This window comes from Podarcis vaucheri, assembly GCF_965113315.1.
Source record: "Podarcis vaucheri genome assembly, chromosome: W".
In the NCBI taxonomy this organism is placed as follows: Eukaryota; Metazoa; Chordata; class Lepidosauria; order Squamata; family Lacertidae; genus Podarcis; species Podarcis vaucheri.
The window spans coordinates 12,770,208-12,914,386 of NC_138757.1; the positions used below are offsets into that span (position 1 = coordinate 12,770,208).

The following is a 144,179-nucleotide window of genomic DNA, read 5'->3' on the forward strand; positions in this document are numbered from 1 at the left end:
GCAGTGCACACATTACGTCTGCTCTAAAGTTGGGGTACTGTTGCAAATTCCCATCGAAGTGAGAGACCAGACCGCCTGTGCGTCTCCCCAACCCAATCCCCTCTGATTTGGGTGTCTGTTGCCCTTGCTTCGTAAGCACGTCCAACCTGACCTGGAGATCCCTGTAGGCGGCAGCTGCTTCCTCCTCTCTCTTCCTGGACGCCAGCGCCTCGGCATTCAGTCGTGAAACTGCTTCTCTGAGTTCCGTTATTTGCTGTTCGGCCGTCATATTGTCTGCCGTTCGTGAGCTCTCTTGTAGGCACCCGCTTTCCCTCCTCTCCGCGAGGCCGTGGATGCCCACAATTTGATGGGACGGAGCTTACTGTCAGGGTTACTTCCAGATCCTAGCTCACAGAGGATCACGCTAGCCAGCGATCGTTAAATAAAAGTCTTTATTGAGTTACAGTCTCCATTCTCGAGCTGCTGCGTGCAACCCTACGTCTTATGCTTAGATCGGCGAAGCTCCGTCTGAGTCTCCGCCCCTTGCGCACCAACTTAATATCCTAGCCCTGCTCCACCTTTTCCGCCTGACAGTTCTCCTCTGGGTCCCTCTGCCCCCCTGGGTCTCTTCCTTCCGGGATTCTTCTGACGCTGACCCCCCTGACTCTCCTGTCTCCTTGCGCCGGGCTTTAGGACCTGGCTCCCTTTCCGGGCTGCCTACTGCGCCACCTTCCTGTGCATTTGAACTTGGCGCGCGCGCCCAACCTTCCACTTTCCGTCTAACCGTCACTTCGCTCCCCGATGAAGGTGTGGCCACTCCTGACTCGTGCCCTCCCTCCTGTTGCGAGCTGCCAGCGCTTGATCCCTGGCGCTCTTCCTCTTTCCTCCTCTCTGGCGGTGACGTTGGTCCCGATCTCCAACTGCTCCCCTCTGAGTCCCCTTTGGCTCTTTCTTCCTGGGGTGTCCCCCTAGTCTCCCCCCTTGCCCTGGCCACTGGTGCTCCTTTTTGTGAATCTTCTGATTCACTGGAAAGACTCGGAGATCTCGGGTCGTCGTCATCACTCATCCTTTCTTCTGCCTCCTCCCCCTCGCTCTCTGTTTCCTCCCTTGCCCTCGCCTCTGCTCCTGAACCCCTGACACATATAAACGAAAAAGACAAAAACAAAAAAGAGATAGCAAACAAATACATTTAAAAGACAATAGTGCAACTTCACGATTCCCACGTTGACTTAGTGGATTAAAAAAGGTAAAGGCACTAAAAAGAAAAGAAAAGAAAAGAAAAAGACAAAAGGAAATCACAACAACATCGACTTCCTTCCCTACTGATTTCGGGTTTCCACTTTTAACGGTTTCATTTTTACAGCTGGTATTGGTTTTTTGTTTATACATCGAAAGTTTTATAACAAACCTGCTATAGTTGGTAGGTTTTTGAAATTACCTTCAAAATAAATCATAAATTTGCTCCAGTCTTTATTTAACTTTGTATTTTTTTGATCTCTAATTCTTTGTGTCATTCTTGCCATTTCTATAAAGTCATATAGTTTTAATTGCCAATCCCTCACCGTTGGTAGGTTCGTACTTTTCCAGTTTTGTGCGATTAGCATTCTGGCCGCTGCTGTTGAATACTGGAATAAGATTTTGTCTTTTTCTTGAATTTCTTTTCCAACCATCCCCAATAGAAAGGCCTCTGGTTTTTTTGGGAATGTGTATCTAAGCATTTTTTTTAACTCGTCATATATCTGATTCCAAAATTTTTTTATTTCCTCACACGTCCACCACATATGTATAAAGTTACCTTCTTTTGTTTTACATTTCCAGCAGACCTTGTTTTGGGTTTTATACATCCTACTTAGTTTTTCTGGCGTTAGGTACCATCTATAGATCATCTTTTCTAAGTTTTCTCTAATTGCAGCGCTTGCCGTAAATTTTATTCCTTCGTTCCACAATTTTGACCATTTTTCATATTCTATGTTATATCCCAGATCTATCGCCCACTTGACCATGACTTCCTTGATTTCTTCATCTTTTGTGTCCCATTCCAATAGTATGTTATACATTTTGGACAATAACTTAGAATTGCTTTCAATTATTTCGATCTGAAATTTGGATTTCTTTTCATTCATTCCTATTTTTTTATCTTCTGTCCATTTTGCATTGATCTGATGGTACTGTATCCAGCCCGTCAGCTTCTCCTTTAGCTCTTCATACGGTCTTAATCTCCAACTATCTTGGGATCTTACCAGTAGGTCTTCATAGGTCAGTCTCTGTTCTTCTAGGTTTATTTTTTTGATTGATAGGATATTTGTTGGGGAGAGCCACCAGGGTGTTTTCCATTCTAACAATTTTTTGTTTTTTTCCCAAACTTCGTACAGGGGGCCTCTAATAATATGGCTTGAAAACCCTTTATGTGCTTTTTCCTTGTTTGACCAGAGGTAGTCATGCCAGCCGAACCTGTTGTCTGCCCCTTCTAGGTCCAGTAGGTCAGTGTTCTCTAGAGTTATCCAGTCTTTGACCCAGCATAGGCAGGCCGCTTCATAATACAATTTTAAATTAGGTACTGCCAGTCCTCCTCTCTCCTTTCGGTCTGTGAGTAATTTAAATCTAATCCTTGGCCTTCTTCCCTGCCATATAAATCTTGATAGGGTTTTCTGCCAGTCTTTAAATATTTTCGACCCTCTAATTACAGGTATATTTTGGAATAAGAACAGCATCTTAGGGAGTATATTCATTTTTATTGCCTCCATCCTGCCCAGCCACGAGAGGTTGACTCTGTTCCAGATATCCAAATCTTTTTTCACCCTGTTCCATGTTGTCGTATAGTTGTCTTCAATTAAATTTATATTTTTAGGTGTGAGCCAGATTCCTAAATATTTTACTTTCTTAGCCACTTTAATTCCATGTTGTTCCTCTAATTTTTCCTTCACGTCATTTCTCAAATTCTTTGTTAACATTTTTGTTTTTAATTTATTCAGTTTAAAGCCAGATAGTTTGCCGTACTCCTCTAGTGTCTCCAGTGCTCTGCCGATACTTTCTTGTGGCTCTTTTAAAGACAACATCAGGTCGTCCGCGTATGCTTTTAATTTGTACTCCTTCACTCCTATTTTGATCCCTTGTATCTCTGGCGTTGATCTTATTTTGTTTGCCAAGACTTCTAAAACCATAATGAATAAAAGTGGGGAAAGAGGGCAACTCTGCCTTGTTCCCTTCTCGATTTTAAATATGTTCGTAAGGTTGTTATTTATTACCAATTTGGCATGTTGATTTGAGTATATTGCCTGTATTCCTTTCAAGAATTCGCCCTCTATCCCCACCTTTTCTATGGATTTTAATAGGAACAACCATGAGACGTTGTCGAACGCCTTTTCTGCGTCTATGAAAATCAGAGCCGCAGGTATATTATTGTTAATCTCCAAGTATTCGATTGTGTTTCTGATGTGCCTCACATTGTCTTTCAAGAATCTGTTTGGGAGGAAGCCCGCTTGGTCTTTATGGATTAGATTTATTAAGCATTTTTTCAGTCTGTTAGCCATAATGTCAGCATATACTTTGTAATCGTTATTTAATAAAGATATTGGCCTATAGTTCTTCTTATTCATTTTGTCTGTGTCTGGTTTGGGGATTAATGTTATAAAGGCTTCCTTCCAAGACTCGGGTATTTTCCCTCCTCTTAAGATGTTGTTCATGGTATCACAGAGCACTGGTGCCAGTTGACTTCCTAAGACTTTATAATATTTGGCCGATAAGCCATCTGGTCCTGGTGCTTTCCCCAATTTCATTTTTTTTATCGCATTCTGTATCTCTTCTATGCTTATGGGTCTATTTAATTGAGTTCTTTCTTCTTCTGTAACGGTCTTCCCTGTACAGCTCTCTAGGTATCTTTCTATTTGGGTTGAGTCCTCTTCTCCTTTCTTATATAGCTCCTCATAGAATTTAAGAAAATTCTTTTGTATTCTTTTTGGGTCTGTTATCAATTCTTCCTCTACTCTTATTTTGTTTATCACATTCTGTTTTTGTCTTTTCCTCAGTTGCCAAGCTAGGAATTTTCCAGTTTTATTCGCCGATTCAAAATATCTTTGCCTCATTGACTTAATTTTCCATTCTATTTCTTGGTTTGTTAACATTGAATATTGTGTTTGTAATATTTTTATTGATTGTAAACTTTGTTCATTTTTCGGATGTTCTGTTAGTTTTTTCTCATGTTCCTTTAATTGACTAAGAATTTCTTCCATCTTTTGCTGCCTTATTTTCTTCTTGTACTTGTTTTGTTGGATGAAGAAACCTCTTAGAACCGCCTTACTGGCGTCCCAGACTGTTTCTATGTTTGTTCCTGTATTGAGGTTCAAGTCGAAATACTCTTTTAACGTGGTTTTGGCTTTTTCAATGACCTCATCATTGTCTAATAAGTATTCATTTAATCTCCATCTAAAACCTCCTTGCATTGCCCCTTTTATTTCCAGAGTTATTGAGTTGTGGTCGGAGAGGGTTGGAGCTGGAGCTCTTCTTGGAAGCAACAGAGCACACCGTCCCCACCAAGGAGGAGACAGGGGACTCCCCTGAGAAGGAGGCTTGTTCACCAACACAGGAGCCAGATATATGGAGAAACGTGACTCAAAGAAGTAGGAGGCCCAGGGTCCACTCTGATTGTCTAGAAATACACAATCGCTTTGAGGTCCTCTCCCCTAGCATGGAAGACGAAGAGCAGACTCCATTTGAGGATCTCTCCCTCATTACAGTCGATCAGGTATATGAAGACGAGCAGCAAAGTCAGTCCTCAGGGAATGTGCAGGTGACCTTGGAACGGACAGCTCACGGAAGAACCCCGACCAAACCCAAGAGGAGGCGTGTAGTGGTGATAGGGGATTCCCTACTGAGGGGAACAGAAGCAGTGATCTGTGGGCCTGACAAGATGTCTCGGGAAGTGTGCTGTCTCCCCGGGGCTAAGATCCAAGATGTAACTGAACGACTGCAAGGAATCATAAAACCCACTGACGAATACCCCTTCCTCTTGGTTCATGTGGGAACCAATGACACTGCAAGCAATAGCCTCCAGAAGATCAAAAGAGACTACGAGGCTCTCGGCAGGAAATTGAAGCAACTAAATGCACAAATTGTCATCTCGTCTGTCCTCCCAGTTGAACGACGTGGCCCAGGGAGAGAGGGGAAAATAGTGGAAGTGAACAGCTGGCTTCGCAAATGGTGTAAACAGGAACGGTTTGGATTCTTAGATCACGGACTGCAGTTTCTTGAAGATGGACTTCTGGCAAGCGATGGGCTGCACCTCACAACGGTTGGGAGAAATGTTTTTGCCAAAAATCTCAGAAACCTCATCAGGAGGGCTTTAAACTGACTAATGTGGGGGAGGGAGACAATGCTCCTGAAGGTAGGAGTCTATCAATTAATGAAGATGATCATCCAAATGTCATAGACCAAATGGAGCAAACAGCACGCGGACCTAGTGGTGGGAGGAAAAAATCCTTAAATAAGAGACACGGGGGAATGATTAATGGACTTCAATGTCTGTACACTAATGCGCAAAGCATGGGAAATAAACAAGATGAGCTTGAGCTCTTGGTACAGCAAACTAAATATGACATAATAGGCATCACTGAAACCTGGTGGGATAAGTCCCACGATTGGAATGTAATAATGGGGGGATACAATCTATTTCAGAGAAACAGACCAGACAAGAAAGGAGGAGGAGTGGCGTTATATGTCAGGGATGTGTATACCTGTGAAGAGATCCAAGATTTAGATCCTCAAAGCCAAAGTGAGAGCATTTGGGTCAAAATTAAGGGAGAGAAGAATAACAGAGACCTCATTGTGGGAGTTTACTATAGATCCCCAAGCCAAACGGAGGACATAGATGATGCCTTCCTGGAACAGATGGCCAAGCATGCAAAAGGAAGGGAGATAGTAGTAATGGGGGACTTCAATTACCCGGATATTTGTTGGACGTCAAACTCAGCCAAGAGCATAAGGTCAAACAGATTCCTCACTGGCCTTGCAGACAACTTCATTGTCCAGAAAGTGGGAGAAGCAACAAGAGGAACAGCCATTTTAGATCTGGTCCTAACCAATGTTGATGACCTGGTTAGTGGGGTAGATGTGGAAGGATCATTAGGCGCGAGTGATCATGCTCTTCTGAAGTTTACTATACAGCGGAAAGGAGCAGCCAAGCATACTAGGACTCAATTTCTTGACTTTAAGAAAGCCGACTTCATAAAACTTAGGGAATTGCTGGGTGAGATCCCATGGACAGCAATACTTAAAGGAAAGGGAGTTCATGATGGCTGGGAGTTTGTTAAGAGGGAGATAGTAAAAGCACAACGACAGGCAATACCAATGAGACGGAAACATGGAAGGTGCCTAAAGAAGCCAGGGTGGCTATCTAAAGAACTTTTAACTGAATTAAGATTAAAAAAGGATGTGTACAAAAAATGGAAAAGGGGGGAAACCACCAAAGAGGAATTCAAACAAATAGCCAGCACGTGTAGACACAAAGTCAGAAAAGCTAAAGCACAGAATGAACTCAGGCTTGCTAGAGAGGTTAAAAGCAACAAAAAAGGCTTTTATGGGTATGTTCGTAGCAAAAGGAAGAACAAAGAAACTGTGGGGTCACTCAGAGGAGAAGATGGTGAAATGCAAACAGGGGACACAGAAAGGGCTGAACTACTCAATGCCTTCTTTGCCTCAGTCTTCTCCGATAAAGAAAACAATGCCCGACCTGAAGAATTTGGAGCAAATGATTCAGCAAAGGAAACACAGCCCAGAATAACTAAGGAGATAGTACAAGAATATTTGGCTAGTTTAGATGTATTCAAGTCTCCAGGGCCAGATGAACTGCATCCAAGAGTATTAAAAGAACTGGCAGATGTGATCTCAGAACCACTGGCAGTCATCTTTGAGAATTCCTGGAGAACAGGCGAAGTCCCGGCAGACTGGAGGAGGGCAAATGTTGTCCCTATTTTCAAAAAGGGGAAAAGAGAGGACCCAAATAATTACCGCCCAGTCAGTCTGACATCAATACCAGGGAAGATTCTGGAGCAGATCATTAAGCAAACAGTCTGTGAGCACCTAGAAAGGAATGCTGTGATCACCAATAGTCAGCATGGATTTCTGAAAAATAAGTCATGTCAGACTAACCTGATCTCGTTTTTTGACAGAATTACAAGCCTGGTAGATGAAGGGAACGCAGTGGATGTAGCCTACCTTGATTTCAGCAAGGCATTTGACAAGGTGCCCCATGATATTCTTGTAAAGAAGCTGGTAAAATGCGGTCTTGACTATGCTACCACTCAGTGGATTTGTAACTGGCTGACTGACCGAACCCAAAGGGTGCTCATCAATGGTTCCTCTTCATCCTGGAGAAGAGTGACTAGTGGGGTGCCACAGGGTTCTGTCTTGGGCCCGGTCTTATTCAACATCTTTATCAACGACTTGGATGATGGACTCAAGGGCATCCTGATCAAATTTGCAGATGACACCAAACTGGGAGGGGTGGCTAACACCCCAGAGGACAGGATCACACTTCAAAACGACCTTGACAGATTAGAGAACTGGGCAAAAACAAACAAGATGAATTTTAACAGGGAGAAATGTAAAGTATTGCACTTGGGCAAAAAAAATGAGAGGCACAAATACAAGATGGGTGACACCTGGCTTGAGAGCAGTACATGTGAAAAGGATCTAGGAGTCTTGGTTGACCACAAACTTGACATGAGCCAACAGTGTGACGCGGCAGCTAAAAAAGCCAATGCAATTCTGGGCTGCATCAATAGGAGTATAGCATCTAGATCAAGGGAAGTAATAGTGCCACTGTATTCTGCTCTGGTCAGACCTCACCTGGAGTACTGTGTCCAGTTCTGGGCACCACAATTCAAGAGGGACACTGACAAACTGGAACGTGTCCAGAGGAGGGCAACCAAAATGGTCAAAGGCCTGGAAATGATGCCTTATGAGGAACGGCTAAGGGAGCTGGGCATGTTTAGCCTGCAGAAGAGGAGGATAAGGGGTGATATGATAGCCATGTTCAAATATATAAAAGGATGTCACATAGAGGAGGGAGAAAGGTTGTTTTCTGCTGCTCCAGAGAAGCGGACACGGAACAATGGATCCAAACTACAAGAAAGAAGATTCCACCTAAACATTAGGAAGAACTTCCTGACAGTAAGAGCTGTTCGACAGTGGAATTTGCTGCCAAGGAGTGTGGTGGAGTCTCCTTCTTTAGAGGTCTTTAAGCAGAGGCTTGACAACCATATGTCAGGAGTGCTCTGATGGTGTTTCCTGCTTGGCAGGGGGTTGGACTCGATGGCCCTTGTGGTCTCTTCCAACTCTATGATTCTATGATTCTATGATTCTAGGGTTCTCGGTTGGATTTCACATTTTGTAACTCTTAAAGTAAGATCTCTCGAGGTCCAAATTTGATCTATTCTGCTCCAGCTTTTGTGTGCCTCTGAAAAGAAGGTAAACTGCTTTTCTATTGGGTGCTTATGTCTCCATATGTCTGTTAAATCCATGTTTTCTTCCAGATCTAGAAATGATTTCGGTAGTTTTCCTTCATTTCGTTTTCTCTTATCTGTTTGTCTATCAGTTTCTAATGTCGGCACAGCATTGAAGTCTCCTAATAAAATCATCTTGTTATTTCCTAAATCTAATAACACTTGTTCTAATTTCTTAAAAAACTCTGAGTTATTTGAATTCGGGGCATAGATATTCACCACGTTAATCTTTTCTCCCTGAAAATTGATTTGGACCCCCAGTATCCTTCCTTCTTCATCCTTGTATATCAATTTAGGTTCCCATCTTTCATTAACGTATATTGCCACTCCTTTTTTTTTTTCACCTGTAGAATTTATAAATTCTGTTCCTAAGTTCTTATTTATTAATACATGTTTGTGCTTTTTGGCTACATGAGTCTCTTGTATACAAATCACATCCATTTTTTTCTTTTCCAACACATTTACGATTTTATTCCTTTTAGTTTTTTCGTTCAAACCATTTACATTCCATGTTAAGATTTTAAGATTCATTGTCCTTATTATCTACTGATGCGTCAGTAAATTGCCGATTTGGATTTAAACCAATTTAGATTCGGGTGTCTTTGCCCTCTGTTTCCTCCTCTTCCTCACCGACCTCCTCCTCCTTTCCCTCTTCCCCCTCATCCTCCTCCCCCTCTTCCTCCTCCCCTCCTTCCACTTCCACCCTCTGCCCCAGTCCCATACCCCCTCCCTTCTCTCTCTCCTCCTCCCTCCCTCCATAACTCCTCCCTATCCCCCCAAGATCTTTTTCGTATCTACGTAGAAATTTACTGACTTCTTGATTCTCTGTTATCTTGAATCTTTTTCCTTTGTAGAGAAAGGAAATCCCTTCTGGGAATTCCCATCTGTGTTGTATACCGTTCTTTTTCAAAGTGTTAACTATCTGTTTGTAGCCCTCTCTCTTACGGAGGAGTCTGATTGGTATTTCTTTAAAAATGATAATTGGTTTCCCATCGATTACCAATTTCTTCTGGTAGCTTTCTCTCAGGATTATGTTTCTCATCTCTATCGATTTAAAAATCACCAAACAGTCTCCTGAGATCTTTTTCAGTCTGTTTTGTTTTGATCTTATTCTTATTCTGAAAGCATTTTCTATTGTTTGTGTGACTTCATCTTCTCTCATTGTTAACCACCTCGCCAATTCTTTTATCATTTTCCCCTTGATGTCTTCGTCCCTTTCTTCCCCTATTCCTCTAAATTTTAAATTTAGCTGTTTTTGTTTCATTTCCATCAGAGCTAAATTGTCTAGGACTTGGTCTTGGCTTTTGCTCAACTCTCCAAAGTTCTCCTTAGTTTTTTCCACCTCTTTTCTCTGATCTTTCATTTCTCTTTGAATTTTTTTATTTGAGTCCTCTAAGGACTTTGTTCGGACCGTTAGTTCCTTTATTTTATTTGACATTTCCCCTACCACGTTCTCTATTTTTTTATCAAAGGATTCCTGCATCTCTCCTAATTTCTTTTCCATATGAGTTTCATTCTGTCTGAATTCCTCTTTTATTTTCAGCCATAAGGCGTCTAAATCTCTTATTTCCTCTTGCCTTGAGGCTTTCCTCTCTATTGGTGTTCCTACTGACTTTTTCCCGTCCCTTCCCGCCATCTGTCCAATCCGTTCCAACCCACACTCCCTGTCTTTAGTAATAAGCAGACTTATCTTTCTTACAGCTCTCCCCTAAAGGGCTCACAATCTGTGTAAATTTAGTTATCCCAAAGAACCTTCCACTGGCCTGCTTCTAGGGCAGGTCCAGGAACTGTTATTGAGTACCACCGTCTGGTGTGTTCTCTTTTTTAATGTTGTGGCAATGACTAGATCTCAGCTTGTCGCAATTGGGAAAGGTAACAAAGCGCAGCCCTAGAGCATTTCCACCGATATGTGGATTGTTACATTTGAGTATTGGGGTGGCTAAACCTAAAAGGAAACGAAAAGAGAAAATAAAGGAAAAAATAAAAAAAAAAAGTAAAGAGAGAGAAAGGGGGAGTTAGAAAAAAGGGGAGAGGGGAAAAGAAAAGGAGATGAGAAAAAAAAAAGAGAAATGGGGAAAAGGAAAGGAGCACACAGGAATCCAGAAACGATATGTAAAGAAAAATGTGAAGTAAGAGTCTTTCTTTTGTTCTAACTTCGGCCACTTGCTTGGCCTAATCCAATTTTCCTTGTTGCAGACAAAGTTCAAACTCTTATCTAGTTGGTGTTCCTGTGTGATTAGCCAGGGCTGGAAACAAGGGGGGGGGGGTGAAAGAGGAAAAAAAAGGAAAAAAAAGAAGGAAAAGAGGGGGCAGACGTGGGGAGGTGGGGGGGGCAGGAAGTGATACAAGACAAAGGACCAAGGAAACTCCCGGGTCTCTCTGCGTGACTTGAATTGTCCAAGGGGGAGGGAAGGGAGTGGGTTGGATTCCAAATTTTTCAACGAAAATAGAATAGGAGGCAGGACTTCTGCTTTCCCTGGAAGGAAATGATCCGCAAATTGGTCAGGACCAGGTGGAACCGCGGCTTCCGCAACAAAAGTTAAATCCGAGATTGTAGATTAGTCCTTTAAAGTCCGAGAAATTGTCCAAATTCCGGCATAAATGCCGCCAAGTGGGAATAGAGACTGGCGTATCGTATAAATGTGGTTTTGCGCGAGGCTCCCCTCCCGCTGTTAGTAGATTGTAAAAGCAGGCAAGATCGGAAAAAAATGGGAGAGAGAGAGGGGGAGAGCGCAAAGGGGTAACGGAGGTCTGTTTTTTATCCACTATCGAGGCTGATACGGGGGGAGGGGGTTCATTTCGTCCGTGCCTTAAGCTAATCGTCTCTTCTCTCCTCCTCCCACCCTCTCTGTTTCTACTTATTTCCTCCTTTCGGTCTTCTTAATATTCCCTTTAGTTTTTTCTCAGCGCTCTCCCTTAAACAGTCTACGCGATACAAAGTCTCTAGAGTTTTCTTTCCAGTGGTTATTTTTCTACTTGGTTACTTCTACTTGGTTACTTTTGCCCCGCGAAGTTCCCGGCGGGGACTTTCCCTTCTTCGTTTCTATAGCGGGTGAGTAAGAGTTTCTTTGTTTCACTCTTCCGATTAACGTCCCAGCGCCATCTTAGATCCGAAATACAGGTCAGGCTCCTTAACTTAATCTGTTAGCATCCGACGCGCCTTGGGTTCTATTTTTCCAGTTTTCCAATTCTAGCATTTATCAGACATCACCAAGGGCAATTATTCTTAAATTTACGGAGATTTGTCGCGCTTTCAGCGGGGGCTCGAGGCATTGCTGCATGGGGTCGCAGAGCTTACCGGAATGCGTCTCTCGGTCCCATCGCTCCTGAGTTCTTCCCAAAAATAGCAAAAACTCAAAAGAACTTCGGACCCCTCCGACGCTGCTGGTAGCGCTTCCCTCAAGGGGGCCCCCCTTGAGGTTTCGGGGTCGCAGTGCCTTTGCATTACCCCTCTAAAGCCCCATGCAGTCCGGAGAAGTCAAACAGCAACTTCTCCGCGCTCCCGTACTGCTGGCGATCCAAACCGGAAGTCCAAGACCAAATAACATTTGCACTGGTTCTGAACCCAGTTCCCACCCGAGTTTGTGGATTAGCATTGCAAATCGTGACCAGTACTCTCTCACTGATTGGTTCCCTTGTTTGCACCCCATCAGCTCTTTGCGCGTCACGCTTTGCTCCACATCACTCGAGAACATATGGTCCATGGCGCTAAAAAATTTCCTCAAGTCCTTTAAGGCGGCATTCTCCGATGCCATTAAGGGCCTAATCCATTCTCTGGCCCCGCCTTCCAGATGCCCAATCACAAAAGCGACTCTCCCCCCATCGTCTACAAAGTCCCCATACTGCAGGTCCAGCGCATATTGCACTTCTGTCTTAAATGCATTATAATCTCTGGGGTTGCCTGAAAACTTCTGCACTAGTCCCGGTACCTTCCTTGCGATGGGGGTGGGCTTCCCCTGGGCATCCTGAGTCCGCCTTTCATCCAGCCGCGCCGCTAGTATAGCCAGTTGCTGCTCCAAATCTCTGTTTCTCTCTTCAAGAGTTGGTTCTCTCCTGGCTCCCTCTCCGGCGCCTGCTCCTTCGGCTTGACTCATGATGCTGCCTCTGCTGCTCCGCGCACAAGCAACTGGAGACTCACGAATTTGATCAGGATGCCCTTGAGTCCATCATCCAAGTCGTTGATAAAGATGTTGAATAAGACCAGGCCCAAGACAGAACCCTGTGGCACCCCACTAGTCACTCTTCTCCAGGATAAAGAGGAACCATTGATGAGCACCCTTTGGGTTCGGTCAGTCAGCCAGTTACAAATCCACTGAGTGGTAGCATAGTCAAGACCTCATTTTACCAGCTTCTTTACAAGAATATCATGGGGCACCTTGTCGAATGCCTTGCTGAAATCAAGGTAGGTTACATCCACTGCGTTCCCTTCATCTACCAGGCTTGTAATTCTGTCAAAAAATGAGATTTGCAGATGACACTAAACTGGGAGGGGTGGCTAACACCCCAGAGGACAGGATCACACTTCAAAACGACCTTGACAGATTAGAGAACTGGGCCAAAACAAACAAGATGAACTTTAACAGGGAGAAATGTAAAGTATTGCACTTGGGCAAAAAAAAATGAGAGGCACAAATACAAGATGGGGGACACCTGGCTTGAGAGCAGTCCATGTGAAAAGGATCTAGGAGTCTTGGTTGACCACAAACTTGACATGAGCCAACAGTGTGACGCGGCAGCTAAAAAAGCCAATGCAATTCTGGGCTGCATCAATAGGAGTATAGCATCTAGATCAAGGGAAGTAATAGTGTCACTGTATTCTGCTCTGGTCAGACCTCACCTGGAGTACTGTGTCCAGTTCTGGGCACCACAGTTCAAGGAGGACACTGACAAACTGGAACGTGTCCAGAGGAGGGCAACCAAAATGGTCAAGGCCTGGAAACGATGCCTTATGAGGAACGGCTAAGGGAGCTGGGCATGTTTAGCCTGGAGAAGAGGAGTGTGGTGGAGTCTCCTTCTTTGGAGGTCTTTAAGCAGAGGCTTGACAACCATATGTCAGGAGTGCTCTGATGGTGTTTCCTGCTTGGCAGGGGGTTGGACTCGATGGCCCTTGTGGTCTATTCCAACTCTATGATTCTATGATTCTATGATTCTATGATAACAAAGAGACTATCTGGACAGCAGCAGCAATCAATCAAAGCAGCAGCAGCAAGAGTGAAGTTTCGATCCCTTTTGGAGCTTGAAGTATGGGTTACCCCCAACAAAAATTTTAAAAATCTGGCTGTATAATTTGGAACTAATGTGATTTGGAATTAATGTGATGTGATTGGTCTGTTAATAAAAATTATATTTAAAAAAAATAAAATGAATATCCTCTTCTGGGTCACACCACACCAGCTTCTGATGTTGATGGAACTACTAAGAGGGCTCTCATATAATGAAAGAATCACAGAATTGTAGCATTGGGAGGCACCCTGGGGGTCATTTAGTCCAGCCGCTGCAATGCAGGAATCTCAACCAAAGCATCTGTGGCAGGTGGCTTAAGAACCTCCAACGAAGAAGAGTCCACCTCCTCCTGAGGGAGACTGTTTCACTGTTGAATAGTGGCAGAAAGTTGTTCCTGATGTTTAGTTGGAATCTCTTTCTTGTACCTTGAATCCATTGGTTCAGGTCCTAGCCTCTGGAGCAGGAGAAAACTAACTTTCTCCATCTTCCATGTGACAGCCCTTTAGATATTTAAAGATAGCTATCATATCTCCTCTCAGTCTCATCTTTACAAGGTTAAACATACCCAACTCTCTCAACCATTCCTCATAAGGCTTGGTTTCCAGGTCCTTTATCATGCTGGTCGCCTTTGTCTGCACACATTCTAGCTTGTCAATATCCTCCTTAAGTTGTGGCACCCAGAAGTGGACACAGGATTCCAGGTGTAGTCTGACCAAAGCAAAATGGAGTGGTACTATTACTTCCTTTGACCTGGACATTATATTACTGTTAATGCAGCTTAGAAGAGCATTGACTCTTTTTGCTGCTACGTGTTAAGCTTATGGTCCACTAAGACCTGTTTATTCTTTTCACAGGTACTACTGGTAATCCAGGTGCCTACCCCTCCCAGTTTGGTGTCATTGCTCAATTCCTTCATCTAAGTCATTTATAAAGACATTGAACAACAATGGGCCACGGAAAGAATCCTGCAGCATCCCACCTGTCACTTTCCCCCTGCCCCAGGATGATAAGGAACCATTAGTGAGCACTCTGTGCCCTTTTTACATCTCAGCTCAGCTGTAAGCTCCATATGCAGCCACACTGGTTTCTTTAGATGCCTCCTGCTTTTCTTTCTTGTTGGAATTGTCTGCATTTGTGCCTTCAGTATCTCACCTTTAAGAAACTCCCATTCATATTGAACTCAATTCTTTTTGAGTATTTCTGACAGTGGGACCTCTCCCAGTAGTTCCCAAAGCTTTTTGAAATCAGCAGAGTTAATATCCGACTACACTTAGTGTTCTCTTTCCTTTGTATAATGAAACCCAAGATGACACGATCACTTCCTCCCAAGGTTCCCAGTACTTTCACTTCATTTATCAGTTCCTCCCTGTTAGTGAGGACCAGGTCTAAGGCAAATGGCCCTCTTGTTGTTTCTTTCATCTTCTGGGAAAGGAAATTGTCAGTGAGGTAATTGAGGGATTTGTTGGCAGAGTTTGCATTCCAACAGATATTGGAGTAGTTAAAGTCTCCCATGACTACTATCTCTCTCCTTTTTGAATGTTTGACAATTTGCTCTAGAAAGGCATCATTCAAGTCTTCAGTCTGGCTTGGAGGTCTTTAGCAGACAGCCACAGTAAGGTCACTGTTATTTCCCTCCCCTACAATTTTTACCCATATACTATTTATTTGCTTTCCACGCTCCAGGTCATGGATTTCTTCACAAGTGTACACATCCTTTACATATAATGCTGCTCCTCCTCTCTTCCTGTTTGATCTATTCCTTTTGCATAGGTTATGCCCCTCAGTTTCTAAATACCAGTCATGAGTCTCATCCCACCAAGTTTCAGTCATGCCTATTAGGTCATATTTGTCAACCTGTATTAGGATATCAAATTATTCTTGCTAGTTTCCTGTGCATTAGTATACTCTGTGCACTAATGCATATTTGTATAGAGACAACTGGAACTATGAGTTTTTTCTCCGTACCACTGCCTCTGTCCCTTTTACTAGGGAGTCACCTGCCATCACCATACACCTCTTCCTTCTCTGGGGAGGAATTGTTTTGTACACTGTACCTTCCACAGCCACCTTGGTGTGTTCTGGGATTTGCAGCTGCTTTCCTTGCTCCTCTAGTCCAGAATCAGCGTCTAAGGAGAGGGCATGGAATCATTTTTGCAGCCCCAGAGACACAGATTGGCTCCTGACAGTCCTGCTTTTTTGTGACACGTTCCTCCAGGGGTTCACCTCCTGAACTGGGTGATATTCCTCCTCCCTAGAGGCTGATCTTAATATCTGAGAGGGTCTGTGGGGAAGGAGGCAGGCTTTATGCAGATGATGTAGCTCTCTGTGCTCTGGGGGTGTTCTGCCCTACACGTTTACATTAAGGTGCAGATGCAACTGAGGATGCTTCCAGAGTTGGCGAAGGAAAGTTTGGAACAAGTACAATAAAGTAACATCAAATAATGGGTGTGATTGAAGGTTTTGTCCAATTAGAATGCCAGGCTGAAAACTGACGAGGGCCCTTAAGAAGCAGAGTCCTTTTGGATTGGTTGCAAGCTTTAGATAAACTCCCTGAGCCTTATGGATGCCAGAACAAGCTCAGAAAAGATGCACTACAGTCTTATAAGGAGTATGTCATCTGATGCAGGAGGGAGAACGTAGGCAGGAGATTGTATGATTGAATGCTTCACAACACTCTGCCTTAGCCTAGTATTCTCCTCAAATAAGGCAGGTACATTCAAATATACAACATCCCCGCCCTGCAAGTCAAATCCTGACAGCTGCATTTTGAAGGAGCACAGTTGCAGGAAGCTGGAGAGGAGGGGGGCCAAGAGGCAGCACTGAGACAGGCTGCTGAAGAAGCCTGGGGTTCTCCACCCCCTGCTGTGACCAGCTCTTCCCCCCCCCCCCCGGTCTCCCAGAACCAGAAGAGGGATGAAGATGGTGGAGCATAGACAGACAAGACTCAGATTGCTTAAGAAGGACCATGGGGAGGAGGAAATTTAGGGAGCTGTCGGAAGACAGGGACCTTCAGTCCTCACAACTACTGGGAAAAGTTGCTGTGCTCACTAGGCCTGGCCTCCTGAACTGTTTTGTTTCTTTGAATAAAGAGAGTTAACTTTCCTGACATCAAGTGAGTGATTGCTTGCTCCTGACACCTGCCCTGACACTGCCTGATGTCAATAGGCTTTGAGCTTTTCTGGTCTGCAGGGGGGGGGGGTAAGTTTGCTGCCAGCAACCCTCTTTGAGGCTGGTGTTATAACAATGTAGGTGGCTGACAGGTAGGCAACCCTGCTCACCTGTCAAATCAGATATGGTTGGACTCTGTTATATACTGAGTTGAATAGGATCCAAACTGCAGCAGTCTGATTGGTCCTAGAACAATAGGATCCAAATTGCAGCAGTCTGATTGGTCCTAGAACAATAGGATTCAGAATGCAGCAGTCTAATTGGTCCAAGAACAATGCAGCAGTATGATTGGTGGGCAGGAACCACCCAATCATGCTCCAGATATAAGTGAATCCACAACCTGATTGGCTTACAGTAGAATTCCAGAATTAACCAATCATGTGCAGCCCATTGTGTAAATAATGTATATAAAGCAGATACTTTGAGGGGACATTCATTCATTCCTCCTCACCACTATGAGCTGAATAAAGAGCATGAAATCACTTTGCGACTCTGAGTATATTTCACTGGCGACGAAGGTGGGATCCCGCTGAGCTGACTGCCACACACAGCACCGCAGCACCGCCACCTGCCGCACCGCTGCCTCGCACCGTGTATCCAGGCTTCAGCTCTGGGACACAAAGAACTCAGAATGGCAACCGACAGCAGCTTCTTGCCGTTAAACCCAGCATCTGGAGACTGGGAAGCGTACGCATCCCGTTTCACCTTCCTCCTAGAAGCCAAAGGGGTCACCGATGAAGAAGACGCCAAGAAGAGGGCGATATTCTTCAGCATCTGCGGAGAGGAGACATTTGAAATCGCCCGGGCTCTCCTTGCACCTGAAGACGTCGCTACTGTTCCATACAAAACAATAATGAAACAGCTGAAGGGGCACTTTTCGCCGCAGCCCTCAGTGGTGGCTCGTCGAAATGCCTTCTACGCAAAGCGGCAAGCCCCTGGGGAAACCATAACTGGGTTTGTGACCTCTCTCCGCCAAGCTGCCCGGTTCTGCAACTTCTCAGAGCTGGAGAACATGCTTCGTGACCGCCTCGTCGGTGGCCTAAAGGATGAGAAGCTGCAACGACGCCTCTACGCCAAGAAGGACCTAACGTTCCAGGTCGCTCTGGAGGAGGCCCTGGCAACGGAAGCTGCCAAGAGGTTGACGCAGGAGGCACGGCCGAGCCTGCCACCCCAACCGAGGGTCCACCATGAAGACCTCACCGACGACTCAGGGTCTGACAGGGAGGAGGTGCACCGAGTACAGCAGCGCACTCAAGCAGCCCACATACCACAGCTGCCTCGATGAGAAGGAGGGAACTGCGCAAGCTGCGGAGAAAGTCATGAGAGGAGGACCTGCCGTTTCCGCAACGCAGAGAGCAGGCAGTGCAGAAAATTGGGACACATCGCCCGGGTGTGTCGGGCCCGGCCCACCCGACGCCAGGCATCAGATGACCAATCCAAGAGCCCCAGGTCCCGGGGCCCAATGCACCAAGGCAACTCGACGGAGCTCACGGACTTCCAGGTATACCAGTTGCCCCACCCCAACGTAGAGAAAATTTATGTAGAGGTACAGATAGAGGGGGCCCCATGCCGCATGGAGCTTGACACGGGTTCAACTCTATCCATAATCTCGGCAAGGACCTTAAGGAAACTGTGTCCTACTGGGGGTCCCAAACTCAGGTCGGCCCCATTCACCCTCCGGAACTTCCAGAAACGTAAGGTCCCCACAATGGGGGTGGGGACCTTCAGGGTGCAATACCGAGGGCGGACGTGGCAACTGGACTTGCTTGTGGTCAAGGGCCCCTACATTATCTTACTGGGATTGGCATGGTTTGGACCGCTGGGGCTAGCCATCACCGGGGTGAACCACACTACCTTACAAGTGGATGTGGACGCCATCTGCAAGGAATTTCCAGGGGTTTTCGATGGGAAATTGGGACAGTATACAGGCCCCCCCATTGCTCTACAGCTTGACCCCACAGTACGACCGGTCAGGCTCAAGGCCCGCCGGGTCCCGTTCGCCCTGAAACCCCGTATAGACGAGGAACCGCCTCGTGGAGCAAGGAGTGCTGGAGCCGGTGCCTAATGCCCCCTGGGAAACCCCAATCATCACACCCGTCAAGCCTAATGGTTCGGTCCGCATCTGCGCAGACTACAAATGTACCATAAACAAGGCCCTCACGGCCCATGCATACCCAGTGCCAGTGGTCAGCCATGTCCTTGCCACCCTGGCTGGGTCGAATTTTTTTGGCAAGCTGGACTTGGCCCAAGCATATCAACAGCTGCCAGTAGATGAGGCCACAGCAGAGGCACAGACGATTGTGACGCACAGAGGAGCATTCAGGGTAAAGCGGCTGCAATTCGGTGTCAATGTGGCACCAGGCTGTCAGGAAAAAGCACCAAGGCAAAAGCCAGCTCCAGATGGCTGGAATGCAAAACAGGATGTTGTTGTCTTCAGATGTACTGCTGGGGAAAAGGTGGAGCCTATTCTCTGTACTGAGCACCGGATGTTAGCTCAGAGTGTCATATGACCTGTGCTGGAAGTACAGGGGCGGAGTTGTGTCTCTTCTGATGGAGACTGAAGGGTGCAGTCACATTTCTATGTACTGCTGAATGACAGGAATAAAACATGTAAATAGGACTCCTGTCTGTCTCATTTCCCCTCCCTGGGGAGAATGCAGGGAGGGAGAGAGAAACAGAGTAGCAGAGGGTGTGTTCTTCACGTCTGACTGATGAGGAGAATCGCCGGGTTTATGACCTTGCCTGCCGGGAGACGCAGCGGAAAGGTCAACAAGTATCTCACTCAGTTTGCCCGGGGGAGGCCAGTTACCTCTGACTGTGAGCTGAGATACTAACATATGGTAGCAGAGGATGGTTGCGACTCATCGGACATCTGCATGAGAGGCTGGTGGATTGTCCTCCTCTGCTCCAAGGGAGAAAAGCGTCTAAGATAAGCCAGAGGCTGAACAGACGGCTGAACCCAGAGGAAGGTGTTTTCCAAGCAACAAAGCTCAAGGTATGCTGCATTTTCGGGCTAAAAGTGTGAACGCAGGTTGATTAATTCCCTGGTTCACGGGAGCTGCGTATTGGAAAAATACAGCTCCGGAAGGACAGGCTTGCAGCTTGGAAGCTGAAGCCTGCATTCCACAAATTCTTGTGGTTAAAGATAAGAAGTCCTCTATGCACTGTTGCAAAGTAACGAGCGTGGAAAGTTACTGGCATAGAAGCTGGATTGTGAGGCTGGGAAAGCGAAACAAAGCCAGAAAGTGTTTTGGCTACAAGTTTACGTGCTCTTGGAAGGGGACTTTCCATAGCAGCCAGCGTTTAGCTGCCAAGTGCCAAAGAGCGTAAACAACTTGCAGTTTGCCTGCTAGAGAAGGCAGGAAACAACTGTTGGATTTTACAGCTTGCTTGAGAGTGTGAGCTGGAGGCTTGGCTTCCAGATGGATGCCAAGAAAGGAGGTCTGCCTTTTCCTCCTCCCTTAACCAATGACAATTATTCATCTTGGTCTGTAAAGATGAAGGCCATGCTGCAGAATCAGAGGCTTTTTGATGTAATTGAAAACCCCATCCCTGCAGCACCAACTGGAGGTTGGGAATCACGGGACGTGAGGGCCAGGACTGCTATAATTCTGTGTGTCTCAGATGAGCAGTTGGTGCATATTCAGAGTTTAGAACACACGAAAGAGGTTTGGGACACGCTGCGTACAACGCATCAGAGAGATGCTGGTTCTTCAGCGTTGCTGTATTTTGAGAAGTTGACCAATCTGAGACTAGCACCTGATGGAGATGTCCAAGCGCACCTGACAGAGATGAAGTTTCTGCGTCAACAGATGGTGGAACGCAATTTCCGTCTACAGGAGGAAGTGTTTTGCTTCATGATGATAAACAGCCTGAATCGGACTTACAAGGTTGTTGCCAGTCAGCTTGGTTCCCTACCTGCGGCGGACCTGACTTCGGAAAGAGTGTGTGCCGTCATCCTGAATGAACACGACAGACTTGCTGCACTGGAAGTGAAGGACAGGGGGAGAGAAGAACAGAGTTCGAATCTCCCCACTGCTGAAGCTACTGCAGAGCATGCTACAGCATTGAGCGCTGTCCGATGCTACAATTGTGGACAGACTGGGCATCTACAGTGAAACTGTAGAAAGCCACGCCAGTCAAAAGGAGCAAAGAGCAGCTCTACGAAGCCTGAGGCGTCAGGCAAAAGCTGTACCAAGTACCAGGTGAAACCTGCAAAGGCTATGATGGCGAAAGGAACCACGCCAGATGTTGGGAACGCATTCATAATCGACACGGGATGTACAAAACATTTGTGCCCGCACCGAGGACTGTTTTCGACGTTGAAGAAGCAAAGCTTCACTGTGAAACAGGCCAACGGTCAAGAGTTGGAAGCGATCGGAACTGGAACTGTGTATCTTGAGAGTCTGAACTTGACTATAAGTGATGTTTACTTGGTTCCAGAACTGAGATTTAATCTGCTGAGTGTGTCGCAGATTGCAAAGAAAGGACTGAAACTGTCCTATGATGCTAAAAGATGCAAGATCTACAAAGATGGAGAACTGTTTCTTACTGCCAAAGAGAAAGATGGACTGTATTTGTTGACTTTTGATCAAAGTGATTACATGAAATGTAATTCTTCTGATTCTAACGAAATCTCTCTTGCAGGTGTGACCAGTGGGAGCACCAGGAAGGTGACGAAGAAGGTCGACAGAGCATTTCAGCGGGTGTATGCTGATGTGATTGGTCCTCTAGAACCATCTAGAGGCGGTGCACGTTTTTACCTTTTGTGTGTTGATTGTTTCACTAATTATTCTTGGGTTTTTGTGATGGAGAAACCGCAAGAAACTTTAGAAAAGTTTCAGGAGTTTTGTGACAAGGTTAAAAATATGCATGATGCTAACATTGATTGTCTTTTCACAGATGAGAAGCAAATTTTTCTGTTACAGAAGTTTCAGAAGTTCCTGGATGGAAAAGGAATAGACCACAAAGTGGCTGTTTCGGCCGAAGCGTGGAACAGGGGGGTCTGTGTGAGAGTGAACAAAGAATTGCAAAAGGGGATGCATGCGCAATTGCTGAGTTCACATTTGCCACATGAATATTGGGCGGAGTCTCTAGCGTCCTATCTTCACGTGTGGGTGAGAAAGGTCTCAACAGAGTTGGGATGTTCTCCTTTTGAGAAGCTGTTCAATAGAAAACCTTCTGTTGCCTATTTTAAGGTTTTCGGGTCTCATGTGAGAACAGAAGCTCCAGGTGGAGTAAAGAATGTCAAAGGCATTTTTGTGGGTTATGAAAAGGGTCTCTACAGAGTAATTTTGTCTGAATCTGGTCAGGTGATTCTCACAAAGTTTCTAGAGAGTGCTCCAGAACAAGAGCGGGTTATAGTACACACATTTCCCACAGATGACAATTCAGATTCTGATGATGATGATTACACAGATTACAGTGGTACGGATGATGACAGTGATAGCTCAGAGAGTTCAGTTGTAACAGTCGTTGAGAGGAAATCTCACACAATGGATAGACCTTCACAAATGAAGGAAGAACCACTGATTGCTACTGGTTCTCAACAAAGTCCGGAGGTTGAACCAGTGAGCACAGAGGATCAGAACCTCATACGCAGGTCTGAGAGAGTTACAAAGGGTGTACCACCAAAGAGGTACTCTAAAGAGCTTGCTAACTTAGCTGTTGCGTGTGTTGCTATTGTTAACAACTCAAAACAGGTTGAAGCAGTGTCTAAGTCAGAGACAAAGACACAACAGAGAGTAGCTAGCCAAGGTAATGCAGAAGCACTCATTCCTTGGAAGCCAAACAACCAGAGAGGTACACTGGTGAAACCAGTGGTGGGGAGTTCCAAGGGTGGAACTGAAACAACAGGGGACTGTTATATATATAACAACTGTTTGTTTTCTTCTCTGGATCATGTTTTGCCTATTGATGCTTTTTGGGGAGGATAGCTGTTGTTAAAATGAACATTCTGCCTAGAATGTTATTTTTATTCCAAACTATCCCCATACTTAAAGGCCTAAAACAATGTAAAGAGTGGCAGAGAGCCTTGGCAAAGTATATTTGGCAGGGGAAAAGGCCACGGATAAAAATGAAAATTTTGATAGACAAAAAAGAAAGAGGGGGTTTTTCTCTCCCGGACCTAAGCTTATACTATGAAGCGGCTTGTATATATTGGGTAAAAGATTGGATAAAACTGGAGAATAGAGAGCTACTGGACCTGGAAGGCTTTAATAATTGGTACGGATGGCATTCGTACCTTTGGTATGGGAAAGTGAAAGTTCACAAGAGTTTCTTAGACCATATTTTTAGGGGACCATTATATCAAGCATGGGAAAGGAACAAAAACCTCCTTGAAAGAAAGACCCCATGGTGGATTTCACCAATAGAGGCCTTAACGATTAAGAAAATAAATATGGAGGAGATAAACGCCACCTATGAAGAAATGTTAAGAAAAACTGACCAAGGGCCCAAACTCAGACCTTATGAAGAAATAAAAAATTTATTCACTGGTTGGCTGCAATACCACCAGGTGAATGATTTGTTAAAAGAGGATAAGAGGAAGGCGGGTTTTGATGATAAAAAATCAAAATTTAATATAGAAGTAATAGAAGGCAATAATAAAACCCTGTCCAGAATTTATGATATATTATTAGAGTGGTACACAAAAGATGAGGAGGTGAAGGAGGCAATGATTAAATGGGCAATTGACTTTGGTTATAATATTGATTTTGAAAGGTGGATAGAAGTTTGGAATTGTAACATAAAGTTCACAGCATGTATGGCATTGAGAGAAAATATCTGGAAGATGCTATATAGATGGTACCACACCCCTGTGAAATTGGCAAAAATGTATAGATTAAAGGATAAGAGATGCTGGAAATGTGGCGAGGTGGAGGGTGACCTATATCATTTATGGTGGACATGTAAAAAGGTGAAAGGCTTTTGGGAATTAATTTATAATGAACTTAAAAAATATTTAAGTATACCTTCCCCAAGAGGCCTGAAGCCTTCCTGTTGGGAATGATGGATAAAGAAATTAAAAAGGAAGATAGGACGATATTCCTCTACGCCACCACAGCAGCGAGAATTATGTTGGCACAATATTGGAAAGTGGAAACCATCCCCAACATAAAGGACTGGCAGATTAGAATGGTAAACTATGCTGAGCTTGACAAACTAACAGGTAAAATAAGAGATCAGGATGAACAGAAATTTCTGAAAAATTGGAGTAAATTTTGGAAATATATTGGAATAAATGCTTAAAGTGAATTGACGGGGTTAGAACAATACGACCAGCGAGTGAATTTAAGACTATAGATTGAAAATCAAATACGTAATGGAAGGAGATATTTGATACTTATCAAAAGGACGGAGGGAAGTTTAGATTGTGTGTTTTTCTTTTTTCGGATGTGTGGTTTTTCTTTTTCTTTTTTTTCTTTTTTCTTTGTAATTTTTTCTCTGTATTTTCATATATGTCTGTTTTTTGTGTATAACTTCAATAAAAATGCATTTTTTTTTTAAAAAAAGGAAAAAGCACCAAGGCAAAAGCCAGCGCCAGATGGCTGGAATGCAAAACAGGATGTTGTTGTCTTCAGATGTACTGCTGGGGAAAAGGTGGAGCCTATTCTCTGTACTGAGCACCGGATGTTAGCTCAGAGTGTCATATGACCTGTGCTGGAAGTACAGGGGCGGAGTTGTGTCTCTTCTGATGGAGACTGAAGGGTGCAGTCGCATTTCTATGTACTGCTGAATGACAGGAATAAAACATGTAAATAGGACTCCTGTCTGTCTCATTTCCCCTCCCTGGGGAGAATGCAGGGAGGGAGAGAGAAACAGAGTAGCAGAGGGTGTGTTATTCACGTCTGACTGATGAGGAGAATCGCCGGGTTTATGACCTTGCCTGCCGGGAGACGCAGCGGAGAGGTCATCAAGTATCCAGCTTAATTGCCTGGGGGAGGCCAGTTACCTCTGACTGTGAGCTGAGATACTAACGCAGGCATATTCCAGAATCTAATGGACTCGCTCCTTAAAGGGATTCCTGGCGTCACCCCCTTCTTCGATGATGTGTTGATTGCCGGGCCCACACCAGAGGAGTTTGAGGACCGCCTCCGCACCATTCTGCACCGTTTCCAGACGGCGGGTCTCAAGGTGAAGCGGGAAAAATGTCTACTAGGAGTGCCTCAGGTGGACTTTCTGGGATTTATGGTGGATGCAGAAGGGGTCCACCCGACTGGGGACAAGGTACGGGCCATCTGTGATGCCCCAGCACCCAAGAGCAAGACTGAACTTCAGGCCTTCTTGGGACTATTGAACTTTTACCATTCCTTCCTTCCCCACAAGGCGGCGGTAGCGGAGCCCCTACACAGACTCCTGGACAGGCGGGCCCCTTGGGTGTGGGGCCAGCACCAGGAGGCTGCATTCCAGGCAGTCAAGGACTTGCTTGTCTCAAACTCGGTCTTGGCACACTTCGACGAGAGGCTGCCGGTGGTGCTAGCATGCGACGCCTCGCCCTATGGCATTGGCGCTGTCCTGGGACACCAACGCCCGGATGGAAGAGAGGTACCGGTGGCATACTTTTCCCAGACACTCAACGCAACCGAGCAGAACTACTCGCAAATCGACAAGGAGGGGCTGGCAATCGTGAAGGGAGTAAAAAAATTCCATGATTTCTTGTACGGACGGCCCTTCACCGTGGTGACTGACCACAAGCCGTTGCTTGGCTTGTTTGCCCCTGAAAAGCAGACCCCCCAAGTGCTGTCTCCTCGCATCCTCAGGTGGTCAATTTTCCTTGCCAGCTACCAGTATGCACTGATTCACCGCCCGGGGAAGGCAATGGGCCATGCGGACGCCCTCAGCAGGCTACCACTACCGGAAACAGGCCCCGACCCAGCACCTGCACAAGAGGTTCTGAGCCTGGAGCTGCTTCCCGACCGCCCCATTCAGGCACAAGAAGTTGCACACCATTCCAAGAAAGATAGGGTCATCTCCCGGGTCCTGGACTGGGTGTGGAGGGGATGGCCCAGCAGCAGCCCTGGGCCAGAATTCGCTGGCTACACAACCCACAAACATGAACTGTCGGCCCACAAGGGGTGCCTGTTATGGGGAAGCAGGGTCGTTGTTCCCCAGCCCCTCCGCAAAAGGGTCCTCACAGCCCTACACGAGACACACCCAGGGGAAGTAAGAATGAAGGCCCTTGCCAGGAGTTATGTGTGGTGGCCAGGGATCAACGGAGAGATAGAGGCCTGGGTCAAACACTGCCAGGCCTGCCAAGAATCCTGCCCAGATCCCCCAAGGCCCCAGTCCAGTCCTGGGAGTCCGCCCGAGCACCATGGTCACGCCTGCATGTGGACTTCGCTGGCCCCTTTCAGGGGAAAACATTCTTCATAGTGGTGGACTCCTACACCAAATGGCTGGAAGCCGCACTGGTACCGTCCACTTCCACGTCCACAGCCATCCGGGTACTACGCAGGCTGTTTGCAACCCACGGGCTCCCTGACACTCTCGTCTCAGACAACGGGACTGCATTTACGTCAGGAGAATTCCAAACCTTCACATCGCACAACGCCATCTGCCACATCCGTTCGGCACCATTCCACCCTGCCACCAATGGCCAAGCAGAACGCATGGTGGGGACCACCAAGGACACCCTTCGCCGCATGATGCAAGGGGATTGGGAGTACCGCCTTGCCACATTCCTCCTAGCACAGCACAGCACCCCCAGCTCAACGACTGGCCGGAGCCCTGCTGAACTACTAATGGGTCGGCGCCTTGCAATCAGATTGGACCGCCTTCACCCCGATAGAGCTCAGGATGAGGTAGTGGTGGGGGAAGGCAGGAACCCCCGGACCTTCGAGGCCCAGGACCCAGTGTACGCAAAGAATTTTGGGGCAGGCCCAGCATGGGTACCCGCCACAGTCACCAGGGTCACTGGCCCTGTGTCGTACGAGGTGCTAACGGATGGGGGGCAATGCTGGCGCCGCCACTGCGACCAGATACGGCGACGATTCCCAGGAGAAAACCAGGAGGAGGAAAGGTCAGAGGAGTCCCAAGGGAACAGAGGGGCAGTGAGGCCCATAGACCAGGAGGGGCCAGCAGGAGAGGCAGAATCAGTAAATACAGAGAGGACCCGCGAGGCCGAAAGGACACCGGAACCAGAACCACGACTCAGCGAGCCGGTTGCGTCAGACCAAACAGGCCCATCACAGCCAGCATCCTTGGAACACGAGCCAGAACCTGAACCCCAGACCAGGGAACACCACAGGCCGCAACGCACACGTAGGCCGCCGGCGTACCTCGAGGACTATGAATGCGACCTCCCGGGCAGGACTGGAACTTAGAGGGGAGGGGTGTTATGTACTGAGTTGAATAGGATCCAAACTGCAGCAGTCTGATTGGTCCTAGAACAATAGGATTCAGAATGCAGCAGTCTGATTCGTCCAAGAACAATGCAGCAGTATGATTGGTGGGCAGGAACCACCCAATCATGCTCCAGATATAAGTGAATCCACAACCTGATTGGCTTACAGTAGAATTCCAGAATTAACCAATCATGTGCAGCCCATTGTGTAAATAATGTATATAAAGCAAATACTTTGAGGGGACATTCATTCATTCCTCCTCACCACTATGAGCTGAATAAAGAGCATGAAATCACTTTGCGACTCTGAGTATATTTCAGACTCCAACTCCCTTCATCCCTGACCACTGGCCATGATGGCTGGGGCTAATAGGAGTTGGCAACTCCCATCTCTTGCGGGGGAGGGGGCAACTCCCATCTCTTGCGGGGGTGCAATTAGTGCCAGCACCGTCCGTTAAGAGTTCGGGTGTAATCTTCGATACCTCCCTCTCTATGGAGGCGCAGATTACAGCTATAACTGTAGCACCCTGCTTGTGGTTAACGCTTAGCTGGAATGAAATATTCAACGCAGCAATAGAGAAATTAAAATAATAATTTATTTGTCAGACAAATAAATGAGAGGCACAGTGGTATATGGTTACCAAGCTCTGGCCTGGCCTCCTGCCATTATGGCCAGCACTTATATTCCCTTAATCCAGCCCCCTTTGCTCCTCCTTTGGCTGCCTCTGTCCAATCAGCCTGGTTGGATTTCCTATTGGCTGATTGCTATAACCAATCCTAAAAGATACACCCATATCCTCCTGTCCTTATATGGAACACAAAGAGCTATATATTGTTACATCTATAAATGACAAATAAGTAGTAATATATCTTACATGTGTCTCAACAAAGAATCTTAATTACCAGCTCACCTCTTGCCCTCCTTGCCCTATTGCCTTCTAAAACAAATGGTTAATCTTAAATTTTTATCTTAAACATATGTCAAGGATCTTGAGTTTCACATCAACATTGAAAGATCTCCTTCATTTGAAGGTTTCCAAACAAATGCCTGACCACTATATATCAGGACTGCTTGGATGGCGTCTTCCTGTCTGGCAGGGGGGCTAGGCTGGTGGCTGACTTAATTTCAGGATAAATACAACTCTTACAACTATATGAAATAAGAATCTAGCATTTCTTAAATCCTTTGCATAATTACATTTAAGCCAATATATTTAATACACAACACAGGTAGCCTCTTAAAAGGAATAAGGCCTTTGTAAAGTAGAAAAAGGAACTCAGTTTAAAAGCAGTTTCAAAAGAAGCCTCTTCAGTTTACACCCCCCCCTTCAGCCAGCTGCTTTTCCCATTAGCTCTTCCCAACATTTATTGCCCTCTAACTCTCTCAGTTTAAGAAAGAAACAGCTTTAAAAAAAGACTTCCCAAAAATGCTCTCTTTCTGCCAGCTAGATGCTTCTCCATTTGGTCTTTAACCTTAGAAAGAAGATCTGGCTCATTTTACTGGGAGGCACATTGGTATTATTTTACTATTTACTCATTCCTAATTATGTTTATCTCTGCCTTTTTTATCTTCTGTAACATGTAGGGTCAGTGTCCTCACTCTCAGTCTGTAATTCCAGCTTTTACGACTTTGAGAATTGTTTTCTGCTATAAATCAAGGGGCCCCCTTGTCTAGGAGGAAAACATTGCCAAGGTTCTCTAAACAGCTAGTCTTCTTGCCTGGCATGAAACATTTGAAAATCTAAGCCCATTTAATTTAGGAACCTGATCAAACATTAATAAAATGCAGGCTTATGATTAGATGCCTCATAACAAAGGCGGCATTTTTCCATCTCCGCCAAGCTAAGCAGTTGGCCCCTTATCTCTCTCGCCCTGACCTAGCCACTGTGATCCATGCGACGGTCACCTCCAGACTGGATTATTGTAACTCGCTCTACGTGGGGCTGCCCTTGAGACTGACCCAGAAACTCCAGCGGGTGCAGAATGCCGCGGCGAGACTCCTTATGGGGTCTTCGCTGCGAGATCACATTCATCCGGTGCTGTACCAGCTGCACTGGCTCCCGGTGGAGTACAGGATCAGGTTTAAGGTGCTGGTTTTAACCTTTAAAGCCCTATACGGCCTAGGACCCTCGTACCTACGGGACCGCCTCTCCTGGTATGCCCCACAGAGAAACCTACGGTCTGCAAATAATAACATCCTCAAGGTCCCAGGCCTCAGAGAGGTTAGGCTGGCCTCAGCTAGAGCCAGGGCCTTCTCGGCTGCGGCTCCAACCTGGTGGAATGCTCTGTCACAAGAGACTAGGGCCCTGAGGGACCTGACATCTTTCCGCAGGGCCTGCAAGACAGAGTTGTTCCGCCAGGCCTTTGGTCAGGGCGCAGCCTGACTCCCTCCTCTGGCAACCTGCACAGAATTTTGCTTAATCGGTTGCCATCAATTTGATTTTAACTAATTTTTATAATGAAATATTTTTAGAATGTATGATTATTTGGTTGTTTATTTGATTGTTGTTAGCCGCCCTGAGCCCGGCTCAGCTGGGGAGGGCGGGATATAAATAAAATTTATTATTATTATTATTATTATTATTATTATTATTATTATTATTAGTCCGACAACACTTGAAGGTACACTACAATGGCTACCCTGATCTAAGATCTGGCAGTGGGGAGTTTACATCTTACATCATCATCCCTTCCAGATCATTAGTCACTACAGTCTTCAAAAATATCTATATTGGCATCTATATGCTGAAGGCACACCTCTTTAAACTGGCTCCTGACACTTGAGAAGTATATATTAGGGCCTATCTTATTACTGTGATGGTAAGTTGTTTTAAAATGCTTTTAATGTTGTGTTTTGATTGTTTTAATTTGCCCTGGGACCTTAAAGTGAAGGGTGGGTAATTAATATTAATTATAATATTAATATTAATAATAGATTTTCTCCTATTCTCAGCTGCAGTCAGGCTGAAAAACAGAATCCACATATTTTCAACAAAATTGATTGGCCCACTAACCTTACACTCCTGCATCTTTGACAAACACTCCTGGCAAACTTTCTCGTACTGGAGGCGGATTTTCATTAAGTATTGGACATTGTGGGTATCTTGAGACAAAAATTAAAATTAACACAAGATTGGATATGGTAGTTAACAGGATTGAGTATGAAATATTCACATCTTTCTGTTTGTGAGCATGTGGAGCACTGTTCTATTCCATCTGAACAGCTTTACTTGTTTTTATCATTATAAAGATTTCATCTTATTTCTATAATGGTATATTATATTCTTGTGGCCTGCCCTGAGACCTTAAAGTGAAGGGTTATAGTTAGGAAATCTGGTAAATATATAAATTGCTGCTCTAAATAACCATAGCAAAAACTTTGTTCCTTACCCTATCCGCTTATTTAAAGCCACCACAGATTCATACCACTCGTTGAATTCAGCCTTGGATTGCATCAAAGGCAGCATATTGCAAAAAAGACAAGAGGCAGAGAAACACTTAGTACATAAAGCTCTTGAGGTCTGCATGACAAATCTTAAAATTCATTGGTGTCCCAGTTTTCACTGGTCACATATTAGTTATATAGCTGAGCTGAAAGTTCCCCATAGAACTTTTCCAGGGAAAGCTGATGTGCTGTTTAGGTGTAGGAGAAAATCTGGAAATTTGTGAGTGGGGACTGGGGGCTCAGTGAGACAAGTGGAGGTAGCAGATTTCCCCTTCTTTTCACGTAGTTTGGCTGACAGCACTCCTACTGCTAACCCTGGAGTTGGGTGATACAGAAGCCAACTGGAAAAACTGAACTACAGGTTGTATCCCATGTTTGTCCTAGAATGCTGTGATTCCTGCATTGCAGGGGGTTGGACTAGATGACCCTTGAGGGTGCTTTTAACTCTACAGTTCTATGATTCTATACTCACTGGGTAGGCCCACGGAAACTAATGGGTCTAAATCTGTCATGTCTATTAACTTCAGTGGGCTTACTTTGATTATGGCTAACACTGGATACAGCCCAGGTTGATAAGAGTTGTATATTTGCCTTTATATGTGCAGGTGGTTGTTTCTTTTACACAAACTGACAACATTGGATGCCCTCCGCCCAGTGGTGGAGGAAGAGGAGTGCGGGGGGAGTGCACCGCCCCCGGCAGCGTGATCCCAGTAGGGTGCCATCGCAGCTGCACCCCTGCCTGTGCTGGGCACCACGCCCCCACAGGCGGTGTGCCACGCCCCTGGGATGTGTGCCAGCCTCACCCCCGCCTGCTCTCTGCCCCCCCCCCCCCGGTGCTGGAGCATGAAGTTCCGGCACTGCCTCCGCCCCCACGGCCCCAATTTGGAGTCCCCCCCATGCAAGTTGCATAAGGAAAAAGTCCCGTGCAAATTGCTGGCATGGGAGGTGGGAACAATATGGTTTGGGACCATAGGGGGAAGTAAAATGTTAAAGTCCCTGGCCTACACCCACATCTGCCAACCACCCATAATTTGACACCATCAAAACATCCCTAGAACAAGCCAGGGTGGCTTTGTTCTGTCTCCACTGTGGGAGGTAATATGCCTCTGAATACCAACTGCTGGTAATCATAAGGGGAGAGTTGCTGTTATGCTCTTTTTTTTTAAGAATAATTTTTTATTAACCGACCAATCACATCAAATCAAACCAAATTACATAAATTCCAAATTACACAACCGAATTTTAAATTTTTGTTGGGGGTACCCATATTTCAAGTTCCGAAGGGGATCCAATCAACTTCTTGCTTCTTACTGCTGTTTTAATGTCCACAAATCTAACCTTATGATGTTCACAGTACTATCCAGTCCTTTCTTATTGTTTTTCCACATCTCTTGTTATTTTCATATATTTTTCCTTTCTCTTTGTGACCTCTGATAGTCTCCGCAAGCTGGTTAGAAGAGTTTGTAATCCTGCGTGGATATTATTATTTTTTATCCAGTAGCCATATTCAGACGTTTTCCATACATTTCACTTCCATACATCAAAACAGTCTTAGCGTCATTAATCTTCACCAATCTGCCTCCTTTCTCAAAACCTCTGAGGAGATTCACTAGGAATGCAGTCTGAAAACAAGTCCGTTCCTCCTCCCGGCTATAAATCCTTTGGCAAGATGGCAACTCCGAATTAATTGCTGCGCCATTCCCAAAAGCTCTTATTGCTTCTCGATCTCCATAAAGCATACTTTTGGTTAAAGTTTATCTCCACACAGACCTTAATCATCCTGCTTGGGTCAGTTCAACCGACGATTCTAATGAGGAGGGGTTCTTGTAAATCACATAGAAGGAAAGTAAAAAAGGTCCCGTCCCCCCATTCAGTCCCGTTGCTGTTATGCTCTGGTCCTGCTTGTGAGCTTCCCGCGGTGCATCTAGTTGGCTCCTATTACAACAGGATACTGGAATAAAAGCATCTTTGGCCTGATCCAGCAGTGAGGCTATTCTTACATTCTTAGGAATTAGAAGTTGCATTTTACTCTCCTGTTCACCTTGTTGGCTTTTTGCAGTATAGTAACGCTGCAGAGAGCTTGCTGGGGAGATCATGCATTAAAAAGAAAGGACTCAAAAAGTACTTAAAGGTTTTAATAAGAAAAACAAAAACTCCATTTACACTAAATACATCAACAAACCAGACCCAACCACCAACCCATCCCCCAGGGTGATGGGAGAGCTAGGTGCTGCTCCTTATATACTCTACCCAAATGCTGACACGCCTTAATCAAATACAACTCAGCAGCACCTGCTATGTTTCACAGCTGTAAAGCTGGGTCTCGTTATCTTGCTCTGGCCCTTGCTCCGGCCCCTTAAAGACATACACATGGAGTGGAACAATGATGAACCTTTACATTTAAAGAAACCATTCAACATTTCCCCTGCGGTTCATCATTGTGGAACAAAAACATAAAGCATACTTTGTACATGTCTTTCATTTTAACTCTATAAACCCATTTTGAATCAATAAGTCTCATATCTGGGGTTTGTGGTACAAGAGACCAAGTGTTATGCTCTTTTAAAGAAGCTATCTCAGAGTTCATAGCTTTATACCAATTTACAGCTTGGTGCTTAGGTAAATTCTGAACATCATTGTAGCTTTTTGGCTCAAAAACCACCTTATTGACATACACAGTATTAAAATGTTCATCTGCGAAACGTTGTGGCTTCTGCCTCTTTCTATCTGAACGTCTCAGTCCGGAAGGAGAGTCAGACTCCTCAGACTTAATGGGACTAAGTGAACCACTAGTTTCAGGTTGTAAATCATCATTGTCAGACTGAAGAGGTGCCTGTAGGCTAAGCTCACGGTCAGAAAACTCAAGAGAATCTAACCTCCCCTCAGGTGCCTGTGACTTTAAATCAAACAAATTATCAGATTCAACAGGCTTTTTGTCTTTCCCCATTAATTCAGAAGCACCATTTCCTGCTGCTGCTGCTGCTTCTTCCTCTTCTTCCTCAGTATCATTTATACCATCAGTATCTTGGAAAACAGCAACCCCATTCCAATTTACAGTTTGTATCATGCTTCTGGTAATATGAAATTTGCCAGTTGCTGGTATGTAAATTCTGTACGCCCCCTGCTGGTAGCCCATTAATTTTCCCTGAACACTACGTTCACCCAATTTCTGCTTAGCGGGATAATGCATAATTACATCTGAACCCCAAATGCGTAGGTATTTCAGATTAGGGCGTTTTTTAAACAACTTCTCATAGGGGGTGACATCTATACCAGAATGATAACTGCGATTTCTAACATAACAAAAGGCATTGAGTGCTTCAGCCCAAAACCCTTTGGGCAGATTAGCATCGTGCAGATAAGTTTTAACCCCTGCCTGCAAGTCACGCTGCACAACTTCAACCAGTCCATTTTGCCAGGGACTTCGGGGGCAAGATAACTCATGAGTAGTCCCCTGCGCTTCCAGGAATTTCTCAAAATCCTCAGAAACAAATTCCCCGCCCCGGTCAGAAAACAGGTTCTTAATCGGTTTGTTAAAGTGCGTTTTTACCCAGTTGCAAAAAACTTTGTACTTCTCAAATGCTTGGGACTTCTCAGCTATTGCATAAGTCCAACAATATCTACTATACTGGTCTATGAGGGTAAGCCAGTACTTAGAACCTCCTAATGATGGTGGGAGTGGCCCAACTAAATCACAATGTACACGCTCAAATGGCTCAGTTACTTTCCTATCTGAGCACCTACCCTTGCGTGCAACCTTAATCTTATTCTTGCAACAGGATAGACATTGCATAAAGAATTTACATGGTTTTAAGTTGAGGCCATTGACAATATTCTGTGTCTTAATTACATCAGCAAAATTCAGGTGTCCCAGAATTCTGTGCGCCTCGTGGACACACCCAGAATGTGGTCTTACATTCCTCAACCCCTGGCTTGACTGTGCTACTCTGCAATTTATAGGCGATTGTGAGTAGGTGCGAAAATACAGTCTATATAAACCATCAGATTTCCGGGCATACAATAGACGTTTGTTCCCATCGAAAAACTCACACATTGACTTTAAGAAACGCAGAGTTATGCCTTGACGAGCAAAACACCTTACTGATAATAAATTGTCCATTGAGGGGCAGTAAATGCAGTTCGCTATTGTAATGTTTAAAGAGTCAAGTTTAACAGTACCCCTGCCAAGCGACTGCAGGACTTGTGAATTGGCTAAATGTACATTACCAATTTCCTCTTCGAAAGAAATAAACAAGCTTCGATCGTTGCAGACGTGCTGCGATGCTCCTGAGTCCACAATAAAAGAATTCCACTTGGCACCTTTAATTCTTTTATAATCTGTAGTCCGAGCGTGAAAAGCTCGCGGCTCATTTCTGTCTCTACTATACGATGCCGGCTGCTGGGCTGACGACCGTGATTGACGAACAGAAACAGGCTTTGGAGTACTTTGCTTTCTTTTGGATCTGCAGTCCCTTGCAAAATGTCCTTGCTTATTGCAGAACCAACAACGCTTTGCAGCTTTAAATGCAGTTGTATCACCACAGGTTTGCATATGGTGTTCCTCATTCTTTCTGGAAACAGGAGTGCTTATGGCACAAGCCTCCCTTCTATCCAACTCGCCCATTAATCTTGCCGTTACCCCTTTCACAGTTAATTGTGCTGGTGGTACGGCAGATATCTGGCTAGCTATACCATCAAAATCCTCATTAAGGGAACATAGAATGATAAAAACATACTGAATATCAGGTACCTCCATGTCCCTTCGAATTAATTCGCCGCGTATTGCCTCCAGACGTCTCAAGTGTGCTGCCAAATCACCACCAGGCTGCAACTTCGTCTGGTACAGCTGCTTGAAAAACGTCAATGCAGACGCTGACTCTTTTCTAACATGCACTGCTGCAAGACTGTCCCACATTTCTTTGGCAGTTTTCTTATTTCTTATATAGACTACTTGCTGGTCGCTGACTGCCAAATTAATTATCGCCCTGGCTTTTGCATCTCCTTTCGACCAAGCATTAGTTACAGGGTCAGGAGGGTCATCAGTTACATAGGTCCATACTTCTCTAGAGGTCAAAAGCGCCTCCACCCGAAAAGACCATAAACTATAGTTCTCATCTGTCAGCTGTGGGAAGACCAGAGCCTTCTCAGCTTCAGGAACCCGGTCAACCATTCTGGAACTCTTCCAGACCCACAAAAACTACGCTAACAGGAGAAGGAATTTTCAAACCTTTCTCAGAGTCCAAAAATATGCAGTCATCCACTCAGCAGCTGGGCCCATAACCAAAGATGTTGGCTTTTTGCAGTATAGTAACGCTGCAGAGAGCTTGCTGGGGAGATCATGCATTAAAAAGAAAGGACTCAAAAAGTACTTAAAGGTTTTAATAAGAAAAACAAAAACTCCATTTACACTAAATACATTAACAAACCAGACCCAACCACCAACCCATCCCCCAGGGTGATGGGAGAGCTAGGTGCTGCTCCTTATATACTCTACCCAAATGCTGACACGCCTTAATCAAATACAACTCAGCAGCACCTGCTATGTTACACAGCTGTAAAGCTGGGTCTCGTTATCTTGCTCTGGCCCTTGCTCCGGCCCCTTAAAGACATACACATGGAGTGGAACAATGATGAACCTTTACATTTAAAGAAACCATTCAACACACCTACCCCAGAGAATAAAACAGTGCTGTTCTTTTCTCAGTGAGTGATTCTTGATCTTGTAGCATGTTCTCCAGCTCCACATTCACAGCACTCGGGTGCCGTATTCTTTCACTTTCCATGAACTGTCTATAGGACATGACAAGAAAACATTAGATTAAATGTGGGCTTTCTTTTTTGCAAGGGATACTGTGTAATTGAAAAGCCACACCCATCTTATACTGCCCAAATCTCCTGCTCCTTCATGCCTCCTTTCCCCCGAACTGCCATCTGGGAGCAACCATTCAATCAGTCTGCCTCAGTCAGCAAACATGATATTATGTCCAACATCTTGTGCCCATTTAATCATAGCAGATTTCACTGTTTCATCCTGAGTATTCCATTTCAACAGCAAGTTATACATTCTTGACAGATTCTTAGTTTTGGGTTCTAACAGTTCTGTTTCTAATTTTGACTTTTCCACCTCAGCTGCCTTCTTTTTAAGGTCTCCTTGGAGACAAGGTTCCACATTCTCTCAAAGTCCTGCAAGGTAGAAATGGGATGTGAATTCCACATAGGGGAGCTGAGGTGGAACCCTATGTTGTTTAAAAGTTATCAAGGAAAAGATGAAGTCTGTTCTATGATCTTTGTTGGCATGCCAGATCCTTTCAACGCATCCCACTGTTCTGTTCACTGCCATGGGCGTAGCCAGGATTTTTGTTGGGGAGGCAGGCTTTTGTTGGGGGGGAAGAACCTCATATTTGTACTGATTTGATTTAGGGTGCCAGCTGCCCCTCTGCCCACCCTGGCTACGCCCATGTGTCACAGCCTTTGGAGGGAAGGGCTGTAGCTTAGTAGAGCATCTACTTTGCATGCAGGAGGTCCCGGGGTCAATTGCTGGCATCTCCAGGTAGGGCTGGTAATGCCCCTGCTTGAAACCTTGGAAAGCTGCTGTCAGTCAGTGTAGACAATACTGAGCTAAATGTAGTGTAGACAATACTGAGCTAAATGGACCAATGGTCTGACTCTGTATAAGGCAGCTTTCTGTGTTCCTGGAAACCCTTCTGTTTTGCATGCGGAAGGCCCCAGGTTTGATCCCTGGCATCTCCAGGTACGGCTGGGAATATCCCTTGCCTGACTTTCTGGAGAGCTGCTGCCAGTCAGTGTAGACAATACTGAGGTAGAAAGACACATAGTTCTGATTCAGTATAAGGAAGTTCCCTATGTTCCTAGGTTCAAGCCCTGGGATCTCTAGGTAAGTTTGGGAGAGACTTCCAACTTGAAACCGTGGAAAGCCGCTGCCAGCCAGTGTAGACAGTACTGAGCTAAATGAGTCAATGGGATGGCGCAGTATGTCAGCTTCCTATCTCCAGCATGCCTTATTCTGCTACCCACAGTGACTGCCAGGCCCTTCATCCCTGTTGCTAAGCAGTGAGGCTCTAGGGTCACCAGAAGTATCAGCCAGAGGGGCAAGAAAAGATGGCAGGCAGCCTTCAAACCCTGTTTGAGTTTGAGTTGCGAGGCATTCCCTCACCTTCATGGTGTAAGTCTCCAAGTGGAGGTTCTCAGTGGAAACTTGGAAAAGGGACTCAATGGTGCGATCGGATTCTGACAGCTTGGTCAGAAATAGCTTCCCAGGCTCCAAGAAACACACCTCCATTTCCTGAACAGAGAAGATGATCTGATGGGTAACACTTGCCATCTGATGGGTAACACTTGCCAATGTGCATCAATATGTATGTATTAGAAAAATGTGTCACATAAGTGAAAAATAAAATGAAAATGCACATAAGGGGGAATTTATTGCATAAAACTATACAGTCAAAACTGAACACAAAACATTTGGAGAGATCCATACTAAAGCAGTAACATATTTTCATGAGGATTTAAAGCAAAAATTCGCAAATTGCTGCAAAGCCACTTCCGGGACCTGGCAAGGAGGTGAGGTTGCGGGCTTCACGCCCACCCCACGTGCGCGGGGGCTGGGTTGCAGCCCCCGCGAGAACGAGGGAATCCTGGCCACGTCGTCCACCCAGCCAGCCAATCGGGGGGGGCGTGGCCTGCCCTATTTAGGGCCGACGCAGCCGGGGGTCGCCCTCTTTTCGCCGCGCCAGCCATCATGTTTTTAGAGGTTTGTATCGGGTAGCTTAGCTTATTGATCATCTTGTTTAGATTTTTCTTTACAGGGTCGCGAGGCAGCGTGGGCGCTCATCTCCTTCGCCGTGCGGATCGTGCTTCCCCGGGGTTCGACCAACTCTCCGGCGATCCTGGTCCTTCTTTCTCGCTGGCTTCAAGCCCGCTCGCGCTTCAGGCAGCGGCTACGGCAGCCGTCGCCAGTTAGCAGGGCGGAAACAGCACCGCAGAAGCCTCCACCGCTGGGGAATTGTTTGCTTACTTTCCGAGTCGTTTTGCCGCTAAGGAACTTTGTCAGGGCAAGCGCCCCCTGCACCTTCTGGGAGCTCATCTCCGCATTCATCTTCCTGGGAAGGATTCATTGCTCCAGAGATCAGGTCGTTTGGTTTTATTATTTCAGCCGCGGTAGCGGGGATTTGTTATATTTGTGTGGGCCTTGCTGGGAGCTCGTGGGGGGGCTTGGCGGCAAAAAAGAAGGAGGTTTGAGGCGGTATCGGGGGCTAGTGTTGTCGGCATAGATCGCTGCTGGTTTTGCGCTCACGGGGCTTGTTTTGTCGGCGTTGGTCGCTGCTAGCTTTCGTCACTTCAGCGGCATTTTTTTTAAAGATATTTATTAAGGTTTCAATATATTACAAAATATGCAAAAAAACAACAACGAAAAAAGAATTAAAGAGGGGAAAAATAGAAGAAAAAAGTAAAAATACAAGATCATAGAATCATAGAGTTGGAAGAGACCACAAGGGCCATCGAGTCCAACCCCCTACCAAGCAGGAAACACCATCAGAGCACTCCTGACATATGGTTGTCAAGCCTCTGCTTAAAGACCTCCAAAGTAGGAGACTCCACCACACTCCTTGGCAGCAAATTCCACTGTCGAACAGCTCTTACTGTCAGGAAGTTCTTCCTAATGTTTAGGTGGAATCTTCTTTCTTGTAGTTTGGATCCATTGCTCCGTGTCCGCTTCTCTGGAGCAGCAGAAAACAACCTTTCTCCCGCCTCTATGTGACATCCTTTTATATATTTGAACATGGCTATCATATCACCCCTTAACCTCCTCTTCTCCAAGCTAAACATGCCCAGCTCCCTTAGCCGTTCCTCATAAGGCATCGTTTCCAGGCCTTTGACCATTTTGGTTGCCCTTCTCTGGACACGTTCCAGTTTGTCAGTGTCCTTCTTGAACTGTGGTGCCCAGAACTGGACACAGTACTCCAGGTGAGGTCTGACCAGAGCAGAATACAGTGGCACTATTACTTCCCTTGATCTAGATGCTATACTCCTATTGATGCAGCCCAGAATTGCATTGGCTTTTTTAGCTGCCGCGTCACACTGTTGGCTCATGTCAAGTTTGTGGTCAACCAAGACTCCTAGATCCTTTTCACATGTACTGCTCTCAAGCCAGGTGTCCCCCGTCTTGTATTTGTGCCTCTCATTTTTTTTGCCCAAGTGCAATACTTTACATTTCTTCCTGTTAAAGTTCATCTTGTTTGTTTTGGCCCAGTTCTCTAATCTGTCAAGGTCGTTTTGAAGTGTGATCCTGTCCTCTGGGGTGTTAGCCACCCCTCCCAGTTTGGTGTCATCTGCAAATTTGATCAGGATGCCCTTGAGTCCATCATCCAAGTCGTTGATAAAGATAAAAACAATTAAAAAAACAGATTGGTCTTTCCATGTCTTATCTTTCATTTGCTTGTTTCCCCGACCTCCTCACACCTCCCTTTTTGTATTCCAGTTCAAATTAGTTAGTTCAGCAAATCCTTTCCCTCTTTAATTTTATCTTAATCTCTTATCTTAAAATATAATAACTTTAAATTTTCACCTGTTAACAATCCATTTTTACATATTCCTTTTAACATTGCTGCTTAAAACCACTTAACTTCAGTCCAACATCATTCTAACACATTCATTAATTTTGCAGTATTTCTGTAAATAGTCTTTAAATTTCTTCCAATCTTCTTCCACCGACTCTTCTCCCTGGTCTCGGATTCTGCCAGTCATTTTCGCCAGTTACATATAGTCCATCACCTTCATCTGCCATTCTTCCAGAGTGGGTAAATCTTGTGTCTTCCCATACTTTGCAATAAGTATTCTTGCTGCTGTTGTAGCATACATAAAGAAAGTTCTATCCTTCTTTAGCACCAATTGGCCAACCATGCCCAGGAGAAAGGCCTCTGGTTTCTTCAAAAGGGATATTTAAATACCGTTTTCATTTCATTATAAATCATCTCCCAGAAAGCCTTAATCCTTGGGCACGTCCACCAAAGGTGAAAGAATGTACCTTCAGTTTCTTTACATTTCCAACATTTATTATCGGGCAAATGATAGATTTTTGCAAGCTTGACTGGTGTCATGTACCACCTGTAAATCATTTTCATAATATTCTCTCTTAAGGCATTACATGCCGTAAACTTCATACCTGTGGTCCATAACTGTTCCCAGTCAGCCATCATTATGTTATGTCCAACATCTTGTGCCCATTTAATCATAGCAGATTTCACCGTTTCATCCTGAGTATTCCATTTCAACAGCAAGTTATACATCTTTGACAAAATCTTGGTTTTGGGTTCTAACAGTTCTGTTTCCAATTTTGATTTTTCCACCTGGAAGCCAATTTTCTTGTCCAAATTATATGCCTCCATTATCTGATAATAATGAAGCCAATCTCGCACTTTATTTTTTAGTTTTTCAAAACTCTGCAATTTCAATCTGTCTCCCTCTTGTTCCAAAATTTCCCAATATTTCGGCCATTTGGCCTCCATATTGAGCTTTTTCTGAGCCTTCGCTTCCATCGGTGACAACCACCTTGGGGTTTTATTTTCAAGTAGGTCCTTATATCTTATCCAGACATTAAACAATGCTTTCCTGACAATATGGTTTTTAAATGCTTTATGTGCTTTGACCTTATCATACCACAGATATGCATGCCATCCAAATACATTATTAAAACCTTCTAAATCCAAAATGTCTGTGTTTTCAAGAAGCAGCCAATCTTTCAGCCAGCAAAAAGCTGCTGATTCATAATAAAGTTTAAGGTCTGGCAGGGCAAATCCACCTCTTTCCTTTGCATCCGTTAGTATTTTAAATTTTATTCTAGGCTTCTTGCCCTGCCAAACAAATCTAGAAATATCTCTCTGCCACTTCTTGAAGCAATCCATTTTATCCAAAATTTGCAATGTTTGAAACAGAAACAACATTCTAGGCAATACATTCATTTTTATCGCAGCAATACGGCCTAGCAGTGAAAGCTTCTAATTTGACCAGATTTCTAAATCTTTTTTCACTTCAGTCCAGCATTTTTCATAATTGTCTTTAAATAGATTCCCATTTTTAGCTGTCATGTTAATCCCCAGGTATGTCATGTTAATCCCCAAGTATTTCACTTTCTTAACCACTGTTAAAGCTGTCTCATTCTGAAACCTCTCTCTCTCAATCGCTGTTAAATTTTTCTCTAAGACCTTTGTTTTTAACTTATTCAGTTTAAATCCTGCAACCTGACCAAATTCTTGAATCAGTTCCAAAACTCTTTTGGTACTAGATTCTGGCTCCTGTAATGTCAATACTAAATCATCTGCAAATGCTCTCAATTTGTACTGTTTAGCTCTGACTTGTATACCTTTAACCAATTGGTCCCTTCTAATCATATTCAGCAAAACCTCCAGGACCGATATAAAAAGCAATGGGGAAATTGGGCAACCTTGTCGTGTCCCTTTTTCTATCTTAAATTCCTCCGTCACCACGTTATTAACAATTAATTTAGCCTTTTGTTCTGAATAAATTGCACTTATACCGTTTCCAAAGCCTTGACCTACTCCCATCCCCTGTAGATTCTTCTTCATAAAACTCCAAGAAATATTGTCAAAAGCTTTCTCCGCGTCCACAACTATCAAAACTGCCTTGGTATTAATATTCACTTGTAATTTTTCTAAAATATTGATTATGTTTCTCATATTGTCAGACAAGTGTCTACCCGGGAGAAAGCCTGCTTGATCTTTATGAATCTCTTCCACTAACACTTTTTTTAGTCTTTTAGCCAAAATGGGGCGGTAGTTCTTAAGCTGCGTCTTTTCAGTCTCTGTTTTCGGTATAAGTGTGATATACGCTTTCTTCCACGACGCTGGTGCCCTTTTTCCGTCCATTATTTCATTACAGACTTCCTTTAAAGGTTGTACTAACTATTCTCTTAAGGATCTGTAATATCTAGAAGTCAGTCCCTCCGGTCCTGGAGATTTACCTAATTGCATATTCTGAATGGCACCTTCTACCTCCTGTTCAGTTATTTTATAGTTCAACATTAATTTATTTTCTTGAGAGAGTTTTTGCAATCCATTTATTTTCAAAAATCGGTCTAGGTCAATTTCTTTCTGTGGCCCTTGTGTATATAGTTGTTTAAAATACCTCTGGAAACAATTTCTAATCTCGACTGGGTTCTCTATGTTCTTTCCTTCCACTTCTAAATTTATAATAGTATTTAGTTTTTGTCCTTTTTTCATTTGCCAGGCCAACAATTTCCCACATTTATTAGCCGACTCAAATGTCTTTTGTCTCATTTGTTTAATTTTCCATTCTATCTCCTGATTCATCATTTTCATGTATTGTACTTGATATAGCTTTATTTCTCTCAAGATCTCTTGCAACTTTGGTTTTGCTCTCAACTTCTTTTCACTTTCCTTTATTTTCTCCAGTATTTTATCCTTCTTCTCATTTTGAGTTCTCTTCTTTATTGCATTCTGTTGTATCAAGAACCGTCTCATAACAGCTTTGCTTGCGTCCCAGATTACTCTTTTTTCAACATTAGTGTTCATATTTATCTCGAAATAGTCTCTCAAGGTTTATTGGGCCTTCTTAGTCACTTCTTCATCTCTAAATAAGGTGTCATTCATCATCCATCTGAAAGAGCAAGTTGGTGTTAGTTTCATCTCCATCTTCACAGCATTATGGTCGGAGCAGGTTTTTGGACAAATTTCCACTTTTCTTATCTTTGGTGCCATTCCTCTAGTTACCCATATTTGATCAATTCTTGTCCATGTCATTTTGGCTTCAGAGAAGAAGGTTTCCTCTCTAGCCAAGGGATTCTTTGTTCTCCAGATATCAACTAGATCAAAATTGTCTGTCATCTCAAAAAAGGTTTTCGGTAGTCTACCATCCTTAGTGACTACCTGCCTTTGTGCCTTGTCCATATTTGTAGATACCACTCCGTTCATATCTCCCATCAAAATCACATTATAGTCCAAATAGTCCATCAAGGTCTCATGCAACTTTTTAAAGAATTCAGATTTCCCCTCGTTTGGTGCATAAACTCCTACTATTAAGAATTTCTCTCCTTGTATTTGAATTTCAATTGCCACAAATCTTCCTTGGTCGTCTTTAAAGATAAATTTTGGTGATAGTCTCTCCTTTGCATAAATCACTACTCCTCTTTTTTTAACTTTGTCCGGTGAGATAAACTCCTGACCCAGTCTTTTGTTGATCAGTAATTTTCTATGTAGCCTAATCACGTGTGTTTCCTGTAGACAAATCAAGTCCAATTGTAATAATAATAATAATAATAATAATAATAATAATAATAATAATAATAATAATAATAATAATTTATTTATACCCCGCCCATCTGGCTGGGCCTCCCCAGCCACTCTGGGCGGCTTCCATAAAAACCAAAAATACAGTAAAATATCACACGTTAAAAACTTCCCTGAACAGGGCTGCCTTAAGATGTCTTCTGAATGTCAGGTAGTTGTTTATCGCTTTGACATCTGCTGGAAGGGCATTCCACAGGGCGGGTGCCACTACCGAGAAGGCCCTCTGCCTGGTTCCCTGTAGCTTTGCTTCTCGCAATGAGGGAACCACCAGAAGGCCCTCGGCGCTGGACCTCAGCGTCCGGGCAGAATGATGGGGGTGGAGACGCTCCTTCAGGTATACTGGATCGAGGCCGTTTGGGGCTTTAAAGGTCAGCACCAACACTTTGAATTGTGCTCGGAAACGTACTGGGAGCCAATGTAGGTCTTTCAAGACCGGTGTTATATGGTCTCGGCGGCCGCCCCCAGTCACCAGTCTAGCTGCCGCATTCTGGATTAGTTGTAGTTTCTGAGTCACCTTCAAAGGTAGCCCCACGTAGAGTGCATTGCAGTAGTCCAAGCGGGAGATAACCAGAGCATGCACCACTCTGGCGAGACAGTCCGCAGGCAGATAGGGTCTCAGCCTACATACCAGATGGAGCTGGTAAACAGCTGCCCTGGACACAGATTTGACCTGTGCCTCCATGGACAGCTGTGAGTCCAAAATGACTCCCAGGCTGCGCACCTGGTCCTTCAGGAGCACAGTTACCCCATTCAAGACCAGGGAATCCTCCACACCTGCCCGCCTCCTGTCCCCCCAAAACAGTACTTCTGTCTTGTCAGGATTCAACCTCAATCTGTTAGCCGCCATCCATCCTCCAACTGCCTCCAGACACTCACGGAGGACCTTCACCGCCTTCACTGGTTCTGATTTAAAAGAGAGGTAGAGCTGGGTATCATCCGCATACTGATGAACACCCAGCCCAAACCTCCTGATGATCTCTCCCAGCGGCTGCATGTAAATGTTGAAAAGCATGGGGGAGAGGAGAGAACCCTGAGACACCCCACAAGTGAGAGCCCAGGGGTCTGAACACTCATCCCCCACCACCACTTTCTGAACACGGCCCAGGAGGAAGGAGCGGAACCACTGTATAACAGTGCCCCCAGCTCCCAGCCCCTCTAGACGGTCCAGAAGGATGCTATGGTCGATGGTATCAAACGCCGCTGAGAGATCCAGCAGAACTAGGAAACAGCTCTCACCTTTGTCCCTAGCCCGCCGGAGATCATCAACCAGTGCGACCAAGGCAGTTTCAGTCCCATGATGAGGCCTGAATCCCGACTGGAAGGGATCCAAATGGTCCGCTTCTTCCAGGCGTGCCTGGAGTTGTTCGGCAACCGCTCGCTCAATCACCTTGCCCAGGAATGGAAGATTTGAGACTGGGCGATAGTTGGCCATCGTGGCCGCATCTAAAGATGGTTTTTTAAGAAGCGGTTTAATAACCGCCTCTTTCAGCGGGTCTGGGAAGGCTCCCTCACGGAGGGAGGCATTCACCACCCCACGAAGCCCATCACCCAGTCCTTCCCGGCTAGCTTTTATAAGCTAGGATGGGCAAGGATCCAGGAGACAGGTGGTTGGTTTCACTCGCCCAAGCAGCCTGTCCACATCCTCGGAGGTAACAGATTGGAATTGATCCCACTCAACTTGACTAGACAGAACTCTAGCACTCTCCCGCCCCGGTCCTGCTCCCACGGTGGAGTCTACTTCTTCCCGAATCTGAGCGATTTTATCTGCAAAAAACTTTGCAAAATCATTGCAGGAGAACATGTGGCCCGTACTGGGCCCCGATGTTGCAGGTGGTTCCGCTAAATTGTGAACCACCTGAAAAAGTCTCCTGCTGCTGTTTTCTGCAGATGCAATAGAGGCGGTGAAGAAATTCTTCTTCGCCGTCGCTATCACCACTTGGTAGGCTCGACGTTGAGCTCTAACCTGTGTCCGGTCAGATTCGGAATGAGTTATCCGTCACCGGCGCTCTAGCCGTCTCAACAATTGTTTCATTGCCCTCAGATCCGTGGAAAACCATGCAATCGGAGAGGGCGCTTCAGAGCCAAACAGTCAATAGCCCTGGTTAACTCCACATTCCAGCGGGCCACCAGGGAATCGGCTGAAAGGCCATCAACATGGGATAAAGCATCCCCTACCACTCTCTGGAAGCCATTTGGATCCATTAAGTAGTGGGGCCGGACCATCCGAATTGGTCCCACCTCCCTGCAGAGGGGATGGGTCGCAGAGAAGTCCAGTTGCACCAGGAAGTGATCTGACCATGGCACTTCTTTCGTTTCACTTTTACTTAGTGTCAGATCACCAACATCCATAGAGGTAAACACCAGGTCCAAGGCATGTCCACGGCTATGGGTTGGGCCAGACTTATTCAGGGACAGCCCCATGGAGGCCATGCTTTCCACGAAGTCCCGAGCGGCCCCTTGTAAGGTCGTGTCGGCATGGATGTTAAAATCCCCTAGGACGACCAAGCTAGGTGTCTCCAGGAGAACACCCGCCACGACCTGAAGCAGCTCGGGCAGGGAATCCTTGGTGCAGCGGGGAGGTCGGTACACCAAAAGGAATCCTGTACTGCCCCTATTGCCCAACTTCCAGAACATGCACTCAGAAAACTGGGTCTTCCCAATAGGACGCCTGGTGCAAACTAATGACTTCCTAAAAATCACTGCAACCCCCCCTCCCTGCCCACATGACCTGGGTTGCTGTGCGTAAGAGAAACCTGGTAGACAAGCAGCGGCAAGGACAGGCCCATCTGCTTCATCCAACCAAGTCTCTGTTACACATGCCAGGTCAAGTCCTCCATCCACGATCACGTCATGGATGGCAGTGGTCTTATGAATCATTGACCTGGCATTGCACAGCAGCACCTTCAGGTCATTGTTCCTTTTTTAATAAATGAAAAACTCTTTTCCTTTTCTGGGGGGAGTTGAGACCATTAGAATTCCAGGTTAATAGTTGCAGAGCCATGATGTAGTTACTTTACTTTTCCTCCAACTGCACTAAGTGCCTGTTCCTGCTCTGTCGGTGGTATCACCTTCTCTAGGCAGTCCAGTCCAAAAGGTAGTTTTGCTATGTCTAATATTCCTCTTTCTAGTGCTCTTAGCTCTTCTCCAGATTCTTTCTGCAGGTCTTCTCCGTGGTCTTTCAAAAATCTTTCTTTGGCTTCCGGAGGCGGCGCGAAACAGCAATGGTGGTCCTCTTTACGCTGTGAAGAGGGGCTCCACGGAAAAGGGTCGTCCGCTGCGGCAGAGCGGAGACCCGTTAAGTAAAACCACAGGTAGAGTGAGCCTGTGGTCGTGGGACTCGGCGGGCACCAAGAGCGACCTCGGAAACGAAGAAGGGACCCCGTAAGGGGCTCCGGAACGTGGAGGGGGTAGCGGTGCTGTGAGTTCATCGCTCTTTCCGCGGAAGTGAAGCCGCGTGGCTGCTGCTGATGAGCGCTGACCTTTCTTCTTTGACTATTCGACTCTTAAACAACATACCCGTGAGTAAGAACATCAAGCTCTGGGATTTAAATTCTTTGAGAAATTCGGCTGAAAGCGGGAGACGTTAAAAGGAAGTCCGTCTTCCGGCTCTGCTTAAAGTGTCAAGCAAAGGCGCTAATAAGCTGAAGCGTTGAGAGGGGATTTCCTCTCCTTTAAAAGATCTTGAAATTGACTTTGCAAATTCGAACTGGACTGTACAGGGGGGGGGGGAAGAAGTTGTGTGTGTCTAAATTGGATTGGACTTAGACTTGAACTTTTCTTCCTTTCTCTGGTGGATTACAATGTTTAAAGTTTAAAGAACCCAGCTCCCGGCTGCTTGGATACAAAAGAACCATCAGACTGCAGTAAACTGTATCTTAAGTTAAGCTGTTATTTTGGAACTGTGTGGTGAGATACAAACAAGGGACTTTTGTAAGTATCTTTATAAAGAACTCTTCTTTTTGGATTTGGGCAAACTTTCTAAGCTTAAAGTGACTTTTGAAGACTCCCCCCTTTTTAATCCCTTTTTTCTCTATTGTTTTCTTGGGAACTTGATGGTGGAAACTTTTTTCTTTGTTTTCTAACCTTTGGGAGCTCCCCCTACTGGATTGTGGAATATCTAGTCTCTGAGAACTGCTGGTTTGCTATTAATCTTTTGTGTGAATGTTTATTTTTTGGATTGCTTTTCCCATGGGACTTACAGTTTGACCTTGATAATTGGACAGCTGTGGAATGAGTGGCGCTGCAAAAACAAGGGCTGCCAAAAAAGCAAAACAAACTAAACTGTTGCAATCAACTTTGACTGTGCAGCCACGAAGGTCATCTGTGCCAATTCTTACAGGCCTGCAACAAGAAGAAATTAAGCAGCCAGCTTTGGGGGACATGGCTTCAGGAGGGCCGGAAGTTGCCTTTAAAGAAATACTTGACCAGCTGGCAGCGTTAAACAAGAAAGCTGATGAACAGGGGGCTAAACTTGACCAAGTGACAACAACAATTAATAAACTGACTGACCAAGTTTCTCAAAACACTCAGGCAATAGGGAATATTCAAACTACAACGGCAGAAAATCGTAAATTGGCGGAAGAAGCGAATTTAAAAGCAGATCAAAATAAAAAGAAGATTGAGGAAGTAAGAGGGGAAGTAAGGCCACTGAATAGACAGATCACCGAACAACAAGCCTATCTGTCCATGCTGGAACTGAAAAACCGGGAAAACAATCTTAAACTGAGAAATATCCCAGAAATTGAGAAAGAAGATTTGACTGGTTTTTTGACAGCAGAAATATCAAAGTTTTGGGGCCTAACGGAAGACAAGGATTTTAAAATTGTCACCGCTTTTAGACTGGGAAGAGTGACGAGAAAGGATAAACCAAGGGACTGCCTGATCATTTTCAGATCTAGGCAAGAAAAAGCTCATATACTCGGCCTACACTTTAAAAATCCATTGGCGATTCAGGGAAGGACAGCAGAAATCTTCAGAGATATACCGAAACAGCTTCTGGATTTAAGAACTACTTACAAAGATCTCGCAGGATTACTGAGAAACAACACAATCCCCTACAGGTGGGAATTTCCTCAAGGTCTTTCTTTTTATTTCAAAGGGAAAAAAGTAAGAATTAGAACACCAGAGGACCAAGAAAAGTTTCTGAACGACTACGGGGAGGACCTTTGTAAAGGAGTAGCAGGAGTTTGGCCACCACCTCCGTCTGGTCCAGCACCAGTTCCACCAGGTACAGACGACAAAAGAGATCCATCCCTATTGGTTGACAAATTGATTCAGGATGTCTCTTCAGCTTCTTAGCTGGAACATTCACGGCGCAAATTCTCCCGAGAAAAGGAAAAGGATTTTTCATATATTGAGGAAAGAACAATTGGACATTGTTTGTATGCAAGAAACACATGTAACTAGGCTCCACAGAAGAGTTTTAATTAATAAAAGATTAGGCCAAGAATTTATCTCATCAGATAAGGTCAAGAAAAGAGGGGTAGTGATTTATGCAAAGGAGAGCCTATCACCAAAGTTTCTGTTTAAAGATGAACAAGGAAGAATTTTGGCGATTGAAATACAAACGCAAGGAGAAAAATTCTTGATAGTAGGAATTTATGCACCAAATGAAGGGAAATCGGAATTTTATAAAAAGCTGCATGAGACAATGCTGGATCATATTGATTACACCAACATCATCGTGATGGGAGATATGAATGGGGTGGTCTCCACTCTTATGGACAAATCACAAAATCAAAACTTAACTAAAGATGGCAGACTGCCTAAAACTTTCTTTGAGCTAACTGACAATATGGACTTGACCGATATATGGAGGACAAAGAACCCCTTAGGTAAAGAAGGAACATTCTTTTCTGAGGCCCACCTATCATGGACAAGAATCGACCAAATCTGGATATCTAGAGGACTGGCACCTAAGACAAAAAAAAAATAGAAATTTGCCCCAAAACTTGCTCCGACCATAATGCTTTGAAAATGGAACTGAGACTTACACCAGTTGGATCCTTCAGATGGAGAATGAACGACACCTTGTTTAGAGACCAGGACATTGTAAAGAAGGCCCAAAAAACGTTGAAGGACTATTTTGAGATAAATTTGAAAACTTCAGTTGAAAAGAGAACAATCTGGGACGCAAGCAAAGCTGTTATGAGAGGGTTTCTGATTCAACAGAATGTGATCAAGAAAAAACTCTGGAATGGGAAAAAAGATAAGATATTAGAAAAGATAAGAGATGGTGAAAAGAAGCTCAGACTTAATCCAAAGTCTAAAGAAGTGCTAAGAGAAATTAAATTTCACCAATCACAATATGCGAAACTGATTAACCAAGAAGTGGAGTGGAAAATTAAACAAATGAGGCAAAGATCGTTTGAATCTGCAAACAAATGTGGAAAGTTATTAGCATGGCAATTGAAAAAGAGACAAAAATTGAACTTTGTTACCAATCTGGAGGTTGAAGGAGAAAGTATTCAGAAACCAGAAGAAATTAGAAACTGTTTCCAGAGATATTTTAAAAAGTTATTTACTCAAGGGCCTCAGACAGAGTCAGAGATAGACCAATTCATAAAAATAAAAGGACTACAAAAGCTATCACAAGAGAAACAATCAATATTGAATTACAGGATAACACAACAGGAAATTGAAGGTGCCATTCAGAATATGCAATTGGGCAAATCCCCAGGCCCAGATGGACTTACCTCCAAGTATTATAAGACACTGAAAGACTACTTGATCCAACCACTAATGGAGGTGTGCAACCAGATTATGGAGGGGAAGGGGGCTCCAGAATCGTGGAAAGAAGCATTCATCACTTTGATACCGAAATTGGAATCTGAAAAGGCTCATCTTAAGAACTACCGTCCCATCTCACTCCTAAATGTGGATTACAAAATTTTTGCGGATATTTTGGCAAGCAGATTTAAAAAGGTTTTAAATGAGGTAATTCATAAAGACCAGGCAGGCTTTCTCCCTGGTAGACATATGTCTGATAACACTAGGAACATCATTGATATTTTGGAATTGTTGCAGACAAATATGAACACGAAAGCAGTGTTAATTTTTATAGACGCAGAGAAGGCCTTTGACAACATTTCTTGGAAATTTATGAAGAAAAATTTGGAAGGGATGGGAGTGGGACAGGCGTTCCAAAATGGTATAGAAGCAATCTATTCAGAACAAAAGGCTAAACTTATAGTGAACAATGTGGTGACAGAAGAGTTTAAGATTGAAAAAGGGACACGACAGGGGTGCCCCCTATCCCCCCTTTTATTTATTTCAGTCCTGGAGGTGCTGCTCAACTTGATTAGGAAGGACCAGTTGGTGGAAGGAATACAGGTCGGAGCGAAACAATATAAATTGAAAGCTTTTGCGGATGATTTGGTTTTAACATTACAGGAGCCAGAATCTAGTACAAAAAGAGCTTTAGAACTAATTAATGAGTTTGGTCGGGTGGCGGGATTTAAGCTGAACAAACAAAAAACTAAGGTTTTGGGAAAGAACTTGACACCTTCAGAAATAGAGGGGTTTCAGAAAGAAATGGAGTTAAATGTGGTTAAAAAGGTGAAATACCTGGGGGTCAATTTGTCTGGTAAAAAATTGAACTTATTTAAAGACAATTATGAGAAATGCTGGACAGAAGTCAAAAAAGATTTAGAAATTTGGTCAAGACTAAAACTTTCCTTGTTGGGAAGAATAGCGGCTGTAAAGATGAATGTATTGCCAAGGATGTTGTTTCTGTTTCAAACCCTACAGATTGTGGACAGAGTGGAATGCTTTGGACAGTGGCAGAAGGATATCTCGAAGTTTGTCTGGCAGGGCAAAAAACCCAGGATAAAATTTAAAATATTAACAGATGCGAAAGAAAGAGGGGGATTTGCCCTGCCGGACTTAAGGTTATATTATGAAGCTGCATCTTTCTGCTGGTTGAAAGATTGGTTTTTATTAGAAAACACTGATGTCCTAGATCTGGAAGGGTTTAACAATGCTTTTGGATGGCATGCATATCTGTGGTACGACAAGGTAAAGGTTCATAAATTGTTTAAGAACCATATTGTCAGGAGAGCCTTATTTATTGTCTGGACTAAATATAAGGATTTGTTCGAAAATAAAACACCGAGGTGGCTTTCACCAATAGAGGCAAAGGCCACAAAAAGACTTAATATGGAGGGTAGCTGGGCAAAATACTGCGAAATAATAGAAAAAATTGGAGATAACTGGAGATTGCAGAGTTTGGATAAACTAAAAGACAAGGTACGAGATTGGTTACATTATGCCCAAATTCAAGAGATTTTTAAAAAGGATAAAAAAGTCGGTTTCCAGGTGGAGAAATCGAAACTAGAGACAGAATTACTTGAACCAAAGGCTAAAGTGCTTTCTAGAATGTATAACTTGCTGCTTAAATGGAACACACAGGATGAGACAGTTAAATCAGCCATGATAAAATGGGCTCAAGACATTGGGCACAACATTATGTCTGAAGACTGGGAAAGGTTATGTACCACCGGCTTAAAGTTCACGGCATGTAGTGCCTTAAAAGAAAATATTATGTGTCAGAGCTGCTTCCAGATCCGAGCTCACAGAGGATCACGCTAGCCAGCATTCACTGTATAAAAGTCTTTATTGATTTACAGTTTCCATTTTCAAGCTGTAGCGCGCAACTCTACGTCTTATAAGCTAGACCGGCGAAGCTCCGTCTGAGTCTCCGCCTCCTGTACACCAACTTAATACCCTAGCCTTACTCCACCTTTTCCTCCTGACCGTTCTTCTCTGGGTCCCTCTGCCCCCCGTGGTCTCTTCCTTCCGGGACTCTTCTGACGCTGACCCCCCGGACCCTTCTGTCTCCTTGCGGCGGGCTTTAGGACCTGGCTCCCTTTCCGGGCTGCTTACTGTGCCGCCTTCCTGTGCATTTGAACTTGACGCGCGCGCCCAACCTCCCACTTTCCGTTTGACCGTTTCTTCTCTCTCCGATGGAGGTGTGGCCACTCCTGACTCATGTCCTCCCCCCTGCGGCGAGCCGCCTGATCCCGATGCCTGGCGCCCTTCTTCCCTACTGCGCTCTGTTGGGGATGTTGGCCCCGATTTCCAACTGCTGCTCTCTGAACCCCCTTTTGTCCCTTCTTCCTGGGGTGTCCCCCTAAGCTCCCCCCTTGCTCTGGTCACTGGCGCTCCTTTCTGTGAATCTTCCGATTCACTGGAAAGACTCGGAGATCTCGGGTCGTCGTCATCGCTCATCTTTCCTTCGGACTCCTCCCCTTCACTCTCTGTTTCCTCCCTTGCCCTCGCCTCTGCTCCTGAACCCCTGACATTATGAAAATGATATATAGGTGGTACATGACCCCAGTCAAACTCGCAAAGATATACCACTTGTCTGATAATAAATGTTGGAAATGTAAGGAAGCTGAAGGAACGTTCTTTCACCTCTGGTGGACATGCCCGAGGGTGAAGGCCTTCTGGGAAATGATTTATAACGAATTAAAAAAGGTATTTAAATATACCTTCCACAAGAAACCAGAGGCCTTCCTCCTGGGCATAGTCGGCCAGAGAGTGATAAAGAAGGATAGAACCTTTTTTTTATATGCAACTACAGCAGCGAGGATTCTTATTGCCAAACACTGGAAATCACAGGAGTTACCCACACTGGAAGAGTGGCATACGCAACTGATGGACTACATGGAATTGGCTGAAATGACTGGCAGAATCCGAGATCTGGGTGAAGAAACAATAGAAGAGGACTGGAAGAAATTTAAGGACTATTTACAAAAACATTATAAGTTGTATGAATGCTGAGAATTTGTTAAGTTTTTACGAAGAATCAGCTTTAGCAAATAAATTTGAAAATGAAGGAAATTAAGTTATAATTATGAAAAGACTAAAGTTTAGAGTAAAATCTTTTTAGGATTGATGAAAATATAAAAAGTAATGTAACAATAAATATTCTAAACCTAAAGTATAAATAATTGAAAGTACAAAAAACGCATGAAACAAGGGGATAATTTGCTGTTATTTTATTGTAATGAATGCAGAGGGTGGAAGATGTGGGGAAGTCCAGTAGATGATGAAAAAATGTTCTGGAAAGATGAATATTCTTTTTTTTCCCTAACTTCTTTCTTTTCTTTCTGTAAAAATGCTTTTGTTGTGCTATTGATGACGTTATATTTGAATTTGATACCTGGAAAAAAGCAAATAAAAATATGATTAAAAAAAACAAAAAACAAAAATCTTTCTTTGTCGTCCACTGATCTTATTTTTATCTTTGTTCGTTTGAAGCTGAAAGATAGGCCTTGGGGAAATTCCCACCTAAAGATAATTCTGTTACTTCTCAACAGGGCAACCAAATCTCCATAATTGGACCTAAGGTCCAAAAGATATTTCGGAATGTCTTTAAATATCTCCACTCTTGACTGATGTATTTCTAAAGTCTTCTGAAAGTGCAGACTCAAGATTTTGTCTCTCTCCTCTTTTGTTCGGAGGGTGATCAAACAGTCTCTCACCCTGTTCTTCTTCCCTCCTCTTCCAAGCCTAAAAGCACTCACTATCTTAAAATCTTCCTTCTCCAAATCTAGGTCCCCAAAGTCTGCAAATTCCTGCACAAGAAAGTCAGTCAGATTGTCTTTCTCAAGTTCAGGTACGGCCCTGATCCTCAAATTCGTTTGTTTCTCGACTTCCGGTCAGCTCCAGCAATAAATGGCGGATTTCCCTCCGAGCTCCGGAGGGAGTCTGCTCCGCGGGTTCGGGTCCTGCTGCTACGGCGAAGCGGGGACCCTCAAAAAACACAGGTGGTGAAGCCTGTGAGCAAGGAGACTCGCCCCCCCAAAACCGCGAAGGAGCCTTTTTAAAGGCTTCAGAACGGCAGCGGGTGAGTGACGCGGTGTTGAGAGTCGTCACCCGGTCCGTGGAGTGAAGCCGCGTCGCCATTATCGGAGAGTGCTGACTTCTTCCTGGAAATTGGACTTAAAGCAATTACCCGTGAGTAGGTCTATAAGACCCAACTGGATTTGGAACAAAACTAGAAGAAATTTGGCACTGAAACGGGAAAGGTATAAAAAGGAAGTCCGCCTTTCCGATCTGTAGATAGATCAAAGCAAAGAGACTTTAAAGCTGTAACTTTGCAAGAGCTGTGTTTTGAAAACGAGTAAACCTAACGTCAAAAAGCAATTCCCCTTCTGCCTGCAGGAGCAGAGGGGGGGGCTGTACTTTATATACCTGCATGAAAAGAGGAGAATGAAAATATATCCACTGCCTTAAACCCTGGGGACGGACTGCCTTGACAGGGAAGCCGACTAGAGGGCTGTCATTATGCTAAGGTTAAAACTTTTGAAGTGACATTTGAAGTAACTCTGTGAAAGATACTGTGTCGCTGGACTGCTCTGTATTTAGAATAACTTTGAAGGTAACTGAAACTGTGACTTTTTAGGGATACTAGAGACTGCCAAAAGAGACATTTTGTTTCAAAAAATTTTAAAGTGAAGCTGGGAGTTTCTCCCCCTAGAGGAGACTTTGTTGCAACAATAACAACTAAGCCACTAGCAGCTAAGCCATTGGAAATTTCCTTTTCAAAACAAATCTGCAAGTGTGGACTGACCTTGGCTTTGCATGAGAGTGTTATGGCAGATGAAAAAACCACTAGGTCTGGCAGACAATACAAGACTGACACTTCACATCAGAGAAGGGCCTCAACATCCGGAGACACAGGAGCAGCTGCTGCCTTGCAAACAAAACCAAAAATTATGTCTGAAGATCCATTGGCACAAGCACTTGGCAAAATCAATGAATCTTTGGAATTTTTAACAAGACAGGGAGCAGAGACAATTAAACAGGTTGCAGAAACTAATAAACAAGTGGCTGAAATCTCAGCAAAAATTGATTTGAATACTACAAGTATAAATGAATTGGGAAAGAAGGTGAACTCTAATACACAGACTATTGAAAAACTTCTAGAGGAATCGGCCACAACTCGAAAGATTGCAGAGGAGGCCAAGGATATTGCAACTGCTACTCAGGAGAAGATACTACCAGTTCATAAGAAATTAGAGGATCATGATCTGACATTGTCTATGATTGAATTGCAAAGAAAAGAGAGAAATTTAAGAATTAGAGCAGTACCTGAAAGTGAGAAGGACAATTTGGTGGACTTCCTCACAAAAGAATTTTCTGAATTTTGGCAACAGGGTTTGGAGAAGGAAGAATTTAAGATTGTGAGTGCATTCAGACTCGGTAGACAAAGTAAGAAGAAGGCAAGAGACTGTCTGATAACCTTAAGATCAAAAGAAGAAAGAGACAAAATCTTGAACTTGCACTACCAAAGAACTTTGGAAATTGAAGATTCCTATGTGGAGATCTTTAAGGATATACCGAAGTATATTTTGGATGTAAGAACCTACTATAAAGACCTGGTCGTTCTATTGAGAAGAAACAATATACTCTTCAGGTGGGAATTTCCCCAAGGCCTATCCTTTAAATATAAAGGAAGGAAAATAAGAATAAAGACAGTGAGTGACAAAGATAAGTTCCTGAGTGACCACGAAGAAGATCTCCAGAAAGAAGCGGAATCTGGTGAGGAACCAATTTCATCAGGAAAAGGAATACTAGACATAGCAAACTTATCATTTGGATTGAAACTACTGACAGCAGAAGAACAACTACTTGGAGCAGTAGGGGGGGGAGTAAATAATCCCATCATGGCTCTGCAACTTCTAAGCTGGAACTGCAATGGTTTGAACCTGCCCCGAAAGAGAAAAAGTGTTTTTCACATATTGAAAAAAGAACAATTGGACTTGATCTGCTTGCAAGAAACACGTGTGATGAGGACACATAGAAAATTACTTATTAACAAAAGATTAGGTCAAGAATATATTTCATCTGATAAAGTTAAAAAAAGAGGAGTGGTGATATATGCAAAGGAAAAATTGCTACCGAAACTGATTTTTAAAGATGAACAAGGAAGATTTTTGGCAATTAAAATTCAAGTTCAAGGAGAAAAATTTTTGATCGTAGGAATTTATGCACTGAACGAGGGGAAATCTGAATTCTTTAAGAAGTTGCATGAGACTCTATTGGACTATCTGGATTACAACTTAATTCTGTTGGGAGATATGAATGGAGTAGTTTCTACAAATATGGACAAAGCACAAAGACAGGTAGTTACCAAAGATGGAAGACTACCTAAGACCTTTTTCAAAATGACTGACAATATGGACTTGGTTGATATTTGGAGAACAAAGAACCCTCTAGAGAGAGAGGGAACTTTTTTCTCTGAAGCTAAAATGACTTGGACCAGAATTGATCAAATATGGGTTACTAGAGGGATGGCTCCAAAGATAAAGAAAGTAGAAATCTGCCCTAAAACTTGCTCCGACCATAATGCTGTAAGGATGGAGATGAAGCAAACAACAGCTGGCTCCTTCAGATGGAGGATGAATGACACCTTATTTAGAGATGAAGAAGTATATAAAAAGGCCCAAAAAACTTTGAGAGACTATTTTGAAATAAACTTAAAGACCAATGTTGAAAAAAGAGTAATCTGGGACGCAAGTAAAGCTGTTATGCGAGGATTCTTGATGCAACAAAATGCTATAAAAAAGAGAAGCCAAAATGAGAAAAAAGACAAGATCTTGGAGAAGATAAAAGAAGGGGAAAGGAAATTGAGATCTAAACCAAAGTCTCAAGAGATCTTGAGAGAAATTAAGCTATACCAGACACAATATATGGAATTGATGAATCAAGAAATAGAATGGAAAATTAAACAAATGAGACAAAAGACATTTGAATCAGCAGATAAATGTGGTAAACTATTGGCTTGGCAAATGAAAAAAAGACAAAAATTAAATACGGTTACAAATTTAGAAGTGGAAGGAAAGAACATCTATAACCCAAATGAGATTAGAAATTGCTTCCAGAGATACTTTAAACAATTATATTCACAAGGGCCGCAGAAAGAAATGGACATAGACGAATTTCTTAAGAAAAATGGATTACAAAAAATCTCCTATCAAAGTAAAATAGTTTTGAATCAGAAAATAACTGAACAGGAAATAGAAGGTGCCATTCAAAACATGCAATTAGGCAAATCTCCGGGACCGGATGGGCTGACTTCCAGATACTATAAAGCTTTGAAGGAGTGGTTAGTACAACCTTTGAAGGAAGTCTGCAATGAAATTTTGGAGGGGAAAAGAGCACCAGAATCGTGGAAAGAGGCTTATATTACACTCATACCGAAGACAGAGACTGAAAAGACTCAACTTAAGAACTACCGCCCTATCTCGTTACTAAATGTGGATTACAAAATCTTTGCTGACATTTTGGCTAAGAGACTGAAAAAAGTTTTGATGGAGGAGATTCACAGAGACCAAGCGGGCTTCCTCCAAAGAAGACATTTGTCAGACAACGTAAGGAATATAATTGATATTTTGGAAAAGTTAGAAGTAAATATAAACACTAAAGCAGTTTTGATATTTGTGGACGTGGAGAAAGCCTTTGACAATATTTCTTGGAGTTTTATGAGGAAGAACCTCCGGGGGATGGGGGTAGGCCAAGAGTTTGAAAACAGTATAGGTGCAATATATTCTGAACAAAAAGCAAAGCTAATAGTAAATAATGTGGTTACGGAAGAATTCAAGATAGAAAAAGGGACACGTCAGGGGTGCCCAATTTCTCCCTTACTTTTTATTTCGGTCCTGGAGGTTTTGCTGAATATGATTAGAAGGGACCAGCTGGTTAAAGGGGTACAGGTCGGAGCTAAACAGTACAAATTGAGAGCATTCGCAGATGATCTGGTACTTACATTACAAGAGCCAGAATCTAGTACTAAAAGGGTATTAGAATTAATTCAAGAGTTTGGTCAAGTAGCAGGATTTAAATTGAATAAGTCAAAAACGAAGGTTTTAGAGAAAAATTTAACAGCTATCGAAAAAGAGAGGTTTCAGAATGAGACAGGATTAACTCTGGTAAAGAAAGTGAAGTACTTGGGGATTAACATGACAGCTAAAAATATGAATTTATTTAAAGATAACTATGAGAAATGTTGGACAGAAGTGAAAAAAGATTTAGAGGTCTGGTCGAATTTGAGGCTTTCCTTGTCTGGTCGAATTGTGGTTATAAAGATGAATGTATTGCCTAGAATGTTGTTTTTGTTCCAAATACTGCAAATAGTGGATAAGATGGACTGTTTCAAGAAGTGGCAGAAAGATATTTCGAAATTTGTCTGGCAGGGCAAAAAACCTAGAATAAAATTCAAGATTTTAACTGATGCAAAGGAAAGGGGGGATTTGCCCTGCCAGACTTTAAACTTTACTATGAATCAGCAGCTTTCTGCTGGTTGAAAGACTGGCTACTTCTTGAGAATACAGATATCTTGGACTTAGAAGGATTTAATAATATCTTTGGGTGGCATGCATATTTCTGGTATGACAAGGTTAAAGCTCATAAAGCTTCTAAAAATCATATTGTCAGGAAAGCACTATATAATGTCTGGATAAAATATAAAGACTTGTTGGAAAATAAAACCCCAAGGTGGTTGTCGCCAATGGAGGCAAAGGCTCTGAAAAAGCTCAATATGGAGGCCAAATGGCCGAAATATTGGGAAATTTTGGAACATGAAGGGGACAAATTGAAATTGCAGAGTTTTGAGAAATTAAAAGATAAAGTGCGAGATTGGCTTCATTATTATCAAATAATGGAGGTTTATAAGTTGGACAGGGAAATTGGCTTCCAAGTGGAAAAATCAAAATTAGAAACAGAATTGTTAGAACCCAATACTAAGAACTTGTCTAAAATGTATAACTTGCTGTTGAAATGGAATACACAGGATGAAATGGTGAAATCAGCCATGATTAAGTGGGCACAAGATATTGGTCATAACATTATGTTTGCTGACTGGGAACAATTGTGGACCACCGGTATGAAATTTACGGCATGTAATGCCTTAAAGGGAAATATTATGAAAATGATTTATAGGTGGTACATGACCCCAGTCAAGCTTGCAAAAATTTACCACTTGTCTGATAATAAATTCTGGAAATGTAAAGAGACTGAAGGTACATTCTTTCACCTTTGGTGGACATGCCCAAAGATTAAGGCTTTCTGGGAAATGATATATAATGAATTGAAAAAGGTATTTAAATATACCTTCCCGAAGAAACCAGAAGCTTTTCTCTTGGGTATGGCCGGCCAATTGGTGCCAAAGAAGGACAGAACCTTTTTTATGTATGCTACAACAGCGGCAAGAATACTCATTGCAAAGTATTGGAAGTTACAAGAACTACCCACCTTGGAAGAATGGCAGATGAAGGTGATAGACTATATGGGACTGGCAGAGATGACCGGCAGAATCTGAGACCAGGGAAGAGAGACAGCGGAAGAAGACTGGAAGAAATTTAAGGACTATCTTAGGAAACATTGTAAAATTATTGAATGTTAGAATGACGTGGGTTTAGAAATTATGTGGTTTCTAGCTGTAATGATTAAGTAAAAAGAAAAGAAAGTCTAAAAATTTAAATGGATAACAAGGGAGAGGATTTGCTGAATTAATAATTGGAAATTGGAATACAGAAAGGGGAGGTATGAGGAAGTCGGGAAAGTAAGTTACAAGAAAATAAAGGATTGAAATTATACTTGTTTTTGTTTCTTTGTTTGTTTGTATTATTGTTTTGTTTGTTATTATATAATTTGTGAAACTTCAATAAAAATCTTTTTTTAAAAAAAAAAACCATTCGTTTGTTTCTCCTTCAATTCAATCATAGACAATATCGACCTGTGGTCCTTCAGTAGCTTATGTATCGGTGGTATCTTCTCTTCTACAGCAACTGCTATTTCCTTTGCTTCTTCAGCTGTCTTTCTAGTCAAAGTAGATTCCTGTAGCAGTTTCTCAATAGTTTCTGTATTAGTATTTAACTTCTGTCTCAGATTGTTAATGCTTGTAATATTTTGATCAATTTTAATTGATGCTTCAGCTACTTGTTTACTTAGTTTTTCCATAGATTCATTAATTTTGCCTAAAGCCTGAGCTAAAACATCTTCGGTTGCCATTCCTTTAGGTTTAGGTTGTACAAATGCAGCCCCTGATGATGCAGAGGGGCCAGATGTTTATGCTCTTCGCTGCAGCCCAGTGTCTGGGCGAAAAGATCTGCCAGACCTCGTTGTTTTTTCCTTGCCACAAGTGCAAGAAATGCCTCGGAAACCACCCAGCCACTGCCTGCATCAAAGGGAGGCAGCCCTTCCAGGGCAGGAGAGGCTTCACCAACCAGGGTGCCAGGGGAGGCCATGGAGCTCCATTTGGACCTCAGGGAAACCGACAGTAATCTTGATCTCGGCCTGGCGTTTTCTCCTATCAAGCTGACCCCATTAAAAACCCTTTTGGATCTTTATCCCAACAGAATAGCTGCTTTGTATCTGTGGGAAGGATTTAGTGCTGGTTTTAGGTGACCCACCAAATCAAAAATTGGTAAGGGAGATGCCTGAGGTTGCGCAAAAGAAAATTTGTAAGGAAATTAAAGCAGGAAGGATAGCTGGCCCCTTTTCCGTCCCTCCCATAGAGGGTCTCCATATATCCCCATTAGGCATCGTCCCCCAAAAAGCGCCCGGTGAGTTTCGCATGATTCACAACCTATCCTACCCAAAAAGAGGGTCTGTCAATGATGTGATACCCCAGGAACTTTGCTTTGTGAGGTATGCCTCCTTCGATCAAGCGGTTAAACTGATTCTCAAATTCGGAAACGGTGCGCTGCTGGCTAAATGTGACATTGAGTCTGCCTTCAGACTCCTGCCAGTACACCCGGAAGACTTCTGGTGGCTGGGTTTCAAATTTGAGGGGGCTTATTTCGTGGACAAGGCAATACCCATGGGTTGCTCAGTGGCTTGTGCAGCCTTTGAGGCATTTAGTACCTTCCTGGACTGAGCGCTTGGCTTTAGAACAGGCTCGGAGGGTGTGTCGTACTACTTGGATGACTTTATCCTCGTAGCTGATAGTAGACATAAGTGCTCGGAACTTCTTGAAGCCTTCACATCTTTAGCGGGGGAGTTGGGCGTACCTCTAGCCGCAGACAAAACAGAGGGCCCAGCTACAACCATAGTTTACTTGGGTATTGAATTGGACACTGTCGCCCAAACCTCTATACTGCCCAGAGAAAAATTAATTGCACTCGGGGACCTTATTCGGCAACTTCTCCCCCTAAGAAAAGTTACCCTCAGGCAGATTCAGTCACTGTTAGGCCATTTAAACTTTGCTTGCCAAGTGGTTTCCCCTGGCCGCCCATTCTGCGGCCGCCTCGCGAGGCTGTCAGCAGGTCTGCGATCCCCTCATCACAGGGTTCACCTATCAAAAGAGGTAAAATCCGATCTGGAAGTCTGGTTGAAGTTTTTGGAAAGTTATAACGGAATTTCCTTGTGGCAGGATAACATGTCGCTGCAAGTTGACTTTCAGGTGCACTCAGACGCTTCAGGCTCTCTTGGGTTCAGTGTTTATTTCAGGGGGCAATGGTGTGCCCAGCGCTGGCCCGCAGCCTGGCAGGGGGGGCCCATAACCAGAGATTTAACCTTCCTGGAATTCTTCCCGATCGTGGTGGCGGTGCACTTGTGGGCTAAGGAATTTAGTAACCATAGGGTATGCTTTCACACCGACAACCAGGCAGTAGTATCAGTCCTTTCCAAGCAGGCCATCCGGTCACCAAGGGTGGGGGTCCTTCTTCGTTCCTTCATCCTCTTGTGCTTAGAGCTCAATATCCACTTTTCCACCAAATTTGTGCCTGGTGTTAACAATGACATTGCGGGTGCCCTATCTCGTTTTCAGATGGACCGCTTCCGCTCGTTAGCACCGGACGTGACCAGCTGCCACAGCCATTCCCGGAGCACCTATGGAGCCTTGGGAACTAGAAGTGATGCAAGGAGTATTAGCCTCGGTGGTGCCTTCCACTTTAAGATCTTATAAGAAAGCTTGGTCGGATTTCTTAAGATTCCGCAGTAACTCCTATGCCGCTAGAATCAATTCCCCTCCCGTCAAGTCTGAGGTTCTTTCCTACTTAGTACACCTGAGACGCTTGGGCCGCGCCCCTAAAACCCTTAACTTACAGGTGGCGGCAATATCATTCTTTTGCAAAGCAGTTTATTCCTCTGACCCATGCGTCGACTTTGTTGTGAAGAAGGCTTTGGAGGGCTGGCGAAGGCTGCAGCCCCCCAGCTGTGATAAGAGAAGGCCAATATCGTTTGACATCCTTTACCAGATCCATAAAAAGTTGAGAACTGTTTGCTGGACTAAGTACGAGGCCCGCTTATTCTCAGCGGCATATTCCATCGCCTTTTTCGGCGCACTTCGCGTTGGGGAGGTGGTATACGATGGGGGTCAACGAGGTTCTTCCCGGGGTTTGCTGTTGAGCGATGTCACGCTATCACGGGAGGATCTAGCCTTGCGGATACGCAGTTCCAAAACAGACCAGTACGGGAGGGGGGCTTTAGTTCGGCTCTTGGCAAACTGAAAACCGGGCCCATGCCCGGTTAAGGACACTAGGCGCTTCTTGTTTATGAGAACTAATTTGGCAGGGCCACTCCTGTTTCAAGCAGATGGCTCACACCTGACGCGGCACCAGTTCACTCGTGTCATGCGTTTGACAATTGCAGCATGCAGCTTACCTCCCGCGGATTTCGCAGCGCACTCTTTTCGGATAGGAGCGGCCGCTACGGCAATGCACCTGGGCCTGACTGCCGAGGGGATTAAGGACCTAGGCCACTGGAAATTGGATGCTTATAAGAGTTATGTTAGAAAAAAAATGTGACTGCTTACCTGGGGTTACCTGACCTTGGCCTGTTGTTTCAATTTTCTTACAGGAAATATGAGGGCACACATCTGGATAATCGGGCACAGCATTGTGCATTGGGCCAGGGTCCACGCCATCAATACCGGTCTCGGGCCGCACCTCAACTTACCTTCAGACATCAATATATCTTGGATCTCCAGGAGGGGAATGCGCTGGGCTGAAATGTTGTCCATGATTAGGGCTAGATCGGCAGCGGTGGGCCCCCCAGATGCTTTAGTAATTCAATTAGGTGAAAACGATCTAGCTTACCGAAAGGCAGTCAATTTGATGTGGCATATTTTTAGCGACTTTGAGGAACTGAAGACTTCTTACCCAGACATCACCATTCTGTGGGCCTCGTTGATGGAGAGGCGGGTTTGGAGAGATAGCCGGTGCCCGATAAATAGGGCTAGGAAAGCTTTGGATCGGGCTGTTGTGCGTAGAGTGGCAGCCCTGGGTGGGCGGGTCATTGACCACCCTGGCATATGTTACAACTGCGAGGCCCTCTACCGGTTTGATGGCGTGCATCTTTCAGATGCGGGAGATGACATTTGGCTGACTGATATAGCAAAGGGGATCAGGGATTGGTTTCAGGCATGAGGGTATTGACGGCAAGCGGTTGCTCGAGTGGCGGTTAGGCATTGGTAAGGAGGGGTTAAGAGGATGTGGGGGGGGAGGAAACGCCATCACCTTCCCCCAAAAGCGAAGGGTAGTCCGATAAAGGACTCCAGAGGGCGTGACCCTGTCCGAAGCCTATGGAGCTGTGGGCCTAAGGCACGCCCCTGAGCGGTGACCCGGGGGAGCTCCTAGTTGACGTGCCTCAGCAGGACTCCCCCTTTATGGTGTTAACCCTTCCCAGTCTTCAGCAAGCGGGCTGGAGCCAGCTAGTCGATAGGACCAATGCCTAAGCCAATGCCTCTCATTCCTGAAATCAATAAAGTTGTGGCCTAATTTGCCCATTTAACCTTAATTCTGGTGTCCTGTGTCTTTATTTCTCCCTGGTGGGGGGCAGAAACTCGCCACGCAAAAAATGAAAAACTGAATTTAAGATAAGAATAAATGAGAAACGGAGAGAACTGAGTTTTATTTCTTTATTACATTTTTATCCCACCTTTCCTCCAAGAAGCTCAATGTGGTGTACATGGTTCTCCTTCTCCCCATTTTTTCTTCACTGGAACAACCCTGTGAGTTACATTACGCTGAGAGTGAGTGGCTTGCCCAAGGTCACTCAGAGACCTCCATGGCCAAGTGGATAAATTTGAACCCTAGTCTTCCAGGTCCTAGGCCAGCACTCAAGCCACTACACCACATTGGCTTCACATTGCAAATGGACAGATTATCCCATCCCTAGTACTATCAATAGTGATGCACTAAAGTAGTGAAGAGGGCTGCCTACCTTCCCAACGCATGCCAATTCCTGCCGTAGCGTCACCACCATCTCTTCGTAACGGCACCTCCTGTTCTCTGAAATACGTTCCACAATGTCACTTGTTTTTATTCTCAGGAACTGGGAGGGAGGGAGAGAGATTAGACTGTATGCACAGCTGTAGAACTCATGCCAGGCTAGCATACAGAGAGAGATTACAGTCCCTTCTACATTAAAAAATAGTAATGTTTTGTTGTTGTTTTTACAAAACCACTGGGTTAGCTGACATTCCCTGTTGGAAAAACGCCCGGGAAGGCCGCCACCTTCCCAAGACACCGAGGCGTCTCTCCGGTGGTCACCCTCTGGCTGTAAATCTTCCTCAGTCCAGAAAGACCGGTAATAAGCGACCCCTCCCTCCTGAGAGGAGCACACTTGTCTTCTGGTGTCTCATTGCAGAAGAAAGAGACAATCAGTAGCTCTAAACTACTTTATTCATTGTCTATATACAGAGAATCCATCAGCGTGTCTGCTCTCTCTGAGCAGCAGTACAGAAGAGCACACTTCACACAGAAGCAAAATAACTTTTCTACAGTACTGAGACTGTGCTGAGACTTCCTGTCTCACGCTCTCAGACACTCACATGATGTAAACAACCATTGTGCTGTTTCCTGAGCAGCTGGAGAGATAAAAATCCTAAAAATGCTGCTAAAGAAGCCTGCCACATTTTAGTTCCATCTTCAGTTTTATGCACAAGTTCATAGTTACTCATTCTTTTATTTAACTAACTGTAATAAAACATAGAAGTGCCTTGCAGACAATAAAAAGGGAGGGCTTGACCACAATAGTTCAGGCATTGGTGACTTCAAGATTGGATTACTGCAGTCAACTCTGTGTGGGTTTGAAACTAAAGTTAGTGCAGAATGCTGCAGCATGGTTGTTGACAGGAGGCCCTGTCAGCATCTAACACTTCTGCTCAGAGATCTGCACTGGTGGCCCATTTGGTAACAGCCTAAGTTCAAGGTGTTACTATCGGCAAAACAATTTTGGGTTTTAAAGACTATCACCATCAGATTGAACTGAGTGTGAGAATGCAGTGGCCACCAGTGCAACTGGCAAGGTATTGGCCAAAAACTGAGCAGTGGTGTTCTGCACTGGCTGCAATTACTGAGCTATCTTCAAAGGAAGCCCCAAGCAGAGCACTTTGCAATAGTATAGCTGGTAGTCTGCATAAATGAAAGATACCACATTTGCTAAAAACACTGATTACTATTAGAATTTCAGCTCCGGTCATCCGAGCTGATATGGCTCATCTTCCTTTGAGCCCAGCAGAGCATTAAAACAACAAAGTCCACAACGGAAGGATGAGGCAGGTATGGTGCTACATTGCTATGCTTTATTACTAAGCTATGCAGAGAGCAAAGAAATATACATCTCCTCTCTGTGAGAAGCAGAGAGCAACTGAACAAAGGAAAACGAAAGAACAAAGGAAACAGGAAACCAGTAACGTCACATCCCGTCTCCCTTTCCCATGAGAATCCAACAGTATCTGGACTGTGGAATGTAAACAGTCCTGGGACTGCAAGCAGCTGCTCAGTGAGGAAATAGAAACTAACAATTACAGTGCCAGAAGTAAATTGGTAAACATTTACTTATGACTTCAGCAAGGCCTCAGACTTCCCGGGCAGCAATAACATTTTCACTTTCTTGAGCCTTTAAAAATGCCAGTGTTGCATCCTCTCTGGAATAGAAACAGAGTGGGAGAAACTTGAAGCAAGAGACATTATTAGAGTTCAAGAACACATTCCAGTCTGGTCAAAACACTTGGGATTTGAAGTAAGGGTGAGTGAGGGGTATGGCCTGGAAAAAGTTCCAAGGGTCAAGCAGAGAGGCCACATTTGGCCAACAGGCCTGACAGCACAGAATAACATCACAACTCTGTTCCTTACTTGTATTGCACTGGATTTTCAGTGACGTCATCATTGGGCATTCCCTCAACCCACATCTGCTGACGATGTGATAAAAACCCATTGCCTGAGCAGGTTTCCACATCCCTCACCAGCGGAATCGTTCCTGGGATCTGCGGGAGCTTGTGCTGGGCTATCTTGCTTCTCGCCTCTCCCAGAGTGCGCACAAGGTTTATCTAGCCAAAGCCAAAATAAAAATAATTAGACATCTTCCTTTAAGGTGAAAGAGGGCATGCTTATACTCACCAGAAACAGAGGGCACTTGCCAAGCAAAGTTATGTACTTATGGGTCCCACCCTGATTTAATTCTTCGTAATATTTTGTTGTCATTTTTTAATAGCTAGAATAAAAGCATCTTGTTCAAGGTTAATGAAGTGAAAGTTGGCAAATGAATAAAGGAGAAAATTGTAAGGCAGAGTTTGAATGGCAATGAGAGGCAAAAAATAAGGGGAAAGATTTTGCCATACAACTCCCAAATTACAATTTTCTCCCTTACAAACATGTATACTAAGATTTCAATTCACCTATGTGATGAAGTGAGCATGAGTCCTCAAAAGCTTGTGTTGGCGTTCACCTGTCTTAGGAGGCAATAGAGGAGTGTGCCTTTGTGGGTGAAGTCAAACTTTTGGAAGGTTACAGTGCCTGCTATGACTGGGGCAGATGAAGGTGCCTGGTTGTGCCACTGTAGAAGCACTGTGGTGTTTCTTCCCTCTGCGCTCCTTCCAGTGGTCATTCCTCCCATGACCAGATTGACTGTCTCAAGGCACTGCAGTCATCTGCAAGAAATTCCCACACAACAGGGTTGATGTTGCCAGCCTTCTTGTCACATTTGCAGACATCTTTGTAACACAGAGTTGGTCTGCCAACAAGCCTGGTTCATGAAACCAGCTCCCTTCAGAGCCCATCCTTGGGCAGGTATGTCAAAAGTCCGTTTTGGGGGCCTAATCCAGTCAGTTAATTCGGCCCCTGTGGCAGTTTATTTCCTGGGGTAAAATCCTTAAAAATTTTCAACAAGCTCAACAATTTCAATCCTTAAAAAAGGTCAACAACTTTGGTTGGTCCTTTGGTTGGCCCTCACGGCCCTTCACTTCATCAAATCTGGCCCTCTTTGAAAATCGTTTGGACACCACTGTCCTTGGGGATTCGTCCATCTTCCATTCTGTGGACATGACCAAGCCATTGTAGATGTTGCTGAGACAGGAGTGTGAACATGCTGGGATTGCGGGCCTGGGAGAGCACATCTTTGTTTGAAACTCTGTCTTGCCATGTGATGCCCAGAATCTTCCTGATGTGAGAGGCGTTGAGGCACTGCTCCTGGTAATTGTAAGTTGCCCACAAGTCAACACACAGTGTGCAATAGCAGCGTGCTCAACACGCAAACCTGGTAGACCTTCATATTGGTATTACAGTCATACCTCGGGTTGAAGCTGCTTCAGGTTGAGCGCTTTTGGGTTGCACTTCGCGGCAACCTGGAAGTAATGGAACGTGTTACTTCTGGGTTTCACCGCTTGTGCATGCGCAGACAGTCAAAATGACATCACGCGCATGTGCGGAAGCGGCAAATCACGACCCGCGCATGCACGGACACGGGTTGCGTTCACTTCAGGATGCGAACGGGGCTCTGGAACAGATCCCGTTCATATCCAGAGGTACCACTGTAGATGTTAGCATCACATTCTCCCATACCCTTTGGAGAGGCAAGCCATTGCCAAAGCTGCCTTGCCAATATGCTTGTCCAGCTCAGCATTAATGGAAAGGTTGCTGGTTATGGTGGAACCCAGGTAGACAAAATCACCTACCACCTCAAGTCTGTGGTCACCAGTGCTGATGCGTGGAGTGCTGGTGGCATTCCCACCCATGATGTTGGTCTTCATCAGACTGGTGGTGTTGCCAAATTCCATGCAGGCTTGTGTCTTTGTGAAGCTTACTTGGAGTGCACTGTCAAGGCTGCGTCATCTACAAACATCTCTCAGATAAGGACTCGCCACATTTTTGCCTTGGTACAGAGATGTGTCAGGTTGAACAAAACCCGTCACTCCTCGAATGAAAGTATACACTGTCTTCAGCCAAGTTGAAGGCATATGAGATCAGTAGGGAGAAGAATATGCCAAAGAGAGTTTGGGTGAGAACACAGCCCTGTTTCACACTCTAAAAAGCTTAAACGTGTTAAGTCGTCTTCTTCTTTTAGAATATGTGTTATTGCTTTTACATGTAATTTAAAATACAATGAACTACAACAATAGCAGGTAACCTGTCATTTCTTGGAAAAAGTCTAATAGCAGCATAAAATTAGAACCATTACTTAAAGGTAAAGGGACCCTGACCCTTAGGTCCAGTCGTGACCGACTCTGGGGTTGCGGCGCTCATCTCGCTTTATTGGCCGAGGGAGCCGGCGTACAGCTTCCGGGTCATGTGACCAGCATGACTAAGCCGCTTCTGGCAAACCAGAGGAGCGCACGGAAATGCCGTTTACCTTCCCGCCGGAGCGGTACCTATTTATCTACTTGCACTTTGACGTGTTTTCAAACTGCTAGGTTGGCAGGAGCAGGGACCAAGCAACGGGAGCTCACCCCGTTGCAGGGATTCAAACCGCCAACCTTCTGATCGGCAAGTCCTAGGCTCTGTGGTTTAACCCACAGCGCCACCCGCGTCCCCTAACCGTTACTTAGAACCATTACTTAGAACCATTACTTACAACACGTTTATGGACTTGAAGTCTCTCCAGATGTTTTCACACAGGTCTGAGGGTATTATCTGAAAATGGTTGATACAGACCATAATGAACAAGATACTCCCCTAGTGATCCTGTGCAAGATATCCCACAAAGAATTAGGACACAAATCTCACGCAGCCTTCTCCCTGTGCTGGCTAGGACTGATGAGAACTGTCAGGGGACTGCCATCGGAACAGGGGAGGGAGGCAGGGGAATACAGAGAGCCTCCGACACTTCCAAGGAGCAGCTCCTCGTCCAGCAGTGAAGAAAGCCATACCTCCAGTGGAGCAGAGAGGGAAGGGGCCAGCCAAGCGAGGAGAGGGCTCGAAGATGCTGCAGAAAGCCCAAGCACCTCACCTAGCCGGGCTGGCGAGGAGGCAGACACGCCACTTCCGTCGCCCAGTTTGCTTAGGGGGTGAAACTGTGATAGGAATTTTATGGTCTTAGATATATGGTAATGGTCATAAGTGTACCAACCAAGCTCGTACATATATCAGCACAGGAAGACCAACCTGGAACCATTTTGATTCCTAAACTGAGCCAATGTTTTCTCTGCAAGGTCAAAGTGGGAAACCTCCCATTGTCTCTTTCCTCACAAATCCTGTCTTAAGGGCACATTTAAGATATGAATAGGGTGTGAGCCTGTGACCTGGCCCAGGAACTAAGTATTTATCATTACAAAGGACTGGCCAGGCTACCCAGGCAATCCAATCAAGTAACCTGCCAGACAGGAGATAAACAAGGACAGGAGAAAAACAACATTCAAATTTTCTGTTTTAGACTGCCTTTTTTGTGATGTAGGTATGATGTATCTGAGGGGTGGTCTTAGGTTACACCCCTTCTGTGATGTATGTATGATGTTTCTGGGGGTGGTCCTGATCTACAGGATGGGAATTTCAAAAGTCTTTATAAGGCCTTGCACACAATTTTTCTGTGTTCCTCCTCTCTCCTGCATGTGAGAGGAGCACCCTGTTGCAACAGATCAATAAAGATCAGGCTTACTAGCTGCTTTGCTTCTCAAATATTCTCTGGTTGGCCTCTGTTATTCTCTCCTATCAATAGGGGACCTATGTAAGGACTCTATATGGGCTCTTGGATACCCCATAAGGGAAAAGGGCAATTTTTATTTACAACAAAACACAAGGAGGGGAGGCGGAGATTTGGGGTGTCTAAGGTCTTGTGTTGGGGGAGATGCCGGAATGCGCCACTCCCAGATTCTGCAAGTGGCTAAGACGGACAAGAACTGTGTGTTTCTGCACTGTAAATAGTTTGCACCAATAAAACCTGTAAAAGACAGGTCAGAGTCCTGCCTGGTTACTCACAAGCAATCATCACAAATATCTGACAAGAATTTTAGTCCAAAACACCTGGAGAGCACTAGGTTTGCAAAGACTGCTCTAACCCAACTTTGCAACTGCCTCTGCCGGAGTTTAAGTCTAGTGGTGAGCAGACCGAAGGCTTGCAGGACCTACTCTCTCTCTCTCTCTCTCTCTCTCTCTCTCTCTCTCTCTCTGTGTGTGTGTGTGTGTTTTACTAGAACCTGCAGATCTACTAATCTGCAGATCTACTAACCAAAGCTGGATAGGGGCATGGCCTAGGGAGAGGTGTAGCCCGGAGTGAGTTCTGTGCCTGAGGTTCCCCATCCCTGCTTCAAGTGATGCTATCCCCCCCCCAAAAAATCAGGTCTTCTAGCTTCTGTCATTGCTGTACCTCATCATCAAATATCTGTCTGTAGACTTTCCCACTGGGGACGACACGGGACACCTTCACTAGGGTCATGTTGCAGACTTTTCCTAGGCGCTCGATTGGTTTGCAGCTGAACTTTTTCTTGGGTTAGCTGAGAAAAAGGAAATGCAAAGAAAGAGAAAGAAAGAAATAATTGGTTTGGTGTCATTCCTTGAGTGATGTTGGGAATGGTGAGTGGGGAAGAAACTGCTGTGAACAAGACTTTTTTGTAATTGCATGGCACCTCAAACTGACTCATATATCAGCAGTAAATGCCAGTGTATTTCAGTGGGGTTTTATGATATTATAGCTGCAGTCTTATTTGCAACTGTGGACTCCCTCCCCATTATCTGCCATTTACCTATCTGGGTGCCAGTGCCCTGAGCAATTTTAAATAAAATTGTCATTTATTTATACGATTGCATTTAATTGTGCAAATTTATTTACAGCACTTATTTATGCAAATCATCAAATGCAATTAGGCAATAACCAAGAATGGGGTCCCCTCCCCCTCCCCAAGTCCTGCGCTGATAGTTGGGGAGAAGAGAAAAATGGCTTTTGTGGCTTGCATCAGGTCCTGCCATGAGGGATACATTTGAGATCCAAACTAAATGTGATGGGAGGGATGGATTCGTACCATGTGCTGCTCTCCCAGAATGCATGTGGCTGCTTTCCCCCTTAGGGCAAAGGAAAGGAGCGTGACTCATTGCAATGTATGGGGGGGCTCTCCTCTTCAACATCTCTTCTCGCCTTCTGCAGTTGCCCCTCTCTCACCCGACAGCAAACCTTACCTGAGGAACCCTTGGAAAGCCAATCCTAAAAGCCGCCTCAAGGCAGCTAGGCCAAGAACGGTGTCTTTGGGTTGCCATGGTGACTATCAAGAGCAGGGAAGAGGAAGGAATGGAGAAAGTGTGTGTTATTCTCTTGTGGGACTCGATGGGATTCAACATGGCCGCGCTCCGGCGATGACTGCCATAGAGACGCGGAAAGTGGCTTTTTAAATTTATGGGTGGCAGGGGCTTGTTTTTGTCTTACGAGTTCATCATTGCGTCCTGGTCACTTATAGGTGTTTTCCTCCATAATTCCCCCCCCACCAGAATATTGCGCGGTAAATAAGAGTCCGAGCATGTACCGAGTCTTTCCGACTTGAATCCTTTTTAAACTTAGAATAACGCCAAGATGCTTTTGAATCCTGCTTTTCAATGCAAGATTCCCTGCATTGAAGGTTACCACCTTTCCATGTTTTGGGGGGTGGGGAGAGATTGTAAAAACGTGTTGTTTTTAAAAAGTTGGGAAGTAGCAAAAATCACCACACACCAGCCATGGAGCTGTCTGGCTGATTTCATTAGTATACACGTGTTTTTGTCAGGACACAGGTGTGCATCCAGAGTTTATGGAGGGGATTTGCTTGGGTAACTGGGGAGAAATTGTTTTGCATTCCCTTATAAAATGAGATCACAGGCCCCGGCTGGTGGTAAAATCAAAACTCCATTTTCAGAGGCAGTCTATCCACACCAGGAACTGAGGACAAGCAACAGGAGATGGGTACTTCTTTAATGCCTTGATTGTGAACTTACAGATGCAGATAAGAAAAGCTTCTTGTCTGATCAAGGGGGATTTTGATAAGAATGGAAGCCTTGCTGGATGAGACCAAAGGGGGCCAATAACTGGAGCCAGAACATAGCCATGGTGGCTAAGAGTCACTGATAGCCTTATCCTCCATGAATTTCTCGATCCTTTCAAAACCATTCAAGGTGGTGGTCTTCACTACCTCATCTGGGAGTTAATTCCAGTCTGCACTATTTGAATAAGTATTTTCTTTTACCAGCCCTCAATTCTCCAGTGTTATAAGCATTTTAAGGTCCCAAATATAAAATAAATGTTCATAAATGTACAAGGGAAAGTGTTATGAGAAAAAGCTGCTCCTTTTCCCTTATGGGGAACCCAAGAGCCCACATAGAGTCCTTTTGTAGGTTCTCTATCGGTAGGAGAAAATAACAGAGCTTCCGGGTCAGCACCTTCGTTAATGGCGGATTCCCTCTGAGTCTCGGAGGGAACAGCTCCGCGGGATCGGGTCTTGCCGTTGCGGCAAAGCGGGGACCCTTTAAAAATCACAGGCGGAGGAAGCCTGTGAACGTGGGGACTCGGCGGGCACCATTTGCGCCCCCCCCCAAGTTGCGAAGGGACCCTTTTTAAGGGCTCCGGAGCGGGACGGGGTGAGCGGCGCGGTGCTGAGAGTCGACTGCTTCTTCCGCGGAGTGAAGCCGCACAGCCGTTATCGGAGAGCGCTGACTTTTTCCTGGGACAATTGGTCTTTGAAAACAACTACCCGTGAGTAGGATTAAATTGGATTTAAAAGGAGAAAAAACAACTAATTCAGCACCGAAGCGGGAAGGTATAACCAGGAAGTCTGCCTTCCTTTCTTGTAAATAGATCAAAGCAAAGAGACTGTAAAGCGGAAACAGAGAAAGACGTTTGGAAAAAAAGATCTAAATCTTAACATCTGGAAAGTGGTCTCCCCTCCAGATTGCAGGAGAGGAGGGGGGAAGGTCTGAGTTGTATTTACCTGCAAAAAAGGGGGGGAAAGGAAGTTAAAATCTGCTGCTTAAAACCTGGGAACGGACTGCCCCTAGATAAGGAATGCCGTTTAGTGGAAAGCCTATCGGTAAGCAGAGGATTTTTGACAGCTAACTCTGCAGAAGAGATACAGTGTTTCTGGACTTCTCCTGGCTTTAAAGTAACTGTTCAGGTGCATTTAAACTGTTGATTTTAAATGAATTGGGGACTTATAAAGACTATCTTTGTTCTCAAAAGTTGCAAGCTTTGGCTGTTACTGTGTCCCCCTAGAGGAGGCTGGACATTGTTACAATAACAACTGGGTTAGAGGAAAATTCCATTCCAAAACAAACTTTTAACTGTGGGAGCGACCTTGAATTCGCATGAGACTGTTATGGCAGATGGGAAAGAAAAGATAGATTTGGCGCAGGAAAAAACTACTAGGTCTGGCAGACACTATCGGATAGATACTGCGCAGCAGCGAAGGGCTTCAACATCTGGAGCATCTGGAACATCAGGGGCCGCACTCCCACAGGCCAAACCAAAAGTTATGTCGTCCGAAGACGTTTTGGCACATGCACTTGGAAAAATTAATGAATCTTTGGAAAATTTAGCTAAGCAGGTAGCTGAGACAAATAAACAAGTAGCTGGAACATCAGGTAAAATTGATCTGAATACCACAAGTATTAATTATTTTTTTATTTTATTTTTTAGAAGAAGAGTTTGGATTTGATATCCCGCTTTATCACTACCAAAGGAGTCTCAAAGCGGCTAACATTCTCCTTTCCCTTCCTCCCCCACAACAAACACTCTGTGAGGTGAGTGGGGCTGAGAGACTTCAAAGAAGTGTGACTGGCCCAAGGTCACCCAGCAGCTGTATGTAGAGGAGCGGAGACGCGAACCTGGTTCCCCAGATTACGAGTCTATCACTCTTAACCACTACACCACACTGGCTCTCCAAGTATTAATAATTTGGGACAGAAGGTGAACACCAACACAGAGTCTATTGAAAAATTATTACAGGAATCTGACCTGTACCTCCTCATACCTCCCCTTCTTGTATACCCAGTTCAAATTATTTATACAGCAAATCCTTATCTCAAAGCATTACAGCTTAAAAAGAAAAAAAAGAAAAAAAAGAAAACACCTTATTTTCTCTCCAACATCTTAGATTATTATAACTTTGAATAAAAGAAAACCATTTTATCAAATTCCTTTTACCATTACAGCTAGAAACCGCTTAATTTCAATCCAACATCATTCAACATTCCTTAATTTTGCAGTATTTTTGTAGATAGTCCTTAAATTTTTTCCAATCTTCTTCTGCCGACTCTTCTCCCTGGTCACGGATTTTGCCAGTCATTTCTGCCAGTCCCATACAGTCAATCAGCTTCATCTGCCATTCTTCCAAAGTGGGCAAATCTGAGAAAAGGTGTTTTTCATCTATTAAAGAAAGAACAATTGGACTTGATTTGTTTACAAGAAACACATATAACAAGGCTACACAGGAAACTATTGATTAATAAAAGATTGGGACAGGAGTTTATCTCATCTGACAAAGTTAATCAAATCAAATATCTTTAATACGGTCAGTGACCAGAAAGCAATTTATAAAATATGACACTAAGAGTAGTATTGTGCTACAAGTAGCAGTAAAAATATGGCCAATTCTCAGAATTGGTGCTTATATTTATGATCAGGTTTCGAGTTTTAAGTTTTTAAAATTCAATTCAGAAGTCGCTACTGTTTATTATCGTTCCTTCGATGTTTACAGTTTGAGCTCCTTTGTAGATATCATTGCTCGTCTTATTCTTGTTGCAATGTAACAGTACTTTGCCACGGACCTGTTAATTTCGGGCTCTTTGTCAGCTAAGAGGTGTCTGATATAGGTGTCGTCTGTACTACGAGGTATTTTCCTCAGAATCGGTTCGATCAGCTCTTTTCTTGAGTCTCGATATAATGGGCAGTATAAGATGACATGCCCAATGGTTTCGATTTCATTGCTGTTACAGGGACATAATCTTTGTTCGATCGGTATTTTATTGTATCTTCCCTCTAGAAGAGCTGAAGGGAGAGTGTTAAAGCGGGCCCTGGAAAATGCCCATCGGTGTTTAGCGTTGTCTAGAACTTTGAGATAGTTTGCTAGATGGGGCCTTTGGGAGTTGTATAGAAGTTTATAAGTTATCGGAAGTTGGTTAAAGTCATTTTGGGTTTCAATGTCCTTGAGTCTTTCTTTGATTATGTTCTTGGCCCCTCCCTTTTCTAAACTTAATAAATACTCTGGGGAGAGACCATATGTGGCTAGTTTTCTAAGAATGCCCTTCAACCAGCTAGATTGGAATTTGTCAAGAAGCATCAGGGAAAGTAGTCCAACCGGCGAGTTGTTAAGTCTTAGCCAAGTGCATAAGGTTCTTATCCATACTTTGGCTTTAATGCTGTATAAGCCCGCTTCCAGTCATAGGGCGGCGTTTGGGACGCATTTAGGTGTTTGCAGGAGTGATCTAAGGAAACCTGATTGTATCTTCTCATATGGGTCTAGATTAGAGAGGGAGACGAGTGGTGCACCCTATAGGATTTGTGCTGTTGGTTTTGCAACAAATAGTTTAATTGTAGCCGGAATGAAATTTCCTCCCGTTGTACGATGGAATCTTAGGATTGCTGTTGTACTTTTTTGTGCTGTAAAGGAGCTGTAGTTTATGTGGGCAGTCTTCTTCCTTGATGCTTGGAATATCACTCCTAGATATTTAAAGCATGTCACTTGTTCAATCTCCTGATTGTCTAAATTCCATCTGTATATTTTCCTTTTGTTAGAGAAAACCATGATTTTTGTTTTTTGGTAGTTCACTGCTAGTTTCTCTTCTCTACAATATTGGGATAAGCTGTTAAGACCTCTTTTGAGGCCCATCTGAGTCTGGGACAATATAACTGCATCGTCTGCATAGAGTAGGATATGCAGTTTTTTGTCTGCTAATTTTGGGGCGTGTGTATCTGCTCCTTGTAGGTGGTCTATTAGGGAGTTTATATAGGTGTTAAACAAAAAGGGGGCCAGAATGCATCCTTGTTTAACTCCCTTTGTTGTTCTAATGAAGTTAGAGAGTTGACCTTCTTGGCTGCATCTTATACAAAGTCGTGTGTTGTTGTACAGTTTGTATATTAGTAGCAGCAGACGTCGGTCTATGGATGATTTATTGAGTTTGTCCCAGAGTCGAGTTCTTGGGATGGAGTCAAAGGCTGCTTTAAAATCTACAAATGCTGCGAATAGGTGGTGATTGTGGTGTGACGTGTATTTCTCAGCTAGGTGCTGTAAGATCAGGCAGTGATCCATTGTGGATCTCCCTTGTCTAAATCTTGCCTGTGCATCATCAAGAATCTTCGCTCTTTCTATCCATTCGCACAGTTTCTCGGTGTTTAGCATATAATTTAATTATTATATTCAGGAGGCTTATAGGTCTATAGTTGGAGGGATCGTCCCTCGAGCCTTTTTTGTAAATGGGAATAATGATGGAAGTCCCCCAGTCGTATGGGATCGTATGGGATCTGTGCAGTTCTATCTATATATGTGAACAGAGAGGCTAGCAAGAGGGCCCACCAGTTCGCATTGGTTTTGAATAGTTCCGCTGGTATACAGTCAATTCCGGGGGCTTTCCCATTCTTTAGTTGGTCAATCAGCAGATGGGTCTCTGTTAATGAGACTGCTGGCCATGGCTGTATCTGATCATCCGGGATGTCTAATGCATAGGACTCAGCGCTGGATTCCTCGTAAAGATTATGGAAGTGCGTTTCCCAGGCTTTCATTGATATGCAGCAGGATAGTTGTGATAGGCCCCTATCCGGCTGTGCAGCTACGATTCTCCAGAATAATGATGGGTTACTTGATTTGGAGGCCTCTATCAGTTGCTGCCATAATAATTTCATTGCGTATCTTTTCTTTTGTGTCAGAAGTTTTTTGTAACTTCTTTTGGCTTCAAGCATCTTTTGTCTGTTATCCTCTGTTGGATTATCCTTATGGCAGATGAAGGAGTGGATCAATGATTTCTTGGAGGTAATACACTCATGATCGAACCACTCCCTGGAAGTTTTCCGACAGTGAGGAGACTTGGTATTTACAACAAACTCTTGAATTTTTTGTATAAGCATTTCATATGTTGTCTATATAAGGGCTTGCGCCTTATATAGCATCCTTCCATAATTGCTTTTGAGAGACGGTAGCTCTCCTCAGTTTTGTACCAGTTAGATATCCGCTCGCTCACTTGTTCGTTCCATCTGATTTTCTTGAGGCCTGTTCCGGGTGTTAGATCTGGTTGATATCTGTGTTGTGGTTTGGGCAGATCAAAGGGTAAATCACACACGAGGGATAAAGGTAGATGATCATTTTCAGCTCTTGCTGTAATGGTGAATTTTGATATCCTAGGGATCAGGTCCTGGGAAACAATGCAATAATCTATCGTTGACAGTTTGTGTCCTGACCAATATGTGTATTGACCAGGATAATCCCCTTGTATAGCCCCATTCAGTAAGTGTAGATTCTGTCTGTAGGCCATGTGTGCTAAATGTAGTCCTCCGATGTTGCATGTCTTATCGTAGGATGATCTTATCATTAGGGGTGGGATAGTTTCCATTTCTGGAGGCCATTGGTGAAAATGTGCATATAGGGCGTTGTCGTTAGGGCCCACTCTTGTGTTTAGGTCACCAGCTAGTAATATCATGGCTGACGGGTGTTGTTTCCTCCATTGCACCACGTGGGCTTCCACTTCTTTCCATAGTTGTTCTACTTGTGCCTGCCGATGACATGTAGGTAAGTATAAGTTTATGCATAGCAGTTTGCTTTGTCCGAAATCTAAAACTGCTGCTACAGACCATTCATCATTGGAGGGTAATTGGATAATATTAGCTTGTATCTGCGTTGAGAACAGTAAGGCTAAGCCTCCTTTGGGTCTGCCCCCTCTTTGACTAGGTGTTGCTCTTTTAATACACGAGTGGTAATTATCCAGGTAGAGCTCGTCTATCGACCAGGTTCCCTGGATGAACAGGATGTCAAATTTAGTGAGGAAGTCCATTAGATTGGGATCTTTGCTTTTAGCTCCCCACCCTGCGATGTTCCACGTACAGGTGGTCAGCTTGTGATTTTTGGTTGTCAGACATCTCAAGGGACAATCAAACTTAGGTTTATGGCAGAAATGACCGGCAGAATCCGAGACCAGGGAAAAGAGACAGCGGAAGAAGATTGGAAGAAATTTAAGAACTATCTTAAGAAACATTGTAAAATTAATGAATGTTAGAATGATGCTGGTTTAGAAATTAAGTGGATTACAGTTGTAAGGATTAAGTTAAAAGAAAAGAAAGGTTAAAAATTAGATAAATTTAAGGGTGAGGATTTGCTGGATTAAAATTTGAAATTGGAATGCAGAAAGGGGAGGTATGAGGAGGTCGGAGAAGTAAGTTATAAGAAAATAAGGGTTTGAAATTATACTTGTTCTTTTTTTGTTTGTGTTTGTTTGTATTGTTGTGTTTGTCTGTATAATTTGTGAAACTTTAATAAATATCTTATAAAAAACAAACAAACTTAGGTTTATAGCCAATTTGGGATTTATCATTCATTATGTCCGTTTTGGGGTGTGTAGTGGGGCATTTTGGCTCGGTGTGAACTTGGACATATTTTAGTGTCCCGGAGGGGCGCTCTTTCCCCGTGACCTTATTTCAGTCCATGTGAATGGTGTCTAGGGCTCCTAGGTTGTCCACAAAGATTGAAACCGTTCTTGCCTGGTGGTACCGCTATTTCAGCTTGATGTGTTATTGTTTTCTTTGTTATAGGTGGTTCCGTAGGTCCGAGTTCCTCTGGCGATAGGAATAGCCTTAGTATTCACTCACTGTTGGATAAAGGTTTTGTGGTATAGGTTGCATAGTTAAATTCCCTGGTGACAGGTGTGGCTAGGAGTGTAATAGATTTCCTGATGGATGCTAATCTTTCAATTAGAGCGTCCTGAGCATTATGTATTTGTTCAATAGTTGCTATAAAGCGGTTTTCCTTCTCTATGTTGGAGCTTTCATCTGGTACGTGGTTTGGGGATAGGGTTTTTCATCTTTTAGCCAGCTGGTTTGGGGCTTTGTCTGCCTCTAGTTGAAGCGTCTTACAGTTCTCGTCCGTCATAGACATTGTTGGCTTTATTTTATCTTATCAGTCTTGATTGTTTCGATGAGAGGAATGGGAGTACTGGACACTTCGAATAGGCGAGTCACCTGCAATCCAACTCTTTGTAGCTTGTCCTTATTGTCTGAAACTAGTTTGGTTGTGTGCCAGTCTCTGAATGTTACCACAACTCTGTTTAGGTCCTTGTCTGATGGCAGAAATTTAACATTAATGATGTTTTCTGCTGGGACGAACCCTCTAACAGCTAATTCAGTTTTCTTGAGAATATAAATTCTCTGTTGTGCTGGAGAAAGGAGATCTTTGTGCATGTATAAATGTGGGAAATTGTTGGCCTGGCAAATGAAAAAACGACAAAAATTAAATACTATTACAAACTTAGAAGTGGAAGGAAAGAATATACACAACCCAACTGAGATTAGAAACTGTTTCCAGAGGTATTTTAAATAATTATATATGCAAGGGCCACAGAAAGAAATGGACATAGACCGATTCTTGAAGACAAATGGATTACAAAAAATCTCTCAAGAAAGTAAATTAATGCTGAACCATAAAATATCTGAACAGGAAGTGGAAGGTGCCATTCAAAACATGCAATTGGGCAAATCTCCAGGACCGGATGGGCTGACTTCTAGATATTATAGATCCTTGAAAGAGTGGTTATTGAAACCTTTGAATGAAGTCTGCAATGAAATTTTGGAGGGGAAAAGGGCACCAGAGTCGTGGAAAGAGACGTACATCACACTTATACCTAAAACAGAGACTGAAAAGACTCAGCTTAAGAACTACCGCCCTATATTGTTACTTAACGTGGATTACAAAATCTTTGCAGACATTTTGGCCAGGAGATTGAAAAAAGTTTTGATGGAAGAGATTCATAAAGACCAAGCGAGCTTTCTCCCGGGAAGACACTTGTCTGATAATTTGAGGAATATAATTGATATTTTGGAAAAACTAGAAGTGAATATAAACACTAAAGCAGTTCTGATATTTGTGGATGCGGAGAAAGCTTTTGACAATATCTCTTGGAGTTTCATGAAGAAAAACCTACAGGGGATGGGGGTAGGCCAAGGTTTTGAAAATGGTATAGGTGCAATATACTCTGAACAAAAGGCTAAATTAATTGTAAATAATGTGGTTACGGAAGAATTTAAAATAGAAAAGGGGACACAACAGGGGTGCCCAATCTCCCCACTGCTTTTCATATCGGTCCGGGAGGTCCTGCTAAACATGATTAGAAGGGACCGGTTGGTTAAAGGTATACAGGTCGGAGCCAAACAGTACAAACTGAGAGCATTTGCAGATGACTTAGTACTGACGTTACAGGAGCCAGAATCTAGCACTAAAAGGGTTTTAGAATTAATTCAAGAATTTGGTCAAGTAGCAGGATTTAAACTGAACAAGTTACAAACTAAGGTTTTGGAGAAAAATTTAACACCGATTGAAAGAGAGAGGTTTCAGAGTGAGACAGGTCTGACTGTGGTTAAGAAAGTGAAATACTTGGGGATTAATATGACAGCCAAAAATGGGAACTTATTTAAATATAATTATGAAAAATGTTGGACGGAAGTGAAAAAAGATTTAGAAATTTGATCAAATTTGAAGCTTTCATTGTTGGGTCGTATTGCTGCGATCAAAATGAATGTATTGCCTAGAATGTTGTTTTTGTTTCAAACATTGCAAATTGTGGACAAGATGGACTGTTTCAAGAAGTGGCAGAGAGATATCTCTAGATTTGTCTGGCAGGGCAAGAAGCCTAGAATAAAATTTAATATATTAACTGATGCAAAGGAAAGAGGTGGATTTGCCCTGCCAGACTTTAAACATTATTATGAATCAGCAGCTTTTTGCTGGTTGAAAGAATGGCTACTCCTTGAAAATACAGACATTTTGGATTTAGAAGGTTTTAACAACGTATTTGGATGGCATGCATATTTATGGTATGATAAGGTCAAAGCACATAAAGCATTTAAAAATCATATTGTCAGGAAAGCATTGATTAATGTTTGGATAAGATATAAGGACCTATTTGAAAATAAAACCCCAAGGTGGTTGTCACCGATGGAAGCAAAGGCTCAGAAAAAGCTCAATATGGAGGCCAAATGGCCGAAATATTGGGAAATTTTGGAACAAGAAGGAGACAAATTGAAATTGCAGAGTTTCGAGAAATTAAAAAACAAAGTGAGAGATTGGTTTCATTATTATCAGATAATGGAGGCATATAATTTGGATAAGAAAATTGGCTTCCAGGTGGAAAAATCAAAACTAGAAACAGAACTGCTAGAACCCAAAAGTAAGAATTTGTCAAAAATGTATAACTTGCTGTTGAAATGGAATACTCAGGATGAAACAGTGAAATCTGTTATGATTAAATGGGCACAAGATGTTGGACATAATATTATGTTTGCTGACTGGGAACAGTTATGGACCACAGGTATGAAGTTTACGGCATGTAATGCCTTAAGAGAGAATATTATGAAAATGATATACAGGTGGTACATGACCCCAGTCAAGCTTGCAAAAATCTATCATTTGCCCGATAATAAATGCTGGAAATGTAAAGAAACGGAAGGTACATTCTTTCACCTTTGGTGGACGTGCCCAAGGATTAAGGCTTTCTGGGAAATGATATATAATGAACTGAAAAAGGTATTTAAATATACCTTCTTGAAGAAACCAGAGGCCTTTCTTCTGGGCATTGTCGGCCAATTGGTGCCAAAGAAGGACAGAACTTTCTTTATGTACGCCACAACAGCAGCAAGAATACTTATTGCAAAGTATTGGAAGACACAAGATCTACCCACTTTGGAAGAATGGCAGATGAAGGTGATGGACTATATGGAATTGGCAGAAATGACTGGCAGAATCCGAGACCAGGGAGAAGAGTCGGTGGAAGAAGACTGGAAGAAATTTAAAGACTATCTACAGAAATATTGTAAAATTAATGAATGATAGAATGATGTTGGATAGCAACTAAGGGGTTTCCAGCTGTAATGATTTAAGAGAATATGAAAAAAGGGTTATAAATGGGTTAAAATCTAATGGTAAGGATTTGCTGAACCAATAAATTGAAGTGGAATAAAAAAAAGTGAGGTATGAGGAGGTCCGGGAAATAAGCTAAAAGAAAATAAGTAAAAGAAAAAATGTATGTTTTTAACTGTTTTTATTTCGTATTTTTCTTTTTTCTTTTTCATTTTTACTGTTATCTTTCAAAAAATTTTAATAAAAATTTTATATATAAAAAAAGAAAATAACAGAGACCAACCAGAGAATATTGAGAAGCAAAGCAGCCTGATCTTTATTAAAGCTGTTGCAACAGGGTGCTCCCCCACACACGGGGGGGGGGGCCAAGCCATGTGCGCAAGCCCTTATATAGACATTTTAAATTGTCCAAGACCACACCCCAGAAACATCATACATACATCACAGAAGGTGTGTAGCCCAAGACCACCCCTTAATACACCAGAGAAGGGGTGGAAATCTGGGTGTGTTGTTTCTTCCTGTCTGCTGGGTTACCTGATTGGATTACCCGGGCATCCTGGCCACTCTTACGTTATGATAACTACTGAATTCCTGAATACAGGTCACAGGCTCATACCCTATTTATATCTTAAATGTGCCCTTAAGACAGGATATTTGAAGGATGTCTTCAGATATCTGAAGAAGTGTGCATGTACATGAAAGCTTATATCCAGAACAAACTTAGTTGGTCTCTAAGGTGCTACTGGACAATTTTTCCTCCCTGACTGCGTCAGACCAACACAGCTACCTACCTGAACCTGTTGCAACAGTTTAATAAAGATCAGGCTTACTAGCTGCTTTGCTTCTCAATATTCTCTGCTTGGCCTCTGTTATTTTCTCCTACAGATAGGGAACCCACTTAGGGACTCTATACGGGTGCTTGGAGCAGTTTTTTCCTGTAACACCAGCATTAAGCTTCATGTCCATGACTTCTAGTGTTACGGGATTGAGAAATATTCTCTGCCCACTTTTTTACCTCCATGCACAATTTTATGTACTTCAGTAACGTCTCCCCCTACTCGCTTTTTCTCTTGACTAAGAAGTTCCAAACACTGCAACCTTTCCTCATAGGGGAGCTGCTCCATCCCCTATAGGAGAGCCAGTGTGGTTAAGAGTGGTGGACTCGTAATCTGGTGAACTAGGTTTGATTCCTCACTCCTCCACATGCAGCTGCTGGGTGACCTTGGGCCAGTCACACTTCTTTGGAGTCTCTCAGCCCCACTCACCTCACAGAGTGTTTGTTGTGGGGGAGGAAGGGAAAGGAGAATGTTAGCCGCTTTGAGACTCCTTCGGGTACTGATAAAGCGGGATATCAAATCCAAACTCCTCCTCAAATCCAAACGCCTCTATAAAAGGGGGATTTTTATTTACAAAAGGGTTTACCCCAACCTTTAAGTAATAGTCACTTAAATCAGTGTTTGTCAATTGCGAATAAAAGACACTCCTTCAGCTTTATGTTTTCCTTTCATAATTCATTTCCACCTAATTTGGATTAATGCAAATTTCAAATATATACGTATTTAAATAAAAAATACTTATCTCCTACACTACATAGGCTAAATACTATAAAGTCATCAGATATATGTTGGAGATACCACACCTCCCAAGTTGATCTTATGCCCACTTTTGGGGTCTGTTCTAATATAAGCCATTTTGGAACAGTATTTTGGTTATTTAACAGATTAACATCTAACTACAGATGAAAAAATAAATCTTATACATTACTGAAAAGTTGAAATGAAAATGAAATAAAAGACACAGGACTTGCAAACAGTATTAAACTTACTAACTGAAGCTATGTGTATTGCCTCATACCTGAAAACTCTGGAACCACCACAAAAAGGACTGCACAAACTTATTTCACAAAAAAGCTATTATAAATCTCAAATTGACTGGTTTATGGAAAAGTGGTATTGTTTATTAACTTCTGGAATTAGTATTTTCATGATAACATTCAACTTTTGTGCATCTCTGCAAACAGCTGTAAATATTTGTTCTTTATCTTCTGGAAATTATATGTAAACATGTTGTTGTTGTTTAGTCGTTTAGTCGTGTCCAACTCTTCGTGACCCCAAGGACCAGAGCACGCCAGGCACTCCTGTCTTCCACTGCCTCCCGCAGTTTGGTCAGACTCATGTTTGTAGCTTCGAGAACTAATACATAGTATTTTTATGTATTTTTGTGTTGCGCTAATATAAAGTAATTAAAAATACTCCCATTTTTCTTTTAATTTATCCCATTATTGTTATGATATTAAATTCATTTGCTTCCTTCCTGAGCTCCTGTTGATGAGATTTTGTGAAATTTCTTCACAAAAAATACATTTGTCAGCCTTAGGGCTGTGTTCCCTTCTGGGAAATTTTCAAGGGGCTGCATGCCAGTTGATGGGCAGGGCAAAAGCAAAAATGGAGGGGAGCAATGAATACACATTTTACCCAAGGGGGAAAAAGACATTATACCACAGTTAGAGGTAGAAAATATTCAAGGATGGTGTTAAGCTGTGCCAGGGGGCCTGGAAGATAGGTTTTGAAGGCCACATTTAGCACCCAGACTGAAGGTTCTCTTATCTTGACTCAGGGAGAGGGGTGAAAAGATCCACTTGATCAACTGGCATAGCTAAGGGTTGTATGACCACAGAAACAGTCTTGTGGAAATATATCTCTTTTGCATCTCAAGTGCAGGAGCTTCCTCTTCTTGGTCTAGTTGCACAGCCTGATGACTCCAAGTCATCTCACAACCAAGGAGATTTAGATATAAAAAATTATAGAGGTTCCACTACAAAATAGTTTTTATTAATGAGCCCTGTGAGTACCTGCCTTGGAGTGGGTTCCAATGGTCCACTAGCCTGATTCATTTAAATTTGGCTTTGTCCAGGTCCTCCGGCAGGATGTGACCCTTTTTGCGAGCCTTGGCTTTCTTCCTCTCCCCCTTGGCCATCTTTTTATTCTGGAGGTTCTTGCGGCACTTGTCTTGCTGCTGCTGCCTTTTATTCACTACGTTTTCAGTCCACTTCTCCCACTGCCTCTGGCGCTGGGCTTTGTGCTTCTCCTTCCGCTTCAGGCCAGTCCTCATCATCGCAGATTTTGACCCCTTCTGCCTTGTACAGGACATTTGTCCACTTCATCTTTACTTCCAGCTCCTTGGCTTTCGCCTCATCCTTGTCTTTCAGATTTTTCAGCTTACTCTTCTGAGATTCCAATCTGCTCAGGAGTTGCTTGTAATTCTTCCCTGTCAGTGGAGTAATGTTGCCTTTCAGTGCCTTCCTCTTTTCCACTTTGCCTAAGCCCTTCCTCATGGACTTCGACCTTATTGAAGACAGTCTCGGCCTTGGTGTCATTCTTTGGGGCCTGGGGCTCTGAAATGGCTGCGGAAGCCTCCTCTGCCTCCTTCTTCTCCATTTTTTCTTTCATCCTCAACTCTTTTCTCCGGTGTTTCTTTCTCTCCTCATATTTCCTTTGTTGCCTCTTCTCCAACACTGCTGGGGTCAACTCTTCGCTGTTTCCCTGTTAAGAAACAGCAAGTTGAAAAGAAAGAGGAATCGTTCAAAAGAGCAAAGTGAACTTTTTAAGCTAAAAAGACAGTACCTAGAATAGACCACTAACATATATATTATTGTAAATCTGGTCACTGTATTATCTTCAACATTACATTTAAAAGCAGGAAAGCCGGCAAGGATTATTTCCTTCAAGAGAATTTCAGCTGGAAGACTAACAATATAATTATACATTACTGGATGCCACAATCAGAATATTAGGGGGGGGGGACAAAAGACTTTTATGCATGATTTAGAAATCACTATTGACCCCCCAAATGGAAACTGCTTCAACCTGTCCAACTTATTCCTACAGAACAACCATAAAATCCATCTTAATAGCAGGAGGATACACAGCCTCAAGACCCTGGTACCCTGTGGACTTAATCTGGAAAACAAAATTTAGGCTGCAATTCTGAACCTACTTACCCAAGAGTAGGCCTCATTGAACTCAGTGGGACATACTCTGAAGACAGTATTATAGAACCGCTCTGCTAATTTCTATGTAGCTAATAATAATAATAGTAGTAGTAATCTTTAAAGGAATAATTTGTATATGTCACATCTCTTAAATTTTTTCCATCCCGAGTAGAATTGTCACTATTTATTAACTAAACAGTGTTGGGATCTATCTCAGTTTCAAAACACGCACACACACACACGGAGAGAGAGAGAGAGAGAGAATCTATATATTACACATGTTTACAGAAAAACCCTAAATACTGCAAAAGTTATTGGAACTGTGGGATAACTAGCTTCATATAATCAATGTGCTTAGCTCACTTTGGGAGAGACTGGATAATCAAGGCTTTGTTCTCTCCCAGTTTACCTGAGCAGCTCAGATGTAAGAGGATGTGGTGGTTGCTCAGCTTTCACAAGTCACTCTTCAGTTCCTATACCAATGATTTAGGAACTTGCACCACTGTAATTAAGCCACATTTTACTGTCTGTGCAGCTTTTTCTGAATGCTGTATGGAAAAGCACATGAATCTGACATTTGGGGAGCTTGTAAGTAAACTTTTTAATTTGCCAAATGTGTTCTTTTCCTAAGCTACTGAAAGAGGGAAACTTTGGAACTCACTTTAAGTGGCATATTTTAAAAGTCTAAATACCTTTATTTCCATACTTTACTTTGTTGTGTATTTTGCTATTTCAAACCTCTGCTGGTGTTCTCTTGCCAAAGAGTACTTGCCCCAAACTTGGATCATGGTACCCAGGAATTCTCGTTTTTGTATACCTTTTTCTCTCTCTTCTTGAACCAACAGAAAGGTTCTTCATTTGCATACTTAGGCTCATGCTTATCCTTAGGATCACTGCCTATCTTTCTCGTAGGGAGGGGTTAGGTGCATAGGACACTGAGAGCTTAGAATGCATTGCTTAGTATTATAAGCTTAGATTTTCAGCCATGTGATCTAGAAACTTGCTTTTTAGAGTGAAAACATTAAAGCTAAGATTATTAAAAAGCTGATGTTTTTCATCCAAATATTTCTCACCCATGCTATGTTTGAACAGAATCTCAAAGCACAAACAGGCCTGACCGAAGAGTGTGTTATATTTATGAACTTAGGATGGGGAACCTGTAGCCCTTCAGATGTTTCTAACCATCCATAACCACTGGAAATGCTGGCTGGGGCTGATGGGAGCTAGCTGTTCAACATCCAGAGAGCCATAGGTTTCCCACCCCTATTATACATCAACCACCCTCCATCACATCCTCCAAAATCTGGCCTCCAAAAATGGGTGAACTGTTTTAGTTCAAATCAAGGTAGAGCAGAAGCCAGTATGATATCAACTGGAACCAGAATACTAGAGGCATAGGAATATTTCCACCACACATCAATTCTGTGGGTGTTTAATCAGGAGCAAGTTCCATTGCCCTAAACAAGGCTTGCTCCCAAATTAAATTGGCATATGCCTACAACCAAAAATTGGCTTTGGATTCTCCAGGCTTTCTCCACATCTTGACAACTGTTTTTTAAAGGAGGGTGCTGCTCTTACCTGGCCAGAGATTTCTTGGATCTTCTCGTGCAGTCTCTGCTGCAAGAGATTCATGGCTGAAAATGAGCCGGCTGTGCTCTTGTCACCACCTGTAAAGGAAAACAGGAGAAAGCATGTGACCTGTGTCCCATCCCAAATTGCTGCTAAACTCAACTCAGCTAAACTCAGTGGCCTGGTTCACACATAATGCTAAAATATGGGTTACTAAACCATTGCTTAGAGTTATGTGAGAACCCAGCCCAGTAGCATAACTGACTGGCTGTAGAAACACTCTCACCTGCAACATCGTTTTGGCTTCTGTCCCATTTCCCCCCAGTAGTCTGAGATCCACTGGAACTGGGTGCAGGATGGATAACTAGGCTAGATTTCTGAATACTGGCATTTGTTGGCTTGGCTGGTGGTGCTTGGTTGCCCCCAGGTGCTGTCTGCTTGCCCAGAGGGGTGCCCACTATCTTGCCTTGCATCTTCAGCTTCTTCTGTTTCTTCTTCTGTTTCTTCTTCTTCTTCTTCTTCTTCTTCTTCTTCTTCTTCTGCTGCTGCTGCTGCTGCTGCTGCTGCTGCTGCTGTCTCCCAGTCCAGTTCCTGGGAATGTTTGAAGGCAGAGACACAATACTTCATTAAACAAAGAGAGGAAAATATTTTGCAATCTGGTTGACAAGATGCTGTGCAAACATTTCTGCAAGGAATAAATGCCTAAGAACATACATGTTAGAAGGCCCTCCAGATGTTGCTGGACTCCAACTCCCATCAACCTTAGCCAGTATGGCTGATCAGGTATGATGGGAGTTGTAGTCCAGCAACTTCTGGAGGTCTGCAGGAAGCACCAAGACAAGACAACTGAATTTTTTGAAGTTGCATTTTCAAAACACACTACTGCCATTCCATTGTGGCATCAGGACCCTTTCCTGAGCAGATTATAATCTAAAATGAGCTGTGGTTAAAATAAGGGAAAACATTAAGTACCACCACTTTGAGGTTTCATTGCAAGCAGTATATAAATCCTGTGAAATAAAGAAATGAAAATAATTACAATAACCAAGGAGGCTGCACTACTACAAAAAACCCTGGTCTAAAGAAGTACGGTAAATGACAGCATCAGATAATTGTACTGAAGGGTTAATCTTCATATTAACTACACGTTTCTGCACCAAAAGTAAAGGGAGATGGGAAAGGTTTCTCTCAATATTTTCTGTGCTTTGTATTCCGTACCTAAGAAATCTTACTTCTGCAACTTCTGCAAATTTTGGCCAGACAGTTAGCACGCCGCCAGTGACTGTGCTAAATTTGGCTGGCAGGGCAAAAGTCCATTTCCTGCCTAACCAGCTATTTGAAACTGCTGATGCTAGCTACAGGTCAGAAGGTCGCTTCCTGCCTAGCCAGAAACTGCTGTTAACTAGAAAACCACTAGCAAGATGTTTCCTGCTTTACTTCTGCTTAATGCAAGAATAGGAAGAGATACGAAGGAAATGCTTAACTAGCAAAAGAGACACGTGTATGAAGGAGAGGGGAGGGAGTGCTTGGTTAGCAGAAAGACAGGAATGTCTAGCAGGCAATATTTTGTGTTTAGCAAGTAATATTTGCTAGCCAATTGGGGAAGTCTGCGGGTATAAGAAAGTGTGCTGAAGTGACTTGCTTTACAGCCAGTGTATTTTCAGGAACTATCCAGCTGGTTGTCTCTGAGTACAGACCTTGTCTCTGTGCACAGATTTTCAATAAACTCTTTTCTCCAAAGAAGATTTTTGCTTTCCTGGTACTTTTGTTCCCTCCGAGGTCCAGGGGATGGCGTGGCTAATGGATCCCTAGGTAAATAAGGCTTCATCTCTCTGGGGGCTCGTCCGGGATAAGCCCCCTCCCCAATATGGACCGGAGGGCCAGGCTCAACCAAGATGAACAACTCAGCAGCGTTTGCAGGCTCCCGTGCGCACCCCACCTGTTTCGTGGGGGGAGCCAGCCACACTGTTCTGGAGTGGAGACATCTAGTTGAGGGAGAACAAGAGGACAGGACGGCGCCGAGGGGACAGGTCCGCAGCGGAAAAAGGTAAGCCCGAAGGAAAGGGCTAGGGGCCCGATGGAAAGGGCGAGAGGCCTGATCAGCCTCACCTGGGCGTGGCAATACAGTGCCCGGCAGTAAGATGCCACCAGGAATAAGGGGATTGGTTGCGCAGTAGGGTGCCAGCCACCAGGAATAAAAGGGGACTGCTGGTAGCAGTAAGAGTGCCACCAGGAAAGGAATTGGTAAGGTTTGGGAAAGGGAATGGGGCAGAGGGAATTGTGTGTGTTTTTTTTTTTTTGGCATGTTGCATGTCAGAATTATTTTGGTGTATTGCATGCTGGAGTTATTTTGGTGTGTTTAGTGTGTTATATTGATGTGTTTTGTATGTTGTATGTTGCATGTCAGATACTCTAGTGACTGAATTGTCAAGTGTGGGCCAAGGCTTAGTGTCCCCTTGGCCGAGCGATTGTAAGGTTGTGCATTTTCTGACAATGTGTAGCATGTGGAGTGTGAGAGAGTTTTGAGGCCCGGTTAGGAGCGGAGTATCTGAGGGATAGGGTCTGGAGCGAGCCAATGTATTCCTTTGGAATGTTTTTTAAATGGCTGAAAAGCGGCCACGAGGAGTGATGATTTGGGGATTCAAATTGGAAAAACAGAGACTCAGAACTTTATGTGAGGTGGACTTGCCGACCCAGGGAACTGCGTGGCTTTGATTTGCAATTAATCAACCCCCTGTGGCGAATCAACCCCCTGTGGCAAAATATATTAAATGTCCACCCAGACCAGATCCCCTATATCTCTACATGGAAGACCAATGTAGAAAAGAATCTGCCATGGCTAAAGTCTTGCTGTGACAGCAACACACAGAACAGGATTGGTACAGTGAAGCTTCTGGTGTTAGAAGACCCAGAAGATGAGAAGATGGGAGTGATTAAGCCACCAACAGCCCCTCCAACAACCCCCCCCAGGCCAAAATCAAGAAGCACAGGGAGGTGCTGGTGTAGGGGGAGGAGGAGAAGAGGAAGATGACGAAGAGTTTAGGAAGATACTAGATGATATGAATCAAGGAAAGAAAATGTGGACAGAAAAACAGAAAAAGAGACTAAAGGAGTTTGTAAAGCCATTTGAGGGAGAAGTTGGATGTGAGTCCCTTGTTAGTTGAGGCAACAGAAATGCTACACCCCTGAAAAGAGGAAGTGGGGACAGGCGGCGAAGAAAGTTATGTCTCACAGACAGTATGAGAAAACCAGGAAGGATCAGGCAGCCGGAGTAATGCCCCTTCAGAGGGTTTATGATCCACCAGCCCCTGTCCCAGCTGGACAAGCAGAGGCACCTGTGTGATTCAGTTCACAAAAGACATTTTACAAGCAGGTTTTATCCTTTTTTTCAAACCCCTTTTTCCTCTCCCCCTTCACAGATTCTTATATAGAAATGTTGCTTTTCGTTCTCTGACTCTGTTCCCGGAAGTATGTTGCAAATCAATGTACAAGGACAGGGTTATTTTGGATCTGGGAAGCGAAAAGCTTTACTGTTTTCAGCTCTGAGTTTGTTACAGCGTTTTTTTGTTACAGAGAGGACTGCTTAGCTCATGCATTTTGTCTTAGAGGAAAATGCAGTTTTTAAAATGCTGGCTGGTGTGGGGGGAATTCACAAACAGTTTTTAGGGCTTTCTGGGGTAACCCTAACTGTACCCCTTCAATCCTTTGAGGAAAATCCAGCAAAGATCATAAGGCTGTTTGAAGGGATTTTTAAAACTTATAACCCCACCTTTGATGATGATTAATTTCTGCAGGGTGGTTTGGCCAAATCTTTTTAGCTATAGCAAGCAGAATATGCTTGGCTGGTGCCTTTTAGCTGCTGAGAAAAATGATTTTAAAAGAAAACTTCTCAAAGCTTTGAACCTTTCCTCTGGTGGTGATATTTTAGCAATCCAGTAAATGCTTCATATAAGATTAGCAATAATATGAAGGACAATCGTACAAGTTCACCTCCTATGTCTTTATCGCTTCTTGAAATAGCGTTTCTTTGTTTTTATTTTAATCATAATAGAAGTATATTTTTAGGTCATTATCCATATTGTAATTGGACATATGAGTATGTTAATGGATCTTCTTGTTGTCTTAATGTTACCACTATGAGGGATGAATTATTGTGATTTGGATAGACTGGCAAATTCGACCGAAGCCTTGTTTAATTCTATTATCTTGGCTTTAAAAATTATTAACACAGAAATGTCAGAAATAAGAGAAGTTGTTTTATAAACTTTTTATGCTTTAAATGTAATCTTTGCCTCTAAAGGTGGAATTTGTGCCTTAATTCATTCTCATTGTTGTATGTATATAACTGATATGGAACAAATGATAACCCATAATCCTTTGGATCTGCCTGAAGGTTTTGATCCATGAGATTGGTTATTTTCTTGGTTGCCTAATGGATTATGGTTAAGAAAAATATTATTGATTATAATTGCATGTATTGTGGTTTTATTATGGTAACTCTGATAGGTAGAATGTAAGCCAAGCCTCCTAAAGAGGGGCGGCAGCTGTAGGGATAATAAAACCACTGTGTCCCAGCCTTGCTTGACATGAAAGGCACCTATTTCCTATCAAAATGAGGAAGTGCCAGATGCTGTTATTACCATAGCCCTTAACCCAGCTACCTTATTACAGGTAGGAGAAGGAGAACAAGGGAGCCGCCCACTCAGCCTTACCTGTGCTTGTAACAAAACCCACAATGCAGTCTGTTACCTGCTGTTTAGGTGGCCAAGTAGTCCAGCACAAATTTTTGTATATACCAGAGTGTCCCATTCCTCTCTTGGGCCAAGACTTGTTAACAAAATTACAAGCCCAGATTTCCTTCCAACCAATGGGGGAAGTAATGGTAACAATTGGACCAGCAGGAGAGTTTTCTTTAGAAATGCCCCTGAGAGACAATTGGCGCTTGATGATGGTAAAAGAAGAGGAGGGAATCCTCCCTGTTAGCCTGCTTCATGATGTTGACCCTGGATTATGGGCAGGAGGATAAAAACCAATACCCCATCCCACAACAGGCAGCTGAAGGAATGTGGGTGCATTTGAAGCGATTGCTTCAACATGGAATCTTGAAACAATGCCAATCACAGTGAAACACCCCACTGTTGCCAGTGAAGAAGGAAGATGGTGGGTACCGCATATAGGCCCCAAAGTTCTGGAAAAGTGAAAAGGATGAACAGGACTTTGAAAAACCATTGACCCAAGAAACAGGGTCTAATTGGGTGTCCATGTTGCCCTTGGCTTTGCTTAGAGTCTGTAGCCTCCCATTGAAACGTATTCACTTGTCACCCTTTTGAAGTGATGTTTGGAAGACCGGTTCCTTATGTGCGCATGCTTTCACCTATCTCTGTTCAAGCTCAACAGGTGGACCCAGGCCCGAACTCCTTGCGTGACCAGTTTGAGCCAAGTGACGAGGTGTGGATAAGACTGGTCCCAGGCACCACTGCAACCGTGCTGGAAGGGCCCATCTGCTCTCCACACCCACAGCTGTGAAGGTCGCTGGCATCACTCCTTGGGTCCACCACATTCAAGTGAAGAAAGCTGTTTCAGATTGGACTGTGTCTCAGCATCCTGAGGATCCCCTCCAGTGACGACTGCCTTGCTGATATCACTCCAGAGGCTGATATCTCTACGCACGGTGAAGAATTGGATGGGAGGGGCGCCCGCAGGCAGCGCCCCCAACGTAGACATTTGTTCTCCAGCCAATTTAGAGGCACCACCAGAACTTTTGATATTGGTACCAGAACTCACTCCAGATGATGTGGAACCACGTTACACCCTTGATGAACAGCAGTGGACCAGCCAAAAAGGAGCAACGCTCCAGGAAGGACCAGACAGCCATGTTTTTGTGCCCCAACATCTGGCCAGCACAATTGTAAAGAATTACCACGAGTCCACCCATTTGGGAGGCCCAGCTGCTAAAGCACACCTTGGGAGAATATTCTATATCCCAATATGTGCCCTGTGCGCCAACCAAGAGACTGAGAGCTATCACCCTGTGAACTTCTATATGGCAGGCCAACCCCTTTCGTCCGAGGCATCCCCGCCAGTTTGGGGCAGATGGGAGATCACATCACCCAAGAACAAGTGCAATCCCTGTGTTTGTTGTGTGTGTTTGCTTTCTTTCCAGGTATTCCCCCGAGCGTACACCTGCAGTCCCGCGGCAGTCTCGCTGAGCCGGTTCACCAGTTCCTCTGAGTGACAGCGTCTGGCGACCCCCTCATCCCCAACTGCAGTGAAAGTAATCGAGGTGATCCCCTGGGTACATCACACGCATCTGAAGAAGGGTGTCAGGACTTGCAAAAGAAATCCTGCTGACCCTCTGAAGTTGATCATCACCTTGTGTCTGACGCTACCAGGAAAAAGCGTTAGGCCACGAGCAACGACTAATCATCACAAGGACAGTTACAAAGACTTTTTCTTTTCTCTCTTATATTCTTTATTGACTTGCTCTATGTCTTATTGCCCTGACCCTACCGAACCATACCGCCCTTATTGGCCTGCTGGCCTCTGCTATGACTGGTTCGTCTTGCCGGTGGTAAGAGATGGCGTGCTCCTTGGCTATTGGAAACTGGGGTTTTATGAGATTATCGTATTGAGACACCCCACTACCCCGTTGTGGCTCCTCTCCCACACCACTGACCAGCACGCGTGGACAGTACTCTTACGGGAAGCTGCAGAGACGATCGAAATCTATCTAGTTCTGTACCGCTCTTGCTGTTGTGGGAGGGTAGTCAACTGTTATCCGGAAGGTAGAGCACTGTACCAACCTCATTTGATAGACCAGGTCCTACTCTTAACCCAGGTGATAGATGGGACAGAACCTATCTTAATGCAAGTATTGCAGGGGTGGGAGCCTTAGCCAGGTGTGCATTGAAATTACTAAACAAGTGCCAGTAAGAATTGCCACCCCAGGATTTCAGCTTCCATATGTTCTGGTCACTAGGGAGGCAGCACGAGAGTTCAATCCACCCAACAGGGCTAGTAGAAAAATTGACCCACATAGTGGGAGCATCAGCTCACCGGTGGGCTCTCATCCTTGAGGCTCAACAGGTAGTCGGGCACAAATATCAGTGGGCTCTTCAACAATGAGCACACCCCCTGAATATTGGTGGGAGGAACCATGGAGATATTGGGTTTGGTGGGTAGGAGTAATATGTACCGCCCTTGTCATATGGATGCTCTCGTATTTCTGTTGGCATGAACGGTATCGTATTTGTGGGAAGAATAGGCCCAATAATGCTTCTATTGCTTCTTTGCTTTTGTATTCCCTGCTTGATGCAATGCTTGCAGAATATGATGAGAAAGATGATGTCTCGCATGATGGGACCTCGCGTGATTGCTGTAATGAGAGAATATAGACCCCTACCCCAGAACGAATCTAAGTAATAGATTGTTCATAAGAAGAGGATGGAGTGAAGGGTTAATCTTCATATTAACTACACGTTTCTGCACCAAAAGTAAAGGGAGATGGGAAAGGTTTCTCTCAATATTTTCTGTGCTTTGTATTCCGTACCTAAGAAATCTTACTTCTGCAACTTCTGCAAATTTTGGCCAGACAGTTAGCACGCCGCCAGTGACTGTGCTAAATTTGGCTGGCAGGGCAAAAGTCCATTTCCTGCCTAACCAGCTATTTGAAACTGCTGATGCTAGCTACAGGTCAGAAGGTCGCTTCCTGCCTAGCCAGAAACTGCTGTTAACTAGAAAACCACTAGCAAGATGTTTCCTGCTTTACTTCTGCTTAATGCAAGAATAGGAAGAGATACGAAGGAAATGCTTAACTAGCAAAAGAGACACGTGTATGAAGGAGAGGGGAGGGAGTGCTTGGTTAGCAGAAAGACAGGAATGTCTAGCAGGCAATATTTTGTGTTTAGCAAGCAATATTTGCTAGCCAATTGGGGAAGTCTGCGGGTATAAGAAAGTGTGCTGAAGTGACTTGCTTTACAGCCAGTGTATTTTCAGGAACTATCCAGCTGGTTGTCTCTGAGTACAGACCTTGTCTCTGTGCACAGATTTTCAATAAACTCTTTTCTCCAAAGAAGATTTTTGCTTTCCTGGTACTTTTGTTCCCTCCGAGGTCCAGGGGATGGCGTGGCTAATGGATCCCTAGGTAAATAAGGCTTCAGTACCAAATTTCCTTATTTGTGGCTTGGGGGCTTCCTGGGTGCAAATTTTCTTGGCCAAGTTTTGCAGGTAAGAGTCTTTGTTGACTAAAGTGGCCATTGTGGGATCAAGGTCTCGTGAAGGTAAAAAATAAAAGTAAATAAACCAAAAATTAAAATAAAACCGTAGGATGGTCTCGCAGGGGGAATTTTGCCTCTAAGTCAAAGACGTCTTGTTCATTCTGACCATCCTCCATTTAAAACTTCTACCCAGAATGCTGTGTGAGGCTGCTTCTGCTAAGTCAACCCAAAGTGGACAAAACTCATGGGGCCACGTTTGCATACTCGCTTTTCATTCTGCTTAAAGAGAGAGAAAAATTAATCAATGACATGGATAAACTGAAGGAGACTGATGGCTTGATATTTACAAGTCAAGAAAATAAAACTCCACAGAAAGCCATCTCAATACATGTACAGGCATTTGAGGGGGGAAATGGACATCTGCTGGCTTGTAAAGCTATTGTGTACACAGGTACAGATTGTACACTCCTTAATATCACATGTGAATGGTTGTTCAAGAGCAGAACTAACTAATTTGTACACATGGGCACCCCAAATTGTACATCTGTTTAACATAACAGGTGAACAGCCCCCACACATCACATCAGCCAGCTAAATTTTACTTTCCAACCAACACGTGTGCAGGGTTACACATTAAAGAGAGCTGCTTCTACGCACGCACAAGGGTTTGCGTGAAAGGTTGTGCTGATCAACTAATGTGTAAACAGTTTCACAAACTGAAAATATGAATAGCTGTAGGAGCGTGCAGCTAACCAACTTATGTACAGAGGTTGTACACTCGTCGAACGCCATGTGCGAACCAACACATGCTGGCCGCTCACAGGAAGATCATCTCATGTGTAGGCGCAAGGCAAACGACTCCATTTGAGATCTCCCATCCTGTGTTGGGCAGGCCAGTGAGCAGTTAGCGGAGATCCACCCCCTTAAGGCTTTTTAGGGGTTGGCACGCGTGCAAAGAAGGCGCTGCAACCCGTGTGGCTCACCTCACCGCGTATGCTTCTCTTGCAGGAATCGCAAAAGCGCACTATGTGTGGCTCTCGCGCGCCGTGAGAGGCTGGAGAGGAAGGCGGAACTAGCCCATGGCCCTTTGTCACCAGCTCGGCGCTCTATTGGTAGACCCTATGAGGAGGCAGCGAAGGATTATGGGACGTTGGAGGAGCTTCGGTAGAATCAGGAGGAAACGTTTTTCCCGCCCCATGGGTTGGACGTAGCCAATGAAGGAGGAACCATTCGCAAGAGAAAAAGGAAAAATGTCCGCCTGTCTGCAAGAGGATTACATGTATTGAGAAAGATATTGAGATAAAACATTTATTTGTTAGATAATCGATCCATTTATTTAGACTTATTTTGTGACTGCAGAGCAGGAGAGCGATGCGCCTGGCTTCTCTCAGTTTTCAAATGCATGCTTGTGCTTTCAGTGACTGGTGTGTTTACTACGGCGGGAGAAAGGCTGAAACTTTTCTGAATTGGCGCGCGGAGTAATGCAGCACGAATGCGGGTGGAAGGCTTCTAAACAGGGGGTAATGCACCCCTTAGTCCCGTATGTTGAGTTCTGGGCGAGTTCAGATCAGCCTTTCTCAATCTTGTTGGCTTCTAAGGTTTTGGGCTTTATGATTCCCATCATAGCAAGTCAGAAAGCTGGTCCATTGGTCCATCTAGCTTAGTGTGACCCGCACTGACTGGCAGTGGCTCTCCAGGGTTTCACTCTTCCAGCTCTCCATGAAATGATGAGGACCATCTTCAGAAATAAGGTTCCAGATCTAAAAGGGATGGTTTGAGTAAGATACTGTCATGTACTGAGTCGGACTATTACTCCATCTAGCTCAGTACAGTGGTACCTTGGGTTACAAACGCTTCAGGTTACAGACGCTTCAGGTTACAGACTAAGCTAACCCAGAAATAGTACCTCGGGTTGAGATCTTTGCTTCAGGATGAGAACAGAAATCGTGCGGTGGCAGCGGGAGGCCCCATTAGCTAAAGTGGTGCTTCAGGTTAAGAACAGTTTCAGGTTAAGAACCGACCTCCAGAACAAATTAAGTTCTTAACCCGAGGTACCACTGTACTGTCTGCGCTGACCAACAACAGTTCTCCCAGGTTGGGTGAGCTATAGTCCTTTCTTCTACAAAATAATGTAGCAGTCCAGTATTTGTGGCTCTACATAAATAGGAAGCTGCCTTATGCTGAGGAAGTCTATCACAGAGTTGGGACTGATGTGAGTTGTAGTCCTAAACTTCTGGAGGGCACTAAGTTGGTTAAGGCTAATGAAGCAAAATAGGCTGGAATGTGACCTGTGGGTATGTATTTTGTAATGCATGCATTTTCAGGTGGGTCATGGAGATGTGCAGTTGATGGAGAAACTGTTGGGATCTGTTGCAAATTGAGGTTTTTTTCCAGAAGCAATGACATCCTTCTGGGCCATCTAGAGCAGGGGGCACTGTTATACAGTGGTCCCGCTCCTTCCTCCTGGGCTGTGTCCAAAAAATGGTGTGGGTGTTAAGTTGTGGGTGAACATATCAGACTACACAGTGATTCTTCAAACAGCTCTTGTTTATTCAGAGGCAGAACAGAATTGGCCTGAAGAACTCAGTCAGCCTGCTTATATAGAGCTCCAGAACAATGTAACTGTTGCAACTTTCTAAAACTATCCAATCACTGAACGTCACTTTCGATCCTTCATTTGCATACAAACTATCCAATCACTGAACGTCACTTTCGATCCTTCATTTGCATAACTATCTACAGTATCCCCCTGCTGGCCCAGGGTGAGAACTTCAGTACATAACACCCCTCCCCACCGAGATAAGGCGTTAGTTACAATCGTAATAGTTTCCTTATATACAGCACTACACGTAATGGTTCAATTAGGCACAAAAGCATATCGGTTACATTTCACATACAGTGATACATGTCCAACAACATAGTCCTTTAAATAAGTTGGGAAACTCTGCCAGACCCCCGGGGACTGGTAGCCAAGTCCGGGGGGCCACCCAATTCTTGCTGAGGCTGTGGTGCGACCCTAGGTTTTCTATTCTGTAAATGGAGGTTGGTTTGAGGCTTGGGATTGCTACCGTAGTGGGGCGAGGGAGGTATGGCAGTGGGGGCAGATGTTACAGGCGAAGGGGATCGAGATATGGATATGCTCGTACCCCTTCCAATCTGCGCCCCATCCTGAGGGACGAAGGTAGGGTGAGCAAGGATTACTCACCTCCGTCACTGGTGTTGTGCAATGCCAGGTCTATAGGCAAAAAAACCGCCACCCTGCGAGACTTCTTCACCTCGCAGGGGGCTGACCTGGCTTGTGTGACGGAGACCTGGGTGCGCGAAGGGGAAACTGTTACCTTACGAGAGATGGCGCCCCCGGGTTTCTCTGTCCTCCACCAGTCGCGGACTGTGGGCCGGGGGGGAGGGGTGGCATTATTAATCCGAGAAGACTGTTCTTTCAGGGCTCTACCATCGCCATCGATCCCCGGCATTGAATGTGTTGGCCTAGTGTGGGGCTCCGAGGTGAGCTTGGCTGTCTGGCTGGTGTACCGGCCACCTAGCGCACCAGCAGCCACCCTGTCAGGCCTGCTGGAAGCGGTGGCCGGCTGGGCCTTGGAGTTCCCCAACCTATTGGTACTGGGGGACTTCAACATCCATGCTGATGCCACTCCCTCCTCACAGGCTCTGGACCTGGTGTCTTCCATGGCGACACTAGGGCTCTCCCAGTTTGTTTCGGGCCCCACACATCAAGCAGGCCACACGCTGGATTTGATCTTTGGCGCCGGTATAGATGTGATCATGTCTCCCTCGATGAAGGTGCCATGGTCTGATCACTACGCACTGAAAGCCAGGATTGATTTTCCACCCCCACCCTGCTTAGGTGGCGAGCCAATTTGGGCTCGCCCGCGGAGGCTGATGTACCCTGATAGATTCCGTCAGGCCTTGCGGGACCTTGCTCCCCCTGGTGACTCATTGACTGAGCTTGTTGAGGGCTGGAATATCCAGCTCCTGGCAGCCATCGATGAGATCGCACCTAGGCGCCCTCTGCGACCCCGCAGAAACCGGGCTCCCTGGTTTACCGAGGAGCTTCGGAAAATGAAGCGGGACCTCAGACGGCTAGAGCGAGTATGGCGGGGTGCCCGTGACGGAGCTTCAAGAACATCTTATAGGGTTTTTATGAAAACCTACGAGATGGCAGTGAAGGCCGCTAAGAAGTTCTACTTCTCGGCCTCCATTGCCTCCGCTAGCTCTCGCCCGGCGCAATTATTTAGTATAATTAGGTCTTTAACGTCCCTCGAAGGACAGCCAAATTTAAATAACAATTCGATAATTGTTAATAACAATAACAACAGCTGCGAGGCATTTGCGAGCTTTTTTGCGGAGAAGGTCCTGTTGCTCCGCCATGACCTCCCTGCCAATTTGGATACAATGAAGGAACTGGAGGCCCCTCGACTGTCCTCGGGTCCAGTATTGGACCACTTTGACCGGATATCCCCAGCCGATGTGGACAGACTCCTCCAAGCTGGAAAGCCCACCACTTGTCCTCTTGACCCGTGCCCGTCCTGGCTGATTAGAGCGTGTCCAGACGAGGTGCGGGGCCCCCTGGGTGATATCATCAATTTGTCCCTTGGCACTGGGATATTCCCAGGGGAACTGAAGGAGGCAGTGGTGCGTCCGCTCTTAAAGAAAACATCATTAGATCCTTTAGATCTATCCAATTACCGCCCGGTTTCGAATCTTCCATTCCTGGGTAAGGTGATTGAGAGAGCGGTTGCTGAACAGCTTGGTAGGTTTCTGAATGAAACATCTGCTCTCGATCCATTCCAGTCCGGCTTCCGCGCTGGTCATGGGACCGAGACGGCTCTGGTCGCCCTAACAGATGATCTCCGCAGGCAGCTGGATCGAGGCGGGTCGGGGCTGCTGATTCTTCTAGATCTGTCAGCAGCCTTTGACATGGTCGATCACGAACTCCTGGACCGCCGCCTTGCCGACGTGGGGATCCAGGGCACAGTCCTTCAATGGCTGTGCTCGTTTCTCTCTGGTCGGGGACAGAGGGTGGCGCTTGGGGGGGAATTGTCATTGCGCCACTCCTTGGTGTGTGGAGTGCCTCAGGGTGCGATTCTCTCCCCGATGCTTTTTAACATCTTTATGCGCCCCCTCGCCCAGCTTGTCCGGAGTTTTGGGCTGGGTTGCCATCAGTATGCCGATGACACCCAACTCTATCTGTTGATGGATGGCCACCCTGACTCGGCCCCAGATACACTGACCAGATGTCTGGAAGCTGTGGCTGAATGGTTACGTGGGAGCCGGTTGAAGTTAAATCCTTTGAAGACAGAGGTCCTCTGGCTGGGACGGAGCGATATGGGATTGAGGGGGCAACTCCCGTCTCTTGCGGGGGTGCAATTAGTGCCAGCATCATCTGTGAAGAGTTTGGGTGTAATCTTCGATACCTCCCTCTCTATGGAGGCGCAGATTACAGCTATAACAAAGGCGGCATTTTTTCATCTCCGCCAAGCTAAGCAGTTGGCTCCTTATCTCTCTCGCCCTGACCTAGCCACTGTGATCCATGCGACGGTCACCTCCAGACTGGATTATTGTAACTCGCTCTACGTGGGGCTGCCCTTGAAACTGACCCAGAAACTCCAGCGGGTGCAGAATGCCGCGGCGAGACTCCTTACGGGGTCTTCGCTGCGAGATCATATCCATCCGGTGCTGTACCAGCTGCACTGGCTCCCGGTGGAGTACAGGATCAGGTTTAAGGTGCTGGTTTTAACCTTTAAAGCCCTATACGGCCTAGGACCCTCGTACCTACGGGACCGCCTCTCCTGGTATGTCCCACAGAGAAATTTACGGTCTGCAAATAAAAACATCTTGAAGGTCCCAGGCCACAGAGAGGTTAGGCTGGCCTCAACTAGAGCCAGGGCTTTCTCGGCCGCGGCTCCAATCTGGTGGAACGCTCTGTCACAAGAGACTAGGGCCCTGCAGGACCTGACATCCTTCCGCAGGGCCTGCAAGACAGAGCTGTTCCACCAGGCCTTTTGTCAGGGCGCAGCCTGACCCCCTCCTCTGGCAATCTGCACAAAATTTTGCTTGATGGTTGCCATTAATTTGATTTTAATTTGATTTAATTAATTTTAATGAATATTTTAGAATGTTGAATTATTTTGATTGTTGTTAGCCGCCCTGAGCCCAGCTTCGGCTGGGGAGGGCGGGATATAAATAAAATTTATTATTATTATTATTATTATTATTATTATTATTATTATTATTAGGTGGCGTTGAAACCAAGTTCCCTGGATCCGCTGCTGTGGGTGGAACCTCCGCAAGTGGAGTTGGCGGAATGTCAGGCACGGCAGTGGTCTGAGTCTGTGGTAAGTCTGGCAGACCCTCTGAAGTGGCTTGGTTCGGCTCCATGCCAGCAGTTTGCAAGAGAGGTGTAGGTGGAGCCTCACCATCTGTAAGTGTCTGTTCCGGAGCCACGAGCGCACTTGGGGGCACCACGGTAGTGTCCAAGTCCCCAACCCTGCGCCTAAGCTGGTCTATGTGCCGGCGCCACAAGCGTCCGTCTTCGAGTGCCACCTGGTACGAGCGAGGTCCAGTGACTCCCACTACTGTGGCTGGCACCCAAGGAATGTCCCCCACAAAGTTCCGGGCAAAGACCTGGTTTCCTGGAACAAATGACCGTGGCGTGTTGGCACAGCCTGGGGGTTCGGCCACGGCAAAGTCCGGGTGCAGCCGGTCGAGCGGGGACCTGAGGCACCGGCCCATAAGCAGTTCAGCAGGACTCCGCCCTGTGGCTGCATGAGGGGTGATGTGCTGTACGAACAAGTATTCGGCTACCTACTCGTGCCAGTCTCCCCGGTCCAGGCACACCAGTGCCTCTTTTGCCGAGCGCACCATTCTCTCTGCTTGCCCATTGCTGGATGGATGAAATGGTGCCATTAGGGCATGGAGGATGCCCAGTCCCAAAAGGTACCGCTCAAAAGTGCCTGATGTGAACTGTGGTCCATTGTCGGAGACAAGGACATCAGGACACCCATGTGGCGCAAAGAGGCCTCGCAGCACCCGGATGACGGCCTCGGTAGTGGTGGAGGGCATCAGGGCCACCTCCAGCCATTTGGAATAGGCATTCACTGTGCAGCAAAATGCTTGTCACAAGACAGTTGTTTACATTCCACAGTCAGCGTTACTGTTGGGTTCCCACGGGAATGGGAGACTGGATGTGATGTTCACTGGTTTCCTGTTTTTCAGTGTTGTCAGAGCTGCTTCCAGATCCGAGCTCACAGAGGATCATGCTAGCCAGCATTCACTGTATAAAAGTCTTTATTGATTTACAGTTTCCATTTTCAAGCTGTAGCGCGCAACTCTACGTCTTATAAGCTAGACCGGCGAAGCTCTGTCTGAGTCTCCGCCTCCTGTACACCAACTTAATACCCTAGCCTTACTCCACCTTTTCCTCCTGACCGTTCTTCTCTGGGTCCCTCTGCCCCCCGTGGTCTCTTCCTTCCGGGACTCTTCTGACGCTGACCCCCCGGACCCTTCTGTCTCCTTGCGGCGGGCTTTAGGACCTGGCTCCCTTTCCGGGCTGCTTACTGTGCCGCCTTCCTGTGCATTTGAACTTGGCGCGCGCGCCCAACCTCCCACTTTCCGTTTGACCGTTTCTTCTCTCTCCGATGGAGGTGTGGCCACTCCTGACTCATGTCCTCCCCCCTGCGGCGAGCCACCTGATCCCGATGCCTGGCGCCCTTCTCCCCCACTGCGCTCTGTTGGGGATGTTGGCCCCGATTTCCAACTGCTGCTCTCTGAACCCCCTTTTGTCCCTTCTTCCTGGGGTGTCCCCCTAAGCTCCCCCCTTGCTCTGGTCACTGGCGCTCCTTTCTGTGAATCTTCCGATTCACTGGAAAGACTCGGAGATCTCGGGTCGTCATCATCGCTCATCTTTCCTTCGGACTCCTCCCCTTCACTCTCTGTTTCCTCCCTTGCCCTCGCCTCTGCTCCTGAACCCCTGACAAGTGTTCTCTCGGTTTCTTTGTTAGAGAGACAGTTGCTTCTCTGCTCTCACAGAGGCAAGATGCATGTTTGTATTCTCTCAGCGTAGAGTGGAAATAAAGTTAAGAATGTGGCACATACTGCTTATCCTTCTGCTGTGTGGACTACTCTGCTTGGGCTCAAGATAAGACGAGCTTGTATCAGCTTCAGATGGGCCGAAGCTGGTCAAAATCTCACATCCACCACGGGACTTCTGGGGTGGCGCCACCGGCAATGGCGGACTCCCTCTGAACTGGAGGGACCAGCTCCGCATGAAACGGGTCTTTTCCGCTGCGGCGAAGCGGGGACCCTTCTGGAAATCACAGGCGGATGAAGCCTGTGACCGTGGGACTCGGCGGGTACCCTTAGTGCCCCCCCAACCCGCAAAGGAACCCACAAACGGACTCCGAAGCGAAGAGGGGGAAGTGGCGCGGTGCTGTGAGTCAATCGCTTTTTCTGCGGAGCGAAGCCGTATAGCCGTTGCCGGAGAGCGCTGCCTTTTTCCTGGGACAATTTGGCATCTAAAATAATCAACTGTGAGTACTGGAACATTGAATATTTGGACTTTAAATAAGAACTGGTGAAATAGGAAGGAATTCGGACTTAAAAATCACCTTACTTTGGTACTGAAACGGGAAGGTTTAAACAGGAAGTCACCCTTCCGTTTCCCTGTAGCTAGAACAAAGCAAACTAGAGTTTTAAAAATCACCTTTGAAGGATCGACTTTCATCATTTAAAATCGCTGAATCCCCCTTCGGTAGCAGGAGAAGAAGGGGGATCTCTCTCTCTTTTTTTGAGCTGTTTAAACCTGCAGAAGTGAATCTAAAGCAAAGTAATTTTCCACCGTCCTGATCCTGGAGCGGGGTGTCAGGATTGACGTATTGCACTTGGGCAAAAAAAATGAGAGGCACAAATACAAGATGGGTGACACCTGGCTTGAGAGCAGTACATGTGAAAAGGATCTAGGAGTCTTGGTTGACCACAAACTTGACATGAGCCAACAGTGTGACGCGGCAGCTAAAAAAGCCAATGCAATTCTGGGCTGCATCAATAGGAGTATAGCATCTAGATCAAGGGAAGTAATAGTGCCACTGTATTCTGCTCTGGTCAGACCTCACCTGGAGTACTGTGTCCAGTTCTGGGCACCACAATTCAAGAAGGACACTGACAAACTGGAACGTGTCCAGAGGAGGGCAACCAAAATGGTCAAAGGCCTGGAAACGATGCCTTATGAGGAACGGCTAAGGGAGCTGGGCATGTTTAGCCTGGAGAAGAGGAGGTTAAGGGGTGATATGATAGCCATGTTCAAATATAGAAAAGGATGTCACATAGAGGAGGGAGAAAGGTTGTTTTCTGCTGCTCCAGAGAAGCGGACACGGAGCAATGGATCCAAACTACAAGAAAGAAGATTCCACCTAAACATTAGGAAGAACTTCCTGACAGTAAGAGCTGTTTGACAGTGGAATTTGCTGCCAAGGAGTGTGGTGGAGTCTCCTACTTTGGAGGTCTTTAAGCAGAGGCTTGACAACCATATGTCAGGAGTGCTCTGATGGTGTTTCCTGCTTGGCAGGGGGTTGGACTCGATGGCCCTTGTGGTCTCTTCCAACTCTATGATTCTATGATTCTATGATTCTACGTTTGAAGCTCATTGACCAGAAACAAATGTTTTGACAGATAGTTATAAGAAGAGAAACATAGTGACTCCATTGCCTCCTTTCGCAGCTTAAAAGAACAAATATGGACAAAATATCTTAAAAAGATATTTTAAGAGAAAGAACAACCAGAAGCTTTTCCCCCTAGAGGGGAACTGTGGAACTGTATAATTCTTGGGAGCTTGCAGCTGTTACTGATTATAACTGTGGGAAAGGGTTTGTGACCTTGCAAGATAATGTCTGCAGAAGCACTGTTGGGTGCTTTCTGCAAAATAAATGCCCTACTGGATCAGTTAAGCCAGAAGACGGATTTGATGACTAATGCGGCCAGAACCTTTGAACAGGTGGTGGGAAACTATAGGGAGCTCACCCAGGAATTAAAACAGGAGCGTGCCATGACAGAACAGCTGAGAGAAGAGGTTTCTGCTGAATCTTAGGCGCCAGAGACAGAAGGAGCTGAGGCCCAGCAGGAATATAAATTTTTGGATTTGACAAATGAACTTGGAAAAGACCAGACTTGGAAAGATAAAATCTGGTTTGGTTTGGAAATGGGGGGTTGGATAGACCCCCCCTATACAGGGAGATTTGGACTTTTCGAGTCTGGAAAGGGGCCGTCAGATGTCTGGAGCTGTGGGGGCTCTTAACTTTGAAGGGAATCTGGTACATGTTTCTAAATACTACATCGAGTCTGGTCTGGACTATGGAAGTTTTGTTGAAAAGGGTCAAAAATATTACCAAGCTGGAGTTCCCACGAATAAAAGGAAGATATGAAGAAGAGCTGCGGAAGTGATATGGAAGAGACTTGAGGACCTCGGATATAAGATTGCCAGGTTAATGTGCTAGATTAATAGGATAGAAAGGACTGACAAAACCAGGGACCAGGAGGAAGGGACGCTGGATGAAGATTGGATTGCTTATTTTTTATTAGGACTGTTTTATAAAATTGATGAATGTTAGGAAAATGTTGAAATGAAATTATTTGGCTCTAATAAAAATGTTTAAAGAATTAGGTAAGAATGTTATGGTAGGAGAAGTTGGTAAAAATTAAGATTTAAGTTTTAAACTTTAAGGTTTTTTGTTTTGTTTTTTTCTTCTTTTTGTATATATAAGATAAGATGAAAATAGATTAAGGTAATGTGATGACAGAATATTATGAATTATGGAAAGGGTTTGAAAGAGGGGAGGGATTTGCTGAAATAATAATTTGAACTGGAATACAGAGAAGGAAGGCGTGAGGAAGTCCGGGAAATAAGTAAATGAAAAATATGTGATGATTGAATTGTTTTTTAACTATTTTTATTTTGTATTTTTCTATTTTGTATTTTTCTTTTATTTTTTCTATTTTGTAATTTCTTGAAAATCTTAAATAACTTAAAAACAAACAAACAAAATCTCACATCCACCACTACCATAAAGGTCCGGCCGCGAAAGGGGCCGGCCAGATCGATGTGCACCCTCGACCAGGGAGTCTTGGGCGTTTCCCAGGTGTGTCCCTTAGCTGCCGGTGGCACAGGCCTCGATTCTTGGCACGCTTGACAGGCGGAAACCCAGGCAGTGATGGCATCGTCCTTGTTAGGCCACCAGACGTAACACCGAGCCAACGCCTTCATTTTGACGATTCCCAGGTGGCCAACGTGCAGAGCCTCCAGGACACGTTGACAGAGTCTTTGGGGAATCATGACGCGGTCTCCCCACAGCAGACAGCCGCGGTGAGCCAAGAGTTCATGTTGTCTGGTTGCGAATGGCTGGAATTCCGATGCAAAAGGCCCTTGTGGCCACCCCCTCCACACCCAGTTGAGCACACGGCTGATGATGCGATCCTGGGCAGATGCAGAGGCCACAGTGGCAGCCGATACAGGCGCTGCTGGAAGATCCTCAATCAGGAGGAGCGATGAAGCAGGAGCCGGGTCTTCCACAAACGCTGGAAGAGGGCAATGGCTGAGGACGTAAGCATGGCCCATCGATTTCCCCGGGCGATAGACGAGCCGGTAGTGGTAGGCAGCCAGGAAAACAGTCCATCGCAGCATGCGAGGCGAGAGGACCGGTGGAGTTGGACGATCACCGGCGAGGAGGCCCAGGAGTGGCTTGTGGTCAGTGATGAGGTCAAAAGTCCTGCTGTGGAGGTATTCATGGAACCTCTTCACTCCAGCCACAAGTGCCAGTGCCTCCTTGTCGAGCTGGCTGTAATTCCGTTCAGTCAGAGATAGCGTCCTGGAAAAGTAGGCGAGCGGTGCTTCTCTTCTGTCTGGAAAACAGTGACTAAGGACAGCGCTGATGCCAAAAGGTGAGGCGTCGCAGGCAAGGACCAGCGGCCTGGCTTCACTGTACTGTACCAGCACACTGTCTGATGAAAGGAGAGCCTTGACCGCGTTGAAGGCTGCCGTCTCCCAATGACCCCAGGACCAAGGTGTCTTTGTGCTTAGGAGTCGGTGAAGAGGCTCAGCCACCGTGGCTTTGTGGGGCAGGAACATGTTATAAAAGTTCAGCAGTCCCAGGAACGCCTGCAACTCCATCTTGTTCTTTGGGATGGGGGCCTGCTGGATAGCGCGGATCTTGGATGTGGTCGGGTGAAGGCCGGAGGCGTCAATAAGATAGCCCAGGAACTCCACCTGTGGAACGGTGATCTGGCACTTCTCCCTCTTTACCTTGAGCCCGGCCTCCTGGAACCTGGTCAGCACGGCACGGAGGCACTCGAACAGCTGCTAGTGTGAGTCTGCGGACACCAAGACGTCATCAAAATATGGTGCCACGCCCGGAAGCCCTTGCAGGAGACGCTCCATAAGGCTTTGGACGATGCCAGGAGCCGCACTCACCCCGAACTGCAACCGGCGGCAACGGAATGCCCCTCGGTGGGTGACGATCGTCTGGGCTTCAGCAGTGGCATCACCGACGGGCAGTTGTTGATAGGCTTGGGCAAGGTCCAGCTTAGCAAAGACCTTGCCCTCACCCAGGGAATGCAGCAGGTGTTGGACAACAGGAACCGGATAAGCGTGCTGCTGAAGTGCCTTGTTGATCGTGCACTTGTAGTCAGCGCAGATTCTCACCGACCCGTCTGGCTTGACAGGCGTGACAATGGGGGTTTCCCACTTGGCGTGGTCAACCGGCTCCAAAACTCCTTGGGCGATCAGCTTGTCCAGTTGTTCGTCCACCTTAGCCTTGAGAGCAAAGGGAACCCGGCGTGGCTTTAGCTTGATGGGGGCGACTTGGGGATCAAGGCTAAAGGAGATGGGCGTACCTGTATATTGCCCCAAAGTGCCGTCAAAAACCTCGGCAAAGTCTTTGACCAGACCCTCAGTCTCTGCGTTAGAGATGCAGTTGATGCCGGTGACTTCCAGGCCGAGGGCATCAAACCAGTCTAGCCCTAGGAGGCTTGGCTGCTGACCTTCGACCACTACCAGTCGGAGCAGGCCCGAAAAATCCTTGAAGGCGATCCGGAACCGGCCAACGCCTACCACGGGAATGTCGTTTCCCTGGTAGTTTCTCAAGTGTACGCGGTGAGAGTTGAGTTGCATTTTGGACACTCTGGGTACCAGTCTTTTGATGGTGCTCCAAGACACGATGGACAGGGCAGACCCGGTGTCGATCTCCATGTCACACGGAGCTCCTTCAATGAGCACCGTGACGTTCAGCTTGCGTCGCGTAGGCGAGTCGGTTTGGCCAATCGTGGTTCCAGACGGGCAGCGGCAGTTGGTGAGAGCGAAACAGCTTTCCTTGGCGAACTGGAGTGAAGACTTGGACTTGCGAGTCGGTGAAGGGGGGGGTGTCAGCCGGAGCCGATCGGCAGACCTTAGCGATGTGGCCCCTTCTAGAACACTTCCGACAGATGGCGTCTCTGAATCGACACTTGGCACGGGAATGGTTGCTTCCGCAGCCGGCACATTCCGATTGGCCCTTGGACTTCTTTTGGAACTTCCTGCACTCCCGCTTTGTCTGGTGCACGTCATCGTCTTCACTGGAGGATGCCTCATCACTGCTGGCCTCTTCATGATGCACTGGAACTGGCTTCCTAGCAAGACGCGGGCTGCTGGCCTTGCGGATCTTCACACAGCCTCCTCAATGGCTTTCTGCAGCGCGAGGTCTGGCTTGGCGAGGAGACGCCGTTGCAGACGGATGTCCCGGACCCCACAGACAATTCGATCCATCAGGGCATCGTCTAAGTCTCGGAACTCGCAGTGGATTGCAGCTTGTCGGAGGGTGGCAGTGTAGTTGTTAATTGACTCCCCCTCTGCCTGGTTCCGGTGGTAGAATGCATGGCGGGCAGCAATCTTGGACGGCTTTGGCGTGTAGTGGTTGAGGAGCTTCTCTTGAATCGTGTCCCATGGTGTTGCCTGGACTGCTTCAGGCGCAACCAATGCTCGGGCTGTCTCAAACACCTCAGGCCCACAGAGGCTGAGGAATAGGCCCCGCTTCCGCTCCTTTGATACTTCTGTCAGCTCGTTGGCTTGGAGGTAGCAGTCGAACCGAGTGAGGTAGGAGTCCCATGATTCAGAGGCTGGCGCAAACGGTGGTAGAGGCACAAGTGAAGCCATGATTCCGATGCCAGCGTGAAGGGCGATGGATGGAACACAGTGCTCTAGCCAAAACAGTCAGCTCTGAATTGGTTCTGTTTAGTGATTTTGCTCAGTGATTTTGCTCAGTGATTCAGCTCAGTTCAGAGGGTGGTCGCATCTGGCTGTGCTCTGATGTCCATCGATCCCACCTTCGTCGCCAGTGTTAAGTTGTGGGCGAACATATCAGACGACACAGTGATTCTTCAAGCAGCTCTTGTTTATTCAGAGGCAGAACAGAACTGGCCTGAAGAGCTCAGTCAGCCTGCTTATATAGAGCTCCAGAACAATGTAACTGTTGCAACTTTCTAAAACTATCCAATCACTGAACGTCACTTTCGATCCTTCATTTGCATACAAACTATCCAATCACTGAATGTCACTTTTGATCATTCATTTGCATAACTATCTACAGTATCCCCCTGATGCCCCAGGGTGAGAACTTCAGTACATAACAGTGGGGATATGAATGTTCAGACCCCTGGGCTCTCACTTGTGGTGTACCTGAGGGCTCTGTCCTCTCCCCCATGCTTTTCTACATCTATATGAAATAGCTGGGAGAGATCATCAGGAGGTTTTGGCTGGGTGTTCACCAGTATGCCCATGATACCCAGCTCTACCTCTCCTTTAAATTAGAACCAGTGAAGGCAGTGACACTGTGTGAGTGTCTGGAGGTGGTTGGAGGGTGGATGGTGGTTAATGGATTGCGGTTGAATCCTGACAAGACAGAAGTACTGTTCTTGGGGGGACAGGGGACAGGTGGGTGTAGGGGTACCCCTTGAATGCGGTAACTCTGCCCCTGAAGGACCAGGTGCGCAGCCTGGGAGTCATTTTGGACTCACAGCTGTCTATGGAGGCACAGGTCAATTCTGTGTCCAGGGCAGCTGTATACCAGCTCCATCTGGTATGCCTACACAAAACAAATGAAATACCGTGAAAATCCCTGAAACGAGAAGTAATCGACTAGAAATATTATCTTATAGAATTTAACTACATAACAAAAATCAAAAAGTTTAAGGAAAAATTTAGAAAAACCTAGAAGTGAACAAAGCTTCAACGGGATGCCGGCTACAAACCTTGTTTCATTGAACTATTCAGTTTCCTCAGAAGGAAATAGAGAAATCATAAACCTTAAATGATTTTAAACAAACTCAAGAACAGGGCTGAAATGCTCCCCTGAGTTTACAAAAAAGGTTTGAAAACCTAAATGGCAAGTTTTAGACGCCGCCCTATTTAAAGAAAGCCAAGCAGTAGTAATAAGGAGTTGAGGACTCGGCTGTGAAAACAAACTCAAGAATAGGGCTGAAACACCCCCATGGTCTAGATGTTACTGCTGATGTTAAAGACTGATACAGGGTGTTTCAAATCTCAGGTTTATATACTATAGGGTGAAAAAAAAATTTAAGGGGCAGGCCATCTAGTTCAAACAATGGGCGGGATTGTTAAGGTTTATAAAAAATAACAAGAATAATATTGAATAGAGTTGTAAAAAAATATTATAAGAATGAACTAAAATCAATATAAGAATTGAGACCTGACGGAATTAAGGAACCAAATCTCTCCTCAGGAATTACAGTAGGTAAATGCTTCCAGTTTAATAATGTTGTTGGTTCCAGGTGGCAGCTAAACATAAGGCAACGGATTTCAGATGGTTTATCATTTATAAACATCAAACTCCTGAGATAAATACGGATATCTTAAGAAAGAAATTACTACAGAAAGAAATGTATTGGATTTTTAGATTAGGTTTGAACTAGATGGCCTGTTTATCAATTTTAGTATCCAGATATTCTAACACATTAATCACACATCTAATATTGGATTGCATAAATCGTCTGGGAAGAAATCCAGTTTTATCTTTATGAATTATCTCTTTCAGCACCATTTTTAATCTATTTGCAAGAATGTCTGCAAATATCTTGTAATCGTTATTTAGCAGTGCAATGGGTCTGTAATTGGCCATGTTTGAGGCATCTGTTGTTAGGATATTTCCGTTCCACCTTAAAAAGGGGACAGGCTGTTGTGAGTCACAGCCTACGTATTTCCTGCACACAGGAAGTTTCTGTTTTGTCTATTGCTTTCGTTTCTCTCTCTGTACCTGAGACATCGAAGCAGGCAGCCATGTCTTTTCTTTGTTCTGACCAACGCTGAATAAAGTTATAAATAATGCTCTCCTGAGTGCGTCTTTCGCTGTACGAACTCTGCGATAGAGCGTGCACGAGCTCTGGAATGTGGAAAGCTATTTCCGAGGCCTCGTGTGGCTAATTGACTGATACTGTATCTACGGGAGATCGATGCACGTCCGGAGTCGACGTGGAGGCAGTGATGGCCTTTGTCTCCCTGGCAGTAGCCCAACAACAGGTTTTGGGCCCAAATTCACGGCACTTACAGGAGAGTAAGACTGCGACAGACTGCTGTGAGGTATGTGGACAAATTGCCGCGGCAGAGTGACTTTGATGTCCGGCTGGCTTAATTGGCCAGAGGCTTCGTGATTAATGAGCTGCCGAGATAAGAAGTTTTTGAAGGCATAAAGGCTCACGGCTCAAGTAAAAGCCCAACCCAGGGAAGAACAAGGCTTTGTTTGCTGGCACTGCTTCTCAAAAAGCCGATGGCAAGTTTGATGGCCAGGAGCAGGGGGGCAAGCAGCAAAAGCCCACCCCGGTGGAAAACAAGGTTTTGCTTGCTGGAAAAGCTGCTCCAAAGCCCAAGGCCAGATTTGTTATTGATTCGGGATGCACCCGCTATCTGGCAAAAGATAAGCATCTGTTTATCTCCTTCACACCTCAAGACGGAGAGATCCACCAGGCTGATGGAAAGATGTTGGGAATCGCAGGAGAAGGGACTGTAAAACTGGCAAGTCTGCACACAACCATCAAAGATGTACTTTATGTTCCAGGTGCTGCAGACAATTTGCTCAGTGTCCCACAGCTGACTGGGCGTGACTTTGAGATTTCCTTCAAGAGGAGCGTCTGTGTCATCAGGAAAGGCAAAGAGGACATTTTGCATGCAAAGTTTATAGATGGTTTGTTCTGTATAACTTATGATGACAATGGTGCTGTTGCTGTGTCTAATGCTGATTCTTGTTGTGTTGCACAAACTAACAAAGTTCTTCATGCAGGATGCATTCACGAGGCACACAGAAGGTTTGCTCACATGTCTTGGCAGGCACTGGCCAAGATGCCTGGGTTGGTTCAGGGTTTGAACATCAAGCCCTGTAAGTTTCACATGAAATGTGTATCTTGTGCAGAGAACAAGGTGAAGGTTGCTCCAAAAGGCAAGGAGTCTAGCAGGCAGGCTTCCAAACCCTACCAGCTAGTCCACGCAGACCTGGTTGGTCCACTTGAGCCCTATTTGGGTGGAGCAAGGTACTTCATGGTTTTAATTGATTCTTTTTCCAGGTACATTCATGTGTTTATGCTCGAGCAGAAATCGCAAGCGTTTCCTAGGTTCAAGACATTCTGTGCTTGGTTGGAGAATGTTCACAGTAAACGTATCGGCTGTCTCTTTACTGATCGGGGCGGGGAATTCACTTCTCAGCAGTTTGACGCTTTTCTGACTGAGAAGGGAATCCAGCATGACTTGTCAACGCCTAGATTGCCATGGATGAATAGACTTGCAGAGCGAGCAAATCAGACCTTGCTTCAAGGCCTGAAAACCTTGTTGCATGATGCCAATCTCCCTGAGAAGTATTGGGGGGAGGCTTTGTCAACGTTCGTTTATTCCTATAACAGGAGACTGTCATCACCTATTGGTTGTACTCCCTATAAGAAGATGTTTGGTAAGAAACCTTACGTCAAGCACATGAGAATCTTTGGTTCTGACATGTGGGTGCACACCCCACAAAGCAACAAGCTTGGGAAGCGTGGGGCACATGGTTTGTTCATGGGGTACGAAAAAGGTGCATACAGGTTATGGATGACTGATTCTAAGTCCATTAAGTTCACAAAGAGTGTTGAGTACAATCCTAAGTGGGGGGAAAATGTGGGAATTTTCCAGAGTTACCCAGAGGAAGATGAAGGTGATGTGAAAAAAGCAGATAATGTTGAGGTAGAAGAGGAAGCTGAGGATGATGATAGTGATGATCAGAGTTCGGATTCCAGCTCAGTGGGCGGCGCTGCTGCTGATGTCAGCGACAGTGATGACACAGCAGACTACAAGAGCGCAAAGGCCTCAGTCAGACCATCTGATGAGTCTGACAATGAACTGGAAGAACCACTGTTCACCATTGGTGGAGATGAGTCTAGAAGACTTGCGTCTAGTTCGCAGGTCTGAAAGGGCCACGGAAGGCAGACCTCCAAAGAGATTTGCTGATGAGTTTGCTAAGACGGCAACTGCTGTTCTTAGTAGCTCAGAGAAGGTGTGGGAACCTTCAAGCTTCAAAGAGGTTCAGGAGTTAACCTCTAAAGATGCTGAGCCTTGGCTTAGTGCCATGAAGGCTGAAGTTGATTCCTTGAATAGGAACCAAACTTGGGAGCTGGTACTGGTAGTCCCAGGAATGAGACTGGTTGGCAGCAAATGGGTCTTCAAGGCCAAGACAGACCAGAATGGCAAGGTTGTCAGACACAAAGCCAGATTGGTTGCCAGAGGTTTTTCACAGGTACCAGGACAGGATTACCACGAGACCTACTCACCCACCGTCAAGTATGAGAGCATTCGGCTAATGCTCAAGATTGCTGCAGAGGAGAAACTGCATGTTTCCCATCATGACATTAATACAGCTTTTTTGTACGGGATTTTGGGGGAGGAGCTGTTTATGCTTCCACCTGATGGAATGCCGATACAGAAGGGAATTGTCTGTAAACTGTGGAAATCCTTATATGGTCTCAAGCAGAGTGCCAGGTGTTGAAACACAAAACTCATTGAGACATTGCTTTCTCTTGGTTTTCATCAGGGCAAAGCTGATCCATGTGTGTTTGTCAAGGAGGAGGGGCAAAACAAACTGTATTGTTTATGTTTTGTTGATGATCTGATGTTTTGGAAGAATCAGGCTTTGTACCAAAGCACCCTAGGTCAGCTGAAGGAGCACTTTGACATGAAGGATCTTGGTGAGGTATCCAACTATCTTTCTCTGCAGGTGGAGAGGTACACCAAACACAGAAAATTGCTGATCTATTAACCAGGTTGAATTTGGTTGATGCAAACCCAGCAGACACACCGATGGTGACAGGTTACCAGGTAGATAGTACTGCTGAAGCGTTTTCTGACACTACGCTGTACAGATGCATTCTAGGCAAGCTGAATTTCATTGCTAGATGTTCAAGACGTGACATAGCTGTAAGCACTAACCTGCTTAGCAGACATGCCAACAATCCTACTGTTCAGGATTGGAAAGCTCTGAAGCGCATAGCCCGCTATTTGAAAGGGACTTTGCAGTACAGGCTGAGGTTCACCAGTCAGAAGACTGCAGGTCTTGAAATTTTTGCAGATGCTAGTTTTGGAAGTGACACCACGGATGGTACAAGCACTTCTGGAGTATGCTACATGTACAACCACTGTCTTTTTGACTGGCTGTGCAAGAAGCAGACGACAGTAAGCCTAAATTCCTGTGAAGCAGAACTCAATGCTCTGTCATTTTCACTCATGGATTGTGAATGGTTGATGCAACTGTTTAAGGACATCAGAGTTTCTGTGAAATGTCCTATACAAGTGTATCAAGACAATAGATCCTGTTTGGCTTTGCTGAACTCAGAGAGTTGCAAGCAAAGAACCAAGTACTTGCAGATTAAGCTACATCGTGCAAGACAAGGTTTTTCTTGTGTGTGTGTGTGTTTCTTAGTGGCTGATTAGCTGCTCTCCCTGTGCAAAGGTCAGAGGGGGCAGGGTTTCTGTTGAGGCAGGGGATTAGCTGTGGGAGGAGCTTATCAGACCTAGCAGGGCAGCAGTTGAAGAAGGAGCAAAAAAGGTTTTCTTGTGTGTTTCTTTGTGGCTGATTAGCTGTTTTGTTTTTAATATTTTATTAAGTTTTCAAATACAAAGTTAGAAATATACACAGAGGGAAAAAAAGAAGTATAAAAAAGAAATAAAAGAAAAAAAGAAAAAAGGAAAAATCCAACCATTCAAAACATTTTTGTATAACTAACTGGACTTCCTCACATCCTCCTAACCCTGCATTCTTTATAATAAAAATATCAGCAAATTATTACCTTGTTTCGTACCTTATTTTGTACTTTTCAAATGTTGTATTTCTGAATTTAAAGTACTTTTTTTAATCAATTGCTTATACCTTAAGTTAAACATAATATTACTTTAAATTTCGACCTTTTCTTACTTATAGTTTAATTTCCTGTTTCACAAAATCTGATTGCTGGAGCTAAAGTTTCCGAATCGTGCAAATTCTTAACATTCATACAACTTATATTGTTTTTGTAAATAGTCCTTGAATTTTTTCCAGTCCTCTTCCATTGTTTCTTCTCCCAAATCTCGGATTCTGCCAGTCATTTCAGCCAGTTCCATATAGTCCATCAATTGCGTCTGCCACTCTTCCAGTGTGGGCAAATCTTGTGTCTTCCAGTGTTTTGCGATGAGTATTCTTGCTGCTGTAGTCGCATACATGAAGAGGGTTCTGTCCTTCTTTAACACTTTCTGGCCGACAATGCCCAGAAGGAAGGCCTCCGGTTTCTTGGTGAAGGTATATTTAAATACCTTTTTTAACTCATTATAGATCATTTCCCAGAAGGCCTTCACTTTTGGACAAGTCCACCAGAGGTGAAAGAATGTCCCTTCAGCCTCCTTGCATTTCCAACATTTATTATCAGACAGGTGATATATTTTTGCAAGCTTGACTGGGGTCATGTACCACCTATATATCATTTTCATAAGATTCTCCTTCAGGGCATTACATGCCGTGAATTTCATTCCGGTGGTCCATAACCTTTCCCAGTCCTCAAACATGATGTTATACCCAATGTCCTGAGCTCATTTTATCATGGCTGATTTAACTGTCTCATCCTGAGTGTTCCATTTAAGCAGCAAGTTATACATTCTTGAAAGCACCTTAGTCTTTGGTTCTAACAATTCTGTCTCTAGCTTCGATTTTTCCACATGGAATCCTATCTTTTTGTCCAATTTAAAAACCTCTTGGATTTGAGCGTAATGTAACCAATCTGTGCTGGTCCCGGGGGTAAGGTACCGTGAGTGTAGCAGAGTCCACATGAAGAGGGGCGAGGTCCGATGCAGAGAGCTGGGCGGGGAACAGGAACGCTGGAACAGAAGGCTGAGCAGGTAACAGGAACGCCGGATGGTCGGGAACAGGAGGCCGAGCAAGGAACAGGAGTACTGGATAGTCAGGAACAGGAAGCCGAGCAGGGATCAAGAACACAGGAAGGTCCGTAGCCAACAACGACGTTGCTTCCGCAACCTGGGGCCGGCCTGACTGGGCTTTTATCCTCTTCTAAGGTCAGGGGCGGTCCCGACCCCCAGGAGCCCCGCCTCCTCTGGCCTTAAGGCGAGCACTCCTCCTGGGGGCAACCAGTTCCCTTCGCCTCTCTGCCCTAAGCCTCTGCAGATCAGGAGAGGCTGAAGGGTTACTGGGCCCTGGAGGAGGCTCACCTGTGGCCACTGAGTCATCAAGCCCCTCTGGGGCCAGAAGGGCTTCACCTGGGGCCAGCTCCTGATGCACTGCCACAGGTGCAGGCTCCTCAGCATCTAGGCCTTGCCCCAGTTCAGCCGGCCCTGGAGGCGGGGACTCCTGTGCAGGCTGGGATTCCTCTGTTTCATCCTCCGAATCGGAATCCCAGGCCATCACACAATCTCGCACCTTATTCTTTAGTTTCTCCAAGCTCTGCAACCTCCAATTGTCTCCAATTTTTTCTATTATTTCCCAATATTTCGGCCAGCCGGCCTCCATATTGAGTCTTTTCCGGGCCTTAGCCTCCATTGGTGATAACCATCTCAGGGTCTTATTTTCTAATAAGTCTTTGTATTTTGTCCAGACAATAAATACTGCTTTTCTGACAATATGGTTTTTGAACCCTTTGTGAACCTTTACCTTGTCGTACCACAAGTATGCATGCCATCCAAAAGCATTATTAAACCCTTCCAAATCTAGGACATCAGTGTTCTCTAAAAGTAACCAATCCTTCATCCAGCAGAAAGCTGCAGCTTCATAATATAACCTTAAGTACGGCAGGGCAAATCCCCCTCTTTCCTTTGCATCAGTTAGAATTTTAAATTTTATTCTGGGCTTTTTGCCCTGCCAGACAAACTTAGAGATATCTTTCTGTCACTTTCCAAAACATTCCACTCTGTCCACAATCTGTAGGGTTTGAAACAAAAACAACATCTTTGGCAATACATTCATTTTTATAGCTGCAATTCGACCCAACAAGGAAAGTTTCAGTCTTGACCAAGTTTCCAAATCCTTTTTGATTTCTGACCAACATTTTTCATAATTGTCTTTAAATAAGTTCAATTTTTTAGCAGGCAAATTAACCCCTAGGTATTTCACTTTTTTAACCACATTTAACTCTGTCTCTTTCTGAAACCTCTCTGCTTCTAAAGGTGTCAATTTTTTCCCCAAAACCTTAGTTTTTTGCTTGTTCAGCTTAAATCCCGCCACCCGACCAAATTCATAAATCAGTTCTAAAACTCTTTTCGTACTAGATTCTGCTCCTGTAATGTTAAAACCAAGTCATCTGCAAAGGCTTTCAGTTTATATTGTTTCACTCCGACCTGTATTCCTTGCACCAACCGGTCCTCCCTAATCATGTTCAAAAGCACCTCCAGGACTGAAATAAATAACAGAGGGGATAGGGGGCACCCTTGTCGTGTTCCTTTTTCAATTTTAAACTCTTCTGTCACCACATTGTTGACTATTGTCAGGGAACTGCCATCGGAAGGACAGGAGGTGGAAGGGCTCACAGAGGTTGGGAGAGACTCAGCAGCTGAAGAGGGAACCAGCAGGGGGGAGAGGAGGAGCTCCGAGGGAAAGTGAGCAGGAGGGATGGCTCAGAGACACTTCCAGCGAAAACAGTGGGGAGGTTTCAGGACCTCCTGTAGGGACACCCACTCCTCGCCGGAAACTGTCACGCCGAGAGTCCAGAAGACGCGTTTCCGTTAAGGAGCTTTTATGTTGGAAGAGATTCCGAAAGCAACCACTGTCGGAATCTGCCAGCGACTGACGGAGCCATGCTTAAGGGGCTCCGTTACAGACAGAGGTTTGCGGACTTAACCAAACTCTGAGGGACTTGGATTTTACGCACAAGCAGCTCATCATCCCATCACAACTATCAATTTAGCTTTTTGCTCTGAGTAAATTGCCTCTATTCCATTTTCAAACCCCCGTCCCACTCCCATCCCTTCCAAATTTTTCTTCATAAATTTCCAAGAGATATTATCAAAGGCCTTCTCCGCATCAATAAAAATTAACACTGCTTTTGTATTGATATTAGTTTGCAAAAGTTCCAAAATGTCAATAATTTTCCTAGTGTTGTCAAACAAATGTCTACCTGGGAGAAAGCCTGCCTGGTCTTTATGAATTACTTCATTTAGCACCTTTTTGAGTCTATTTGCCAAGATATCTGCAAAATTTTTGTAATCCACATTTAGGAGTGAGATGGGACGGTAGTTCTTAAGTTGAGTCTTTTCAGATTCCAGTTTGGGTATCAATGTGACGAAAGCTTCTTTCCACGATTCCGGCGCCTTCTTCCCCTCCATAATCTGGTTACAGAACTCCAATAATGGTTGTATCAAAAATTCTTTCAATATCTTATAATACTTGGAGGTAAGCCCATCTGGTCCTGGAAATTTGCCTAGTTGCATATTCTGAATGGCACCCTCAATTTCTTGTTGAGTTATTTTATAATTCAGGATTGTTCTCTTTTCCTGGGATAATTTTGATAATCCATTAATTTTTAGAAATTGGTCTATCTCAGTCTCTTCCTGCGGCCCTTGCGTATAAAGTTTTTTGAAATATCTCTGGAAACACTTTCTAATTTCCTCGGGTTTCTGAATATTTCTCCCTTCAATTTCTAGGTTAGTAACTGTCAGGGAACTGCCATCGGAGGGACAGGTGGTGGAAGGGCTCACGGAGGTTGGGAGAGACCCAGCAGCTGAAGCAGGAACCAGCAGGGGGAGAGGTGGGTCTCTGAGGGAAAGCGAGCAAGAGGGAGGGCTCAGGGACACGTCCAGCGAGAACAGTGGGGAGGTTTCTGGACCTCCCATAGGGAGACCCACTCCTCGCCAGAAACTGTCACGCCGTGAGTCCAGAAGACGTGTTTCCGTTAAGGAGCTTTTATGTTGGAAGTGATTCCGAAAGCAGCCACTGTCGGAATCTGCCAGTGACTAGAGGAGCCATGTCTGAGGGGCTCCGTCACAGACAGAGGTTTGTGGACTTGAACAAACTCTGAGGGACTACGATTTTACGCACAAGCAGCTCATCATCCCATCACAGTAACCGTATTCAATTTTTGTCTCTTTTTCAACTGCCATGCTAGCAGTTTCCCACACTTGTTCGCTGATTCAAATGATCTTTGTTTCATCTGTTTAATTTTCCACTCAACTTCTTGATTTATCAATTTAGCATATTGTGCTTGGTAAAATTTAATTTCTCTCAGAACCTCCTGTGATTTTGGTTTTGATCTCAGTTTTTTCTCACCATCTCTTATCTTCTCTAGGATCTTATCCTTTTTTCCATTCCAAAGTCTTTTCTTTATCGTGTTCTGTTGTATCAAAAACCCTCTCATGACTGCTTTACTTGCGTCCCAGATTGTTCCTTTTTCCACCGTAGTGTTCAAATTTATTTCAAAATAATCTTTTAAAGTTTTTTGGGCCTTCTTCATGATCTCCTGATCTCTTAGTAGGGTGCCGTTCATTTTCCATCTGAAGGAGCCGATTGGAGTAAGTCTCATTTCTACTTTCATAGCGTTATGGTCGGAGCAGGTTTTTGGGCAGATTTCCACTTTTCTAGTCTTAGGTGCCAGCCCTCTAGTTATCCATATTTGGTCGATTCTTGTCCATGACAGATGGGCTTCAGAAAAGAAAGTTCCATCTTTACCTAAGGGGTTCTTTGTCCTCCATATATCAATCAAGTCCATATTGTCAGTTAGTTCGAAGAAAGTTTTAGGTAGTCTGCCGTCTTTTGTTAAATTTTGATTTTGTGACTTATCCATATTTGTAGAGACCACCCCATTCATATCTCCCATCATAATGATGTTGGTATAGTCTAGATAGTCCAGCATTATCTCATGCAGCTTCCTATAAAATTCTGATTTCCCCTCATTCGGTGCATAAATTCCTAATATTAAAAATTTTTCTCCTTGCGTCTGAATTTCGATTGCCAAAATTCTTCCTTGCTCATCTTTAAATAAAAATTTTGGTGACAGGCTCTCCTTTGCATAGATCACCACACCTCTCTTCTTAACTCTGTCCGATGAAATAAATTCTTGGCCTAATCTTTTATTAATTAATACTTTCCTGTGGAGCCTAGTCACATGTGTTTCCTGCAAGCAAATAATGTCCAATTGTTCTTTTTTCAATATATGAAATATTCTTCTTCTTTTTTCCGGGGAATTCCCGCCATTTATGTTCCAACTAAGAAGCTGCAGAGACTGTTGGTTTCTGCTCTCTTCACTGTGCAGCGAAGTGCTTGTCACAAGACAATGTTTACATTCCACAGTCAGAGCACTGTTGGGTTTTCCCACGGGAATGGGAAGCTGGATGTGACGTACACTGGTTTCCTGTTTTTCACTGTTTTCTCTCGGTGTTCGTTATTCCGAGGAGAAGGACGGTTGCTTCTCTGCTCCCGCAGAGGCAAGATGCATGTTTGTAATTTCTCAACTTTGAACTGAAAATAAAGCAACATTAAGCATGTGGCACGTACTGTTCGTCATTCCGTTGTGCACAGGACTCTGCAATTTCAACATTTTGGTTATCGGGCCCAGAAAGACGTAAATCAAACTGAGGATTAAAGACTCCGGAAGCCGAGTCGGAATGCCGGCAGAGGTACAGAGGAACGGATCGGCGTTATCTGCTCTGCGCGTCAAGTTTGATTGATGAAGGTATGTGCTCATGCTCCGAGCAGCCTGCCAGTTTCTAATTTATGGCTTTATGGCTGGACTTTGTACTTTTAAAGCCGTTTTGCCGCGATACAGTTTAAGGCACAAGCTCACAGGCTTGGATGGCTGGGGAAAACGAAAGTACTTTTTAAAAGTGCTTTTGGAAGAAGCTGCAGTACTGTGACACAGCTTGTTTAAAGCAGCAATGATGGCTGAAGCAAAGCTGGCTGATGCTTTTGGGATTCCTAAGCTCAATAAGAAAAATTACACGGAGTGGGTACTTTATGCAGAGGCAATTCTGCGGAAAGAAGGTCTGTTTAATGTTATTACAGACAACCCCCCAGCTCCAATTACAGCTCAATGGGCAGCTAAGGATTCCAAAGCAAGGGGAACGCTTACGTTGATAGTATCCCCAGAGGAGCTCTGTCTGTTGCGTGGCAAGACCACAGCCAAAGAAATTTGGAACACTTTAAGAGAAGCTCACTTGAGGACAGAAGCTGGTTCCTCAATGTACTACTATGCCAAGCTGCATGGTATGGCTCTTGCTGAAGGTGGAGATGTGCGTACACATCTGATGGAGATGCAGAATCTGAGACATGAGTTGCAACAGAGAGGACTCAACTTTCCAGAGGCTGTGTATTCCTTCATGATACTACATTCTTTGGGTCCAAGTTGGGAGTCCGTTGCCACTCAGATTGCTGTTCAACCAACTGCTCAGCTCACAGTAGCCTATGTTACTGCCGTGATCCAGAATGAAGCAGATCGCCGGGGTGCTAGCTGCATGGGTAAGGGGGAGTCTTCACAGAGTGCAGTGGAACCACCAGAGGGCGCCAAAGCTTTGAAGGCAGTAAAATGCTACTCGTGTGGACGTCTAGGCCATATGAAGAGGGAATGCAGATATCCCAGGGCCAAGACAGAGCAGCGCAGTGGAAGTTCATCGTGTGGAAAAGGCCAAAGCAAAGGCAAAGGTCCAGTGTCCAGGACAACGCAGCACAAGGCAATGGTCTCACGCTTTACTCCAAAGGTTGCAAAGGTCCAGAAGATGTCTAGATCTTTCTTCGTTGTTGATTCAGCAGCTACCCACCACATGTGCAACGATAAGAGACTGTTCGTGTCTTTTACACCGCAGGAAGGTGCGATTCACCAGGCGGATGATCACACGATCCCCAGTCAAGGCTACGGAACTGTTGTTCTTCACAGTTTGGACTTAGAGATACATGATGTACTGTATGTTCCAGATGCCACACACAATCTTCTCAGTGTGATGCAGCTGAATGAACGGAACATTGACGTTTCCTTCAAGAACAAGAAATGCACCATCACAAAGAAAGACGATTATGTATTGCATGCTGAATGTGTTGATCGTTTGTTTGTTTTGTATTATGATGATGATGTGCAGAATGATACTTGTTGCATTGCAGGTTCTAACAAAAGTTTGCATGCAGGATGTATTCATGATTTTCACAGGAAATTTGGTCATTTGCATTTTGAGGCAGTATCTAAAATGCCTGCCTTGGTTGAAGGTATGACTATTAAACCCTGCAGGTACCACATGAAGTGCAAGGCATGCGCAGCAAACAAGGTGAAAATGGCTGCGAAAGGTAAGGTGTCTAGTAGGCAAGCTACAGAACCATACCAAATTGTTCATGCTGATTTAGTTGGTCCACTATCGCCCTCTTTGGGTGGCAATAGGTTCTTCATGGTTCTCATTGATGCATTTTCCAGGTATATTTATGTGTACAATCTCAAGCAGAAATCAGAGGCTTTCCCAAGGTTCAAGGAATTCTGTGCTTGGTTGGAAAATGTGCATGGTAAGAATATAAAAATTCTTTTCACAGATCGCGGGGGGGAATTCACTTCTCAGCAGTTTGAAGCTTTTCTGACTGAGAAAGGAATTCAACACGATTTGTCCAGTCCTCGCTCGCCATGGCAGAATGGACTTTGCGAAAGGGCAAATCAGACATTGCTTCAAGGGTTAAAAACCTTGCTGCATGATGCCAATCTTCCAGAGAGTTATTGGGCCGAAGCTCTCTCGTGTTTTATTTACAGTTACAATCGCAGGTTATCTTCAGCGATTGGTTGTACCCCCTATGAGAAGATGTTTGGCAAGAAACCGTACATCAAACACATGAAAATTTTTGGTTCTGATATGTGGATTCATTCACCACAAAGCTCCAAATTAGGCAAACGTGGTTTGCATGGTATCTTTCTAGGTTATCAGAAAGGTGCTTACAGAATAATGATGACTGACTCTAAGACAATTAGGCTCACAGGAAGTGTTGAGTACAATGCCAAGTGGGGGGAGAATGTGGGAATTTTCCGATGTTATCCTGATGACAGTGATGAGACTGAGGATAAGCAACAGCAAAAGCAACAACCCACACCCACAGATGAAGGTTCTGAGTCTGAAACTGAATCGGATACTTCAGAGGATTTCAAGAGTGCGAAAGCCTCTATGCGACCCTCTGAAAGCTCTGATCAGGAATTGGAAGAACCATTGTTCACAATAGGTCACTTTTCTCCTAAGAAGGAAGAGGAAAGTGTTGAAGACCAAAGGCTGATTCGCAGGTCACAAAGAGCCACGAAAGGCAGACCTCCAAAGAGATTTGCTGATGAATTTGCTAAGACAGCAGTAGCAGCTGTTAAAAGCTCCAAGAAGGTATTTGAACCTTCAAGTTTCCAAGAAATCCAGGATTTGGATTCTAAGGAAGCTGAGCCATGGTTAAATGCCATGAAGGCTGAGCTTGATTCCTTAGAAAGGAACAAAACTTGGGAGCTAGTTCCAGTAGTTCCAGGAATGAAACTGCTTGGAAGCAAATGGGTCTTCAAAGCGAAGACTGATCAAAATGGCAAGATAGTCAGACACAAAGCCAGATTGGTAGCCAGAGGTTTTACACAGGTACCAGGTGAAGACTATCACGAGACCTACTCACCCACGGTGAGGTATGAGAGCATTAGGCTTATGCTCAAGCTAGCTGCAGAGGAGAATCTACACATTAGTCACCACGATGTGAATATAGCGTTTTTGTACGGATCTCTAGGTGAATCACTTTATATGCTTCCACCTGATGGCGTACAGGTAAAACAGGGATTTGTTTGTGCTCTGAAAAAGTCCCTTTATGGTCTCAAACAAAGTGCACGGTGTTGGCACACAAAACTCACTGAAGCATTGTTTTCTCTAGGTTTTCAGCAAGGGAAAGCTGATCCATGTGTGTTTGTCAAAGAGGAGGGGCAAAAGAAACTGTATTGTTTGTTTTATGTTGATGATATTTTATTCTTTTGGAAAGATGTCACAATGTACAATAACGCCCTAGCTCAACTGAAAGAGCACTTTGACATGAAAGATCTTGGTGAGGTAAACAACTACCTATCTCTGGAAATAGAGAAAGATCAAAGTGGTAATATTCTAGTACACCAGTCAAGGAAAATTGCTGATGTGTTAAGCAAACTAAACCTGATGGATGCTAACCCTGTAGACACACCGATGACAACAGGTTATCAGGTAGAAGACACTGAAGAAGCATTTTCTGACACTACACTGTACAGAAGTGTGCTAGGCAAGCTAAACTTCATTGCCAGATGTTCAAGACCTGACATTGCTGTTAGCTGTAATTTGCTAAGCAGACAAGTTAACAATCCTACTGTTAAGGATTGGAAAGCTCTGAAACGCATAGCACGCTATTTGAAAGGCACTATGCATTACAGACTGAGATTTAACAATCAGAAGTCTGGTGGTCTTGAGATCTTTGCAGATGCAAGTTTTGGAAGTGACACTACAGACAGGAAAAGTACGTCTGGAGTTTGCTACATGTACAATCAGGGTCTATTTGATTGGTCATGCAAGAAGCAAACAACAATTAGCTTAAGTACTTGTGAAGCTGAACTAAATGCACTGTCTTATTCACTTAAGGATTGTGAATGGTTGTTACAATTGTGCAAAGACATGAAAATTCCTGTCAAATGTCCAATCCAGGTTTACCAGGACAACAAAGCATGTTTGGCTTTGCTGAATTCGGAAGGTTGTAAGCAAAGCACGAAGCACTTGCAGTTGAAGGTGCAACATGCTAGGGAACATATTCAGAAGGGACTCGTAACGGTGTCCTATATGCCAGGTAATGAAATTCCTGCTGATGTATTGTCCAAGATTGTATCAAGGGATCAACACTGTACCTATGTACAGAAGTTGGGTTTGTACTGATATTGTACGAACACGCTGCCCAGTGATGTTCACGGAAAGGGGGAGGATGTTGGTTTCTGCTCTCTTCACTGTGCAGCGAAGTGCTTGTCACAAGACAATGTTTACATTCCACAGTCAGAGTACTGTTGGGTTTTCCCACGGGAATGGGAAGCTGGATGTGACGTACACTGGTTTCCTGTTTTTCACTGTTTTCTCTCGGTGTTCGTTATTCCGAGGAGAAGGACGGTTGCTTCTCTGCTCCCGCAGAGGCAAGATGCATGTTTGTAATTTCTCAACTTTGAACTGAAAATAAAGCAACATTAAGCATGTGGCACGTACTGTTCGTCATTCCGTTGTGCACAGGACTCTGCAATTTCAACAGAGACATCCTGGGTCAATCTGTTAGTCCTGTGGTGGCGTCTCTTTCTTTTGATCCTCTGGTCCCGAGGGTGCAGATGTCGGTGCAGGTGCAGGCGGAGGTGGTGGCCAAGGTCCTACTACTCCCTTCTGAAGGTCCTCTTCGTGGTCGTTCAAAAACTTTTGTTGATCTTCTGCTGTTCTAATTTTAACTTTCTTTCCTTTGAAGTTGAAAGATAATCCTTGAGGGAACTCCCACCTGTAAGGGATTGAGTTGCCTCTCAATAGTCTTGCTAGTTCTGTATACGTAGCTCTAAGGTCCAAGAGTTGTTTCGGAATGTCCCTATAAATTTCTGCTTTGTTGCCTTGAATATCAAGTGATTTTCCAAAGTGAAGGCCTAATATTTTGTCTCTCTCTTGCTTGGATCTCAAAATAATCAAACAGTCTCTGGATCTGTCCTTCCTCACCACTCTTCCCAATCTAAAAGCACTTACAATTTTAAAGTCCTTATCCTCTTCTATACCCCAGAACTTTGAAAATTCTGATGTCAAAAATCCAATCAAATCTCCCTGTTCAAGTTCTGGGATAGCTCTCAATCTAAGATTATTTTCCCTATTTCTCAGTTCAACCATAGACAGGTAGGCCTGCTGTTCATTAATCTGTTTGTACAACGGCTTTACCTCCACCTTTATTGCCTCGGCCTTCTGATTGGCTTCCACTGCTTTTTGATTGGCTTCCTCAGCCAATTTACGATTTTCTGCAGTTGCCTCCTGAAGATTCCCAATTGCTTGTGTATGTTGAGCAACCTGATCAGTCAGTTTGCTAATAGTGGCTGTGGCTTGGTCAATTTTAGATGAATGTTCATCCGCCTTTTTGTTTAAAATTGCTAGTTGTTCCAAAATTTGGTTTAAGACTGTTTCAGATCCTCCTGCAGCCATATCCTCTGGTAATGTCTGCTCAGCTTCCCCTTCTTGTGTCCCTAGAACAGCTGGGACAGATGATCTGCGTGGCTGAGAAGTCAAGGTTGTTTGTACCAATTGTTTAGCTTTCGTTTTAGCCAATCTTGCTTTCCCTGTGCCACTCATTCCAATCCTGACTACGTGCCAAGGTCAGACTATATGCAGTCCCATGGGAAAGACAATTCCAGAGAGTAAACAACAAGGCAGCAAAGAGTCAAAACAAAATGCAGTTCCCAGACAATTGTAAATCCAAAGTCCTCTAGGGGGAGTGCAACTGTACTTCAGAAGAAAGAAAGAGTTGTTCCGCCATTTAAGTCCCAGCAGTTAAAAACAAATTCAAAGAGAACTTTCGAAATCCTTTTGGCATGTAGAGCTTTTCCCTTAAGTTAAAACAAAGTCTCAGGAAAGGTGCAAGAAACAGTTTCCCTATTTATATCCAAACTGTAGCGCTCGCATGTAGCACTCTCAAAATTAGAAACAGTTTCCGCAATTTGACAGTTCTTCTTTAGCCTGGCAGCCCAGAGCTTTGGGTTTCTTAATCATTTATAAATCCACAAGGAAGAGGGAAAGTCCGATCAAAATCCAATAAAAATAAAACAGAATTGTCTCTTTTAGTTTCTTAGAAATAAGTTCAGTTGTTACACGATAAACCAAACTTTTTACAGTCCTTTTTAAAGCGCTTCCCGCTTGTCAAAATCTTTGCTTTGATCTCTTAAGCACGATCAGGAGACGGACTTCCTGGTTACGTCTCCCGTTTTCAGCCGAATTTAATCACTTTAGTCCCGAAAATTTTAAAATCCCTACTCACGGGTTTGTAGTTTAAAATCTGATGTTCCAAGAAGAAAGGTCAGCGCTCATCAGCAGCAGCCGCGCGGCTTCGCTTCCGCAGAAAGAGCGATGAACTCACAGCACCGCTCCCCCTTCCACGTTCCGGAGCCCCTTACGGGGTTCCTTCTTCGTTTCGGGGGGGGGGCTCCTGGCGCCGGCCGAGTCCCACGGCCACAGGCTCACTCTGGCTGTGGTTTTTCTTAATGGGTCTCCGCTTTGCCGCAGCGGACGACCCTTTCCTGCGGAGCTCCTCTTCACAGTGTGAAGAGGACCGCTATTGCTGTTTCACGCCGCCTCCAGAAGTGGCTGATTAGCTGTTCTCCCTGTGCAAAGGTCAGAGGGGGCAGGGTTTCTGTTGAGGCAGGGGATTAGCTGTGGGAGGAGCTTATCAGACCTAGCAGGGCAGCGGCGCACACAGTTTGATCCATCTTTTAGATTTAGGGGAGCTAGTCTCAAACATTTGTTGGGGGAAACCTAGGTTTTTTTTCTTGGGGGGGGAGTTATTTGTCCTGTCTTCACGCTTTTTATGATGGAGGACCGCTGTAGCCACCCCCAATGACACGTTCTCAGGATGGAGGGGGAGGGAACAGCTGCAGTCGCCTGTGGTTCCTGCGCAATGTTTGCCATCTTGCCAAAGGTTGCAGCCAGCTTTACCTGCAGCAATTGCATGTTGATTGCCCTCTTAAAAGACAAAGTCCAGCAACTGGAGGAACGTGTAGCTACGCTCCAAAGAATTAGAGAGCTGGAGCTCTTCTTGGAAGCAACAGAGCACACCGTCTCCACCAAGGAGGAGACAGGGGACTCCCCTGAGAAGGAGGCTAGTTCACCAACACAGGAGCCAGATATATGGAGAAACGTGACTCAAAGAAGTAGGAGGCCCAGGGTTCGCTCTGATTGTTTAGAAATACACAATCGCTTTGAGGTCCTCTCCCCTAGCATGGAAGACGAAGAGCAGACTCCATTTGAGGATCTCTCCCTCATTACAGTCGATCAGGTATATGAAGACGAGCAGCAAAGTCAGTCCTCAGGGAATGTGCAGGCGACCTTGGAATGGACAGCTCACGGAAGAACCCCGACCATACCTAAGAGGAGGCGTGTCGTTGTGATAGGGGATTCCCTACTGAGGGGAACAGAAGCAGTGATCTGTGGGCCTGACAAGATGTCTTGGGAAGTGTGCTGTCTCCCCAGGGCTAAGATCCAAGATGTAACTGAACGACTGCAAGGAATCATAAAACCCACTGACAAATACCCCTTCCTCTTGGTTCATGTGGGAACCAATGACACTGCAAGCAATAGCCTCCAGAAGATCAAAAGAGACTACAAGGCTCTCGGCAGGAAATTGAAGCAACTAAATGCACAAATTGTCATCTCATCTGTCCTCCCAGTTGAACGACGTGGCCCAGGGAGAGAGGAAAAAATAGTGGAAGTGAACAGCTGGCTTCGCAAATGGTGTAAACAGGAACAGTTTGGATTCTTAGATCACGGACTGCAGTTTCTTGAAGATGGACTTCTGGCAAGCGATGGGCTGCACCTCACAACGGTTGGGAGAAATTTTTTTGCCAAAAATCTCAGAAACCTCATCAGGAGGGCTTTAAACTGACTAATGTGGGGGAGGGAGACAGTGCTCCTGAAGGTAGGAGTCTATCAAATGATGAAGATGATCATCCAAATGTCATAGACCAAATGGAGCAAACAGCACGCAGACCTAGTGGTGGGAGGAAAAAATCCTTAAATAAGAGACACGGGGGAATGATTAATGGACTTCAATGTCTGTACACTAATGTGCAAAGCATGGGAAATAAACAAGATGAGCTTGAGCTCTTGGTACAGCAAACTAAATATGACATAATAGGCATCACTGAAACCTGGTGGGATAAGTCCCACGATTGGAATGTAATAATGGGGGGATACAATCTATTTCAGAGAAACAGACCAGACAAGAAAGGAGGAGGAGTGGCGTTATATGTCAGGGATGTGTATACCTGTGAAGAGATCCAAGATTTAGAACCTCAAAACCAAAGTGAGAGCATTTGGGTCAAAATTAAGGGAGAGAAGAATAACAGAGATCTCATTGTGGGAGTTTACTATAGATCCCCAAGCCAAACGGAGGACATAGATGATGCCTTCCTGGAACAGATGGCCAAGCATGCAAAAGGAAGGGAGATAGTAGTAATGGGGGACTTCAATTACCTGGATATTTGTTGGATGTCAAACTCAGCCAAGAGCTTAAGGTCAAACAGATTCCTCACTGGCCTTGCAGACAACTTCATTGTCCAGAAAGTGGGAGAAGCAACAAGAGGAACATCCATTTTAGATCTGGTCCTAACCAATGTTGATGACCTGGTTAGTGGGGTAGAAGTGGAAGGATCATTAGGCGCGGGTGATCATGCTCTTCTGAAGTTTACTATACAGCGGAAAGGAGCAGCCAAGCATACTAGGACTCAATTTCTTGACTTTAAGAAAGCCGACTTCATAAAACTTAGGGAAGTGCTGGGTGAGATCCCATGGACAGTAATACTAAAAGCAAAGGGAGTTCATGATGGCTGGGAGTTTGTTAAGAGGGAGATAGTAAAAGCACAACGTCAGGCAATACCAATGAGACGGAAACACTGTATTCTGCTCTGGTCAGACCTCACCTGGAGTACTGTGTCCAGTTCTGGGCACCACAATTCAAGAAGGACACTGACAAACTGGAACGTGTCCAGAGGAGGGCAACCAAAATGGTCAAAGGCCTGGAAACGATGCCTTATGAGGAACGGCTAAGGGAGCTGGGCATGTTTAGCCTGGAGAAGAGGAGGTTAAGGGGTGATATGATAGCCATGTTCAAATATATAAAAGGATGTCACATAGAGGAGGGAGAAAGGTTGTTTTCTGCTGCTCCAGAGAAGCGGACACGGAGCAATGGATCCAAACTACAAGAAAGAAGATTCCACCTAAACATTAGGAAGAACTTCCTGACAGTAAGAGCTGTTTGACAGTGGAATTTGCTGCCAAGGAGTGTGGTGGAGTCTCCTACTTTGGAGGTCTTTAAGCAGAGGCTTGACAACCATATGTCAGGAGTGCTCTGATGGTGTTTCCTGCTTGGCAGGGGGTTGGACTCGATGGCCCTTGTGGTCTCTTCCAACTCTATGATTCTATGATTCTATGATTCTAAGAGAGTGTATTCAGAAAGGACTCATTCAGGTGTCCTACATGGCAGGTAATGAAATTCCTACTGATCTGTTGTCTAAGGTTGTTAACAGAGAATAACTTAAGGTTTATGTACAGAGGTTGCAATTGGGTTGAACCATAGGTACTACAGGTTACACGGAAAGGGGGAGGATGTTAGGGTATTTCCGTTCCACCTTAAAAAGGGGACAGGCTGTTGTGAGTCACAGCCTACGTATTTCCTGCACACAGGAAGTTTCTGTTTTGTCTATTGCTTTCGTTTCTCTCTCTGTGCCTGAGACATCGAAGCAGGCAGCCATGTCTTTTCTTTGTTCTGACCAACGCTGAATAAAGTTATAAATAATGCTCTCCTGAGTGCGTCTTTCGCTGCACGAACTCTGCGATAGAGCGTGCACGAGCTCTGGAATGTGGAAAGCTATTTCCGAGGCCTCGTGTCGCTAATTGACTGATACTGTATCTACGGGAGATCGATGCACGTCCGGAGTCGACGTGGAGGCAGTGATGGCCTTTGTCTCCCTGGCAGTATCCCAACATCTGTTCCCTGTTTGTGGATAAGAGTACCGTAATAAAGCTGTCCTTCCAGGTTTTCGGTAGCTTTCCATTTGTCAGAATATTATTCTTTAGGTCCTTCATGGGAAGAAATAATGATTGTTCTAACTTTTTATAGTAATTAGCTGGGAGACCACCTGGGCTCGGTGTCTTTCTTAATTTTGATCTTTGTATAGCTTGTTGCACCTCCATAGCTGTTATTGGTGAGTTCAAAATTTCAGTTTTTTCCTTAGGTATTATTGGTAATTTATTTTTGCCCAAATAATCAATTATTTTTTCTAGATTCTCTGGACCTTCTTTATATAGATTTCTGAAAAAACTAGTAAAGTTTTTACTAATTTCCTTTGGTTCTTGAATCCATTTGTCTTTAATTTTAATTTTAGTGATAATTCTATCTTCCTTTTTCTTCTTTAATTGCCAGGCCAGATGTTTGCCTGGCTTATTTGCAAACTCAAAATTTCTATGTCTCAGCCATTTTATCTTCCATTCTATCTCTTAGTTTATTATCATGGAGAATTGCATCTGTAAAATTTTAATACTTTGCTTAATTAGTTCAACATCTGGTTGACACCTTTCCTTTTTTCTAATTTCCTCCCAGATCTCCATTTTCTTCTTCTCCTTTATTTTCCTTTGGAATGTGTTTTGTTGGATAAAGAAACCTTTTATAATGGCTTTACTCTAGATCTACTCCTTGATTTAAATTAAACTTAAAATATTCTTCTAAGATTTGCTTGGACTTCTGTACAATTTTTTCATCATTTAGCATACTCTCATCGGCTGTGGTGAGGACTGCAGGGCCTGCTCCCTCCCAGGGCCCTTTCCAACTGCCCCAGGGGGCATGGCCCAGGCACTCATTTTGAACAAACTTGTAGGGAAGTGCGGGAAGTTGTTCTGCTATTGCTTCCCTCTTCCAAGTGGTTAATGTGTTTTAAAATGTCCTCAAGCTGTCGGTGGCATTTTAATTTTTTCTTTCCTTTTTTTCTTTTTTCTTTTTTTGCTTTGTTGGGGGTGGGTGGGATGGATATTTGGTTGGGATTAATTTTAGTATAATTGTTCTGTTTTTGTTTTTTGTTGTTTTATTGGTTGTATTGTTTGCTTTTGGTTTTTAAGAGACGGGATCAGGGCTGCCGGGGAGTGGGTCCCAGCCAACACAATGGCTGGGCAAGTTCCACAGGGGGGGAAGCACTGGGACATCCAATCTCGGTGATCATGTACAGGAGGAGGAGTTACGCTAAGACCAGACCATGTCATTACCGAGGAGGCAGGTTTAGTCATTGTTTGAAGACTATCCCTGCCTCCGGGTCTGGTCTTGACCGGATGGATACTGGAATCAACAAGGGAAACCCACATGACCTGAAGGTGTTGCTGTGCAATGCCAGGTCAATGATGAATAAACCACTGCCATCCATGACTTGATCGTGGATGGAAGACTTGACCTGGCATGTGTAACAGAGACTTGGTGGGGTGAAGCAGATGGGCCTGTCTTAGCTGCTGCTTGTCCACCAGGTTTCTCTTACGCACAGCAACCCAGGCCTTGTGGGTGGAGAGGGGGGGTTGCAGTGATTTTTAGGAAATCATTAGTTTGCACCAGGCGTCCTATTGGGAAGACCCAGTTCTCTGAGTGCATGTTCTGGAAGTTGGGCAATAGGGGCAATACAGGATTCCTTTTGGTGTACCAACCTCCCCGCTGCACCAAGGATTCCCTGACCGAGCTGCTTCAGGTCGTGGCGGATGTTCTCCTGGAGACACCTAGTTTGGTTGTCCTGGGGGATTTTAACATCCATGCCGACACGACCTTACAAGGGGCCGCTCGGGACTTCGTGGAAAGCATGGCCTCCATGGGGCTGTCCCTGAATAAGTTTGGCCCGACTCATAGTCATGGACATGCCTTAGACCTGGTGTTCACCTCTAGTGACGTGGGTGATCTGACACTAAGTAAAAGTGAAACAAAAGAAGTGCCATGGTCAGATCACTTCCTGGTGCAACTGGACTTCTCCGCGACCCTTCCCCTCTTCAGGGAGGTGGGACCAACTCAGATGGTCCGCCCCCGCCACTTAATGGATCCAAATGGTTTCCAGAGAGTGGTACGGGATGCTTTATCCCATGTTGACGGCCTTTCAGCTGATTCCCTGGTGGCCCGCTGGAATGCGGAGTTAACCAGGGCTATCGACTGTCTGGCTCCGAAGCACCCTCTCCGATTGTATGGAGCCCAGACAGCCCCATGGTTTTCTTCGGAGCTGACGGCGATGAAACAATCGCTGAGATGGCTAGAGCATTGGTGGCAGAAAATTCATTCCGAATCTGACCGGACACAGGTTAGAGCTCAACGTCGAGCCTACCAAGTGGCGATAGCGATGGCGAAGAAGACTTTCTTCACCATCTCTATTGCATCTGTAGAAAATAGTAGCAGGAGACTCTTTCAGGTGGTTTGCAATTTAACGGAACCACCTTTACCACCGGGGCCTTGTAAAGACCCCAAGATCTCCCGCAACGATTTTGCAAAGTTTTTTGTAGATGAAGTCACTCATATTCAGAAGGAGGTAGACACCACCGTGGGAGCAGGGCTGGGGCAGGAGAGTGCTAGAGCCCTGTCTGGTCAAGTTGCATGGAATCAATTTCAATCTGTTACCCCCCAAGGATGTGGACAGGCTGCTTGGACGCGTGAAACCAACCACCTGTCTGCTTGATCCTTGCCCATCCTGGCTAATAAAAGCAAACCGGGAAGGGCTGGGTGATGGGCTCTGCGGGGTGGTGAATGCTTCCCTCTGTGAGGGAACATTCCCAGATCCGCTGAAAGAGGCGGTCATTAAACCACTTCTTAAAAAACATCTTTAGACCCGGCCAGTATGGCCAACTATCGCCCAGTTTCAAATCTTCCATTCTTGGGCAAGGTGATTGAGTGGGTGGTTGCTGAACAACTCCAGGCACGCCTGGAGGATGCGGACCATTTGGATCCCTTCCAATCGGGATTCAGGCCTCACCATGGGACTGAAACTGCCTTGGTCGCGCTGGTTGATGATCTCCGGCGAGCTAGGGACAAAGGTGAGAGCTGCTTCCTAGTTCTGCTGGATGTCTCAGCGGCCTTTGATACAATCGGCCATAACATCTTTCTGGACCGTCTAGAGGGGCTGGGAGCTGGGGGCACTGTCATACAGTGGTTCCACTCCTTCCTCCTGGGCCGTGTTCAGAAAGTGGTGGTGGGGGATGAGTGTTCAGACCCCTGGGCCCTCACTTGTGGGGTGCCTCAGGGTTCCGTCCTCTTCCCCATTCTTTTTAACATCTATATGAAGCCGCTGGGAGAGATCATCAGGGGGTTTGGACTGGGTGTCCATCAATATGCAGATGATACTCAGCTCTACCTCTCTTTCAAATCAGAAGCAGTGAAGGCGGTGAAGGTCCTGTGTAAGTGCCTGGAGGCGGTTGGAGGATGGATGGCGGCTAATGGATTGAGGTTGAATCTTGACAAGACAGAAGTACTGTTTTGGGGGGACAGGGGGAGGGCTGGTGTGGAGGACTCCCTGGTCCTGAATGGGGTAACTGTGCCCCTGAAGGACCAGGTGCGCAGCCTGGGATTCATTTTAGACTCACAGCTGTCCATGGAGGCACAGGTCAATTCTGTGTCTGGGCAGCTGTCTACCAGCTCCCTCTGGTACGCAGGCTGAGACCCTATCTGCCCGCGGACTGCCTCGCCAGAGTGGTGCATGCTCTAATTATCTCCCGCTTGGACTACTGCAATGCGCTCTACATGGGGCTACCTTTGAAGGTGACCCGGAAACTACAACTAATCCAGAATGCGGCAGCTAGACTGGTGACTCAGGGTGGCTGCCGAGACCACATAACACCGGTCTTGAAATACCTACATTGGCTCCCAGCACAATTCAAAGTGTTGGTGTTGACCTTTAAAGCCCTAAACGGCCTCGGTCCAGTATACCTGAAGGAGCGTCTCCACCCCCATAATTCTGCCCGGACGCTGAGGTCCAGCGCCGAGGGCCTTCTCGCGGTTCCCTCATTGCGAGAAGCAAAGCTACAGGGAACCAGGCAGAGGGCCTTCTCGGTAGTGGCGCCCGCCCTGTGGAACGCCCTCCCATCAGATGTCAAAGAGATAAACAACTACCTGACATTCAGAAGACATCTTAAGTTCAGGGAAGTTTTTAATGTATGACATATTAGTGTATTTTTGGTCTTTGTGGAAGCTGCCCAGAGTGGCTGGGGAAACCCAGCCAGATGGGCGGGGTACAAATAATAAATTTATTATTATTATTATTATTATTATTATTATTATTATTATTATTATTATTATTATTATCTCATTAAGTTGCCACCTTTTAACCTTTTCTTCTTTTCCTTTAAGGTTAACCCAGACCGCAGTGTGATCTGAAATTCTCCTTGGATGGATTTCTGCTTTTGTAATATTATTTAATAAATCCTTTGTTGTCCAGATCGCATTGATTCGTCCCGCTGAGTTATGTGGCTCTGAATAATGTGTAAATTATTTCTCTGTTGGATTCTCCCCCCCCAAAATAATATTTATTATTTTCAGCAGATAAACATAGTAAAAAACAAGATTAACAATAATAAAAACAAAGAATAAAAGAAAAAGAGAAAAGAGAAAAAAGATACATACAGCATATTACCACTTAATTAAAATTAAGTACCATCCATCTTCATAAACATAGTATTTGACTTCCTCGAATCTCTTCCATCCGAATTTCTCAGTAATTATATGTAGCGGTTTCCAATATCAGTGTTTCAAAAGACCATATCACAGTCCTAATCATATTACATAACTTTCCTTATTGTACATTTTCTTATTTATAAATTTAATTCCAGTTTAATCCTAGGCCTAATTGTTTCTTTCAAGTGGTTACATATCTTTAATATTACAATGTTTATTCAAATAGTCTTTCAATTTCTTCCAGTCTTCTTGATGTTCCTCTTCTTTCTGGTCGCGGATTCTCCCGGTGAGATCAGCCAGCTCCATAAACTCCATCATCTTCATCTGCTATTCTTCTACCATTGGTAGTTCTTGTGTTTTCCATTTTTTGGCTAATAAAATCCGTGCAGCAGTTGTGGCATACAAAAATACTTTTACATCTTTTTGGGGCGGTTCAGAACCTGTTATTCCAAGGAGAAAGGCTTCTGGTTTCTTCATAAATGTATATTTCATCATTTTTAAAAATTAATTATAATTTTTTCCCCAGAAGTCTTTTACCTTGGAGCAAGTCCACCACATATGAAAGAAAGTACCTTCCTTTTCTTTACATTTCCAGAAAAAATTATCACAATTGTGGTAGATCTTCGCCAGTTTAACAGGGGTTAAGTACCATCTATACATCATTTTCATAATATTTTCCTTTAACATTGTACATGCAGTAAACTTAACCCCTTTCTTCCAAAGTCTCTCGCAATCCTCCATCATTATATTATGTCCCACATCTTGTGCCCAATCAATCATAACCGATTTTACTTGCTCATCTTTTGTATGCCACTCCAATAACAAACTATACATTTTATTTTATTTTTTTAAAAAATATTTATTAAAAGTTTTTAAGATATAACAAGAAAAAGAAAAAATAAACATACAAAATAAAAAAACAGTTAAAAACACACATTAATTTTCAATAACATATCTTCCATACACTTATTTCCTCGGACCTCCTCATACCTCCCTTCTTTGTATTCCAGTTCGATTTGTTAGTTCAGCAAATCCTTACCATTAAACCTTTACCCATTTGTAAAAAAAAATCATATCTCTTAAAGCATTACAGCTGGAAACCACTTAGTTTCTATCCAACATCCTTCTAACATTCATTAATTTTACAATGTTTCTGTAAGTAGTCTTTGAATTTCTTCCAGTCTTCTTTCACCGACTCTTCTCCCTGGTCTCGGATTCTGCCAGTCATTTCTGCCAATTCCATGTAGTCAATCACCTTCATCTGCCATTCTTCCAGGGTGGGTAGATCTTGTGTCTTCCAATACTTTGCAATAAGTATTCTTGCTGCTGTTGTTGCATACATAAAAAAACCTCTGTCCTTTTTTGGCACCAATTGGCCAATAATGCCCAGGAGAAAGGCCTCTGGTTTCTTCAAGAAGGTATATTTAAATACCTTTTTCAGTTCATTATATATCATTTCCCAGAAAGCCTTAATCTTTGGGCACGTCCACCAAAGGTTGAAGAATGTACCTTCCGTTTCTTTACATTTCCAACATTTATTATCGGGCAAATGATAAATTTTTGCAAGCTTGACTGGGGTCATGTACCACCTGTATATCATTTTCATAATATTCTCTCTTAAGGCATTACATGCCGTAAACTTCATACCTGTGGTCCATAACTGTTCCCAGTTAGCAAACATAATTGTCAGGGGTTCAGGAGCAGAGGCACAGGAAAGGGAGGAAACAGAGAGCGAGGGGGAGGAATCCGAAGGAAATATGAGCGATGACAGCGGCCCGAGATCTCCGAGTCTTTCCAGTGAATCGGAAGATTCACAGAAGGGGGCGCCAGTGGTCAGAGCAAGGGGGGCGCCTAGGGGGACACCCCAGGAAGAAGGGACCAGAGGGGACTCAGAGAGCAGCAGTTGGAAATCGGGGCCAGCTTCCCCACCAGAGCACAGTAGGGAGGAGGGGTCCCAGGTATCGGGATCAGAAGGCTCGCCGCAAGCGGGAGGGCATGAGTCAGGATTGGCCACACCCCCATCGGGGAGCGAGGAAACGGTCAAGAGGAAAGTTGAAGGTTGGGCACGCGCGCCAAGTTCAAATCCACAGGAAGGCGGCACAGTAAGCAGCCCGGATAGGGAGCCAGGTCCTAAAGCCCGCCGCAAGGAGGGAGAAGAGTCCGGGGTGTCAGCGTCAGAAGAGTCCAGGAAGGAAGAGACCACGGGGGGCAGAGGGACCCAGAGGAGGAAGGAAAGACGTAAGAGGTGGAGTAAGGCTAGAGTATTAAGTTGGTGTACAGGAGGCGGAGACTCAGACGGAGCTTCGCCGGTCTAGCTTCTAAGACGTGGAGCTGCGCGCTGCGGCTTGAAAATGGAAATTGTAACTCAATAAAGACTTTTGTACAGTGTTGCCGGCTAGCGTGGTCCTCTGTGAGCTGGGACCTGGAAGCAGCTCTGACAATAATATTATGTCCAACATCCTGTGCCCATTTAATCATAAAAGATTTCACCGTTTCATCCTGAGTATTCCATTTCAACAGCAAATTATACATTCTTGACAAATTCTTAGTTTTGGGTTCTAACAGTTCTGTTTCTAATTTTGACTTTTCCACCTGGAAGCCAATTTTCTTATCCAAATTATATGTCTCCATTATCTGATAATAATGAAACCAGTCTCTCACTTTGTTTTTTAATTTCTCAAAACTCTGCAATTTCAATCTATCTCCGTCTTGTTCCAAAATTTCCCAGTATGTCGGCCATTTGGCCTCCATATTGAGCTTTTTCAAAGCTTTTGCTTCCATTGGTGACAGCCACCTTGGGGTTTTATTTTCCAACAAATCCTTATATCTTATCCAAACATTAAACAAAGCTTTCCTGACAATATGATTTTTAAATGCTTTATGAGCTTTGACCTTATCATACCATAAATATGCATGCCAACCAAATACATTGTTAAAACCTTCTAAATCCAAAATGTCTGTGTTTTCAAGAAGTAGCCATTCTTTCAACCAGCAAAATGCTGCTGATTCGTAATAAAGTTTAAAGTCTGGCAGGGCAAATCCACCCCTTTCCTTTGCATCTGTCAGTATCTTAAATTTTATTCTGGGCTTCTTGCCCTGCCAGACAAATCTAGAGATATCTCTCTGCCACCTCTTAAAACAATCCATCTTGTCCACAATTTGCAATGTCTGAAATAAAAACAACATTCTCGGCAATACATTCATTTTTATCACAGCAATTCGGCCCAACAGTGAAAGCTTCAAATTTGACCAAGTTTCTAAATCTTTTTTCACTTCAGTCCAACATTTTTCATAATTATCTTTAAATAAGTTCCCATTTTTGGCTGTCATGTTAATCCCCAAATATTTCACTTTCTTTACCACAGTCTTTACCACTGTCTCATTCTGAAACCTATCTCTTTCAGTCGGTGTTAAATTTTTCTCTAAAACCTTGGTTTTTAACTTATTCAGTTTAAAACCAGCCACTTGACCAAATTCCTGAATTAATTCTAAAACCCTTTTAGTACTAGATTCTGGCTCCTGTAACGTCAGTACTAAGTCATCTGCAAATGTTCTCAGTTTATATTGTTTAGCTCCGACCTGTATACCTTTAACCAACCGGTCCCTTCTAATCATGTTTAGCAGGACCTCCAGGACCGATATTGTCAGGGGTTCAGGAGCAGAGGCAAGGGCAAGGGAGGAAACAGAGAGCGAGGGGGAGGAGGCAGAAGAAAAGATGAGTGATGACGACGACCCGAGATCTCCGAGTCTTTCCAGTGAATCAGAAGATTCACAGAAAGGAGCACCAGTGGCCAGGGCAAGGGGGGAGCCTAGGGGGACACCCCAGGAAGATAGAGCCAGAGGGGACTCAGAGGGGAGCAGTTGGAGATCGGGACCAGCGTCACCGCCAGAGAGCAGGGAAGAGGAAGGGCGCCAGGGATCAAGCGCTGGCAGCTCACAACAGGAGGGAGGGCACGAGTCAGGAGTGGCCACACCTCCATCGGGGAGCAAAGAAACGGTCAGACGGAAAGTGGAAGGTTGGGCGCGCGCGCCAAGTTCAAATGCACAGGAAAGTGACGCAGTAGGCAGCCCGGAGAGGGAGCCAGGTCCTAAAGCCCGGCGCAAGGAGACAGGAGGGTCCGGGGGGTCGGCGTCGGAGGAGTCCTGGAGGGAGGAGACCCCGGGGGGCAGAGGGACCCAGAGGAGAACAGTCAGGCGGAAAAGGTGGAGCAGGGCTAGGATATTAAGTTGGTGCACAAGGGGCGGAGACTCAGACGGAGCTTCGCCGATCTAACCATAAGACGTAGAGTTGCACGCAGCAGCTTGAGAATGGAAACTGTAACTCAATAAAGACTTTTACTTAATGATCGCTGGCTAGCGTGATCCTCTGTGAGCTAGGATCGGGGAGCAACTCTGACAGTAAGCTCTGTCTCATAAATTGTGGGCATCTACGGCCTCAAGGAGAGGAGAGAAAGCGGGTGCCTACTAGCGAGCTCACGAACGGCAGACAACATGACGGCTGAACAGCAGATAGCGGAACTCAGAGAAGCAGTGACACGACTGAATGCCGAGGCACTTGCATCCAGGAAGAGAGAGGAGGACGCAGCTGCCGCCTACAGGGATCTCCAGGTCAGGTTGGAAGTGCTTACTAAGCAAGGGCAACTGACACCCAAACCGGAGGGGATTGGGTTGGGGAGACGAACAGGCGGTCTGGTCTCTCACTTCGATGGGAATCTGCAACAGTACCCCAACTTTAGAGCAGATGTAATGTGTGCACTGCAACTGCTGAACAAAGACTTTAGAGATGAGCAAGAGAAAGTGGGATTCATCATGTCCCATTTGCATGGAGATGCTAAAGCATGGCTGCGCAATTTGTGGAGGGATAAGGATCCGGCGCTCCAAAATGCGGATGCCTTTATTAAAGCGATGGATGGGTGCTTTTTATCAAGCATTGACGTGGATCTTGCTCGGCAGCAGATACATGGACTGAAGCAAGGGAGGGCCAGCGTAAGGCAGTACCATGCCCGCTTTTTCGCTTTGGTCAGTGCCCTGGAATGGGACAGAGATTCGGCTCCTGTAAGAGACCTGTTTTGGGAGGGATTGCACGGCTCGGTTAAAGATGAAATTGCGAGGGGGGAGAGACCCCGGACCACGCAGGAGATCGTTCAGAGGGCGCTGGCGGTGGGGGTGCGGCTGGAAGAACGTCCGTGGAGCAGGGACGAAGGGCGTGGAGGGCGCGAACCAGCCAGGGGCTCCTCCTTCCTTCCCAGAGAAGCAGCGCGTGCGCAATCCACGCCTCCGCCAGGAGGAGGGGCGGAACCTATGGAGGTTGGAAGTGCAAGGGCTCAGTCAGCAGCCAGAGCCCTAGCACCGGCAACAGTGAAAGCGAAGCCTCCTAGAGGGAACAGGAAGTGTTATATCTGCGATGATCCACAGCATATGGCGAAAGAGTGTCCCCGGAGGTTCCACAAGCACACTGCAGCCTCAGCAATGGTAACTGCAGCAACGCAGCAAGGAGAACCACAGCAGGGAAACGACGGAGTCTGGCTGGAGGAAGAGGCACTGGGGCCCAGCCAGACGTGTCAGTGAAGCAGTCCCCAGAGATTTTACAGCCCATGGACCCCCTCCCGCCCAAGCCAGTAGTGAGGCTCACCGCATCGCTCCAGCTGCCCAATGGAATCACCATGGACGTGCCAATCACCATTGACTCAGGAAGCAATGCGGACTTTATAGGGCAGGACTTTGTCGACCGGCACGCCATACAGTTGCTGCCTGCCACGCTGCCCCTGCAGGTTGTCACGGTGGATGGCAGGGAGCTGCTAGGGGGGCAAGTGGTGAAGCAGACGCCACCAATGGTGATGCGACTTGGGAATCACAGGGAAATCATCAGCTTCAACGTCACTCAACTATCGGACACGCCCATTGTATTGGGCATGAGTTAGCTGGACAAGCACAGCCCGACGCTGGCTTGGTACCAGAGGCAGCTGACCTTCGGCTCTTCCTTTTGTGCTGAACACTGCATCGTGCCCCGGCAGGAAGGAGAGGAAGAGGAGTCACAGCTGCAGCTAGGCACGCTGCAAGCGGTTCCCCACAAGTACGCAGAATTTTTGGAGGTTTTCTGCGAGAAGGAGGCAGACAGGCTACCCCCCCACAGACCATATGACTGCAAAATTGACCTGCTACCGGGGGCGGCGCTGCCCAAAGGGAAGCTGTATTCCATGTCTGAGGACGAACTGCAGGAACTCAAAGAGTTCATAGATCATAATTTGGAGCGCGGT

The 144,179-nt window shown here is 44.8% G+C and overlaps 2 long non-coding RNA genes and 1 pseudogene across 3 annotated transcripts; all 3 read right to left on the reverse strand.

The window, feature by feature from the left end:
* Nucleotides 1–36,787: 36,787 nt before the first annotated feature.
* LOC309523336 lies at nt 36,788–65,268 on the reverse strand. The gene is made up of 3 exons (XR_014215306.1): nt 65,176–65,268; nt 37,833–37,961; nt 36,788–36,841 (listed from the first exon to the last, which is right to left on the reverse strand). It is a non-coding gene; the product is annotated as an uncharacterized lncRNA (long non-coding RNA).
* A 1,526-nt stretch (nt 65,269–66,794) lies between these two features.
* LOC309523287 lies at nt 66,795–72,493 on the reverse strand. The gene is made up of 4 exons (XR_014215294.1): nt 72,339–72,493; nt 71,533–71,659; nt 67,092–67,285; nt 66,795–66,883 (listed from the first exon to the last, which is right to left on the reverse strand). It is a non-coding gene; the product is annotated as an uncharacterized lncRNA (long non-coding RNA).
* Nucleotides 72,494–85,448: 12,955 nt separating this feature from the next.
* LOC309523307 (surfeit locus protein 6-like) lies at nt 85,449–98,043 on the reverse strand (annotated as a pseudogene). Its single transcript, XR_014224656.1, has 5 exons — nt 97,990–98,043; nt 96,953–97,282; nt 89,077–89,381; nt 88,800–88,888; nt 85,449–86,772 (listed from the first exon to the last, which is right to left on the reverse strand). The product of XR_014224656.1 is annotated as a surfeit locus protein 6-like (transcript).
* Between the last annotated feature and the right edge of the window lie 46,136 nt (nt 98,044–144,179).